This window comes from Anser brachyrhynchus (assembly GCF_964034855.1).
Source record: "Anser brachyrhynchus genome assembly, chromosome: 13".
Lineage (NCBI taxonomy): Eukaryota > Metazoa > Chordata > Aves > Anseriformes > Anatidae > Anser > Anser brachyrhynchus.
In genome coordinates this window covers 21539632-21651503 of record NC_137708.1, presented here as the reverse complement: position 1 = coordinate 21651503, position 111872 = coordinate 21539632, and the positions used below count along the sequence as shown (strand labels likewise).

The 111872-nt window shown below is 43.2% G+C and overlaps 7 protein-coding genes across 16 annotated transcripts; 3 read left to right on the top strand and 4 right to left on the bottom strand.

The window, feature by feature from the left end:
* Window positions 1–2073: 2073 nt before the first annotated feature.
* Window positions 2074–7947, top strand: ZBTB33 (zinc finger and BTB domain containing 33). The gene is made up of 2 exons (XM_080553793.1): window positions 2074–2226; window positions 3009–7947. Exon 2 carries the CDS (start codon window positions 3011–3013, stop codon window positions 5048–5050), a length of 2040 nt encoding a protein of 679 aa, XP_080409919.1. The 5' UTR covers window positions 2074–2226; window positions 3009–3010; the 3' UTR covers window positions 5051–7947.
* Window positions 7948–8921: 974 nt separating this feature from the next.
* TMEM255A (transmembrane protein 255A) lies at window positions 8922–42483 on the bottom strand. Of its 8 annotated transcripts, none has more exons than XM_080553802.1 (10): window positions 35537–35675; window positions 29139–29371; window positions 28225–29015; window positions 26632–26694; window positions 21831–21920; window positions 19870–19932; window positions 18805–18893; window positions 16534–16696; window positions 15082–15225; window positions 8922–11672 (listed from the first exon to the last, which is right to left on the bottom strand). In XM_080553802.1, the coding sequence occupies exons 3-10, from the start codon at window positions 28342–28344 to the stop codon at window positions 11514–11516; spliced, it is 891 nt and encodes a 296-aa protein (XP_080409928.1). In that variant the 5' UTR covers window positions 28345–29015; window positions 29139–29371; window positions 35537–35675; the 3' UTR covers window positions 8922–11513. The 8 variants fall into 8 exon arrangements, with proteins under 8 accessions (XP_080409928.1, XP_080409929.1, XP_080409922.1 ...); XM_080553803.1 differs by lacking the exon at window positions 35537–35675 and adding an exon at window positions 31633–31770; XM_080553796.1 differs by lacking the exons at window positions 28225–29015; window positions 29139–29371; window positions 35537–35675 and adding exons at window positions 41429–41494; window positions 41642–42483.
* ATP1B4 (ATPase Na+/K+ transporting family member beta 4) lies at window positions 37503–46231 on the top strand. Its single transcript, XM_080553807.1, has 8 exons — window positions 37503–38255; window positions 39981–40143; window positions 41322–41450; window positions 42480–42584; window positions 42793–42989; window positions 43547–43603; window positions 44156–44251; window positions 44818–46231. Exons 1-8 carry the CDS (start codon window positions 38217–38219, stop codon window positions 44977–44979), a joined length of 948 nt encoding a protein of 315 aa, XP_080409933.1. The 5' UTR covers window positions 37503–38216; the 3' UTR covers window positions 44980–46231.
* Window positions 46232–50057: 3826 nt separating this feature from the next.
* Window positions 50058–67313, bottom strand: LAMP2 (lysosomal associated membrane protein 2). Of its 2 annotated transcripts, none has more exons than XM_080553794.1 (9): window positions 67158–67313; window positions 62145–62263; window positions 61446–61659; window positions 60639–60800; window positions 59635–59852; window positions 58173–58292; window positions 57815–57890; window positions 57212–57379; window positions 50058–52166 (listed from the first exon to the last, which is right to left on the bottom strand). In XM_080553794.1, exons 1-9 carry the CDS (start codon window positions 67228–67230, stop codon window positions 52024–52026), a joined length of 1293 nt encoding a protein of 430 aa, XP_080409920.1. In that variant the 5' UTR covers window positions 67231–67313; the 3' UTR covers window positions 50058–52023. The 2 variants fall into 2 exon arrangements, with proteins under 2 accessions (XP_080409920.1, XP_080409921.1); XM_080553795.1 differs by lacking the exon at window positions 50058–52166 and adding an exon at window positions 53505–55934.
* A 7518-nt stretch (window positions 67314–74831) lies between these two features.
* CUL4B (cullin 4B) lies at window positions 74832–98401 on the bottom strand. Its single transcript, XM_080553792.1, has 20 exons — window positions 97064–98401; window positions 94408–94523; window positions 90019–90122; window positions 89027–89096; window positions 88465–88538; window positions 87363–87525; window positions 87174–87263; window positions 86821–86903; window positions 86170–86237; window positions 84941–85059; window positions 84166–84358; window positions 83769–83873; window positions 83353–83463; window positions 82521–82606; window positions 81558–81665; window positions 81266–81379; window positions 80592–80697; window positions 80345–80517; window positions 79670–79822; window positions 74832–78495 (listed from the first exon to the last, which is right to left on the bottom strand). The coding sequence occupies exons 1-20, from the start codon at window positions 97590–97592 to the stop codon at window positions 78400–78402; spliced, it is 2661 nt and encodes an 886-aa protein (XP_080409918.1). The 5' UTR covers window positions 97593–98401; the 3' UTR covers window positions 74832–78399.
* A 981-nt stretch (window positions 98402–99382) lies between these two features.
* MCTS1 (MCTS1 re-initiation and release factor) lies at window positions 99383–105638 on the top strand. The gene is made up of 6 exons (XM_080553808.1): window positions 99383–99627; window positions 100056–100208; window positions 100844–100941; window positions 102040–102173; window positions 103198–103265; window positions 105412–105638. Exons 1-6 carry the CDS (start codon window positions 99617–99619, stop codon window positions 105491–105493), a joined length of 546 nt encoding a protein of 181 aa, XP_080409934.1. The 5' UTR covers window positions 99383–99616; the 3' UTR covers window positions 105494–105638.
* Window positions 105639–108302: 2664 nt separating this feature from the next.
* Window positions 108303–110116, bottom strand: C1GALT1C1 (C1GALT1 specific chaperone 1). Of its 2 annotated transcripts, none has more exons than XM_080553805.1 (2): window positions 109972–110116; window positions 108303–109683 (listed from the first exon to the last, which is right to left on the bottom strand). In XM_080553805.1, exon 2 carries the CDS (start codon window positions 109676–109678, stop codon window positions 108722–108724), a length of 957 nt encoding a protein of 318 aa, XP_080409931.1. In that variant the 5' UTR covers window positions 109679–109683; window positions 109972–110116; the 3' UTR covers window positions 108303–108721. The 2 variants fall into 2 exon arrangements, with proteins under 2 accessions (XP_080409931.1, XP_080409932.1); XM_080553806.1 differs by having other exon boundaries at window positions 109854–109972.
* Window positions 110117–111872: the final 1756 nt, after the last annotated feature.

Below are 111872 nucleotides of genomic sequence, written 5' to 3'. Positions count from 1 at the left end.
CTGACTTACGGAAAACGGACTCCACAATCAATAAGACTGTGAAGTAGGTATGTTTATTCAGCGCTGGGAAGCATGGGGGGTAGTCCCACCAAAGTCGTGCGCACCTGACGCAGCAACTTGCCATGGTTATATGCAGTAAAGAGTTACATATGGGGTCATCTGAATGAGACAGGTGGAAGCTGCAGTGGCTGTAACTTTGCCAGCTGACTGCACTGTGTGAGCTACAGCTCGGGACCTTGCCGCCTCAGGAGGAACCCGAAGCCTGGGGTGATCCCCAGCACCGACCTGTCCTCACAGGCTGCCCGAGTTCATCTACCCCCGCGGTATGTGAAGTCGGATCTCCCTAGGAAGAAGTCCAGGCCGCCGTGTACTCCCAGCACCGGGTACATGAGTTCATGTCACCAACACTCCAGACAGATGCCTAACATAGGGACCTGTCCACGTGGCACACGAATGCACCCCTGAGGCCTCTGGAAGGGCAGGCGATGCAGCCAGGCCTCCCCAGCCTCCCCCCAGGCGTTTCAAGAATTTGAAGTTCCATTCCTAAAAGTAGTCTTAGCTAGGATAACTGTTGAATTTTTATTTTATTGAAGTCCCCAAGTGGAAACTCATTGGTTTGTTTAACCAATGTAATTTATTTTAATGTAAAATACACTTTTTATGACAGAGAATGCTTCTGTCTCTGATTTGTCAAGTCTTTAAAACAATTTTTTGTTCCCACAAGCTGCCTTTTTAAAAAAGAAGAGAGCTCTTTGAAGGGCTTAACTGAAAACTTGTTGCTGGGTTGTGCATTTTCTTGTTTTCTCTCCCCCCCCCCAAAAAAAAAAACGTAAACATCACTTCTTGCAATTTGTACTTGTAATTTTCAGAATCTCTAATCCAGAGTTTCTTTGGATCACTGGTAGGCATTAAAATAAAAGTTGGCGTTGTTTCTCTCACCTGTATTTCCAGTTCTAAGAACAACACATTTAATTAAATGTTCTAGATGTCTTTCTTGTCAATATCTTAGAAAAAATGGTTCATTTAATTTGTCACTACATAAATTTTTACGTAAATTAAGTCACATAAGACTTTCTAGGCTAATCTAAAAATAAAAAAGGCGGAAAGAAACAAAACAAAACCCTAAGAGGCGTGTGTCAGACAAAAAAAAAAAAAGTCACTGAAATTCTGCATTGAGGTGCAGGAGAAATGAGAGGCAGCTCCAGTAAAATTTTTTGAGCTGGCCAGCTTTTAAAATTTAAAAATATTTCAAGCATTAGCTCTGACCTGCCCACAGTGAGACAACAGCGGAGTTCAGATTTTACTTCTGATCTAAGAAGCTGCCACAGTGAAAAGTTTCAGTGAAGCAGGGGAAGTCCAGGAGATGGTGAGACTCGCACAGCTAGACCATCATGTTTTACATGAGACAGTGCCTAAGGGTAAGCAGTTCAAAACCTGACTGTTCAAAGCTGATGATGCTTCAGGAGCAGGGCTTCTTCCAACTCCGTGCTCATCTGAATTTTCCTGTCAGTGTTCAGAAAGGGAATTGACAATGAGATGAAGAAAAAACCCTAAAGCTGAGGGATAAAAGGCTAAGAGATAGTTTAATTTGAACCACTGGATGTTTTTGGAGGAGAGAAAAGAACAGTGGATTGTATGTTAAGACTTGAAACAGTCGTAGTGCTATTTACATTTGATGTGACCTCCTGTATAAAAACAACTGAGAGCCTGTATCAGGAGAGAACCCAACTGAAGGGTTTTATAAGGCAGAAAGCCAATCTTTCCCGATTACTCTTTTCTGTTCGTCACTGAACTCTCAGGACAAGCCCAGAAACAATCAGGAACTGGCTCTGCAGCCTTTCAGACCCGAGCGCTCCGTTAGAGGAGCCGCTTCTCCTCCCGGCTGCGCCAGCCCCGTGGCCATGGCCTATCAGCGCTCCGTCAGCGCCACACAAGGGCGGCGGGGCGCGGTGCTTCCCGGGGCGGGAAGCCGGAAAGTGCCGAAGCCGCTCGGGTTGGGAACCGAAGGGTGCCGAGGCCGCTCGGGTCGCAGCCGAAGGAAGCCGAGGGCGCTCGGGCGGAGCGCGGCGGCCGGCGGGGGAGGGCAGCGCGGCGCAGCGCCCCCTGGCGGCGGCGCGGCGGGGGCGGCGCGCGAGCGGAGCCGAGCCTGAGCCCGAGCGCGAGCCCGAGCCCGAGCCCGAGGAGCGGCGGCGGCCGTTCGTGAGGGGAAGGGCGGCCGGAGCGCAGGTAACGCGGACCCTCGCCACCCTCCCCCGTCCCCCGCCGCCCCCCGCTCCCCGCCGCCGCTCCCCCGGGCAGGGCCGGGCCGCTCCGGAGCTGCGGGCCTGGGCCCGGGCCCGCTGCCTGTCAGCGCGGCCCGCCGCCCCCGGGGGCCTCCGGGCGCTGGCTCCGCGTCCAGCCGCGGCCGGGGAGCTCCTCCCGGGGGCTGCCCGGCCCCTCGGGGCGCCCCGCTCCCCCTTTTGCTGCCTCGCCTCCCCGGAACGGCCCTGCAGATGCCCGGGGAGCGGGGCTGTTTCTCTTCCTGGGCAGGGAAGGGAGGTAGCCGCAGCGTTTCCAGCGGCGCCGGGGCAGGTATGCACGGGTCCTGGTGGCCGGGCCCTAAACACGCTGCCGAGCCTCTCCTAAATACTGGTGGAAATATTCCACAACTGAAAACAAACCTCTGTTAACGCTTAGACCCTTTGAGGAACACCCATACGGCATCCTGGTTTTCAAACTTACCCTATTTGCTATTGAATTAGACCAGCAGGTTTTTTCCTCTCTAGGAGATAAGAACAGAGGGTATATTCAGCTCTGCACGTACCTTGCACGGGAGGCAAAGAGACAGATGATTAAAAAAAAAAAAAACAAATTCGCAGAGTGCTGTAGCATTAAGCTTATGCTTAGTATCTCATGCCGAGATTTGGTTTTTCAAAATTATTAAACTGCAAATGTGGGACACTGTCACACCATTAAAGCCATAAATCCGTGGTTTTGCTTATTTGATACCTCTTGCTTTCTCTTCTTAGGAATGGAGGGGGAAAAACTGATCTCTGCAACAGACACGCAGTATTCTAGTGCGCTCCTTCAGTCTTTGAACGAACAACGTGGCCACGGACTTTTTTGTGATGTTACTGTCATCGTGGAGGACCGGAAATTTCGAGCTCACAGAAACATTCTTTCTGCCTCAAGCACATACTTTCACCAGCTTTTCTCGGTGGCAGGGCAAGTGGTTGAACTGAGCTTTGTAAGAGCCGAAATCTTTGCGGAAATACTTAACTATATGTATAGTTCCAAAATAATCTCTGTCCGATCTGACTTACTTGACGAATTGATTAAATCAGGGCAACTGTTGGGCATTAAATTCATAGCCGATCTGTGCATACCACCTTCTGAAGGAAAAAGCACGTCAAACGAGGTCAAAGATGCTGCTTCAGAAACTTCAACGTCTACCCGCACTCAAAAGGATGCTGAAACACAAGTACCTGCAATCAGGCAAGAGGGTGGGGATGTATTGGGGGGGATGCCGGTTATAACTGAATCGTTCTCCTTGCATGGCATATCATATGAGACTGCAAAAATAACAGTGAGCGACTCAGATGATGACGATGATGTCATTTTTTGCTCTGAGATCATTCCTCCAAAAGAATGTACTAAAGATACAAGTGCTGCAACCCACAACCAACCTTGCCCAAATGCAGCTGGAGTTTCTGACCAAAAATCATGCAGCAGTGGTGGCTCCCCACTATTGACTAGCCCCACAGCAACTCAAAAACTCTCTTCCTCTGCTAACCAGCTGCATCCAAACCAAACACAATCAAGTGCGGAATCCCTCATCTCTGGGACACCGCAGCATTTGACACCTGAGATTATTTTGCTAAATCGGCCTCCAGTTAACACACCACCCAGTGTCAGCTCCTCACATCAAACACATGTGACCCCTACGATTAATTTGGTTGAGGAGAACCAGAAGCCATCTAACAACAGTTCCTCAGCTGAAACAGAAACGACTGCTGTTGATGATGTAGAAGAGGTGGTTGAAGATGACGACGATGTCATTAGCTCCTCTAGTCCTGGTTCAGTCAGCAATAGCTCTTTGGTTCAGCAGCCTGCTGCGTCCAAGGCCACAGCCTCTGAAGGATCAGGTGTACAGAAAAAACAGGTTGTTACGTTTTCACAAGAGCCATCTTCTAAGCCTGGAGAATTTAAAATAAAAATCTCAGATGTCCTTACTGGAAACAACAGGGAATTCAGTGCAGGCATTGCACCAAAACATGTGGCAGAAGGGCAGAAAATCATAACATTAGATACAGCCACTGAAATAGAAGGCTTATCCACAGGCTGTAAGGTCTATGCAAACATTGGTGAGGACACCTATGACATAGTCATTCCCGTAAAGGATGATCCCGAGGAAGGAGAAGCCAATCGCAATGAAACGCCCAAAACATCTGGTGATGATTCTCCAGGCAGGAAACGCATGAAAGTTAAGCACGACGACCACTACGAGCTGATAGTGGATGGAAGGGTCTACTACATCTGCATTGTATGTAAGAGATCCTATGTGTGTCTGACGAGTTTACGGAGACATTTTAACGTTCATTCCTGGGAGAAGAAGTATCCGTGCCGATACTGTGATAAGGTTTTCCCTCTCGCAGAATACCGTACAAAGCATGAAATCCACCACACCGGCGAGCGGAGGTACCAGTGCTTGACGTGTGGCAAGTCTTTCATCAACTACCAAATCATGGCCTCACACGTAAGATCGGTCCATAGCCAAGACCCTTCTGGAGACACCAAGCTTTACCGATTGCACCCTTGCAGGTCGTTGCAGATCAGACAGTATGCATACATTACTGATCGTTCAAGCAGTATACCGGTATTAAATGAGAATGGAATTGTTTATCGTGTTGACACAGGAAAAGAGAGCACCGAAGGAACAACATCAAATCCTCCAGCCAAACAAATGACCTGGGATGATATTTTCATTCCGCAGGCAAACGAAGCAATTTTTAAACAAAATCAATCAGAGGGTAGCACTGAATTTGAGTTTGTAATACCAGAATCTTACTGAAATGCATTAAATGCTGGAAAAGGGCTTCAGTGCGGAAACACTGCAGCTGTTTTAAATGAACTGTTAAAATAATTGCAGAACAAATTGTTAAAGTGAAAACAAGTTAACTTGTTCTACCAAGTCATCAAATGGTAGTACTTAGATGGATCGTTAGTAGCTGCAAGCAATTTGTGGAAGCAATTCATCTGAAAGTTTACTTGAATACAGATTACGACATTTCCAAGGAGCTAGCAGTGTTTGCTAGTATGTTAATTTTGATCAAACTGTGGGGATTCGTAACTTGAAAAAGGTACAGTTTATTCTAAAGAACTAGAGATCTAAAGTCATTTGTAAAGTAATCGATGTATTTCCTGTACCCACACTTCTTATGTAAACCCTTTCTTTCATGGTAGCACTTTAATGCTGAACTGTGTTTAAACATTAATCAAGAAAACAGTAAAAATATTCATCATAGTCTCTTGAATGTGGAACCATTTAAAAAATTAATCCCACAACTCATTTTATTTTTTCTGAGCAATGCATTACTGCAAGGGTCCAGAGTTTGGAGTAGTGTATTTTTGAACTAGCATCTTCATTTTGCTTTTATAAGCAATATGAATCATCTGTCTTCATGCAAGTATTCTTGCCAACACGTTAGCCAGTCTGGGCTAACTTGAACAAACTTTATATTTGTGTTTGGCGGTATGGTGAGCAGAGTATTCAGTGTCTGGACCATTATAATTTACTCTTTGTAACAGGGAAAAAAGTCAGTGATCCGTAGCGAGGAAACTTGGAATGCTTAGGAAGATAATTTTGCCCTTTCAAATCTTGAGGAATATTGTTAGGTTTTCTTATTACAGAAGATACCAGTAGTTTGGAATAAAGTGCTGTTTTTTGCTCTTCATGAAGAAAGGTTTCAATCTGGTATATAAAAAAAAAAAAGTAATCCTTATGATATTTTTTTTTTTTTGCTAGCTGAAGGCTTTGAAATTTGCTTCTTAAAACTGAGAAATAACCCAAGTGCTGCGTCAGCTTAGGACTGAGACTGCTGAGGATCTTGTATGTCTATTTGGCTAGATTTTTAAGTGAAACAGGAATTTTTTTTTTTTCCTTCTCCCATTTATAGAAGGAATGTAACCATGTAATAATGATGAACCAACAATCAAAAAATACCCCTCATCCCTCATAGTCCACAGTATAATTCCTCTACAGCTGCCTAGTTGTCATCTGTTTTCAGTTTCAAGTTTATTATATTGCCCTGTTTTTTCTCCTTGCAATTGGTACATTTTTAGACTCAGGAGATGATCCAAGAAGTCCAACCTGAACAGGAAACAGTAGATCTGAGAAATACCATAGTTTAGCATGTCAGATTTAGTGACTTCTTGAATTTCTGTAAATGGTAATACGAAAACTGCACAGAAATTCTAGCAATGACTGACTGAGCAAGATTGTTGTGCGTAGTGCTAGTTAGTTATTGTAACCTTTCATTGCTTAAATTACAGCTAAAAGTTTTTCTTCTCCTGTTTCAAGTAAGCGTCTTGGTCCTACGACTTTCAAAGATTTTAGGCATGTTATGAAGGTTCCAGTTGTATATGAACCTTCCTGACAGAAAGATACTTAACTGGTAAATGGTTCAAATACAACTGGAGCTATAAAAAAGGGTACCAGAAATGCATAACGATGGGAGAAAGAGGAGAATGTTTACTTTCTACGTGTAATACTCAGCACTTCTGTTTTGTAGGCCAAAAATTATATACGTGGTTATTTCCCAGATCATGTTGCAAATGCCTTTGAGTATAACGGAATATGCTTTCAAATGTTACAGGTTGGATGTAGTCTGAGATAGTATTGCAGCAGCCACATGTAATCCTCACAAGGAGTAAGTATTGATTGCCTGACATAGCTGGCTGCGTGCTGTGTAGAAATTTCATGAACTTTTGGTCATAAAAAATGCGATGGTTCTGTAGTTGACATGACACATAGAGAATTAAGGATACACTGCAAAGTGTGCGTTCAGTAATAACAAAAAATAATGGCTATCAATATTTGCTGCTGATATATTTAAACCTTAAATTAAACTGTGCCTACTAAAGGTCTCTCTTTGGAGGAAAACTGGAAAATTAGGGCTTTGTAACTGTATTTTTGCTAGAAGACTCGTGCTTGCATGTGTCTCAGGGTCTTCAGTTTTCCTTGGAAGTGATTTTTGATATCCAAAGTCCAGAGGTCACATAAAGCGTTTTTTAATTTTACTTCCAATATTTATTGATTTGGAAACATGTTAGATCCTCTTTAAACTTTATGGGGTCATGAGCTTTTATATTTAGATTCCTGGCTATTGCACTTATATTTGTTCGTTTGTTTTTAAACATTTAGCTTCCACTTTAACTTAATGAAAAAACTTATGTAAATATTAAGAAATTGGCTTTGGGGTAATGAGCGAAAAAGTTGGAATCTGAAAAAGCATTTATATAAAAATTAACAATTTCAACAGAGTGCTAGCAAACCTCAGTCATTTATACACATATAAAAACATTAACGGATCTGCTGCAAAATGTAATGATGGTGGTTGCATCCTCATTGTATGGTTTCTTTGGAGATTCATCCCATAGCATTCCAGTATATGAATAAAATAAAAAACAAGAAAAAAATCACCTGCTTATTTTGTACTGTTAAGGCATGCAGCTTATAAAAAGATGCAGAAGCTGACAACTATATACATTGAACATTTGAGTTCTACACCTGTTACCTATGAACTGTTCCATGTGAAAAATCAATAATTTTTGCTAGATCTGTAATGTATATACTTGTATAGTCTTTCTTTAACATACTTTTTAAAGTTGTGTTCTACTTTTCATTAATCAATACTTGATATTAGGTCTTTGAGCTTTCTATGTCAAAAAATAAAAAGTTTAATTCCAGAGATGTGTAGCATGTTTCTTTTCGATCACAAATCAGCTTCTGCAATCTAACATGTTCAATGGCTAATAGTTTGTAACATTCTTCTCCAGGTCTATAAGAATAGCAGGAAACTCTCCCTAGAGGTTGTTTTTGTTGTTTTTATTTTTATTTGAGGTTTTCTTTGTTGTTTTTTTTCTGTTTTTCCTTTGATTGAACACTTTCCAAGAAAGCATTTTAGCTGAAACACTCCTCTGCATATTTTTAAGCTGAATTTTGTTATATATGCTTACCCTTCAGACCAGTAGAGTACTCTGTCCAACTACTAATGTGGTTGCAAATGACCTAGAAATCAAGAAAAATATATATAGTGACCAGCACAATGCATTTCAGCTAGCTCAGCGTTAGGTCTTCTATTCTTAACTGGTTATCATATGGAATAGTCAGATTGCTGTGGAACGGTGGCTAACATTGAGAAAATTACTGACTTCAGTTGAGCTTAGCACAGATAAGGGATACAATTCAATGAGTAATATATAAAAATGATAGTTTAGATGTCTTTATCTACTTGGCACAGGTCTTCCACTTACTTCTGTTAACATCAAATAGCAGTTGGCATGATCAGGAAAGAATTAGGCCCAAATACAATAAACACAAAAGTACATGAAACTCTTAACTGGATGGATTATTCACCCATGTTAAGCAGAAGTTCAGCAGCAATGACTTTACAGTGACTGAAATCAACGTGCCCCGTTATGTGGGTAGGGCTGCAAAACTATGATGTGTGGGGACATCTGAGGCTTAACAAAACAGAACTTAATAATAAAACAAATCTCTGCCTACTCCTGGTAGAACCACCCATTTCCCAGTACAGCAAATCCTGTTGTTTTGTGTTTTTGTTTGTTCTTAAATGCATGCTGTTAAACCAAATTCCTCAACTAGCATTAAAGGTGCTTGTGAAACAGGACCATTGCTAAAGCGTAAAATGCAAGTTATAAATGTTTACAAAAATCACACAATTTTATTTAACCTTGGTAAAGTAATAAAAGGGTACATATGAGTCACAATTTTACGTTCGCATAAGAAATAATGAATACAGTGCAGAATGTTGCAGTTACATTAAACAGTTTTACTCAAGCAGAAGGTAGTGGGTAGTTCAACAGAAAAATCCAACTGGTAATTTTTTTTTTTTTTTTTTATAAATGTGACAATGGCCTTATCCTTTTACAGTGAATTTAAAGCAGCAATGTAATTTTTGCTTAAATATTCCTTAGAGTTCCTTAAAAAACAAGAATTTGGATAATTTCCTAAGTTTAGTATATCTGTCAAGTCGAAACCAATGACACCATCATTTCCTTACTGTTTCTCTGCCACTAAGTTGTGCTCCCCTCATGAGTTTTCTTAGTCCTGTCCTATAGTGTCCCCTAGTCCTTCTAGCCCTATTTGGTAGACAGGCACAAATGGTATAGTATGTTTGTTGAAAGTGGGACAGGACTGTTAGCTTCCATTTCAAGGATGCAGCAATAAAAAGTTTTCTGATATTAAATGTATGTATCCTTCAAATTCTAGGTTTGTGGGGAGTTTTATCAGAGGTACTGCCTATTTGGAAATTGCACACGAATCTCTTTAACAATATTTCGTTCACAAAAACGTAATATAAAATGGATGAAGCCCTAGTATGCAAATTTATTTTCAATATGCAAATTTACAGGAGCTGCACTTCAACGATCTCAGTAAAACAAAATGTCACCAGGAAATGTTCTGCATACACTACTGCTTTAAATCCCAAGAGCTGTATTGCTTTCTCCAGCTATTTATTTTTCTTTGTTGCTGGAGAAAAGGTACATGCTTGCTTCTGGATAAAAGGTGTCATCCTTTAACTTACTGATATATTGACTAGAGTTTGACAGTGGAATGATAAGGTTAACACACAGCCGAGCTAAAGGCTTTGCAAATGCATAGTAGTAAAAACAGCATTATAAAGTGTGGGTATACTTTGAAAAGTGAGATCAGGGACTTCAGCATTTGTTTTCCATTTTGACAGTATTTCAATTTGTTTAGCTTAAGAGCAGAGAGATGCTACAGTTTAAATTCTAGCTGTTGTTTTCTTTCCCTAGCATGTATACCACTTCCAGATTCTGCATGCCAGATTTAGCTTTCTGGTACCTTTCTGTCTGCATCAAATTGAAGGTCATGTAGACCACTTAAGAATAGGATCAACAGTTTGGTGCAAAGGAAATCAAATCTTTAGAAAATAAGGAATAAAATGTCAATACCTTTTTTTTTTTTTTTTTTTTTTTACCTCTGAAGCAAGCAGTTGAGAATGCTCAGGTTGAGCAGCTCAGATCTAAAAGCTGTCATCTGAAGTCACTTCCTGGAGTAGAACCACACTTTACAGGACATTATTGTATCACATAACAAAGCTGACCTTCTTTTGTTATGCAGGATGCATGCAAAATCTGTTGGAATCTAAATCAATCAGCACAGTCATCAGCTGAAGATTAAATGAAAGTCACGACAATAATTGTAAATTCCTATCAGCTTCACCCTATATTACATGGTGTTGAATTTTATCCATGTGAGACTTACATCTTGGAGAACTAGTAGTGGAAATTCCTTATGTGCAGCCTGTAATACAGCTACTAAAACGGTGCTTATTCAGGGTGCTGATTCAACCCGTTAAAAAAGTTAAAATTAGAAGCGTAAAAAAAATTCCCAACCAAACAGAAGGCAAAAAAAAAGTTTTCACTGCATTGTTTCAGTGACTTGTGGATAGTTCCTGATGCTCTTTTTAGGAACACAAGGAAGATTTAGGCAGTGCAACCACCCGAACTGTTTGATTTCAGCATTACATATACAGAATTCAGAGACAAACAACTGCATTTCACCTTTTATCTTAAGAAGTAACCCAAAATAAACCAGCTAATAAAGCTTATTAAAGTTTTTCCTGTCAAAAAAGCAATATTCCAGTTGTTCTGCTAGACACATATGAAAATACCCTATGAAGTTATCTCTATTCTTTAGTTTTAGTGTTAAGAGACGCTGTCGTGGCTCCTCACGAGGATTTCCATTACACAGACTGTAATCAACAAGTGACGTGAGCTAGGTTCTGTGGCCCCACAAAATCCCAACAACTGGAGACCAAAGACCAAACAAAACAAGCATCAAGCTGAGCTGTCTGCAAGCACACTCACCTTGAACAGATAGATATTCTTGGGCAACTGTTGGTCCTGGCTACTCTTACTTCGGCTTGGCTCAAGATGGAGTAAGGCAGACCAGAATCTAACATACGTGTCGTGACACTTTATTAAAAACCAATGACTATATGAACCTCACTGGAAAATGAGGAGGCTGGAATTTAGGTCCCCTGCTACTCACCACCACTGCAAAACATCCGCAGTATATCCCGTTCCTCACACCCCACTGATAAACCTCTGAAATAAGTTTTGCATGAAATAACAGTCTGATCAACTAGTCATATTTGCAGTTATCTTCTGTTTCTATCCTCCTGCTACCTCCCACAGTAAAATATAAATACAAAATGTTCACAATTATTTCAATGGCAAGTATTTCTTCTCTCCCACATTCTTTATGGCGTATAAGGTGGTGGCTTTTCAAAAGGTGGAAAATACGGCGGGGAGTAACGAGGCGGTGCATTGGAAGACCACATATAGCTGGGAGAAGGTGACACTGACTGGGGGTCGTCGGAGAGGCCAGAAGGAGTGGAGGCTGGAAACACGCTGGAATGCTGCAGGAAAAAAGCGAGAAAGCTGTAACATTTCTAAATAAAGGACAATGGTAAAATAAGATTTCATTACCGAGCAGTGTAAGATTAATATTTCAAGACTCAACTCTGCAAAGCATGTGTACACACAAGTAAGCATTCAAATAACTCGTTGCACTCAAGGAGGCATTTAAGAATTTCTCTCTCATCACTTCTGCTGCGTACCTGCTTGCGTTTCACATAGCCTGGCCAACTGAAAACTGATTAATCTCTTTCACATCTTGGGTTTCATACATCAGTGAGTGGCAACAAAGAGGCTAGAGATCATTTCTTCTTGTACTACTTTTATCACTAATTAAAAAAGAAAAAAGCAACCAAAAGAAAAACAATGGCAATAAGATAGTGAAATCCTTCAGTAAGTACAAAGCTTCAAAAGGTTTTACACAGAAAATTTGTGCGTGCCTGAAAATTAACTTCTGCTCTCCAAAATACCTTTGTTATCAAAAATACCTTAAGCCTAAAGTCATATGACGTTGGCACTGTGAGAGACCTGTGAACATGCTGCGTTCTGTCCACAAATAGGCCAGACAAATTAACTCTGAATAGGTAATGAAATACTGTCACTTACACCGGCTCCTGGGCCACCAATACACTGGTATCTTTATCCCTGGCAATCATATTCCCAAGCTGCACCTTGTGTTACCATTTGGCCACCTGGCCCATCCTAAGGAGGCACTCGTAGGGCAGCCTGGGGAAGGGACAGGGTCATGCTATCAGCACACTGCGTTTCTGAAAAGTGTTCCTGCTTTGGCACTGAGCAGCAAGCACCCTCAGGCTGGCTCATCCCATGGGCTGCGGGCAGGCACTGCTCACCCAGAGCCAGCATGACAAAAGGTGTGCCAGGAGAGGATTTGTATGGCACTGCTGAGGGATCAGCACTGGAGCAGGGCACTCACACCCTGCAAGACTGAGCTGCAGACAACGTTCAAGGTCAGATTTTATCCTGGTCGGGGCAAGGATGACTGACTGTGGAGATAGTAAATTGTTTTCAAACAGCTTTTTTTTTTAATGCTTACTTACTAAATCACTTACCTAAAACTGACCTGTGACAGTTTATTGATTGGATATATAACCCATGAAAGCCCAGCTTGGTCATCTAGGTGGCCACAGAAAGCCATACAGCTCATTCTCATTTTAAATAACACAGCAGCCCCCATCAGTGGCAACCCCGAGCCTGCAGAACCACTTATTTGGAAAGACACTGCTGCAGCAGCACAGCACGGACACCGTTGAGCAAAGGCAGCCTTGGGTTTCAAACACAACAAAGCATCTGAGTGCTGCTGCCTGGCAACAGCCCAAGGCTTTGAGGAGAGCTGCCTTTGTTGCAGCTGCAGAGCCGGCCTGGCTTGCTCCAGCTTCAGGCAGCAGCCCGGTTTTATTAACGAAGCCAGCACTAATACCTCTCTTTCGAAAGGGGATAAGAGGCAGAACATGCTGCTGCTGCTGCGGTGAAATGAACCATTCATCTGCATCCTCTTGCAGAAGGCAAAACGTTGCAGGACTGAGATGTGCTCAGCTAATTGTCCCCTGGCCACCAGACCATGCAAAGGGAAGAATAACATACAGGCTGCCACCCCCACCAGAACAGCTTCCTCCTGCCCAGTTCCTGTCTCAGCATATCGCAAAGACTTTGTCACCATGAAGAGCCCGCCCTCCTGGGGGATGTCCCTTCCCATGGTGAGTACTAGTAACTGCCAACATCCATCGGCAAAAACCAGAGCGCCAGTTCTGCTATCTTACATTGTGTGGAAAAGCAAAGATGCTACGGGGACACAAATTTCCTTACAGACTTTGGAGTGGCATTTTTTTCTTTTCTTTTCCTTGGGAAAGAGGTCACTTAGAGTGGGAAGTACTGACCTTGCCAATTTTAGCACCAGAATTTTTGCAGCCTTCGAGAGGGCCTTGAGGAGCAAGGTTGGGCATGCTCCATATGCTACAGAACAGCAGGGGAGAAGGTATCAGTGTGGTAAAGACACTGCTCAGATCAGAAAAGATAAAGAGCCTACACAACCAGAGCCCTCAGCTAATGCTTTCACACAGGCTCTCACATTTCCTCGAGGACAAGAAAGGATCACACTTAGAACTGCGTCTGAAAGCAAGACTTGGCTATTTTAAATTTAGATTACCTTGATTTGCAACCAGCTTTTGTTGGCCAGCTCCTAAGCCAACACCTGTGGTATCACAGCAGTGAGAAACAAGGGCTTTCATCTGCTGGCTGAGATGTAAATGCTAGGAGAGCCCCAGCAGTACTTTTAGTTGAAAAGCAGGGCAAATCAACCCATGCTGAGCTCACTGCTGGTGCAGTAGCAGCACAGACAAGCACAGAGTTAAACAGTGCTTATTATCAGCTGAGTGTCTGGCAAATGGACTTCACAGAAGAGCTTGTTTAGGTATATGCTGAGGTTGGCATTTCTGTAACAGGAAAAAGTTATACAACACTGCTGACTGTCCCAGGTTGTGCTAATCTCAAAAAATAAGTCACGAATCTGTATACATAAGTCCTAGAATTTCTGATGTTCAAATATCTCTAAGAAATTCCAACAACAGTGTTGTCCAGTGGCACTAGCAGTAAAAACAGAAAGGTTTGGATGCAAGGCACATTTAGTGCATGGGTCTGATGGGGGAGATTGTGGCTACTGCAGACCACATCTCTTAGCTGACGTCTAAGAAATTGAGCTCTTGTTAATTAAAAAAAGTCTCCAGCCATGATGGTTGCCAAGAAAATGTATGATGTTAAATTAACATCACCACTCTGGTAATATCCACCTGAAGGAAGAACTGATGTTGAAGCAGATATGGACATTTCTACAAATGAAAACTGATGCTGACAGCAAGGTTCAAGTGAAATCACAGGTCCATAACTCAGAAGAGACAGGGATTGCAGCAGCAGTGGTGTTTGCAGGGACTGCTCTTAGAACAGCTGAAGTATGTCGGAAAAACAGAAGAGGTTTTCAGTTGGTATACCAGGAGCTCAGAGAGCTCATTTTCAAAAGCTCATCTGTTTCTCTCGGGCACAGCAGCTGGCCTAATAAAAACTATCACCAGAACATCTTGCTTTGCCTCTATCCTCAGAGCATCACAGATGCCAGAGGCAATGCCTATTTTTAATGTGGCCTCTGCTGGTGAATGACAGGGGAAGCAGGCAGCACGTCCTGTTGCCTTCTCCTCAAGGAGAAGCTTTCAGGAAAACCTTGTCTTAGTCAGAGAGAGTGCTGCCAAGGAGCAGTGGATAGTAAGAAAGGCCTGGTGTTCTCTGTATGAACAGGAAAATTAAACCGTGTAAATGACAGGAAGACAGGCCTCCAGAGTCCTGCAGACTGGGCTATATTTAACTTTCTAGCTAAACAAGGAAACATCCCATAACGTTCTGTACCTGAAAGTCATACGCAGAGTACGGAGGCAGGTGAGGAGTGCTGTGGTAGTAGGTGTTGTAAGATGTCACCTGTGGCCTCGAGTAATAGGACACCGTAGGATGTGCATTTTCAACCGTGCAGTTCAGCGTAGGGAGGGAAGGAGTCTGTTAAAACAAAGAGAATCTCAGCTGCTAACCAGGACATCTTCAGAGTCACCAAAAACTGACAGCTGAATGAAAACAGAGATGACTTAAAGGAGCAAAGTGTCTCCCTAGAGCTTGATTCTGCTGAATCAGCAGCTAGCAATCCAGTTCCCTCTTAGGCAGCAGGCAAGTCTTGAGGTCATTTCATTCTTTACCAATCCATTGTTTCCTTTAGATTCCCCAGAACAAGCCTGGCAATAGCCCAGTGCATGCTAGTACTCAAACAAAGTGACTGCTTGGACTATTTCTCCTATTTGTGAAGGTGCTAAGTGTTAATTTTGATTACTCTATTATTCAGTGCATTTTGAGATCGGCATATTTCAAATCCTCTTGTGCTGCTGTTCACAGACACTTCCATATATCTTTTTGCAGTGGTTTACAAACTGTCTGGTGTGGGTCAAATCTCAAAAGACTGTAACGCACAGCTGGGAATGTATCTCAAGATGTGTTTGGGAAGATTTTAGTGGGTCTGAAAACAGAGTAGGAAAGTTCAAAATTCTGAAATAAGGCACCCCTGGCGAAGGGCCCAAGATTTGTTTGTAAGAAAAATATATTGCCGAGACAAAAAATGCTCTTTTTCTGTGTGTCTCATTTTGTATTATTCCAAATGAGTCACAAGAGACTGAAAAAAGAAATATGTTTTGAATGTTCAGCTCTCCCCATTGATTTGTTCTCGGCAGAACAAAACTGTATGGGACGTGACAAGCAGCCTGGTTGAGTGAGGGTACTTCAAAGCTTGTGGTGCCAGAACAGCATTTTTTTCCACTCTCTGAAGTTTGCACTCTCTTGCCTGGCTTTGGTCCTAAGCTTACCTTCTCAGATTCTGCACCATTAAGAAACTAGATGGAGAGTTTCAGCCTAGCAGGGCTGCGTAATACAGTTCAGAACTCTACTATTGCTATAAAATCAACAATTTGAGAGCAACAACCACGCATTTCCTTGTTGAAGGTCAGTGCTATGAAAAGAAAGATCATTTTTAAAGAAAAAGTTCATTTTTATTCATACTGGTATTGCCAACACTTCCGAGAAGGTTCCTTTTGAAAATAAAATCCCTATTTCTTTTCATCTTTTCTAATTGTGTTCAGGCAGTGACACCAGATCAGAAAAGTTAATCATTTTCACTTTCTCCTTAGAATTATTTCATGTCCTTCTTCCTGGCCTGATTGCAGTGATGCATAGATCATTTGCACTGAAATATCAATAGCTGTTTCCATGCTTATTTTAAAAAGGCAATTTGTCTGATTTGCACAGAAATTGGTATCACCTTACCATGTCTTTAAAGCCTCCAAGTATCGCTGCTGTAATGATCCCTAGGAATAGCCCCACTATGTTCAAAATAGTTGCCGACCAAAGCAAGTGGTAAAGGTGAATGATGTCCTGGCAGCTGCTGACATCAATGTATTCATAGTAGCCTCCAGAAATCTCTACTCTGCTGGATTAGGAAAAAAAAAAAATCCCACAATAAAACAATAATGATAAAAAAACGCACCACATAATAAAACCTAAGCTCTTCACTGGGCAGTAAAACACACACTGCAATTTAATGATTGCCTGGACCTAACCACCAAGAAGAGAGTGAGGGTAAAGCCTGCTAGATCCCATTCTTGTGGCATCTGAGATCTCCCTGCATGATACTGGCAGCAGAGATGCCCTGATATGCTGTGAAACAAACAAGTCCTGCGAGACCTACTAATATCAAAATGCCCTTGAGTCTGAACCTGCCTCTTGTTTCCATCAACTGAAATCTCCAGAGCCAGCCCTTCATGCTGGTGGCTTCCCAAGGACATACCAGTCCTGGAATCAGTAGGGAAACCAGCCTCCTTCCCCTATTACTCACTTCCAGTTTCTTCTTTTCCTTTTTCTTGTTGTAGTGGGCCACTGCAGAAGAGATTGCAATGAGGAGATGATTTCAAGCAGAATCGAGGCAGAGGTTAACCACTGGCCTTGGCTGTGAAGTGCCTGAACAACCTGAACTAGAGAAAGCACATACCATGACTGCCTTTAACAACACAACCTGTACTTACTGCTTGTACGAGCTTGTTCCTATGGAGATGCGTAAGAGCATAATGCTCTCAGTGAACCCTGGTACACCATCAAGAACATTCAGCACTGTACAGACTTTAAAGAATACTATAACGACGTGAAGAACCATGAAGCTGCTGAATCTCACCAGGGATGGCAACCCTGCACAGCATTCAACATGAAGGGGCTCATACAATACTGCTGCATCCAGCATTCCTGGCATCACAAAGGACGTAAAATTGCCTCGCTTTTTCAGTAATTCCCATCCTTTACACAATAAACGTGTTAACCAGCCTTTAGTGCCTTTCTTACTGAGATCCCAAAAGAACCAGCATCTCCACAGTGCAATGCACTTATGGGGCACCAAGCAAGATTAAGATTGTAACAACTGGTACAAAATAAGGGAAAATGGGTCTAAGGCAGAACCCTGAACCAGGCTGGCTGGGGAAAAAATAAATAAATAAACACCCATTAATACAGAACAGTTACGAATTTTTCTGTTCCAGTCACTTCTAGGTGTATCATTCCCTTCAGTTAGTAAAAAGCAATCATGTTCTTTAAATGCTCACACAGAAACGACGTACTACGGAGACAAGGGATTACCCTTCCCAGCATGCTGAGCCACCCTCTTCCAACAGCATCTTTTGATCTCCCTCCACAGTCAATGATTTACACTGGGGCCAGCTCAACTAAGTATGATGAGAAACATTAACCTCGAAACAGCCCTAGGCAAGAGCCAGCACTAAGAAAATCATTTTCTTCTCTGCTGACACACACTAGACACTCCAAATGATATAAGAACTGCATGCTCCACAGTTAGCTTAGGCACAGCAGCCGGATCAAACAATGGTGTGATCACTGTGTGAGAGTGCTCTGTTGCTTCTGACCCTTCTGACTCAGCCTTGCACACTGCTGGTGCGCTTTCCACTCTTGTATCCATAGAAGATATTCGCTGGGCAAAGAGGGCGCTGATTTATGAACATGCAGGTGGCACTAGTTTGTGAACTCTCCTCCCTGTTACTAGGGTGGGGAACAAAACAGCGAGGAAGGTGAGGAAGAACAGCGTCGGAAGAACAGTGTCAGAGTCTTTATCTACTAAAATGAAATAAAACCCAATGAACAAGTGGTACCCACAGGTGTCAGGACAAAGGACACTCAACAGTGGGAAAAAAAAAGGGACCAGGAATGGAAGTAACGGAACATTACACCCATAATGGGAAGTAACACCCATTTTTCCAGCTGGACTGGCGTGGGGTATGCTTACATGTAGCTGGCATAGATTTAGTATACTTCATACACCCCTTCACTCTCTTTCTGACTGGGAGTCCTTATGGGGAGCAACGACAGCTTCAGTTCCCTTCCTACAACAGCTGTCATTAACCAAAACTTTGCTCCTGCCTTATCCTGGCCCTTCAGACACCTGCAAAACAGCATGACAGCATGACCACTGCTTACTCTGCCCATGGCATGAATGTTTTTTTTTTGTTTTTTTTGTTTTTTTTTTTTAAGCTTACTCACTTCCCACAGTTGTACAGGTCACAACAGAAGCAGGTGTTGGTTTTTATTTTCGGTGTGCAGGGTGCACGGCGTTGTGGATGACAGATTGCCTGTGTGAATCCAGAAGAAATACGTAAAGCACATGAGGATACAATCACCAAACACGATTTCCGCTGCCATTTGGCCTGCTCTACACGTAGGTTTTGCACTGATCCCAATACAAGCCCCAGGCAGATTTTTCTTCCCTTATCTTGCAGCACAGCTCTCATAAAGTAGGCAGACTGCAATAAAGACACACATGACTAGAACAGACCAGGCTTTCCTTCCACCATGGGGAAGTCACAGATAAGCACACGTCTGCATAGGAAGGGGGTTGTACAACTCTTGCAAAGAGATAAGACCCTGCTGAATTAACACTCTTCCCCAGATGGCAATGTAGAGCAAAGAACTGTCAAGAGGCTGACACTAACTGAGGGAAAGATTCCCATATCGGCAAATAACTGAGCAAAGAGGTTAACTGGCTGCCTGTGGGTGCTAACACCTAAGTTCACATGGATGGTCTTTGGGCTGAAAAGGGAATGGACACCACCAATGCCACTGGGTAGCACTTTATTTGCACCTCCAGCAGGCATTTTTATGTGGAATGTAGTGGTTATTCACAGCTACTCAGACACCTGGGAGGAAATCTTAGAGGAAAAGAAGCCAAGGGTGTCCCATACACACTGTCACTGTGTGGCAGGAACACCTGCCCCCAGCAGGAGAAGACACGAGCAGAGGTGCAGAGGAAGGTACATTTTGTTCACATCCACAGAAATCACTGCTGTCTGGACTCTTAAATCCACACCCTGTTCCTGTAATGAACGTGCAGCTGAAGAGCTAAAGAAATCAGTGTATTTTCCTCTCCCATCTCCTCCTTTCTAATTACTTCTCTGCTAGCACAGCACCAAACATGGAGAAAGGTATTCCCAGCCTACCAGCCGCTCCGCAGAGCTCTGAAGATGGCAGCGGCCGCCTGGCAGGAGGTTTCTCCACCTGCAAGACGAAGCCACCCCTGCAAGGAGACAGCACAGCCACAGCTGCTCTCACCTCTGGTGGCGTGGTGGTCTTTGAGTAGTACTGGCATCGCCCTGCATACAGCGGCCGTAGGTCCTGCCGATGGAAAAGCGCCAGAATTAGCACCACATTAAAACAAAAATCTGCTGCCCAGTTGGGCTGTGAAAGCAGGCCAGGCTTTGGAGAGACTCCTGCCTCAGGACCCACCCACGGCATCCCCCCCAAGCCCCATACAGTTTTTAGCTCTGGTCCTTTGAGGCACATATCTGTGGCAGCTAACATGGGAGCAGCGGGCTCTTAAGCCAGCCTCGCCTGGGTGAGGGCAGCCACCCTGAGCTGAATTACTCATTCCTCATTTCCCCAGACGCATCCCAGGGACACCTAACATGTTTCCAAGGGTTCTTCATGCTGAATCATAACGCTTTATCATTAAAGTATCGGGAAATCTGCCCTTCTGGGCTCCTGAGTGAATGGTGGGAAAGGATGACGGGTGGCTCAGCCTGCAAACACACGTTAATGCCTCGCTTAGGGACAGCCTGCTCCCCGGCCAAACCTGCAGAGAAAGCAATGCCAAATTTCCCTTCGGGGCAGGGAGGGTGGTGGCAGCTCCTTTGCCTTGTGCATGCTGGCTGATGTGCAGTAGGGACAAACCCATGCCCAGGACCCCCCCTGCAGGCAGCCGGGCCCACTCTCTGTGTGTCACTCAGAGCACCCAGTGGCAGGGCCACAGTGGGAACACTATGTGCTCGGGTGGCAGGAGCACGTCTCTGGCCAGACAGCGACATTCTTGCACGGTTAGGGGAGGCCGAAAGCACGCCCATTAATCAAGAGACAGAAACCAGAGCCCTCATCTCCCCAGCCACACGGCCCCTGCTGCAGACGCACAGGCATTCCAGCGACTGGCAGGACCAAGTGCCAGCTCACGCCGTCACCCAGCCCACGAGGTCAGCGCCCCAAATCACGCAGCTGGCCTGTGGGCTCAGGCTCTAGAGGTGCTCTATCAAAGCTTCATGAGCCCCTGAGAGGGTTTATCAAAGCTTCACGAGCCCCTGAGAGGCAGGCAGAGGTGGTCAAGAGTTACTCATCACATCCCGACAGACTGAGACCTATCGCTGTCGTGTGCTCTGCCAGCAAATCCTGCCATCCCAACATCTCTCTACCACTTGGATGCTCAGAGGCAGAAAGGGGAGTCTGCATTACAAGGCAGAATAAAGAGCCAGCTGACACACGGAGTTTCCATTTCATGGTAACTGTGACAGTCTGAAATTGCTTCCCACTCTGATTGCAAATAAACTCTAAGCGTGTCTTTTTAATCCCATTTTGACAAAAATTAAAACCAAACAAAAACAAAATCATCAAACATCAAAGCTGCAGGAAAAAAAATCTGTTTGCAGTTATAAATTTTGATTTAAAACTTCAAATGAAATCACGTTTGTTTGGTTTTTTTATATCCTAACAGCTGAAGTTTTTGCATGTCCTGCTGTACTAGTGATTGGTCATGCCAGCAGCAGCTCATATTGGTTTTTAAGTCATCAAATAGAAACTTAGAGCCCAGTGAGTGCTTCCTGTTTGGACTGCACCCCCGCAATGAACTTTGTATCAAATTGCTTCCCTCTACTAGAACATACACTGATTCAATCAGCATTAGGAACGACCACTACAAGCATGTAAAATAAGACTGATGCTACTGCTCGTATATTATCACTTGACACTAGCTGTAATTCACATTACGCCTTATACATTTCAGTCTCAGTAAGCACACAAAGCACAAAAGAACTAAAGCAAAGTTTCCAGGTCTTAATGCTTAATGTAAGTTTCAAAATATATTTTTGTAAAGCCAACACGTTTTTCCTAAATTTTGTAATTTAAACCAGCATTCAGCACCTGACATGTATTTACAGAGCTCGATGCAGTCTGTTGTGGCGTGCGGACACATCACCTCTTTTCCTCGAGTAAAAGGACGGCAGGCCCCGTGTTTTCCTGGAAGCACTTACTATGTGTCTGGCAGCAAAGACGCCATCTACTATGGCACAGCAGAACGCAGCAATGACACCAAAGCTGATGAAGACAATCGATGCGACCAGCTGAGAAAGGAAAACAAAGCAAAGTATGATCTGCCTCGCCACAACCAAATGCTTCGTGCCCGCTCCACAAGAATACAGAAACCACAGTCAATAAGCCCTCGAGCAATCAATGACCCAAACGTTTGCCTGGGCTGCACAGACTGGTCTCATTGAAGTCGATGGGATCCGTGTCTCAGAGGAGAGCCTGTTCTCATGCAGAGGTAGAGGCAACACAGTAGGAGCAGCAGCACTGTGCCAGACAGGTTCTCTGGGGATGTGATATTGTAATGCAAGTTCTTCCGTGACACCAAAGTGCTAAACTTAGGCTGGGGATACACCTCCTCTTCTGGCTGCTGCTGTCCTTAACTCTTCCCTGAAGAGAAAGGAGGGATTTCTTCTCCCCCACCCCAAAGAGCTGCAGACAAGGTGCTCCCGTGAACACCCCTCAGGCCATTTCAGCCCACGGTGGCTTCTGCTGAAGCCAGCAAAGGCCACACAGGACCTCAGTGACTGTGCTGGCTGGCACAACAAATGGCTGAGGGCTGCAGCTTCTTCAGCTGGCAAGGAGAGGTGCGTGCGCTGCCTCTGTACCCTGTGCCAGGTGAGTGCCAGAACAGCCCCCTCTGGCTTGGAGGGGCTGCAAGGAGTCAGCCACGGCCATGTCGCACCCTGTGTTGTGCTGGGATGGAGAGACACCGAGCAGGGAGACCACCGAAAGCAGGGGGGCACTGAGGGGCACGACAAGCATTTTGTCAGTATTAGCATTTGCCCTCCAAACTAAGCAGCCTACCAGACAGGTTCACACACTTGGGAACGGCAGCATTTCCATTTAAAGAACTGAAAGCTTTGGTGAGTTTTTCCCCAGTGGTTTTTAACTCCAGAGGTTGTAGTCTTCAAGTGCTGCTTGCTAAAAGCTGCTTCTCCACAAGTACAGAGGTGATTCTGGTAATTAGGAGTTCTGAGCAACATTAAAAGTGATTAATAATACACACACAAAAGTAACAACTAGCCTGGCCAGCACTGACAAATACCTCAGGTCTCTGGGCATGGCTGGGGATGTTTGTTTTAAAGCCCAGCTGTTAAGTAATACTTAACTTGAAAAACTCAGTTCTTGGCACTGCTTAAAAGAGCCAGTTCTCAGGAGGACAAACCAAAACCCTTGACAAGCACAAGCCAGAAAGGATCCTATATGTATTTTTTTTAAGTATCTTGGAATTTTCAGGTAACTCACACTGGTTTTATTCTGTGAAAGCAGTGCCAACAAAGAGCAGACACCCCTACTTTTCTCCCACTGCTGCAGCCTCTCCAGCCAGTTGTTCGGTGATCCTGAAGGAAGAGGAGTCATTTCTCTATCTCAAACACCTTTTCTCTCTCCTAGAGTCTGAAGCGGTTTTCAGGGAGACCACAAAAATCCCTGAAGGCCTGAGGGCAGGCAGGGTGCTCCCTCCCCACCCAAGCTGGAAAACAGCCACCACCCAAGAACCTGAACAGAACAAGACAATGTGGAATCCACAGGTGGTGATACATCCCTCTATCCCTATATCTTTTTCCTTTATTTGGAACGTATGTGCTTTTACCAAGCCTCTAATAATTCCTCAGCAAATTATCAGTAAAAGTTTAACCTTGCTAAAACCCTGAAAGGCTCCTACTGTCTTGTCCTCCAATCCAGACCTTCAAACGATCCTATTTCCTCCTCAGCCAAATGGAATGAGACATCATCCTGGACACACAAGCATGCTTCCAAGACTTGCACTGCCCCATTGCAAAGAGAAACTGTGGTGGTAGGCAGAGCAGACTAAGATTAATCCAACTGCTGCAAAAACAAGTCACTGTCACCAGTAACAAGCTGCTGCTGGAATTAGATGCCCCAATAAGCCTGCCGACGGTAGCAAGCAACAAGTTTTCCAGGGTCAGGACCCCATTTCTGTTTGCTGTAAACACCAGCAATTCCTCCCCACTTGGACCCACTCCATCTCCACGGCTGGAGCACAACTTGGACCATCACTCACAACGGTCACGCTCCTCTGCCCTAACCAGTGAGAGCACAAAACGGGGGAAACCACAACTTCGTACAATCTCAGTGGAAGGAATGTTTTTTATGGCTTAGGTTATTCTGTAGTAAGTTTCCCTCTGTACTTTCCTTCATTGCATGCACACACAAAGGAGGATGTTCTCCCTAAAAAGCACGAACACTGGAGATGGTAACTGAGCCAAAACCTAAGTATATACAATTGGGTTATTTGTCTGTTGGCCCCCCTCTTGCAGACAGGAGCTGTTAATGTGGTTATTTCAAATGACACAAGGTTAATTTTTCTTAAGACTTTAAGACTTTTTAAGACTTTAATTTTCTTTAAGACTTTAATTTTTCTTAAGACTTTCGTAACAGCCCCACTAGGATCTGAGGATCTGGAGTCAGAAATGGGTTTGCTAACTTTACATACCCCCGATTTCCTCTCTGAGCTGGAGAAAAAGAAGCCTGAAAAACAAACACTGAGAATTTATGAGAAAGATAATAAAACGGCAAATTAAAGTATAAAATGGCATTTTAAAAACTGCGTGGTTTTCAACTAATCTTATGATTTGTCAAGAAGATTTTTGATTCAGAGTTGACAATACTGTTACTCTAACAAGAAAAAGATAGTGGCTCTTCAGGTAGCTGTCACTGATGTCAGTTACATGGAGCTGAACTTGCACAAGAAAAGACAAACTGATTTTGGATAAAGTAGGAACTATAAAATAGGAGCTTTCTGGTCTGAAGTCTCCTTCAGGCCACATCCCAGCAATACGCAGGATGCAAAGCTGCTGGCAACTCCTTTTGCATGGCATAGGTGACTGTCAGAAAGCTGCACAAAATGCTGACTCCTCACTTGAAAACTGCTGCCCCCGAGGAACAAGCTCTTCTGAAAGCTCTCCCTCGCTCTGACAAGCCAGAGGAGCAGCCACACGGCAGGGAAGCCAGCATGCCAAGGTGGGAGGAATGAGAGCCATCTATTTCTGCCAGCAGGAGGGACAGAATTAAGTTTCAGGTTAGTTCTCCCTTTGGCCATGTTGGCACACTTAACTCCTCGTGCCCCCCCAGCCAGCTCATGGGGAGAAACATGCACAGGAACACAGCTATAAAAGTTGCTTTTAGCTCGTCCTGCCCTCACTGAGGAGAGACTGAGTAATGAGCAATGCAGACAGCCTTCTAGTAAATTAGGACACCAAGGAAGTCCATAAAAAAATAAAACCATCTTGCACTGCCAGTGGTATTAAGGAAACATGTAATGGGCTCAAGTGCCACTGTAAAATTAAGTGCCCCTGGGTAAAGAGGAAACATGAATAAAGTATGGGGACAATGAGTGGCAGCAACTCTGCGTCCTCTGCAGTCAGAGCAGGTTCACGTTAGCCTGCAAACTGAGGTGGCAGTGATGCAATCCTTGCAAAGCTGGGTCACGCATGCTTTTTAGGACAAAAAATGACAGAGAAATGAGAAGAACAGACACCTGCTACCCAGGGCTCTTCAGAATAAACAACCAAGCCAGGTCAGAGCCACGCTGTCATTTACGAGCAGCCCTGTGAACATGGCACTGGTATAATATGATGCTCGCTCAACCAGGCTCTGATCTGCTTCTAATACACGATGAGCAAGAGGCTTGGAAAGCTGCAAGGACAGAAGGAGCAGGACATGTTGCTCTCACATAGCTGGTGCAAGAACAAGAAATAGCCATCAGGAAACCCACCTACCCTGAGCCCTGTAGGAAAGGAAGGTTTCCTCTCCTGCAGGGTCTGTCCCATCCTCTCCCTGCTGCCAGGGCTGTGCTCTGGGGGGAGGACGCTGCTTGCAAAGCAAAGGGCAGCCCAGCCTCTGACAGTACAAGCAGGAATTTCTCCAGATCCCCTTCTACCTTTGTCAGCAGCACATGGTGCTAAGCAAGTCCACAGGCCTCTCTGCAGAGGCAGCTCCATCACTGCAAAAGCAGGCAGTGGTGGTGGGCGCGCAGGACGGGCAGCTGCAGCACGGTCCCCCCGTGCCACCTCACATGAGGAAGGCTGGAAAGACCTTGCTGCCAGGGCCTGGGGCAGCCATTGGGAGGGACACTGCAGCTGCTGACACCTCCAAGCACCTCCAGGCACAGGTGGGAAGAGGAAGAGGTTGTGAAACAGAGCCTGCAAGACACCCTTAGGGGACATGAGAGACCCAGCCAAGACAGGCCTTTCTGCTGGGCCTTCTAGAGGCTTTCGCCTCGTCTCTGGGTTGGCTGTTTCACCACGTGCTTGATCTTCCTCTCTATCCTTTGCTTAGAATAGAAAGCCACCAAAAGCAATTTTTGCAGAGCTTCAAGCCTCTAGGAATTTATTTTAAAAGATTTAAAATAACTGTATTGTACCTAAACTATTTCTATTCTGTGCCACATACTGTGACAGCTCAAATGAAAAAGCGCTGGGAGTGAGTCCACAAAGCACTGAGTGTCCTGAAAATGCCAAACACTATTTTGAGCCCTTGAAAAATCCCACTGAGTTCAATGAGACTGTGTATAGTCACTGTGTGCTTCCTCAAGCATTTTTTAAAATTTAAAAAAATATCTGGGTTAACAGCCTTGTTCTCCTGGGCTGCCAAGAACCATCCACAGTTCTCAAGAGGCATGCAACTCTAGCCTGGAAGGGTTAGGAAAACTAGTAACACTCTTCACATACAAAATTCAAGTTACTGTCACTTTTTTTTTCTTGAAAGTCTACATAGTGAACTTACCATTTGCCTTTTGTTTTCTATCAAGTTTGATCCAATTATTCCAAGAAACGACCCAAAACCAAGCTGAAAGACAACATATTGTTAGCATTTAGATCAGGAAAACACCCAACATATTTCACATACAGACAGAACACAATTAAATCCAGAAGCAGCAAAAGAACACATTGATGCGTGAGCACTCTTCCCTCAGCAAGGAAATCAATGGAGTCTGTCACTAGTTAGAACTGTCAAGTGTATCCCTCATGTGACACTAAAAGGTGTGTAAAAACCAAAAGGATGAATTCTGACCTCAATCCCCTCCCTGGTGATGCTGAGAAATGGGTGGTGGATGAGGATGTGCACTGCTGTCTTGGAACAACCCTGCCAACGTTCAGCAGTCCTCAGATGCAAACCTAGCAGGACATCACTAGCATTTGCAGGACCAGGCTCTAGTAACCTCACCAAGGATGCGAGCTTTCACCTAAGTTTTCAGCTCAGAGTCCCTTGATGTGAAGCATGAAAAAAGGGAGAGCTCATGCTCACGAAGACTCAGCAGTTTCTCTCCACCTGCTACCCCCCCCTCACTTCCAGGGGTGAAGTGTCATCAGCCAGTGTCTTTCTTTCACCAAAAGAGCCCACAGCAGCCCAGCCAACAGAATGAGCTACTCCAGCAAAAGCATATTTTCTTGCTGCTGTAACTGACAACCCTGTTTTTATTTCAGCTCAGTGAAGTCAGTTAGGAGTGCAGTGTCCTACCACCTTTCTCTATAGCCTTAAGCTATTTAACTACACTAAAGAAGTTTCTAGGACACAGTATGCCTCAACCAAGCTAAAAACAGGGAACTGAGGACTACAGGGGAAGATCCAGACGTACTTCTGTAAGGGTCATAACTAGAAAGGTCTTTGATCAGTGCATAGCACACACAACCCCGCTTCTCTTGGTCAGCAAAGAGAAATGCTGGGAAGTCCTACAGCTGCCATTGCTTGTACTCAGCGGGCTACAAATCCATTCAGTAGATGAGGGGGGCAGTGAAGATCTGGGTGAGAAAGCTAAATAACTGGCCAGCTCCTAAGGAAGCAAAGTAAGGCACAAAACAAGTTGCAGTGGCTCAAGAACGGGTCAAGCAACCTGAAATCGGTATTTTAAGATCCAGGAATGGAAAGGAATGGTTTAACAAATCCAGTATTAACAAGGAGGGGCATAAGTAGAGATTAGCAGGCAGAAACGTGACAAAAAGTTGGTGTTAAAACTTACCATGCCCTGCTTAAGCCCTGTAACATTTGGTGCTGGTGCAAAAGGCAGCAAAGAGTGCTGTCTCCAACAGCAGGGGATTAAAGCAGAGCAGCTGACTTAGCTACTGCTTCCCAGCTGTCTGGGCTGCACTCTGAGCGGACCCACATTGGGCTCCAAAGGAACCAGCCACCACGGTGTGAAGCACAGCAGTGAGGGCAGGCACTAAAAGGGAAGAGAGCCAGGGCGTGGCTGAACTGCCCCAAACAGATCTGCTGATGTTTCTGGGCTGATCTTTTATTATTTTATTCAGCCTGGGAAAACAAAAACCCCCACCTTTCCCATGTAAGAAGAGTCTTAAAATTCAATTTCAAGCCCCAAACCTGAGCGATCCAGGCATTAACAGTGACTTGGATCCAGGTAATATTTTCAGTCTGGTGATATTTAGCAGCAAAGAGGATGTCTGGCAATATACACCTAAGGCAAACATTCAAGAAAACCATTTTGTACCCTTTAAACTTGATCTGACATGTTTAAGAGAAGTGCACATGGCATTTCAGAGCAGCCCCAAACCAAAATGTGAGAGACTTGAGATAATTTAAGATAACTAAAAAAGAAAAAAAATCAGAGTGACTGAGCACATCCAATGGGCAAAGATCAAATAAGTTGGTGGATTCTCATCCTGCATTAATGGGAAAAACAGCAGTTCTTCATCAGAGCCCTTAGTAATCTGCATTAATTGCATCACTGTTATTTGCTGGTGGATAGGATCCCCCGGGGACATCTGTCTGGAAGGAGGACAGGGTACAAATGAACGTGCTTTTCCAGAAGAATGCCCGAGGCCAACTTCCTTGACAAGGAGCCATTACAGAAAAGGCTTTTCACTCAAAGCCTAAGAAAGGTCAATCATTTACACTGATGCCAGAAGCTGTTATAACTTGGAGAGAGCATTTGTACCACATGGATGGCCTTTAACACGGCAACACAGAGAAGAGGCTTCTTATAAGCCTTGTTCTGCCTTCACAGAGGCACTGTCCCATTCCTCAATCCGGCTGTCTTGCACAGAGCTGTGCCACATCTGGCTGCCTCTGCAGCTGCTGGACACCCCTCTTCCACTGTACAAAGCGAAAGAGTTCTTGGAGTTCACAGCTGAGAAGTCTTGAAGAACATTTTTCTTGAAGATTCACAAAAGAGATGGAAGAAACTTGTGAGTTATTACTTTAAAAAGATGCAGGATTTTTAAGCTAACCTCTCAACCTGTGATCCCCACTCCCATAAGGGTAATTGCCCTCTGTACCTGATGATTACTCCTGCTTGCTGAGCATCACTCTTGTAGTCTGGGCTTCCCAGGCCCACATCAGTCAGCCAGCCACAGGTGATGCTATTTCCCATGGAGGCACCGCTGAGGTGTTCACAGAAGTAGCTGTGAAGGTACCAGTGGTCAGGGTGGCAGTGAAGGCAGCCTAGGTACGGGACACGTCCTCGTGCCCTCTGCTTCAGCTCCTCCAGCTGTGTCAGTGAGGAACTGCTCTGTTTGTGAAAAAAACAAAACCCCACTGACGCATGGAAGGTCTCTAGTGCCTGCTTCAGTCCTTCCTCAGGAGCAGAGGCCTAGGAAGGTGATTTCCCCACAGACATACACTTCCTTCTATACCCAACACAGGCGATCCAAGGGAGGAGCATTAGGCCTGGGGGCTAGGAGGCACCCTGGCGGCCAAATGGCACAGTACAGATCTACTTTTAGAGAAGCCAGTGCCAGCCAGGTGTCAGTGACAGCACATATGTGGAGCCATCACACCCAGGGTAGCTGAACGTCCACCCAGATCACCACAGGGCTGCTGTGCGACCACAGATGGAGCCTGCTGCTTCGTCTACTCGCACATGTCAGGGCCCTAGGCTGAGGAGCACAAAGCTAGACCAAAACAGAGCTTTGGGGCTCTCTCTTTTCCTCACTGACACAGAGTAACAGCACCAGCAATGCCGTGGAGACATGTGTGGGCCTAACCTCAGTGTGAAGCTGTGGGTGACACGACTTCTGTGGAGCCACTGCCTGTGGATGTCATCTGCCCAGGGACACCTCACCAACGCCCTTTCAGCACAGCAAAGGGAGAGATCCCATCTTGTTACAAAACATCAGCTACTTTAAGTACCTGCTGAGGCACCCAGCAGCAAACGGGAATGCTTTCCTGCTCAGGAGAGCAGCGAGGTGGTTGTGCATTTCCACAGCTTAGTGGACTGAGAGAGGGAATTTGGTGACAAGCCTACAGACACAATCAGGGGGTCTCCAAATAAAGTGAGTGACTCAACACCCTTCTCAAGTACAGGAACTCAAGAAGCCCTTGAGCAGATCGAGTCTCAAAAAACATGCAAGCGGTGCTGACGTTGCCAGAGAATAAATAGCAAGGGAGATGTCACAGGGATGCAAACACCAGGCTCCACCATCTGCGGCAGTCTGGGGGACCTGCTCTGAGGCACGAGGTCCAGCTCGGGCTGACAGCATAGGCTTAGCCTGGAGAGCTGGAAGCCAGATCGTCACCCTTCTCAACACCTTTCCTCGATAGTTCTCTTTTAAAAAGATCAGGTCCAAAAGCAGAGTTACTTGCATGAGCCAGAAAACTGATCCTAAATCAAAGAGACCAAATGCTGTCTGTAATAACATTCCACACAAATGGCTACAAAGGGGCTTTCTTCACTCACAGAAGAGCTTGTCCACAGGGAAGTAAAAACCTCCCAGAGATCAGCAGTGCATGGTAAATAAATCAGATAGCAATAAGGCAAGAACAACTCTCCCCCTAGTAATCTGACCTGGCTTTAAACCTCCGACTTTGGGGCTCCAAACCTAAGCGCACAGCAGCCTTTGGCTGTTACACCAGGAGCCTCTAGCTCGAGGGCTGCAGTTGTGCTCAGCTCCTAAGAAATGGATTTAGCTGCAGCTCAGTCCTTTTGGTTCTCCTGTATGAGCATGCCTCAGACATCGGGACAGCCCAGCATGTGCTTTCCAGCTCATGCTGGACCTCTTTTTGGGCAGCACCACAGAGTGCACACGTGTGGTTCTGAGCCAGGAGGTGCACAATGTACTGTCCCCACATGCTTCTGCAGACGGTTGTACATCTACTGGCAGGAAGGCTGGGCACCAGTGGTCTTCCCTAAATTAAGCAATTTGAAGATCATCCTTCCTCATTCTCATTTATTGATTTAAAAAATAAAAATAAAAAAATCGATGTGCTAGCCGCTTTGATATGTATGCTTCCCTGGCAAATTGCCAAAGCTATTGCCAGCGTGGTTCTCCATTCAGACTCCCAACCATTAAACACTTCTGCATGTGAACTTTTTGACCATGAGTTCATATGAACAGTATTTTGCTTTTGGACTCCATTATCTTTGTAGGTCCCTTTCAGCTGAACTAGTCTATCCTAAAACCCAGTCTCTCAGCTGTTGTTAGCACCTCATGGTCCTTCTCACTTATGGCTGGGGTTAATCTGATGCATGCAAACAAAGAAGTTCTTGCGTTGCTTTGACTGACGTCACACCTATTTATCTGTCTCACTATTAGATCAAAAGCATGTAATTACCTAAGCTCAGGGGAAACTGCCACTTGACTGGATGGGATTTTTGCATGGGAATGAGCAGCAGGTGCAAAATAATAATAAAACAAATAAATCAAATTGCAATGAAGTAGCTGAGCATACGTTAATATTCAGGACAAGATCACCCTTTACAACATTTGCAGCATCACAAGGGACTTTGTAGGCAATAAGTTTTCTAGACCTACCTAGGAGTTCTATACTTACAATAACCCCTGGGTAATAACCTCCAACAGTCACATTTTGGGTTCTTGTTGTAGCAGCTAGGCCCACCGTTAGAATTAATACTGACACAATGAGGAGAGTCACAGTTACGTAGAGGGAATTTCTTTTTCTTCTATTGAACGACCCTAAAAACACACATACACAACAGAATTTGCTAATTCCATCTGGGGACGGTCACTGTATCGCAAAATTCTCCTCCCACCACCAGCCACATAACAGTGAATTTCCTTTCTGGTAACGTGAGAATATTTTTGGTTTTGGCTGTCTCTTTTCACCTTCACTAACATGCTTTATCAACTGCTAACTAGGGCATCTGAATTCACATCTGTTTATCATTGCTTGGATATGGATGAAGAGAGCCTTAAGAACTGTAACTTGGCAAAGCTCACCTAGATAAAACAAAGCTTTCCAGTCCCTTCGAGTCTGGGACAATTGACCTAATGAGAAATACTACCATTAGGTATTCTTTTCTGATATGTCTGCTTACATCGAGCCAAGTATCCACACTCTACACCACCTGTTTTGAAGGGGGAAATTCACTGTTCACTGTAAACATATCAGAAGGCATCCACAATTTTCCATATAAATGAGACATCACCAGTAACAGCCACTTCCCCTGCGGTATCATCCTCTACTTTCAGCAAGGGCCAGGTATTTTTACATGTTTGAATAATGAATTTGTGGGTTAAGGAAACTCATATACAGCTGCCTAATTCTTTTTTTTTTTTAATGTATTTATAGATCTCCCAAACAAACATAAATATAAAATAGTGATCCCATCAGCCAAGAGGAAAGCTGGCTGCCATCTTACGCTCAGCAAAATCTTTAGGGGTGTTTGTTCAGTGTGTATTCTGCAATCTTTAAATCACTTTGTGGAACAAGCCTTTTGATTATATTTCATGCATTATGTAAACACAACCCATCGCAAGCGAGCAGCTGGCAGGATAACAGGCTGTAACGGTCCCCTGCCTGCCCCGGGGCTGCGCCTGCTCCCCGCGGCTGCCGGGACCACTCCAAATCCCATCCCTGCAGCCCGGGGCTCTCCAAAGCACCCAGGGAGCAGGCAGAGGCATTACCCACTCCAGAGGCTCCCAAGTGGTGTGCACACCACAAGCACCTTGCAAGGTATTTCAAAGCAGGGCTGGAACGCACCCCAGGAGCAAGGGGCTGCTTCTACCATGGAGCATGTTCCCTAGAGAAAACTCTATCCCAGCCAAACCCAGGACATGTTAACTTTCTTCCTAGGAGCTGATGTAGTGCTGTGTTTTGGATTTAGGAGGAAAATACCAGCTCCTAAGAAGAAAGTTAACTCCATCCCAGCCAAAACCAGGACAAAAACACCCCTGGGAGCCCCCATCTGAGGTGAGCAGGGCACTCTGGCAGCTTGCATGTGGTAGAAAAAACAGCCGCCGAAAGGAACTGCTGACTCAACGGGCTGACAGGACTTGGCCAAGCCAAACACCACTGTCCTGCCGAAATTCTCCAAAGGTAAATGCACTTCAGGCCTCACAAGGCAGCTTGCTGTCTTGACGATGGATGTTCCAGACTGTAAAGAAGGGCCTGCACCTTCTCCAGGGTCTGCAAATTTTTGCAACAAAGCTAAAGAGATCTTCTGTGTTCACCACAACAGCTACATGGACGCACATTGGTACAAACCACTTCCTTCCTCTGCAGGGACAGCTCTCCCCGTCAAGCAGAGACCCCACCACCAGCCACAGCACATCCTCACCGAGCTGGTCCATGCTCTGTGTTGGCACAGCCACAATCAGCTCCATGCTGAACCATCACATCCACAAAAAGCAGATGAGTTCAAAAGCACAGCCGAGTCCTGAGCAGGCTTACCACCCCACAACAAGGAGATAAAAGGCAGAAGGAGTTTGCAGGGAAAAACAGTGTCCTTTTTGACTTGCTAGCATCTCTGGAAGGAAAGCTCTTCTCCTGCTTGTGCCCTTGGGCACATCTGTAACTGCAGTAATGGGACATCACAAGGTCCAAAAGCAAGAGATCTGACAAGTGGTTAGTCAGTTCTTAGCTGGAGTGAATATCTAGACAGGTGCTAGTTCCAAATAAAACACAGATTTCAAATAACTGCTAAAGCATCCCTAGGGCCCAGGCTGGATCTTTTATCAGCACCCTCCTTTTATTCTCCTAAATCTGCCAAATAAGCTAATAATATAAAATCTGGACTTTTAGGTGTTTAAAATCCATCAAGATACCAGGCCATTCTGAACATACTGCCTCCCAAATACCAGAGCTTGTGCAACACTCCAGTTCCAATGTCATCCTTTCAATGCAAGCATCACAGAAATGTCATGAAATACCAAACCACTGGGACTAAAGGTTCAGCTGAACAAAAAGCTTCAGAAAGGGGGGGGAGCAAGTTACTACCTTTTACAGGGCTTAGTTCTGAATGGAAGGAGGGAAGAACCTGTCTTGCTTAAACACACAGTAGGTCACCAACCTTCTGATCACCACTATAGCTTGGCTGGTAAATGAGAAGTAGAACAGCCATAAGTTCCTCACACAGCTTAAACTCTTTAGGGTTAGGCTGTGTGGGTGTGCAGATCCTCGTTTGCCTGTCAAACAGCCCTGCAGAGCCAGCCTGAATGAGTGCGGGGCATACACATGGAGCTACACACCGGTCCTTCTGCATTTCCCATTATCAATCCTTCAAAAAGTCACAATGAAAAATGGCAAAATATGCCATCTTCCTCAAAACCAGAGTATTTTGTAGTAACTTTTCTTCAAGAAAATGCTCTAAAACAAGAAGCTTGAAACATCACATATGCACTTGGAACTTGTTTCACAACCGTGCTCCCCACATTCGCATTTCTCCATTGTTTCCCAGCTCACAAGTGACACACACTGACATGCGATAGAGTGGAACAAAAGGTTTCCAATCAAAAAACTTCTGAAATCTTCTAAATATTCCTTAATAAGAGAGGGGAAAAAAAAAAGCCAAATGCTTTAATCCCAGGTCTGAAGAAAAACCACCATAACCCTTTAATTTGAAATCTCACGGATAATGCAATCATCTCCACTTCATCTCTGTTCTAGGACACTAATGTCATTATTCCTTTCTCTGAAAAGCTTCTTTGTTACACGTACATTGATAAAGTGGTTTTGTACTTCCAGAAGGACGCCTGCAGCTGCTTCAGCGGTCCTGTGGCTTGTAAACAGCATGCCCACTGATGGCTGCCCTGGCTAAATCACCCATCAGGACATTAATTTTTGCTGCGAAATTCCCCAGTAGCTTGGCTGTTTTCCTCTTTGCTACTGAACCTGGTGCAGCTTTACGTGCAGGAGAGCAAAGCGAAGCCACAAGCGCTGCGCAGCTTTGCCATCTCTCCTTTTAAAAGGCAGTAACAGCCTTTTCTCTGTGATTTATCCAGATACCTCTAAACTTGCCGTGTTTAGAGGTATCTTGCAGTGTGAGCATATGAGGCAGCTCACGTTTAAGTCTGTGAGGCAGATGTAAAGAAATTAGCGCTGCGTATCACCTAATTCTTTCACTGGAATGGCACTCGAAATGCGTTCAGGCTTCACTAAGACCATTTTTACATCGAGCCCCAGAAACGTCCTCAGCACAACAGCCACAAACCCACCACCAACCGGGGTGTCAGCAGGGCGAGCCCCCTACCAAACCAGGGTGGTTTTCTGCAGATTGCTGCAGAAGTTCGGAGTGACAGCTACCTTCGTGTGGCCCCGATGTGCTCCAGCTCCTGCCGCCGGGCACAGCGCCGACTCCTCTCGGCGAGAGGGGGGACGAGCGTGCAGCGGGGCAGCCCCCAGTAACCACCGGTTCCCTACAGCCCCCGGCCCCTCCGCCCAACATGGCCGCGCCGCCGCCGCCCCCGCCCCCGCCCCCGCCCCCGGCCCCGCTTACCCACGGAGTCGGGCAAGGCAATGCCGCCCGGCCGCTGCTGAGTCAGGGCCTGCCGCATGCTGCCCGCCGGGCCCCGGCCCCGGCCCCGGCCCGGGCAGCGGCTCCGCGGCGCCTGCGCGCAGCGGCTGAGGCGGCTGCGGGGCCGGGGGCGGGCTCGGAGCCTGGTGGGGGCCGGGCCGGGGCCTCGCTGTGGGGCCCTAAGGGTATTGTGGGCTCCGTGCGACGCCCGAAATCCCACCCGGGAGTCCGAGCTCTGAGCTGAGGGACCCCTCGCTGAGCCGGGCCGGGCCGGGCCGGTTCGCAGTGGGGCTTGGCTCGGCCCCGTTAGGAGCACCCTCCGAGCCGTGAAGCCCCGTGGCAGCCCCAATATCACTAGGGGAGAAGGGGAGGGGCGTTACAGACACACACCCTAATTCCCCGCCAGAATTACAACTCGGCCCTCACAGCCGTTAGCACATTTTGGGGTGCGGTGGGGTGTTTCTGCCCAGGGGGTTATTTTGTGGATGGGAGGGCTGAAAGTGCTGCCCTGTAGCCAAGTTGTGCCGCAACGCTCGGCCCCCTGCGCTCACCAGTGGCACACCACAAAATTCAGGGCTGGGGCTGCCCTGCCTCATCCTCCCCGCTCCCCACATCGCTCCCCTGGCCTCTCTACACCCCACCAGCTCCCCCCCATCTCAATTCCCTGCTGCTTTGGGTGCTCCCATCCTTTGCCAAACGTCCCTGTCCTCCCCATCCACACGGGGCGATGGTGAATCCAGCACAATCAGAGACAGACTTGGGCACCTCCAGCCCCTGTCCCCCCGTGTTTTGGTGCAGATTTTTACTTCCCAGTGCTCCGGTTTCCCTGCAGTGCCTGATGTTGCCCAGGCCCCATCGTGAGAGGCCCCACGAGCACCTCATGTCCCTGGCTGAGGAGCTGGGGCAGGCCCTTAGCCTCTGTTTTCCAAATCGTGTCTGTAAAATGGGGATAAAAGCATCTTCCCAGCAGGCTTTGTAATTGCTTGTAAATCATTTTTAATGCCCTGGGCTGAGAGGCGCTAAGTGCAAATCATGTAATTATTTCAAGCCAAATCATATTTCATCAAGTTAAAAGAAACTAATCCTATCTCTACTTCAAAAACCCACACTTTTATTGGATAAGAGCCTAATTACCAGCCTCTCCCGGGAGCAAAGAGAAAGCACACACTGACAGCGGTGCAAGAGGCAAGCTACAAATGCCCAGATCAATTAATGGCAAAGAACGCTTTGCCTCCAGAGAAAGCAGCAGTTATTTACCTTGGATGAACCGGCACAGCCCCATGCACACCGATACAGGGGCGTGCGTGTGCTCACGGGGAGCTGCGTGCACCCCAAGTCCCACAGGCCCTGTGGAGCACCAGTGCCCCATCCCAGCTCCATCCTGCACAGGCTCTGGTACCATGCTAGCCCCACTATGTGCCCAGTGGCAGACATGGGGCAGCCCGGGGCCACTGCCAGATCCCGCTCCTTCCTGCTGGGCACATTTGCTAGCGCAGTTGGGGAGCAGCTCTCGGCCACACGCGGGAAAGGCGGTGCAAGACAGCACTCGGCTCCTGCGGCCCTGTGACGTCCCCATGCCTCGGTGCAAAGCCTAGGGCTGTGGCAAGGCAGCATTTCCTCACCGCTAAGCGGGGCCTGAAGAAAGGAAGGTTTCTGGCTATGTTTGAAATGTGCTGGGGGTGTGAGCTGAGCTAGTGGCTGGTGCCATGCTCCAGCTCAGGCTGTTGGTGTAAAACAAACCCCACTGTTCCTCGAGAGCTGCATGGGGCACAACAGGAACGGTGGCTCTCACATAGCTCCCATGCTGCTGGAGCTACTCCAGGAGGTTCAGCAAGGCTTTTCTCTTCATCCCCCCACTGCCCCCCACCCACAACCCATTGCTCCCAGCATGCAGGTCCCTCACAGCCACAGGACCTTAGCACCCTGTACCCTAACACAGCCTCTTGTGCCCATAATTCAGTGACAAGGGAAAATGTGATCCTCCCCAGCACGGAGATGCAGCAAGGCATCACTCCAGAGCATGTCCCGCTGGCCATGCCTGGGGAGCAGACGCTGTGTGCCCCCAGGTGCTGCCTCGATTCAAAGGGATAAATATAAACCTGCCCCTCTGCTGCAAGAGAGGTTTTGCAAGTGTGGAGCGGGGTCCGGCGGTGACTGACAAGCACATATTGACAGCCACACAGACACCGAGAGCCCTAGTGACTGCCGAGTGTTTGTTAACAGACACCCCGTCTCCCCATGGCACAGCGCCCCGCTCCCCGTGTCGGGTGTTAGCTGCTGCTGGGGGGGCTCCAGCAGTACAGTACGCTGCGGGGCCGCTGCAAAGGGCACCAGGTGGCAGGGGCCTTATGCCCGGAACGGGATTCTGTTGCGTTGAGCTCACCCCTCTTAGGAAAGCAAGTTATTTTTTGACCCACTCCTGAACACTGAAGTCTTCTGGGTGAGTGAGCAAAAGCAGCCGTGGTTCGTCAGCCGCTACCACTGCGGGCAGGCAAAGGTCTCCCGCCCCCCTGGGCTGGGGGAGCCTCGCTCAGCTGGAGCCAGCAGCGGGGCTGGGGGCTGCAGTGGGCAGGGGGCTGTGCCCACGGGCCCCACGGTGGGGACAGAGGCGCTGGGCTCAGCCCTGGGCTAACGCTCACGTTTGTCTGTTTCAGAGCCAGGGATGGAGCTGAACGCTGCCTCCCCAGGAGGCAAAAGGCCGGTAAGTGTTCGGGGGCTGCTCCGAGAGGCGAGGCAGGGGCTGCAGCCACGCAGCTCACCTCCTGGCGGGTGAAAGTGGCAGCTTTGCTTTAGGAAATGCTGCCTGATGCCCCTGCGAAATGCCAGCGCTGTGCACTGGGAGGGAAGGGAGAGGCAGCGGGGCCGGCGGTGCTGCAGCCCTGTGAGCGGCTTTCCATAAAATCCTTACGGTTGTCCCGGACTCCTGCCCTGTCCTTCCTTGCTTGCCATGCACCCTCAGCACCCGGACATCCTCACGGGAACAGCCAGTGCTGGGGGAGCTGCTCCAGGCCCCCAGCCAGCTGCCCCAGCTCCGCTCAGCCCACCCCACTGAGCTGGCAGGATGGGACCTTCACTGGGTGCTGCATCTGCAGCATGGAGCCTGTGTTCCCCTGCTACGGCTCTTTTTAGCGGGGAGGAGAGTGGGAGGAAGGAGAATTCATCCTCTTCTTCCTCCTTCTTGTCATCTTTCTCCATCAGTTGCCCCATGCAGGTGTTCTGCCTCGCACACCCACGCCTTTCCCCCACTTCTCACTACTTCGCAGTATCTGAACGGAGCTCAATCCCCCTCGATCCGGAGGGATTTCCTAGCCAGACTTTCTGCTAAGCCACTGGCCGCGTCCCAGGGCAATCCGCAGGCTATAAATGCATCGCTGGCCCAACAGGTGTCCGCAGCCAGTGGGTTTCCACGGCCCTTGGCACAAGCTGCCAATGCAGCTGCTGTGGGGTCCGGCTGTGCTCGCCCGCATGGCCCCATCTCCCCGAGCCCGCTGCAAGCACGGCCAGACCCAGCCAACTGCACCCAAGCTCTGCCTTACGGCACAGGGAGGCGATGGGCCGAGTCCAGGGCTCCAGTTTTGCATGCTTTCCATTTGGTGTCCTAGCTCAGCCCCCATTCTCCCGGCATCCAACCTCGACACTAAGCCTGCTCCTTTGGGGAAAGGTGGGTTTGGGGAGAAACTCCTCCTGGTGGGCAAGCCCTGCTCTGGGGTCACCCAGCCCTGAGCTCCAAGCAAGGGCTGCACCCCGTCCCACATTGCTGCCTGGTTTTAGAGCTTCCCCAGGTTCAAGGCATTTAGGGACAGTCGCCCTAAATCACATCTCCAGTGACTCATGGCCAGAGAGAGAGAATTTAGCGTCTGTGAGCTCCAGATAAATGCTTCTTCATCACCAGGGCCGTGGCACAAAGAAAACTCTCTCTGTGCCTGGGGATGCGCCTTTCCTGGGAACTTGGTGTAATTCAAAAAATAACATCACAGGGATTTCTCCAAAGACTAAACACTTGCTTGCACGCCAAGAAAAATAAAGCGGATGACCTCTTCAGTGATGCTGCTTGGTGTCATCCGCAGTAGCACGGAAAATGCGCGCATGTGATAAGAGATGTGGTAGTGTGGGAACAGCCCCAGCTCGCCCAGCTTGCAGGCTTTCTTGTGGTCGCATTGACGCAGGTTAGAGAAGACAAACTTCTGTAAATGCCAGGACAAGGAGACGGCACTCAGCGTGACCGCAGTGCCATGGAAAAAAAAAGAACACTGGAATCTAAGTGATCATAAGTCAGAACAGCCAGAAACCGCCGTCCTTAACTCAAGAGTGATGATGGGAAAATGGAAATTTGAAACATTTCCAGCTATTAAGTGCTTTTGCATTTATTTTTGGCCAATGAGATGCTCAGCCTGCCTGTGGGGGTTGTGTTCTGTAACTCTTCCAGGAAAATAAGGATGAAGAGAAAGTGCAGGATCCCAACACAGGGGAAGCAGAGACCAAGGCAGAGATGGGGAACAAAACTTGGGCAGACCTGGCCGGGGAGATGAAGACCTTCCTGTGGAACCCAGAGGAGAGAACCTGCCTGGGGAGAACAGCCAAGAGCTGGGGTAGGTCCTTGTTTGAGCCTCGTTTTCAGGGATTGGTGCCTTTTCTCCTTCATGGTGGATGCACTTGCCTGCGAACATCCTCACTAGCCTGGATCACCACCCCGTCCCAGAAGTGAGGGGTGCACATTTCTGAGCGGGGCAATAAAAACAGCTAGTTGGCAAGGGGGAGGACAAGGAGACAACCTAGAAAAAGTTACCTTGGTCTGGACGCCAGTGTTTATCAAGAGCTCATGAGCAAAAGTTTAGAAAAAAATTAAGAGACGGAGAAAATGCAGGGGACCCCAGCTCTGTTGTGGCCTGGATCCTGCCAGTGCAAGCAGGGAGCAAGCCCTCTGCACCTGGTGAGGTGGCAGTAGTGGTGGGCCTGCAGTGAATGCTGGCCGGACAGCCCTCCTTGCACCCCAGGACGGTCTCGTCCCTGTCCCTGTCCCTTTCCCCATCCCCCCACTGCTCCTTGGGTACAACTGTTGGGCTGGCATGGATGCGTCCCCAGCCAAGCAGTGCTGGAAGTTGCACATCTGCAGGCATGGGGAGGGCACAGTGAGCACCAGCACACGGGTAGCACCTCCTGGTGCCCCACGGGTGGGCAGTGATGCCACCCCTGGTGGTGACAGCCCCATCTGCCCCATCCTGGCCCGCAGCGGGACGCAGCCCCACAGCAGTTCCCAGCCCCATGCCTGCGCACAGCTGCGTTCCCAGGGCTCCCTCCGCGCTGCCGGCACGTTTCTCCTGGGAAATGTTTGGGTTAGGTTTTGCTTTGCTCCGCGCCACTGGGTTTTATTCATAGGCCGTGGCCTCCTGAGACATCCTCAGCCGTCAGCCTGGCCCTGAGGAAAACAAACCCCGTGCCTGGACGTCAGGGCTGAGATGCCGGCGGTGCCGCGGGCTGGGTGATGCCGTCTGCTGCGATCCCAGTGCCTGGGTCCTCATCACAGCCAATGGGAGGTCAGGGTGGGAGCACCTCCACGCAGCCCCCTCCTGGGTCCTGACCCAGCTCTGGGAAGGGCTATGCCACAAAACAGACCCAAAGGATCCATCCCCAGGGCCTGGACAGGCAGGGAGTCTATCCAACAGCCCCATGCCCCAAAATTCTGGTGTCAGGGTGGAGGTGGCTGCCAGCATCCCCATGGGACATGCTTGGGTTGCACTGACAGCAACATGCCCTCTCTGCTCTGCAGGCCTGATCTTACTGTTTTACTTCGTTTTTTACACGTGCCTGGCGGGGATGTTCGCCTTCTGCATGTACGTGATGCTGCTCACCCTGAGCCCCTACACACCCACCTACCGGGACCGCGTGTCTCCACCAGGTACGTGCCGGCCTCGGGTGCCTCTGCTGGCACACACAGGGAAGCTGTGACGGAAGAGTTGGGTAGGCAGAAAGAAATATTATTAGTATTAATTATTAATAATAATAATTGTTATTAATTATAATAATTATTAATAATAATAGACATAATAGAAAATTTTGCAGACTAAATGTAGAGGTCTTTTTTCTTACCTTCTTTGCAAATGGACAGAGAGTCAAGGTAAGATCTTGAAGCTTCTGTTGAAGCAGAAATAAAGAACCAAAGAGACTCACCAGAGATTGTCCCGAGCCAAGTCCCAGCTGCTGCAGATCCAGGCAGAGCCCTACTGGGTTTCCACCAGCTGAAGACCTGTCCCCATCTGTTGTGGGGGCCAGGCTCCAAGCCTGGTTCAGCAAAGTGCTTCTAAACGGCATCGCCCAGGGTGCTACTGTGCAGTGCAGCAGCAATGCTGTTGCAGCTCCCCAGCCATCAGGCTGTCTGGAGAGGACCAGATGTCTTCAATAGCCCCCACGTGAAGCCTTTGTTCAGATTATATTAATTGTTATTGTAAGTACTCAATTATTCTGATTATTCTCAAAGAGGCAAGTTTAGGCATTTCATAGATGATACCCACTCATTTCATCTGCTGCCCTTTTATACCTCAGACCTTCAAAACCAAAATGCAAATCAGGAGTAGCTTTTACACTTTTTTTGGTTTTGTTTCCTTTGGGGGGGGGGGGAATAGGGAACAATGTTCAAAACCTTCTTTCCCCATGGCAGAAGCAGCATTTCCCTGGGCTTTCATGTCAGTGGGGAACAAGTGACCCCCTGGCCCTCTCCCTGCCCACAACTGGCTGAGAGCATGGGGGTCCCTTGGCCCCTGCGTGCTGCAGGAAGATGAGGATGGGGATGATGAGGATGATAACGATGTCACTGCCTGCTTGAGAGCTGGTGCTGCTGGCCCATGCCCGTGCCCAGCCCACCCGACGTGCTCCCCAGCCCATGGCCAGTCCCCATACCTGCTCTGACGGCGTCCATCTTGTTCTTCAGGAGTGATGATCAGGCCGTACCTGAATGGATTCACCATCGCCTTCAACATCTCCAAGCGCAGCACATGGCAGCCGTACGTGGACAGCATGCACCACTTCCTAGCAGGTGGGTGCTGGGGGGCCGTGGGGCAGAGCACTTCTGGGTGCCTCACATCTCCTGCCTGGAAAGGGAGGATTCATGAGGTGGTCTCAGGAGCTTCTGTGGGAGGAAACTTCCCGATCCAGGAGGGACTGCCCTTCATGTGAGGGTGCACTCAGTGATTTGATGTGAGCAGGTCTGGAGAAGCATTAATGAGTCGCTTGGTTTCCACCAGCTTATGATGACAAGGTTCAAGAGGAGAAGAACATTGAGTGCATCTCGGGGCAGTACTTCATCCAAGGGGGCAATGAGAGCGAAGAGAAGAAGGCCTGCCAGTTCAAGCGCTCGCTGCTGCAGAACTGCTCGGGAATCGAGGATCAAACATTTGGCTACTCCAGAGGCCAGCCCTGCATCCTGCTGAAGATGAACCGGGTACAAAAAAATCTGGTTGTCGTAATTCCTTCCTTCAGTGGATCCCAGTGGGACAGACTAAGGACTGTGCGGGGACCGAAACTCATCCTGTTCTCAGGCCCAGGGAAACAGGGAACGAGAAGCCCCAAACCTGCTGGCTTGTACCTACCAGAAAACCTAAAAAGGAAGCACTACAAAACTCTCCAGATTTGATTTGATGAAGGGCTGGGTGCATGGCAGCACCTGTGCCAGCCTCCTAAAGTGAGCTTTAGGGCTACACCTCAGGCCCTCATTTCTTTATAATGGGTATTTTTGCAGAACCAAATTTATTAGAAAATTTCCAGTATTCTGGCAGCTCAGCGCATGCTGCTGGAAAAATAAAGGAGGGGGGGAAGCGAGCTGTGTGGGGAGGTGGCTGTGTTATACCAGGGATGCTCCCAGCACCCTGCTCTACCTCTCCTGACACATTGTGGTCTTCCTGGGCGATGTGACTGCCGTGCACAAGAGCTCTAGAAAGGGAGGCAGCACGTGCTTGGTGTTGCATTTCCTATAAGCGTGAATGTCTTTTTTCTCTGCAGATCATAGGCTACCGCCCTGGTGCTGGGGTCCCCGTGAGCGTGGACTGCAAAGTGCAGGTACTGCCGCGCGCCGTGCCCTCAGCTTAGCCCAGTGCCCTCTCAAGGCCCTGTGCTCCTCACGCCCCCAGCCCAAGCAAGGTGGTCTGCTGAGGGCTGCCCACGAGCCTCCTGCTTCCCATCCTGGCCCTCACCCTCTCACTGCTGGTTCCCAAAGCCCCCGGAGCTGGGGGAGGAGGCTGGAGCTGCTGGCATCCACCCACAGCCCTGTCACGGAGAGCACCCTGCAAGCCGACAGCAGCAGCAGGAGCGACTCCCATGCAGGGCAGCAGCTGGATCATACCCTTAGAGAGTGATAAAGAAGTAGCCAAGCACAGAGAGAGACCCATGGGCAGCAAACGCTGTAACCTTCACCCATACCCTCCTAGCAGTTTCGCTCTGGCTCGCTGCAGCAGCCACTGGCTCACAGAGCAAACCTGCCATGAGTGAGTGAGCAGCTGGCGCAGCTGAGCCATGGTGGGGATTTGCAGGAGATTTTTGTGCTAAAGTTCCTTTGCCTTACTTATTTTGTGCCCCACATGCTACGTGAGTACCTTTTTGTTTCCATCACAGAAAGGCAATGAGAGTGACCTGAGGTCAGTGGACTTCTACCCTGGGAATGGCACGTTTGACCTCATGTATTATCCCTACTACGGCAAGATCACACATGTAAGTAAGGGTTCGGATGTTCTGGTGGCTTTGTTACCTCTCCTTGGGAAGGAGCTACTGCAGAGGGTACAGATGCACTCACTGGCTATTTCAGGCAGCTGCAGGCAGGAGGGAGGCCATGGGCACTGGGATTGCAGCGCTCTATTTTTGTCTCTGACAAACTGCAGGGAATCTTTAGGGACGCTGGTTTTCCCTTGCCAGCAGTGGGAACAGTTACTTTTTCTGCCTGGAGTCCAGGACTGGCTGTGCTAGTCCCCCAGACTAACTCTGGGGGGATGCTAACTAACACTAACACTGGTCTCAACACCACCATTTTCCTAGGGTGCTGGGGAAGGTGACAGGCAACACAGGAGGAAAAGCCCCTTAAAATGAGGTTCCTATTAAAGACATGACAAAAACACTGCAAATTGAGCAGCTTGATGCAGAGCGGGAAAACACCAGTGTGTTTCTGGTCCCACTGGTGGGGGCTGAGCTGGGTCATGCAGCCAATTACCCGTGATATTTACTGACCATGACAGAACATCGCCTGCTTTCCTGCTCCCTCAGCAAATCTCCCTCCTTTTCAGGTCAACTACACGTCCCCACTGGTGGCCATGCACTTCACAGACGTGAAGAGGAATTCTTTGGTCCCCATTCAGTGCAGCCTGCACGGGAAAGGGATCGTCAATGACGTTAACAGCGACCGCTTCCTGGGCCGGATCATCTTCATGCTCAGCATCGGGAAGTAGCCACAGCAAACACAGGGCACTTAGGTTTTGTCAGGCAGAGGCTTTTTCCTTTTTAAAGCATAAAGGCAGCATTTTTTTTCCTGCTAGGAAAACAGACACATGGAAAATTTTAATTTATTTTTGTTTATAGTTAGGAAACAAATGAGATGCAACAGTGTGGAACCACATCTTTTACCAGCTGATGTAAATCATTATTAGTAAAAGCTAAGTTATACCCTGGGCAGGGAACCTGCAAGAGCATTTCAGTTTTTATTAGAGGAACTCTGGTATCTGAACACTATTTTCATAAGGTCTTTTACAAGTCACCCCTGCGGAATGCATTTTTCCTGGCTTTAAATTTCAGTCTTCACCATAGTTTTATGTGCATTTCTCAGGCAAATGCTAACAAGATGGTAATTTATAAGTACTATTCTTGTTAAAATAATAAACAGCAAAAAATCTGGATTATGCTTGCAGTGACAGCTAAGAAGTGAAAATGGCAAATCTCAGGATGCCTCCTAGGAGCCTCAGCACCTCATGCAGCTTGGTCAGCTTGTGCCAGGTGCTCGAGCAAAGGCCACATAGGGCAGCCCTTGAACCTTTCCAGTTGTTCCCAGGCAGACAAGTGCCTTTCTCCCTCCTCCTCACTTCAGTACTTCTCTCGAGTCTGTTGGGCAGGGGACAAATGAAAGGAGCTCTTTATTCTCTCCCTGTCACGGCTCACAACTCCTCCTTCCCCTGCTCACGCCCAGAAGTGCCCGTGAAAAATATTCCTCCCTGGGGAAGCCCCCACTTTGCTCCATCCCCAGCCTCCTCAGGTGGAAGCAGGGCTGAGCTAGCTCAGAGAGGCGTTACAAGGCTTAATCTGTGTTCATGTCGATCAAGGTATTTGCTATCTTTGTTCCCCAGGGCAAAGCAGTGGTGATTTCAGCATCTATTACAGCCAAACACTTTGTTTCTACAGACACTCAAACTCAATTTAAAGTAGTTTTGATTCTTTGGAAAATGAGATTTTTTTTTATTATACACCTTCACATTTAACATACAGAGAGTATATTTCATCTCTCTTATCAGCTATGAGCAGGACAGGACACCTTAGGATAACGTACTGCTTGGAAAGCAAACTTATTAAATTACTTACTGACTGAACAAGAGCATTATGGTATGTTTGTCCTACATCCTAGTCCAGATACTTAATCTGCCATCAATTTTGATCTATATAAGTCTCTAAGAAGTCTTTTTTTGTATTAAAAATAAAGTGACTACAGTAAAATTAACTCTATGGTATCATTCTTAAAACACTAATGTAACAAACGTAATTTGTAACTTTTGTGGGCTCTGCTGGCCAGCTAGGGACTGGTTTTCAAAGACGAATGTAATGTGTGTAATCCTTGAATTTTGAGCATTTGATTAACTTTCTGAAGAGTTTAGAAGTCCAGCACAGCAAGTCTCACTATAAGGCAAGTATCACAATCAACCCTTTGGCAAAACCTATTTCTTAAGAACCCTTAAAAATATTAAATACTGGTATTTTAGGAGTTAATTCTCCTCAGATGTGATTATCCACATGAAACTGATAAGAGATAGGGCAACGTTATCATTTTTTCCTCCACAACTTACCCAAAAGGGCTTGTTCTGATTAACAGAAAACAGCCTCTGCCCATGAAGGCACTGCAGCGATAGTTGCTCTAATTTTGACATCAGAACTAAGTTAAAACCACAGATGTTTCCCAGCCTGCCAACTGCTTTAGGTCTTTTAAAGCACTTCTGTTTCTATAGGATCCTGAAAGGAAACAAACCCCACTGTGCTTCAGGCCAAGAAATGAACAGCTATCCAGCCAGCAACAGGATCAAGCATTATTTATCCATTCCATGCCTGCCTGGTGGAAGGATTCACGAAGCAGCAGGGACTGTCCTTTGGCAGATGCTGTACCAATACACAATTCTTTTTTTGTCACCCCAACAGCCAGACTTAGGCATGTTAAAAAGCCCCTTGGAAAAGCTCTGGGAAATTGCATGTGTGTTTACTTACACCGATGCAAACATTTACAACCATCAGAGTTAACTTTATTTGCCATACACATATTCTGCTTCCAGCAGGTTCAAACTGTCACTCCAAGATCTGGAGAGCTGTACACACTGTTCTTCATGCTACAACAACCTTTAAGTGCTGGCTCAATTTCTGACTTCTATTGAAGCCCAAAATAGTCTTTTATATACATATATTTTATATATACACACATATATAAAATATACGTGTGTGTGCAACCAGGAATTCACCACATTTTAATAAAACAACCTAGCACGTGATGCAAAAAAGTGATGCAAGATTGCAACCTGAGCATGAAACCGTGGCTGGAATCCACCTGCTGGCAGCAGAGAAGCAATGCCCCTCGACAAGCAGATGTTACGCAGAAGTTACCAGCCTCAAAATAATTCACCGTTCAGCTCTCTGGCAGGGAGATCAGGTATTGTGATAGCAAAGATACAACATAAAAGACCACGACAACCAAAACTGAAACCCAGTCTGAGTCAGCAGCATTAAATTATACTCCGTAAAAAAAAAAAAAAAAAAAAAAAAAAAAAAAAAAAAAGACAGCTCGGTTCCAGGACGGTTCCAGGACCCATTGCAGTGCAAAAGTCAAGTATGTCAGACTCAGGTAGAGCTTAGGTTTGGTCACACTGAGGACAGAAATAACTGAACACACAGGTATTTCTCAATCAGCACTATCTTATTAGCGATCTCCCTTCCCCTGAATAGATGTGAGCTACTAAACAACGTTCCTGACTGCCTCCTTTGTGGATGAGTTATTGAAGGTGCCCTCCCCACGGCATAGGTACAGGCTCAGCGCACAGAGACTCAGCACTAAGCAGATTTACTCAACACCACACTGCAAGCCACCAGCACCTCTCTGCAGACCTGGCAGCTCTCAAACCACGCACAGAAAATGGGAACGGAGTTCACAAGCTGCAAAAGGCTTTTGCCTTGCTGGACCAAATAGGCTGAAAGTGGCTTCTGTCATCTATCAACACAAACCTAGTGGGAACGAAGATGAATTCAACCTCAAATGACTAGCTTCTGTTTTGAAACAGGTTAGATACAGAACAAAAGAAGTAACAAAGAAAGCAACCTCAGATATTTTTTCCTTCAGAAGCCACTTTCTTTAGCATGCGTGTGTGTGTATATATATATATATATACACACACATATATACACACATATATATTTGAAGTTTCTGCTTTATGGTCAGCATTTCTCATACTATAAAGTTTGTGCCCTTACCCTGCTAAACATTTCTGAGTGTGTAATAACTAGGAGGTTAAAGCCAGATTAATCCTATAAACACATTCCTAGACCACAGCTTTTCAGTGATCGCCTACTAACCCATGCAAGCTTTCCAATGGAGCTGCAGGAATCTCTGAACAAGCTGTGCTCTCAGTCAGCGCTCAGAACAGCCAAGCCTCGTATGGAGCAGGGCTGAAAGGCTGCAAGGTTTCTCGTCTGTGCACAGAATCAAAACTGAGACAAGCTGCTGCCAGTGAAGCACCAGCCTCCCGTCCTCATTTCACAACTGGGCTCAGAACAAGAAGAAAAACACAAATTAAAAACATTAGCTTTAGCAGACTGCTGACTTCTCTGAGTAGTGGAAATTCACCAGGACTTATCTTAGTGAGCACAGACATGCTAATGCAAAGCCGTTGCACACACGTTAGCAACCACCTTCTTCATACTGGCATTAAACACGTGGATTTACCAGAAGAATAAGCTGTTCTCGTATTAGGTTGATTTATTAGTGAGGCCAGGTACTACCTTTACATTCAGAAGGAACAGGAAATTCAGACTGGTTCACAAGAAAAAGCTGCGAAGCAATGAGAAAAGACAACAGCCATAAGCCAAGCTCCAACTAGAAGTCTGTTAAGAGCTTGGTAGTCTTCTCCCACAGCACGTACAATCCTTTTCTACGTAGCACTCATACCTTTAATTATCACATGGTTTTAGCTTCAGCATTATCTGAGATAAGCTGTACACAACTAGAAATTTTCTCGTATAAAAAGATTAAACAACAGAAATAAAGTCTCTTAGATGTTGTCTGTAGTCAAAATAATCACATTTCTCACGTGTGCACACATTAACTCTGCTCAGTCCTACGGTCCTCAGAATATTTACTTTCTCCAAAACCATACAGGGACTTCAAATACATTTCCAAGTCATCTCATGGCAAGTTATTCTGTCATGATGCATGTGGGTTGTTTGTTTTTAATAAACTATGAACTTTTCTTTTTTAGGGGCAGATCAGTGAGTCTGGGAAAAGGAGAAGAGCAGGAGAGGTGGCAGCAGATACAGAACTAAGAGATTATACGGACTGATAGCCAGTACGACTTTTCCTTCTTCCAATGATATAAGATATAAAGACAAGAATGATAAGGAAGCCAAGTGCCATGCCCACCACGATGGGAATAAGAAAGTTCAGGTCAGAATCAGCAAGGCATTCTTCGGCTGCAGAAAGAACAAAAAAAACAAACGAACAAAAAAAAAAAAAGAAAGAAAGGCAAGGGAGAACAAATTAGTGAAGGAAACCAAGCATTAGAATCCAAGTACAGCAAGGAACAAGAAGATGCTTACATTTTTTAATACGTATCACTGTATTATGTAAATAATACATTTGAAGTAACATCACCATTAAGTAAAAAAATTCATATAAAGATGTATTTCTTTAAACATATATACAGTGCACATTGCTTGGTAAAATACTCCTGATTTGTACATTAACTTTCATCTTGCTCTAGTGCACCGTCCCCTCAGATATACTAGAAACATGAAGACAAGACCGTAGCCTGAGCATGCACTAGCTAATTACACCTGGCTAATTACAGCTGAGTTAACAGCAATAAAGGAACATAAACCAGACTGGTATACTGCTGTCTTGTCCAAGCAATTTCCCAAACCCTTGAATCACCAACCTGCTCTAGGCTTTAGACATGGAGAGATAACAGAGAAGGCAACAAAGTAACTGAAAGTAGAAACTTACTGGAGACTTTAAAAGGCAGCCAAGATGCAAATGCTGAAAGCACTGAGCAGAAAATACTGAGGGACACTCTTTTTGGGTGGGTAACTTTATTTATTTTCAATTCAAGTACAAGAAAAGGGTTACCATTGTCAGCTGAGAATTAGGCAGACCTTACTGAAATCAACAGAAGAGAGGAGACAGCTGTGACACTGCAGTGCTTCTCAACAGACCAGTTGAAAAGTATGTGACCAACTCCTCCCCGACACAAACACTCATGCAAATATCAGCAAACACAGCTGGGATCCTGTTTCAAATGCAGCCTGGAGCACACATGGAAGCAGAGCTTAGCATTCTTCACCCGTTTCAAGAGAGGGCTGGGTTCCACTCACGTGGTGCCAAGAAATGGGATGTTCAGTGAGATTCAGCGTCAGCATCCTGCTTCAGCACCGCGAGGGTGTTCGGCTATGAGGCTTTTAAAGCATCTCCTTAGAAATTTCCTTTTTGCTCAAGTTTATTTTAGAATGTGCTCAAGTTTTAGAGCAGAATAAGCATCATGCACACACTCAATGCTTTATCAAAAGTTACCAGCTATTAAAGTGGATATTTAAACCATTTGAGTGTCATTCAGCCTTAGTTACGCGAAGTTTACTGTCTTGATTTAGCTCACTCACAGTCCAGCACAGTGACCACCAACCTTCAAAGAAAGGCTATGCAAGGCCTTTGGTTTGTAAAAAGGAAAACAAGAACGTCGGGGGGCTCAGCACCTGAAAATACTGATCTGACACTCTGAAGACACCGACTGCCAAGCTGAGCAACACTTTAAAGTGGAAAGAAGAGGAATGGGACATGCACCTTGTACAATGAGCTGTTGCAAAACATTCAGACTACTAAAAAAAGTATTTAGGTATCTTAAAAGAGAAGCGTGAATTGTGCTATACCTTTGATCACTGAGGATTAACATATACAATTTAATTACTACATGCTGCATAATGGGTAATTAATACCGTGAATCAATTTGCTAGGGATGAAGTGTGCCCAGCAGGCAGCAACAGAAATTCCCTTTTTCTCTTTTTAAAAGCAAGGAGATTGCTGCAATGTATGTTACAATATAGCACCGTTGCAAGAAATTAACAGGATAAAGAAGGTTTAAAGTTTAAGACCAGAAACATCCCATCTCTTAAGTTTGCCACCGCTGCTGGCTTGCGTCTATTTAAATATTGCCACTGTACAATTGTGAGAAGCTTCAAAGAAGTGTCTCCAAACAGACCACCTGGAAACCATACATCACCATAAACAGACTTCACATTCAGGCCATTAGGAGAAAAAGGGTTAAATGTTTTAGACACATTAGATTGAACGTCTGTGTTCAAAATAACCAGAAATCTTGGCTACCAAGATTTTTAGCCTTGGTATAAAAAGCTAGCTTCCCTTTTAATTCCAATCATGAAACGCAACTAATAGCCCAAAACTTTGTAATGTTTTTATTGGTATAGGCTATACAATAAAGAACACCATAGTGTTTATTGTTTTTACTTTTTAAAAGGAAGCATTCATCAGCTGAAAAAACTTTTCGAGGACTACTACCATGGCATCTTTAAGCTAAAAGACCAGAAATCTTGGTATCTTAAAGCACAGTTTTCATATTTAGTAAACTGTATATAAGGCACAGTCAATACTAATTAAAACAAACTGCAGTGCACGATAGATTATATACATTAATATTCAACATCCACAAGCACACATATTAAATGCTGTTTCCACAGACCAGAACAAAACTGTTTATTCTTATAGTGCCACTGCATGTCTTCACAATTCTGAAATTTGAAATGTAGTATTTTAGAAGAACTGAAATTAATTCATCAGTTGATTAAGAACTAGAACATACTCTGCACGTCATAAAGTTCAAACATAAACCATGACAATAAATTCCACATCAGTTCTTAGCCAGATGCTAGTTTTAACCTATGATTTGCCTGACTGTGCAAGCAAGCTGCTGTTCTGAGTCTTTTGAGTTCAGTTTTATTAATTTGCTTCAAGAAAGTTAAACTTTCCCATTTTAAAATTGCTCGTATCCAGCATTACGGTGTTTCTTGTGGCCAAAAAAGTAAGCCATAAGTACTAGGACAACTAATCCTCCCAAAGCTGCTCCTACTGCTATGGGTACAATGAAGTTGTCCACCTCTGGGCTGCAGTCTTCAGCTAAATAGAAAAAGGGCAAGTTTGAAAAAGAAATGCATTTCAACATAAATATTTAATACTATAAGCACCCTCTAATTATTTAGAACAGTTACCCTTTCCCCATCAGGGCATTAAGACAGTCATCCAGAAAACCTTGTCCTCCTCCCCCCTTCCCAAAATATGGTAGCAATAGTCCCCCTTCCCAAACATCATACTAACAGATTCATAATTCCATGATACGTGTTGTTGAAAAGCAGCTATCTGTATATTACTATATAAAGAATTATAATTATTGTATACCCTTTGTATACACAGGCGGCTTCCAGTGACCAGTTACCAACTGCAAGTCTCCAGGACAGAGAGCAATACTGGAGATATAACTACAATCAAAATAGTAATGCTTTGACTAAAACAAAAAAAAAGTTAAGAAACCTTTATGCTTATTATAGGACAACAGTAATTGCTGCTTGTTTCAAGATTTGTCAGACTCAGCCAGACTGACACGTACTGACAAGCTGATGGCAGTTTGATGCCTGCAGTCCCATCGTAGTTTAAGTTCACTTTGATTTACAGCCTCAGGAACAGAAACTGCTAAGCTCTTTAAAAAGAGCCTATTAAAATATTTGTTATTCTTCACATTAAAACACTTCAGCTGACCTCAGCTTACATTTCAGAAAGGTACTAACATTATTTTGTCTTTAGGTAGCAGACATGAAGGTAGCTTTAATGTAATGATGGCATATGCAGTGCAGGCTAGAATCAAGAAGAAAGGGTGTGTGATTAGATTGTACTTTTTCCTCCCATCATATCACCATTGAGTTCACAACACAGGCCAGCAAGAGGCATGGTAAAGAGAAGACTAGTGTCTCTCTTGATGCAGAAGAAGCCAAAGTGCTTAGTAGTACTGTTATGAGAAGAACTGGCAGCACAGAGAGGACCAACATAACTTCTGCCTTAGAGGATGAAGCTGCTAACCAGCTCCCTGAAGAGTCCCTAATGCTTTCCCACTCTTGCTAAATGCTGGGACTTACTTCATTTTCCAAGACAACTTAAAAAAAATAAAATAAAAAAATGAACTACTCACAACTGTACACCAGTTTAAGATGGCTAGCAAAAATGAAATTGTAATGGCATCTTATCTGGAAGGAGCAACAACTGCCAAAAGAGTTTACAAGCAAATTTCTAATGATGAATGGGACACAGTGTCTCAATTAGTTCTCAAGCTGTCTTCTGCTAGAGGATTGTACCCAAGCACACTGCAGAATGTGCTACAAAACAAAGCAATAAGACACAGGCAACCAAGGACTCTTTGAGGAGCACCTTCACAAGTTACATAACAGAATCTCAGATATAGACTGATTAAGTTGGCCTTACTCCTTTATTTTATTTTCTTTAAAAAAAGGTAATACAAGATGTCTGTTTTCAAATCGGTTAAAAAATATGAACAAGTTTCCTTAAGAAACAGAACAATCTTTATTATTTAGAGCACATGTTGAGCGGGTTGACAATTCCCTATGGAGCAATACATACAGGAAAACTAGTGGTTTTATAACAACAGGCAGTCAGGTGAAACTTAGATGTTTTTTGAACCAGTTATCTGCACATCGGTCTAGGAGCACTTTAATCTCTCAGCCAGTAGAGTTGCAAACAAAGATCAAGCTCCGGGTTTTTGCAAAGGTGCATTTAGTTTTGTTGGATTTTAGGAGCAGTTTGCACTAATCTTCTATTTTGTCACTTGGAAATCATGCAAAGATCAAAAATGCACATGATCAAATGAATACAGTGTGGTGACTACTCCATAACAGAAATGTACGTATAACTGGTGACACTGAACATCAGTCAGGAAAACGCTAAAAATCTATAGGAACTTCTGCATTTAATGATATATTAATATGATAAAGTCATTAGATCCACTATTTGATTTTGTTTTTAATTAACATGTAAAGTCTTGAAGCCTGTTTTGAGGTTAAACTTATAGTAGCTCCCCACTTTCATTAAAATGATTCAGTAACTGATGCAAAATTCAAGCTGCAGACTACAAGCTATAGTAACCTTTATCCACCCATTCTTGCTTCCTTAGCTACTGTCAAGGTAAAACTGTTTTCACCAAAAAAGTCTTTTTACTGAAAGTGTATTATCTGTACACAAACATGCCACAGACATCTCTACAAGCCTAGAAAACACCAATAAAACACTAAACCAGTTTTGATGCAAGCTAAACTCATTCTAAAGAAGAGACATAATGTTCATTAAATGACTAGTTTAGGCAGCTCATGTTATGACATATGCAAAAAGGTCACACATTTTAGAAAAAGAGTTTTTTTCCATGCAGTAAAAATTATGTATTACAGCACAAGGAGGCCAGAAAAAAAAGTGCAGCAAGGGTTAAGACTCTACAGAGCTGCAGCTTAAGAACAGTCCATTTGCACTGCATTTTTTAAGCTAGTTAGCCTTTCCACACAGCAAGGAAAAATAGGTGTAATTTGTCTATCTCAAACTTGTTTGGCTTTTGCATTCTTAACGTTAATAAATGGTACACAGCAAACAATCAAACACAAAGTACATTAAACACTGAGGATGCCAATGGCAGACAGTTGTTATGTGGATTTTGATTAGCAGAGAACCATTCAAGATGAAGATTTAAAGACAGCTCAAGTTGCAGCAACAGATACTGGCTCATTAAATGAAAGCATCTTTAAACAATGGTAATTCAAAGCAACAAGACAGACCAGTTCTGTGCAAGGTATGATATAAAGTTAAGTGCACTTTAAAGTTCTGGAATATTTAGACCAGTTATTCCCTTTAAACTGATTCCAGAAAAAAAAAAAAGTCTGCATGACTTTAGCAGAAACCTGCCTCAGTTGAATTATTTCAGGGAATTGCCAAGGTATATAACTGATGAAGAATTCAGTGCCTAATAGTATTTTTTTTATTTTTGGAAAGCATTTAGAAACTGCACTGAAGTCTTCCAACATATCAACCACCTGGCAAGCATACGTTACCCGCTTTGTTTGTATAGCCAGGGTATGGGAATGGTTCCTGAAACCACCAAGGCAGGAGTAAACTACTCAAACTCCGTCAAAGCTAAGTAAGTTACTGCTGCCACTTCAAAACACCACTTAATTACCAGCCTGAAGTTCAACTCTATGAAAAACAAAGTTATTACTGGGCATCATACAATCCGTAAGTACTACGTGAGTCAACATAGTGACTAATGCTGTCAACTTAACCGACAATTATGACAAGTAAGGAACGCAGAAGGGAGAAGCAAGTACATATCCTATGCAATCCTGGGAATTGCCCAATGCACATCAGTTTAGAACGTGTTCTAGTTTCAGGCTACAATTTGTAAAAAGTGGAAATGAATCCTAAACACTCCAGTGGTTTTTCTTCCAAAATAAAATACTCAGCCTAGCAATGTATCCAATAGTGGTATATGAACATCTTCGGAACTGCTATGAAACCCACGTCGTCTTCTCTGGAGCAGGAAAACTAAGAATGTAGTTCTGCTTCATCTGGGATAAACATTCTCCCTTTGTTTCCCAACTCCAATTTGCCGTGGCTAGCACTTAGTCCTAAGGTTTGGGGCTTTTTTGGACTTGCACTTGCTTCATTTAGAGTGAAATCAGAACAGTGATTACATTTAGATTCACAAAGTTTGATATCCAGCATAGCTTTTTCTTCTGCCAATTATGTAAGCAATCACTATAATGACAATCAAGCCAGCAAGTGCAGCACCAACTACAATTGGGATTAGAATGGTGTCATCATCCAGCGAACACTCCTGGGCTGTAGATGAGAGAAAGGTTGCAACAAGGAATAAATAAAGATAGAATACTTGCCAAGTGTGGTATAAAAATCTATTTTCCGTAATATGAAGATGCTCAAAATCAAGTATGATTATATCTTTATGCTAAAAGAACTGTAGAGGTCACATGGGTATTACTAGCATATATTAATCCTTGTAATCATTTGGAACATTTGATAAGCTAACAAACTAAAGGAACTGTCCTGGCGTACAAGTTTTCATGTACACAAGGTCTGTACTAGACAATGGAGCAGCCATTCTTCTACTGCTAAGACAAAACCAGGCTTACCTATTTCATGCTTAAGGCAAGCCTGGTACATTTACTGATTAAGAATAAAGTAACCTGGATTTGGTGTTGAGAACCTATCTAGAACAGAGACGTTACAGTGAGATGAAATTGCTAGCTAGAAGAAAGAAGAAGCAGCTAGCTGCAACTGGAACTACAAGGTAAAATGGGACTAACTCTTTACAGCATATTACAGTAAACTTACTGTAAACAGTAAAATTACTGTTTACCCTGTTTATATCTAGGGAGGTTACTTACCTCTCGCTAAGGGGAAAAACAGTTCAAAAATCTGCACCCAGTCTATTTACCTACAGATTAATCTACAAATATTATCATGAAGCACAGTCTGAATACCAGGTTACACCAAAGGGTAAGAATTAGGTCATTTAAACCATTCCAGTTTTCCCCAGACAATCAGGATAGTGCAGCAAACAATCATTTTGGATTGTTTCTTTGGTCTTGGATATTCAAGACTGTTTCCAAAAGTAGCTCTGTCAGTTCATTTTTCCCCAACATTCCTATTCCTTAGACCCACAGGTCTAAAGAAATGCCTAATGGTGTTAAGAAGGTCTTCCACTAAAGTTTTATCCCATGTTCTTATACATTTAAGCTACAAAAAGCTGTATGTATGTCAAGAAGATGTTGGAGAACTTCTAACCTACTGTGCAAGGCAATGCTAAGTCCCTCTTCAGCGTCTCTAGATCCTTTGACAGGGAGAGCAACATAATTAGCAGACTGTTTTTTTTTTTCCTTAAGTGATGAGAACAAAGCTGACAGTCTTCCTTGACCTGGAATGTCAGTCTCAGAAGTTCAATTCATTCCATGTATATAAAAAAAACAAACCAGTGGGGCAAGAGCTTCAAAAGCAAAGTACTTATGTCCAGCTCTAGTACTTTTTAGCAAGTAAGAATTTTGCAAGCATTGCAAGAGTTGTTGCAAAAAAGCAATCAAGTAAAAAGAAAGAACTTTTACCTATTGCGAACTTGTTTTCCTTCACGAGGAATGGTTGAACCCACAGATTAAAAGTATGTACTTGAAGATCTTCATTAATCTCAAGAGTTTGCTCTTTTCGACACATGTAGGAATTACCAAGGAAAGCATCCCACTTGCTGAAGTTGTTGTTATCTGCATTTAAAATGACTAAACAAAGGGGAAGAAAAAAGAAAAAAAAAAAGGAATTTGCACACACTTTAAATGCAAGAAAGATGTTAATACATTCATAAGACTAAGGAGCTGAATCTAGATGGACCAAGAAAGACAAAGAGCTTCACAGTGGACACAACAGTTATCTCATACCTCAAAAAAATATTTTACTGAGAACTGTGATACAGAAGCCCACCTGATTTATATTTATCAAAAAGAGGCTCCATGAGCAGAAGCCTAGGAAAAAACAAACCTACACTGTTGTTTAGAGCAACTTTTGTAGCCATTTGTGGTTGATACTTGGCTCATACCCACTTAAAGATTTAAAAGCAGGAAGTAACAGTAAGCACCAGCAGTATTTATTTCAGAAGGAACTGATATAGACATAGAATTAAAGCTTACACTTGCTTTAAGGCAGGTATTATCTCTTACCAGAACCATTCAGGTGGTTGAGTAGCGTAACATTCACCTCTTTCAGATAAAATTTTCGTACACTTGCACTTGCATTCTGTTTAACAAGCAAGAATCAACTGTCAGTGTGCCATTCTGCATTTTTAATTTTAGTAACACATGCTTTCCAAAGCCTATCACATTTACCAGTCTTACATTTCCCACAACTTTATCCCAGTTATCCATTTGTCTTGAGGCAGCGAGCTGCCACTTCCACTTCCTATATGGGAGCAGCCTACCACCAGCAAGTTACAAATGTTTGTTTTTTTAAACCAAAAATGCTCATCATGCAATGCTGTTAAAAGTTAAATCTTAGTTAAAAATAAAAGAAGTTACTTACAACAATGAACGTGAAATCAATCAATGTGCTGTTTCCATCGTTCAATTTCAGAGTAGCTGATGTGTTCCCACATGTCCCATCCACACTAGTTGTTTTCGGATTGATGTTGATCAAAAGAGGCTGAAATACATACCATGTCAAAGCAGCTCAGCTAACATCAGTAATTTATTATTTCAGTCAACAGCAGTCTCAAGCTAGAAGAACTTGTCATGAAGGAGAGGACAACATGAAGTCCTAGTCTGGCTACTACCTAACCAAGGCTGTTTGAGTTACATTTACATGCTGGTAACACAAACAACTTGCCCTGTGGTATCTCATCCTGACTTGAGAGAGAAGAAAAAAAAAAAATGAAAAAAAAAAAAGCAAAGGTCAGGGCTTTTCTTTTGTGCTCCTAAAACAACAGTTTAGCTTTGGCTCCCTCTGGGGGAAAAGACAGCATCTGCAGGGCTCAACAGCCTTAGAAGCTAAGAAAGTTCCAGGCCTTTCATGACCTTAGAGGTGCTTCCAGTAACCAGTTAAGTTTAATGCAGGTAAGGTTTTGAAGCTAATTACATATCATGCCGCAGAACTATCCTGATGCCAGAGAGGTGTCATGTACACTGAGAAGCAGTTTGGACAACCTTTCTACTCTTCTTCATGAGGTTCAAAAAGGCCAAGTACATCAACAAGGCCAAGTACAAGGTGCTGCACCAGGGTCAGGGCAATCTCAAACACCAGTACAGACTGACTGACAAATGCATTGAGGTCAGCCCCACAAAGAAGGATGTGGGGGTACTGAAGGATGGAAAATGCAAAATGAGCCGGCAACATGCACTTGCAGAAGGCAACTGTACCCTGGGCTGCATCAAAAGTGGGGCCAGCAGGTCGAGGGAGGTGTTTCTGCCCCTCTACTCCATTCCCCTAAGATCCCACCTGGAGCACTGTGTTCAGCTCTGGGGCCCCCAGCACAAGGCAGACATGGACCTATGATAGCGGGTCCAGAGGAGGACCATGAAAATGAACAGAAGGCTAGAGCACCTCTCCTATGAAGAGGGGCTGAGATAGCTGAGGTTGCTCAGCCTGGAGAAGAGAAGGCTCCAAGGAGACCTTACTGTGGCCTTCCAATACTTAATGGAAGCCTACAAGAAAGATGGTAAAAACTTTACCAGGAAATGTAGTAATAGAACAAGGGGTAAATTTTTTTTTTTTTTTTTTTTTTTTTTAACTAAAAGAGGGTAAATTCCGATTAGATATAAGGAAGTAATTCTTCACTATGAAGGTAGTGAGACACTGGAACAGGCTGCCCAGAGAAGCTGTGGATGCCCCATCCCTGGAAGTGCTCAAGGCCAGGCTGGATGCAGCTTTGAGCAACCTGGACTAGTGGAAAGTGTCCCTGCCCATGGCAGGTGGGTAGAAACTACATAGTCTCAAAGGTCCCTTCCAACCCAAACTCTTCTATGATTCTAAAATATAAGAGAGGCACCTTGTCTTGGGAAACATTCAGCTGCAGCCCCACAGTAGCCAGAAGACAAGTTTTATTTCCAGATTTAAGAGAATAGTTTCCTGTGACTGGATTCTCAACAGGTTTGGGAGCAGTGGTTGGAGCAGGCGATGAAGTGGTGGTGGATGCGGTAGTTACATTGGCAGCAGTAGGCACAACAGTAGGTGCAGCAGTGGGCGTATCAGCATGACATCTAGTCTCTGAAAAGAAGTTTTAACACAAATTTCAGCATAGAAATGGTGGTTAAAGTCTCATGACCCAGAGGTCAGTTCAATACAAATACCAATTTCTCTGGTGAAATCTAAGCCCACTGGGAATCTGCTAATCCCCAGTCAAGAGTTTCAAACTCTGCCCTATGGCACAGGATGCCAAGCAATTAACTGCTACAATTTATTCTAAGAAATTTTATTAATGCCCACAGATTTAAATCCATGTACCACAAACAATACTACTTCTGATACACTGAACTGAAACACATCCACAAAGATAATTACTCTTGGTGGTTATAAAAATTGATGCACACTTGCTTCAAACTAAGTAAACAACACTACTGAGCTGTAGGTAGCAGGATAATGTACTAGTCTATTCTGACTAGTTGAGCTATGAGACTACAAGCTACAGCAGGCTCCGTATTATTTAAAAGCAGAGAATCTACCACTGAAAACAGAAGGCAATGAGTTAAAAATCCTGAAGCTCCAATGATCTAGTCTACAACAATAGTTCTGTAGTGTTTAATACCCCGATTATTGAAATACACACTTTATTAGACTGTTGCTTTGGCATGAAAACAATCTACCTTACAATATATAGCTAAATCTGCTCTATTAATTTATTTTTCCAGGAACAAGGAAAGGCATAAAGGATATTTATATATTATCGAATATAGCACATCTTAGAACTGTTGGATTTTTTTTTGTATTACAGGACTTCGGTCCCTGCACTAAAATGCAATACAAAAATGCTCACTCACAATTTGAAAAGCTCACCTGTTTTACCAATTGTGCCATTCTGAACAAAAGGCTGCATAGTAATATTCCAGAAAAACTGCGTTACATTTTCTGCTTCAAAAGAGGTAGTATGATGACACACGAAGACATTATTTAGTTGAACTGGATGCATAGAATCCTTTACGACAACTGTAACAGGTCCTACAAACAAGCACAAATATTTTAATACCTTGTTTACAACAAGAACATTTATAGGCAGTGTCACATTATCTATAATTCCATAGTATTAAAAATAAGAGAGAACAAATGGGAGTTATGTTTAACAATCCTATCCTCTCCTGAATGTTTTACCCACGTGTCCTGACCCAGGGTACTAAGTACTGCTGAGAAGTAACCAAGCTTCCGGAACTAGAGAAGTCATTAGAAAGGAGAACTCTCTTACCTATTTATTATTTTTTTTCAAGAAAAAACCCCTATTATTAGTAGGCATTAGTAGAAAGAAAGCCTAACACCGCATTGTTTCACTAGGTGGAAGGTGAAATAGTGCACAAAGAAATAAGTCTTCCATATACTTGTTACGTACTAGCAGCACACCAATCAAGGCTGTTCAAATGGTTAACATTCCCCTTCCTTTCTGTTTAGAGGCACTACTAGATTTAGTTAAGCTAACTAGTTGGCATTCTTATCCAGAACGCAAGTACTCTGAGCAACAGTTGGGCAGCACACGGCATCAAAGTCACTAGATACACTCTTAATACTTAAAATTTTGAAAAAGCCTAGCAAGGTCAGGTACGTGAGATATGACCTGAGACTGTTTTGTACGCAAGATTCTGCACTGGATACTACCTTTTCTTTTAGCATCAGGAAATACAGCAGCATCATTGGTGTTGTAGGTAAATGTGATAAAGTCAGCCTGGTAAGTTTCGTTAGTTTCTGTAAAGTTAACACTCCAAGAGTGACCATCTCCAAACTGTATTGCCAGAAGTGCAGCTTGTGTGTCATTGCCACAGACACTTCCATCGTGTGTCACGTTAGATGGCAAATCCAAACTTGCATTTTTCTAGAAGAAAAAAAGTTTTAAATGTTTTCAGATAACAATTCTTCCCCGTGATGGTGTTACAAACGTCCTGGGAATAGGCTAAAATAATCTTGTGCAATGTTCTTTTTCACAATTTTGTACAATAACCTATATGAGTCCGGTATCAGGGAGGAGCCACATCAGATTTGAGGACAAAAGTACAAATCTCACTTGGATGAACATCTCAGCTACGCTGAGCATTTACTGTTTGTGTTAAGAACACTACTACATTGATAAACAAACTCCACCAAGTCTGACCACTATGCCTTCTACATAAATACAATAGGGCACTTGTCAGTTATTTGTATTATTAATCGAGAACTTATGCTTTGTTTCAAAATGCATGTTTAGGAGTATTCTTAACTGACTTCGTCAAGAAAATCAACAAACTAAATACAAGAGAGTACTTAAAAGTTTTATCCAAGGCAAAATGCATTTCTCAATGAAAGTTAGCTTCAGATACTTACATAATCACTACTGTTTGTTTCATATTTTATCAAGAATTTCATCATCCATTGTGCATACAAGCACGTAACGTTAGAGGCATCCTTTACATCTACTTCCACTGCATAGGACTGGAAAAAACCTGTAAGATAGGATTATTAGCTAGTAAGACAGATTTTACTTCATTTTCTAGAAGCACTTAGGAGAATGATTCATTACAAAGTAGTAGGGTAAATTATTTCAGGTCTGGATTCAATTTGCCAGACAATGAGAGTCAGTGAACTTGTGACAAATGTAAAAACCAGGAAGCCCACCATGACGTTATCAAGGCTAGATAAAAATTGAGAGGATGTTTTATAGTCTACTTACCTGACGAAAACTAATTGTCTAAATCAGCATTCGCTTTCTGGTGACTGAAACTGAGTAAATTGAATTGCACAAAAACCACATTTGAAACAAAGTAGTGCTTGTAGACCAGTCTCCAAACTATTTGACATGTTTCATCAGTGGTACGACCCAAGTTGACCTCTAAGAGAAGACGCTGGCGTGCCCTCATTGTGTTTCCACGATTTCTGGCTCAAGGTACATGGAAGCTAAATTCCATTTAAGATCTTAGAGAACTTTTTATAGTTGCTGGATTTTTAACCCAGTCTGACTCTCAACAGGGGGATTTCCCCATAGCCAGTTTTCATTTGCTTTTGTCTGCAATTTCTCGTCTGCCACATCTCTCTAGAACAGATAGATCAGAAGGATCAAAAGAATCAATCCTGACTAACCTCAGGTTCATGTTTATCAGGCAACCTTCCTTAAACATACAGTAATTACGACCACACAGTTCTCTTCAACAGCCATCTGAGTTTCTTCATCCTCTAACACACAATACTGCACAACTAGCTTCATGTTCTACCTCAATATTAGAGGATTTCCTCCCTGCCCCATACAGGTTCTCTCCTCTAGCAGCAATACCAAGTTCAGTACACAAGTCAGTTGGCTGTCACAACACTAAACTGCAGCTTGCATTGTTGATGCTGTCTGGAACTCAAAACTCTATGTACACTGACAAGCTTAAACTGGCACACCTGTAAAAAGTATCTAAGGCAGAGCTTGGAGAAAAGTCCACTCTGAAGCACAGGAAATTGTGCTGGATGCCACACCAGTGATTTATTAGTGTTATAACCTTCGTGTAGCTATCGTGTTGTAAGAACGTTTCGGACTAAGAACAAGGCAGTAAATTAGGGTTTGGACGTGGTTTATTTTGAACTTGAAGCAACAAATATCAAAGAGTTTTAGCTTCGATGGTGGCAGCAAATACACTACCCCACCTGACGAAGCGTAATACCTGTTAAAATCATTTACCTATCACGTCAAGTAACTGAGGCCATACTCTATTTGTTGAGAGTAGGCACATAAATGTGCACCCTGCTCTCGTTACACAAATTGTTGTTGCCCCTGTTATCTACATTTTCCTGGAAGAAAATTCACCAACCACTTTAAATCAGCTCATTAAATGACTTATTCAATAATCTGAAAGAGCCATAAGAAGCCACTCGTTGCTAACAGTCACACTTTATTTTTTTTCTGACCTACTAATATGGGCTCTACCATTCTAACAGAAGCAACCTTCATATTCGTGCTATCCTCCTCAGTCATTGACAGGAAATGAAAACCCACAACCAAAATTTGGGTTCTGTTGCACCATCGAGCTTGCTTCCTCCTGCCCTCAGCGCCTGCATGTTTTGCTAAGCAATACTTTTCTGATCAATGACTGATCAGCCTTCAACAGCACTCAGTGTGTGGTCTCAAAAGGATGTCCTCCCTCCCTTAAAAGCTGAAAGGGTACACCAGAACTTCAGGCTACTGCCTCCAGCAACGCAGCCCGTAGTAGCTCACCTGCACCCTCTACCATCGGGGAAAGTTGTTTTGGTATCACTGTGATTGCTTGGCGTAACAGCTTCAGCACAAGAGAAGAGCAGCATGGGCAGCATTGGCAGCTGGAAGCATGAGCATTGCTTCTTTCCAGTGGGAGAGCAGGAAACGTGGCTGGCTGAATTTGGAGTGAGATCCGAGAACATGTAGAAGCTAGAGCTTCAACACTGCAGAACTATACAATGCTCTCACAACAATTACAGACTATGTCAGAAGGACAAAGCATCATTCTGGCATTAAAAAATGAAGCAGAAGATGTTTTGTATCACACAATTTCTCTGTTTATCTGTTTTAATCTATTATTTCTTCAGACCATCAATTTGAACAAAAACAATTTTGACAGAACTGGAACTATTACTCTCTCGGGATATTTTTCAAGTTTCTGGAAGTTTCTACTTAAAAACGCTAAAGATAAACAACACCTAAATATTCATGAACTACCCTATTCCCCATCCCCTGCCAAAACCAGCAGTACTAGGTAGATGTAAAACCTGCCAGGTACAAACAGGAGGAGGAGACAACTCAAAGAAAGCAACTCCTTTCTGCGCAGACCTTTGAAGTTTGTTGCTCACGGATGGCTGCCTGGAGACGCCAGAAACAAAAACAGTTGGACTTTTACTCCCGAAAATCCTTAGGGCTACCATACATTCCCACTTTCCTGCAATAATCTGCTGTATGCGGCATTTCTGTGTGATCCATTGAAGCCTGCAGATCTTTCTACAGCACTTGAAAGTTCTCCATTTAGTATCTGCACAGATGCTGACCCTAACTAACTGTAAAACTTTACACTTAGACCTGGGAAGTAACTGAAGAAAAGGAGAATGCAATCCAATAAATCAAAAGACGGTTCTGAATGTTATTTCCACCATCCACAACACTTGCTGTTTCTCAAAATTTTGTAATATTTACTTTCCTCTGCCACCTAACCACTGAATAAAATTCTGACTGTGGGCAGAGCAGAACCCAGCTCACTTTCAGACTGACAGCAAACAAATAAAATGACTAACAGCACATGAAGAATACCCATACATCTGAATCCCTATTTTCACTAATTTCTACGCAGGAGATTGTTAGACATCCACAGCACCCATACTGTACAGACACAGGCAGTGCATCTACTTCCCAGGCAAGGTTTGCACATAGCTCTATGGTGCAACCAAGAGATAACAGCTTTGCGATCTACTCCCATAGAGCACACACTTGTTGCCAAGAGGCAGCTTAGAGTTCCAGCAACACGAAATATAAAACTCTCCCTCTTCGTTTAAGGAGGTATTTGTTACTGCACCTGAGCACCAGCTCTGCATTACTGCCCAGTCTCATTTCAGAAGGAACGTGGCCAAACCTTAGGTTTTTGGAAACAACTGCAACCTAGCCAGGACAGCCATATACACACATCTATAGGTCACACCACCTGCCGTCTTAAACACCCCCACTGAGCCATAATGCCTGGTACGTGCAGGACGTAATTATTTTACCACAACCCCAGAATAGTATAAATCAAAAGGAGCTTGATAACGATGCTTCAGTAATTTGCTTTGTAATGCTGTGATTTTATTTTTAAATTTTTTCCGTGTTATTTTACACGGCACGTCTTTTTCACCTTCATAAAAAGGCACACAAGTATAGAATGCTGTAACTGAGGTGTGACATTCTGTGCTATGGGTTAGCAAGTGACAGCAGCGAAGAGACAGCAATACTTACAGAGACTGAAAATATCCTCAGAATAAAGTGGGCCCTAATCAGAAGTATTGGGTTACCTAGCACACAGACTGTTTTATTTACACAGAAATTAGCTTGCAAATAACTTCTCCAAAGGGGATATTTCTGCATAGGTTTTATTAGATGCAACAGTAAAGAGAAATGGAGAAATCCTACACTAAGCAACTTCACGGGGTAGACTGGACCAACACAGATAATTCCAATACACACATGCACCTTGCACACCCTGACCTACTTAGTTACATCAGCAGCAGCTAATGACAACTGGAAAAATATGTTTTGTCCAGCACAACTTCTTTCCAGATGACAGAAAAAAATACACGATCCCTGCTTTATAAAGCATTTGTTCTACTGTTAAATAACTGATTAGAGGATGCATTCAAAAGTCAGGTGTGCAAAGGTAACTTACACCTGGCAAGAAGCACTAGCATAGCAATGGACTACATTAACCGCTAAATTTATAATATGTAATCTGGAAAACAGAGGCACCAAAAGCACGAGAGCTACTCTTCACAAAACCTAAGGATCAAATTGCCTCCTCACATGCTTTGCTTGCATAACAGTGCTGGAGACAGTAAAACCCACGATAATAAAAAGGTAGGTTACATTTATTGGGAGACGAATCTGTCTTTTTACAAATTGGTCAGCGTAATCATTTGTAAACATGTATATAGTGTATAAAGGTGTGATATATATATATATATATATATATACACACTTCGCTGTCTGTATTATAAAGGCACCCACTCAACCAGGAAGCTGTAGCACGGCCTGCCACTTAATGCAACTGCAGAAAGTTGCTGAAGTTAGCATTTAGGCGTAAGACCTTTTAATAGAGCAGGTAGAGCATTAACCAACACGGGGAAGGAAGCAGAGGCTGACAAGGCCACTGCCAGAAGGCCAGCTTCACAAGAGCAGGGCAGCTCTGGGCAGCATGCTCCATGCTTCCAGAGCAGCCTGTGAGGGAGATCCCGCCTCAAAAAAACAAAACAAAAAAAAAACATATAAGCGCACAGCTATAAAGATATAAAACCGCATCAGCACCACTTGAACGAACCATTTATTTATTTATTTATTTTTCGTGAGGAGGAAAAAAAAAAAGCACAAGTATTACAACAGCCCCTACGAGGGAGCGGCCCGAAGCTGCGTCAGAAGGCTGCTCACACACAGGGCGGCAGCCGGGGACCGCACACACCCCCTCGGTTCCTCCGCAGCCCCCCGGAGGCTCAGGCACCGGGGCCGTACCGAGCGCCCCCCTCAACTCCTCGCCCCGCCGCCGTCTCCCCTCAGCCGGGGCCCCGTGAGACAAGGAGCGCGCGACCCCCCCCCCCGCCCCTCGCGCACGGCCGTTGCCCTCGTCACGTGCTCCCCCCCTCCTCCCCCCCGCTCACCGGAGGCGCCCAGCAGCAGCAGCAGCAGCCGGGAGAGGGGGAGCAGGGCGGCGGGGCCCCGGCGCGTCTCCATGCTGCCGGCCCAGGCACTCTGCCGAGGGTCGAGTGAGGGAGGCGGGCGCGGCAAGAGCCTCGCCACCGGTCATGTGAGGGGAGGGGCGCGGCTCGGTGCTGTGGTTCGCGGACGGAGAGCCTGCCGCCCGTGAGGCGGGCGAGCGGGCGGGACTTTCCGCGGCACGATCCCACTTCTTCCTCGTGTGGGGAGCGTGAGGGGTTTCTGTCCGTGCTCGCCTTTCCCATGCAGAAGGGAAAGGTGTTTCTGGGCGCATCTGAGCCCCTTCCAGAAGCGAGGCTGAGGGAAAAGATGTTTTGTGCCCGGCGTCAAAGCCGCGGCCTGCGCCTCAGGGGAGGCTGGGTTGCGTGAGGAGAGCTGAGGGAAGGTGCACCCACTAGGCCACCCCATACAGAGGTGTTCACTGCAAAAAAATAAAGCTTTAAAACACCTGCCGTGTTAAATAAAGTAATAAAGGGGTGAGAAATGAGCTAAAACAAAACACTGAAGTTGGGTAGCAGGGCAGGCATGGCAAGAGCGTAAGATGCGTGAGCAAGGCTTCTCGTCACGAAATGGTGGCCACAGTGCTCTGTGTGGTGCCCCCATTTCCAGCTGCCTTGCCAGGGTGGTGGTAGATCCATTGCGTGCCCCACAGGCAGCAGCCACAGCTTTTGGGGGGTATTTGTGTTCCTAATGCTGGAGCAGATTCAGTGCTGGCAAGCTGGTGCGATGACTGGACAGAAACATTTCCCGTAATTGCCTCCGCTGAGCGGGGTGGGGTTTGGCACCGGCACCGAGAACTGGGATGCTTTGCTGCTGGTTTTGTTGATGCCAAAATGCAGAGCGAAAGTGGGAGAAAGCGGCTGCCTGGTGTAAACCTGGGGAAAGGACAGTGGGGTAGGAAGGCAGGGAAGGCAAGAAACCTGCTTGACTTGAGGCTGGATGAAGGTATAAAGTGTGGTGTATGCTGGACTGTGGCCTGCAGAGTATTGATTAGGGGAGAAAAGAGAAAAAATAAAATGAAAAGAAGACAAGACTGGTCTGGCAAAGAAGTGAGATATGGGGAAGAAGAAGAGACTGAGACTGGGAGACAGAAAAAGCAATGGCAGGAGGATGCTCTGAGTAAGCAGGAGCTCTGGGTCCAGCAAGGAAAGGCTCTCCTGGAATAAGATGTTCCTGCATCTGGTGCTGGAGGAAAACTGCAAATCCTATCTGAATAGTCAGGAACTAGGAGACATGCCCAGTCATGAGAAAAGAAAATGACAGCTCTCTTCAAGGACAATAAAACACATTAATCTGATACAAGGAGACAGTGGGAGTATAGATGGTGTAGACAGGAAAGCGGTATGAAGTCCTGAGGAAGTAGAAATAATGCAATTGGTGGTGAAAGGTCAGTTAAATATTCTCCATTGTGTACTTGTAATACCATACTTCTCCATGGTAAAATACTTTGTATTTTTCCAAAAAGCACCGCAAAACAACACCTGGCAAGGCAGGATCACCACTGAAAATAGTGAGTTGTGCTATGGGGGATCCATGCTTAAGTGCTTGTGTGGTCAGATTTGTTCTCTGTTTCTTTACATTTCTTGCTGTGATTCACGAGTTCTCCTAGAACCAACCTACTGTGTGTATACATACGTGTAGGTACATCTGCCTAAACATCTTGTGTGTGAACATCAAAATTCATGTCATTTCAAAATACACAGAAATAGTATATTTTTTTATTCAGCCTTTGGGCTTAATTTACAGAAAAGTTACCTACCAAAATAAACTGCATACCCGAGCCAGCACTTGTTGCAGGCTGCAGGGGAGCATCAGGTAACAGCATCAGAGCTAAAACCACTAATTCTGAAAGTAGCAAGTCTTTCATCTTTCTCAGTTCTGTTGTGAAGAACAGGACGTTTCAGAGGCTTGGGAGGGCCCTGCCTCTGGTGCTTTTACATTTCCTCATGCTTCATTGCTTTGGTGCAAAGTCCTGTCTATAAAGAGTGGTGTCTCAGGGAGTTAGGAGCAATTACATTAAGAGGATTTGAATATTAGGATAGAGACATAATTGGGCTTTAATTAATAGAAGGAGGAGAAAATGTTTGGTATGTTTCAGGCACTTTGTGTGCTGGAATGTTGTATTTTGTGTTAACTGGAACATTGACTTCAGGACATGTAGCTTTATTTATAAACATTGCTGTATTCAAATATCCCCTTGTTCTGAGTGAAGAATCCTGAACATTTTTGATCTTTTGCTTTGCACTAGGAAACAGACCGAAATTACAAGAAGTTCTGCACAAGTAAAGGGCAGACCGATTACTTTGTTTCCGTTACAGCAATTTAGGGAAATGTGAAATGAAATGGCAGATACCATAACAAGTGAATCGGTTTCTGTTCAGTAACACAGACTGAAATTAGCAACTGGTGTAGGATTAAAAACCAGTTTATATAACTTAGTACAGTGAGAAATACATTATTTTGCACCAGAAATATCTTCATTAATATCAGAACACAGATTCATCTCTTTGCTTGTTGCAACACCTGGTTGCTTTACCCTCCCTGTGTTTCCATCCTTGCTATGCAACCACTTTCCACATGCATTTTGTGGTGTTATGCCATTTTACCGTGATGTGTTGTATGTACTTTTTATTCAGGAGTTTACTTCTTGCTTGCTGTATCACTCAGGATAAATGAGAGGACGGTTCCTCCCCTGGAGCTACGGAAAACAACGTATGGGCCTAATTCTTTTTGCCATGAAGTTAGCCCCAAACTGGCTGTAAGAGTAACTAGCAGAAAGCTGGAGTTGCAAGAGGACAGGGGCCGTCTTGGAGTTAGCTCAGCAAAACCTACATGCTTCATGTGTCTGAACATGGTGGTTATCCACAAGGGTTGTTTGGGGTTTTGCAAAGCAGTGTGCTCTTGCATAGTGATACTCTCCTCTGGCCCAGCCAACTGACAGAAGCTTGGTTTTGGCAGTATTCTCCCTAAAGGGAGCATTTTTGGGCAGTTCCCAAAGCCTGTCTTCTGTTGGTAGCTCTGGAAGGAAAAAAATGAACTGTGCTCCTCTCTCTCTGTTAACAAACCCTCCAGCTTTCCTTAGAAAAAAATTGTACTGGCTGGGGTCAGAGGTTGTTTGATTTCTCTTAAATTCTGTGGAAAGCTGGTATGTTCAGTACTGGTAGGATTCAAGCTCTGACAAATATTCATTACTTCTTATTTGTTGTGAATAATTAATTTGTGCATCGTGGCAACTTAAAGATGGTGGCATTTATGTGAAAGCTGGACCCCAGTAACACAAGATCCTGCTCTTGTGGTCACCTGTTTTCCTCTAATGATAGAGGCCTGAACAATTATGACCATGATGCAGAAAAAAACGCCTTCCCTTTTGCTTACTAGAGAAATGATTTTGCATTTGGCATGATTTTGAGAGCCACTGGTGGATGGCAAGCTGATCCTGTTTTTGAAAGACATTCCTTCCATTTACTGCTGGATTTGAACACAAGGACTGCAGTGTTTCTGTACAGCATTACATTTTTACTGCAAGTTTGATGTCAGTAGTTTTAAGAAGGTATTGACATGTACTGAAGACATCTGCGATACATTATTTATTTAGAATTTGTTTCATCAAGGCATATAAATTCATGCCTAATTTCAAACATATAGGCTGTTTTATGGCTTTCATTCATGTCATATGCTTGATGCCCAGCATCTGCTTAATCCCGTGTGAATCCTTTAGCAGTTTCAGCTGGTTGGATATTAGGTTTGTAATCAGATTTTTCTTAATCTGGAGACTTGCAAAACTCGATGGATGGTCAAAGCAAAGTGTTTGGTGTTTAACAGAGCACCGAGTAACCTAATGCTTCTGATCCATGGTGCAGAAGAGTACAGCTTGTGCAAAAAGAAAAAAATATCTAGGACGTGCAGTAGTTACTGCTTTATTCTAATGTGTTTTTATTCAATCTTTTAGAAACTTGCTTAAACAACATGCTATTTTGCATGTCTTTTCCAGAGATGCTTCTGTGGGAGGCAGGGGAAGGCTTTGGCACCACTGTGCAAGGGAGGAGCAGAGCAGGGAGAGGCTGGCACGGCAAGGTGGTCACAGAGCCACTTGTGGGTGGATGAAATGTGGGGCTGCACTGACCACTGTGAGGGATACAGCTGCTCACTGAGGTTTTCCTTCTTGTGCAGCCCCATTCCTTGTGCTGGGCAGTGGAATAGGGATTTGCTGCGCCTGGGCACTTTAATGAAGAATAAACATTGTCCAGCAGAGCTGGCAGCTGAAGCGCTTCAGCTGTGTATGTTATTGGAAACGTGTGACTCCCAGGAGCTCTGCTGCTGGAGCCCTGAAATAATTGATTGCTATCCAAAAATGTAAGAAAGCTGCGGTTCAGTCTCGCTCTGAGCAGATGGCGGTGTTTCTGAGCGGCTCCTTTTCTGGAGGAGGTGGTGGTAGGAAACCAAACCATTAAATGCTGCTGCGCCAGCAAACTGCTGAGTCAAGACTGGGGCAATCACGTGGAATGCCAAAAAAAGAAACCTTTGTGCTGAGGTGAAGGGATCAGAGACCAGGCTGCAGGACACAGCTGCAAAACTTCCTGCAAAAGCCCTCTGCCAGCTCGTGTTGTGACACTGCTGGGAAAGCACACTCCCAGCTCAGAGGGAGAAGCAAAGGTAGGGGAGAAGGCATTTGGCCACAGGCATGTTATTCAAACACACTCAAAACACCATTTGAATCCTGCGCTGGCTGGGATATTGTGCCTGTAAGCAGATCTTAGGAAGCGAGCACGATACAGGTGCAGCAGGTGCTGCTTTGCTGTCCCACTGCTGCCAGCCCTGATGCTGCTGTCACTGGTTTGCAGTACCATGTTACACACAGGAGCACCCACCAGCTGCTGCTGGTGATGAGTGGCACAGTGATCAGCTGTTGGGAGGTGGCAGGAGATGAGATTTACACATTTTGTGAGGTTTTCAAGATTTAAATCTGTTTGATGTGGAAAAACAAACTTATTTTTCAATAGATGGACTAACGACTCAGTGTATTCTTTGTGCTTGTAAGAGCAAAGTAGAGCAAATGTCAGTACTCTCCCTTTTGCATTTTTATCTACATAGATGGCTGACTTTCTGGAGATACGTGCGTCAGCTTCAGAGAAGAAACTATTTTGTGAAGAAGCCTGGCTTTGCACAGAGGGCATCTCCCACTTCCACTCTTACAGAAAACACGCTTTTTCGGAGAAATTTCAGCAGGAAGTTTCAAACTCAAGCAGGAAGCTGCATCTAAAGTACAGGGTTGGAAGGGAAACTATATATCACAGAGCTGTTATATTATGGGGGTGCTACTGCAGGGCTCCAGCGCTCCATCATGCCTGGCCTGTTCCCAGCCCCGGCAGAGCAAGCAGGCTTGGGCTGGCAAAGCCTGAGCTCGTACCTTGCACTGCCCTATCCCACCAATACTCTTGGAGTTTGAGGCTGCAGATCTGCTTTGTGCCTTTGGAGCTAGGGTCTGAAGCAGCAGCTGCTGCAGGAATAAAAACAGCAAGAAAGGAGGCAAGGGCCATGCAGAACATCGCCATTGCGGGCGAGTGGCAGCATTGCAACGCTCCGCTCGCAGAACCAGTTCGATGTAGCATAGAGCAGGCCCTACTGGAGCTGGGGCCAGGCTCCAGCTTACCTGTGAGCAGGCAGCTCTTGGCACTCCTTGTAGCATTGTTCCCAGCCCCTGCCTCCTTCCCAGCATGCACCCAGCTGAGCAGGGCCTGACACAGCGCCAGACATGGCCTTCAGCAGACACGAACAGAGCTGTGCTGCTGGGAGCCTGCAGCTGGCACTGAGGGGAACATTTCCTTCCCGTAGACAGGGGGCTGTTTTAGAGAAAGGTAACCTTTTTGTGAACATTGTCAAAAACAGCTATCAGATATACTTCAAACTTCAGAGACCACACAAGTGTGAGCAAAATGCACATTGTGATTTCATGTGAGGCTTTCTCTGAGAGGGGGGAAAAAAGCAACACAAAGTGAACATATTGCTAAGAATCCAGCACCAATAGTTCAGTAGGTATTAGAACTACTTCCCCTTTCCACATGGTAAAAAGAAATCCATTCCTTATAATCTTAGCTGCAGCATACTCTCATGCTCTCTCCCTGCTGCAGAGGCACAGTGGCTATGCTGCACCAAGGCTATGCCTCCTACAATCTCCTTTTTACTGAAAACATTGTTAGGTGGAGCAGAGCCTCTAGACTTACACTTGTTTAGAAAAGCCAATCTTTCATAATAAAATGCCCAAGTAATTTTAACTTTTAACACAGAACACCTAGTGACATCCCTATTATAAAATACAGATATTTCAAGCTGAAACATCTGATTGATTTCAGGAGTTAAGCTAAACAGTCGTCACTAAAAATGTAGTATTTGCTGGATATCAGCTACCACCCTTAAAAAAGGAGCTTTATATGGCACTGCCACATGCTACTTCATTTTAGAAAGTTACCTTTGACACTTTGTGTATACTTAATACTTAATGTCCGGTAAGCAGCAGCAAGGCAAGATCTAAGAGATATCTGAAAGACAGCCTTGTATGAGGAAGCAAAGTTACTTAACCAGAAGAAATAACTGCTCCATTGTAGGTAGATCAACATCTGTTGCTTCTCTTCGCAGTTGAATTCAAAATCAGGAGGGATTACTTTATGAAATGCACTGTGGTTTACTGTAATAGGAGTATTTACTGCTTTTGTTCAGAGGGAATAGACAGAAGATCCATCAGTCTCCAACTATCAATCTGCTTTTGTAGGATTATTTATTTTTTTTAAACAAAATTCTGTAGGATTGTGGAGAACGTAGGAAGTAGGAAATATTCTTTTTAAGAAGAAATTGTTACTGGAAGAAACATGCCATGCATTTAGATGTCTCCAAGCTATAACAGAAAAAAAGTCACTTGAGCAGCATTAGTGGAAGACATTTACCATATCTATTTTAAAATGCCACCCACTAGGACTGTTTTGTGATCACGGCAGTGCTGTGCAAGGTCAGCCTCCCTACAGTATATGCATCTTCAAGAGAACTGCTTGGAAGAATCATCACTTGCCTCCCTGCAGTTATCTGTGCTTTCAAACTACCTCTCAAGTGCTCCAAAAGCAAAACCACCTCGCATCTCCCCACCTGTCCCCAGAACACCTGCATTAGGAGAGGTTGGGCTGAAGATATTCCCAGCAAATTCTGCTCAGATTTAGTCTGACAGTTCCAAATGGCTGAAGAAAAAATAGGAGCTGGCCCAATCAGCCATCACCAACAAGAGAAGCCCTAGCCTTTACTCCAATGACTGTGCCAGAACCATTAGAAAAATCACTAAATGCACTGGGAGACCAGGAATAGTGCTCTCACCTTTAAGGCCAGACATACACCAGGAGAGTAGCCTCCTCTACTAGCAACAGGCCACCACATTTGGTGTTTTTGTACCATTTCTGGTTTAGAAAAGTCAAGGGATTTTAATGACTGAAATGAAAAAGGAACTACTCATTATATTTAAATAGCAAACGGGTATTTTGCTATCAAAGCACAAGCTAAAGATTTTAAAGAAGCCAGAAACATTAGTAAGCCCAACATACAGAAATTTGAGTAAGAAGGCATTTTACACAAGAGTTTATCAACACAAAACTGTTTAATATTTATTAAATGACACAAAATACCTAGATAACAGACTCACTCTCTGAAAGGACATGTATTTACATTATTTACCAACTTTAAGAAAGACTCTCTGTATCCATATCAGACTTGTTATGAAACATTAAAAAGGTTTTGCTGCTTTTTGCATCGAAGGATGCAATGATGACACATGCCCTGTTTGCAAGTCTGCATAAACTATAACTTTTTGATGCAGTGAAAAAGCACATTTTTTTTTTTAGTTCTGGTAGCCGAGTGAAGAGGCTTCTGAAAAGTAACAGGGTTAGGTTTTTTTTTCCCCACTCCAGACATATTCTGAAGAACTGTTATACAAAAAGTATATTACATTTTTGAATGCTGCTGTACTCTTACAATTTTAGTGTAACTTTTCAAAGAAAATATTATTCCTACTGTATGAAGTCACTAAAAAAAAACAAAGTGGTATCTGAACCACTAGATGCACCATTAGATGCACTTTTGTTTCTTTAAAAAAAGAAAAAGACATTAGGGCAAATGATATGCTTAGGAAAAAACAAAAGTCTGAATGATAAAAAAAAAAGAGCAGAGACCAAAATATGAAGCACAGCTAAAGCAACTTAACAATTTGCTAGTTTTTTTTTTTTTTCTTTTTTTATTAACTGTTTACTTTGGCACCTTTGTGTAAACTATAGAACAAAATGTTTACAACACATTTGCAATTACAGCATTTAAACAAAATGGTCACTTTTTAAGCCAGCCAAGACAAAAAAAATAGTCCATTTATGGGTATAAAGATTAAAAAAACCTAAAATATATATTTCTAAGAATAAACTGCAATTTCTTATGAACAAGGTGCTATAAACTGCATGCAAGAGTCAAGATTAAAAATGTGTGGCCAAACAGACAAGCTGTGTTATAGCCAGATGAACTGTGGTCCAAGCCCACTCCTATTTTTATTTTTTTTTTTCATATAGAGATATATATGGCTCAATAGGCAGGCACGTGATCCCAGCAAGAAGTTGTAGAGTTATACGGCTGGACAAGAAATCTTGGCTGCAGCTTTGTCATTAACCAGGAATGAGTGAGACCTTAGCAGAAGAGATGAACAAGTTCTTGGGGAAAAGCTGTGAAGATCCAGCAATGAGAAGCCTTCTCCCCTCCCCTCTCTCACCCCTTCGCTCAGCCTAGCCAGTATTCTCAAAATCCATTCTTCGGGTTGCTTTAACTAGGTTGCCACTCAGGGTCTGCCTCAGATCATGGAAGTCTCATGAGAGTTGAGGACATTTTTCTATGTACTAATTTTTGCATTTAAGTTACTGAAAAGGATGGGATAAAAATTAATTAAGCCTTTGTACCTTTCTGATTGGTTTGACTGAACGCAACACACTTGTCTGATGAGGGAGGATTTTACCAGAGCAGACGTTTTTAACATGTGGTGGTGTTTGATTTGCTACAACTGATTGAATGGAACCAGTTCAATGTCGATTTCATCGTCTCCTGTCTCACAAAGAGAGAAGTTTTATGCTCCTTCTCCAAAAACCTTTTTAAAAGGAATCTTTTATTGGCTAAAGATACAAAACACATACAAGAAAAAGGAACACTGAATGGAAAATACAGAAGGTTTTTTTTTTTTTTGGGGGGGGGGGGGGGGGGGGGGGGCAGGGAATGACATGTTTTCCTCCCCAGTGGATGTCTATTCGAACTAATACTTAAAGATTTGCCTCTGTTTGCTGGAGCAATCTTCAAGTTGCTTACCAAATAATTGTATTAGCATTTATTACAGAGGCAAGGGTGGTCCTGGATACCTACCAGAAGTTATGCTGCAATAGTGTCAGAAGATAAGGTACATTTTCTGCAGATCATATAAGGAGCTGTATGACAGTTAGTGGAGGGTGACAGCAAGTAATTTAGTGGGAGAAAAAAACAACAATCATCTGCTTCATCTGACAACTGAGGACTGCATACAAAAGAGCTTGAGCAAAACACAGCTGGAGAAAACATGGAATTAAACAATGGACCAAAAAAGCAGCAAGGATGGGATGTGTCAAATGCAAAACAGACACGCACGCACACACTCCCCCTCTCACACATACACACCCCTGAATGTGGTATCACAGTGATAAAAAGTTATAGATCCTAGATAGCTAAGTTACACTGTCACTAAAAAAAGTATCATCTTGCTTTCAAGAAATATCTGGTATTCTCCAGGACTATCAGTGCCTGAAAGAGGATGAGGTTTTTCACTGTACTTTGCAACACAGCTGATTGTAGGTCTAAAGCTTGGCTGGGTAAGGAAGAACTGTTATGTGGAGGAGTTACCTTTTCTGCTGACACTTTTTTTTCCCCATGTATTCCTGGCATACACTGCTATAGCAATAAAAAACGCATTCTGTTGAAAAAAGCTCTACATTCAAGTGACTTAATTCTCCCATGTCTTATCAAGATGCAAAGAATGCTTTCTGGTCATCTAAGAAAATGTTTTAGATGCCTCGTAGCAATACTCAACTATCTTTCTGTATGAGAGGTAGGCTTCTGGGTTCTAGGAGGCCTGCCACATCTAGGGCTGAGTTCTTAAAGCTTTAAGTTAAAGCAATCCAAAGCAGGGCAGTCTTGTAAGCACCCTGTCTAAACCTTGAGGTTTGTTCAAGTTCAGAATGTTGCAAAGCAAGTATTAAAATTAGTTTGTAACTTTTGTTCTTATAGCTGTACCACAAGAACAGTGTGGCTTTTCATAAATACCTTTAAATAGATTCTCTTTTGTAGAGTATTGCTGCCAAGAGGTGAAGGCCTCCTACCCATGACTAGTAAAAACTGTCACTTTTGTTTCCATTATGGCTGTTTTATGCTTAAAATTCCCGAAGGTGAACACCAAGTCTTACAGGCAAGCCATATAAATATAAACCTAAACTTGTTTTGTTGTAGCAGTTATTTAAGAATGGTATTTGTATATATAATATATATGCCCACACTGCAACCTTTATACATCATTTTTATATTGGTATCATTTTTATCTTAATTGCAACCAAGAATATATTCCACTAGATCAGCAATAAGCATAGCTTGGCTTATTCCCCATTTCCCCTCCCTCGAGAAAAATCCAGGTGTGGGTATCAACCAGATCAATGGTATGTTGCTAACTGAAATGCATTCTGTACAGTAAATTAAAAGTTTGCATGCAGTTTAAGCATTTTAAAGGCTATTTTCTTACATTAACTAACCTTCTGTTTCCATTTAAAGGCATCAAAGACATCTGTCTTATCAAGGGACTCCTCTTCAGACCCAGAGACAAATGGAATCACGAAGACCAGATACTTTCTTGCAGCTTTCTGCACATCTTACTAAATAACATGCAAAGAGTTCAACAGCATTCTTCTTAAAATGTAAATAGTACTCTTTAAATGGGCATGTTAACCACTGAAAGAAGTCGTCCACTCTACTATACTTCTCCATTACACTGCTTTCATTCAGTCATCGGTAGTATAAAAAGTCAATTAACGGGATCAACAGGCTAGTTTATCCACTGGCAATTGCGTATGACACCAAGTGTGCAGTAAAACAAAGGCCAACATATGTTTATGCAATATAGTTGTACTGATTTGGGTTTTCTTTATCTCTTTCCATGTAGTCCCTGTCAATTAAGGATTCTATTCTCTTCTTAAGGTCAGCAGGCTGTAAAATAAAGCAGATGTCAGTATTATGATTTTGTGGTCAATGTTTCTCTAATTCTTTCTATTTAAGCCAAATACGATGCTGTTCAAAATGACTAAGGAAACAAATATCATCACTTAAATCCCTTAGAGCATTAAAGATCCTTAAATTTTCAGTGTATAACTGACTGAAGAGAAAGTTACAAAATTAGCTTGTTACTTGCAACTAAGCATAGTCTTTTTACAGCAGGGAAAGATATCTGCTGCTGTTTAAACTGAACTCTACTACGAACAACCACAATTCATACATTTCATACCAAAGCGGTTTTATTTGTGACTTTTACCTAGATGGTGTAAGTCATTTTATCTTGATGCAAATAAGTTTTGCAAGAGTTTGGGTGCCCTAAGACTTTGTTCAGTGAAGAACTTATATCAAACGTCTCAAGATGGAGAAGTGGGGAAAAGCAAGCTCAGCTACAGCTTATGTAAAACTTACAGGCCTGCAGTAGCTGAACATGTTAACAAAACAGAGTAACATGGCAATACCTTTAATTTTAAATTCCCATTGATAGAATGCACTGTATATTTGAACTCAAACACAGATACATCACTGTCTATTTGAAAATCCATTTGACATTTGTACACAATAAGCTATTCATTCATATATTGCAACTATGGGCTGCTTTAGCTTTGAGACATTCACAAATACTTAATTTTCATTCCATAGATATTTGTATATATCAACTAATATAATCTGTCTAGGAAAAACATTGTACATTTATTGGCTACTAATTTATTAAAAATTGTCAACCAAATTAAGTCAAGAATCAAAAACACTTCTGTATATCTGAACCATTTTTCTCTCACCCCTAAAACAGCATTGCCAGAAAACATAAGCAATGCAAGAACATCCATGTGTAAACATAGACAGCTTAGCTTCCAATTAGTACTAGCAAACTCACAGTTCTGAGAACCATTATTAATATGTTTTATTAACTTACCAAAAGCCAGAGGCAATATTCAGATAAATGAATGAATGCAACTGGCACTTAAAAAAATTTCTGAAATTAAGTATTTGTCTCTCCTAACAGTTAAAAAAAAGGCACACTTTAGACAGAAACACTGTTTAACTGAGGACAGGCCAGGGAACGTAACAAGTAGTAACACATTTTTAAAGAAAAAAATCAGTACTACACCTTTACTGGGAATTTAAGCTGGTTGTAGACCTCTGACACAAGCAAGTTATGACTCAACGTTTTGCGCATCTTCATGATTCGTACAATTGCGGCGTCAATCTGGTATTGCCGGTCCTGGAATACTCTCTCTGTAGTGCTTGCCTGTTCCTCTACCTGATGGATCCATTTAAAAGAGTTTTAAAGAGAATACTAGAACTGTTGAATCAATTCATCTTCATATCTAGGACAATTCTTAGTTTATGACAATAAAAGGTTTACTGTCATATATTTGACATAAATCCTTTAAAGACGAAACTCTGCTCTTAAGAAGAACTTGCACAAGGGATGGTAAATTCACTGAATTGGTTTCTATGTTCACAAATCAGTAAAGCCCTAGAGAATGATTAAGGGTGAAAAAGAACAGTTACTAATTGGAACTTTTGCTAATCAACCTCATTTATAGAGCATCATTGGTATCTAAGTTAGTCTGGAAGCTCACATTTAAATCCTCATTGCTATGTTTGTGCTAACATCCACAATATACGTGCATGTTTCACACAGATACCAGTATGTACGTTACAACTGAGAGGGAAAAAAGCTTGTAAACGGGCAGGCAACAAGATACCTAACCAAGAATCAAAACCCCACAGCATTAAACACAAAACAAAAAACCAATCAAACAAACAACAAAAATACCGTTTCTTTCATCTGAATTTGGTTGATTTTTATCCTGAAGAGCTTATGTCTGAAATCATCATTGCATGTGAATTTATCACCGTCTTCAACGTCTTTTCCTTTGGGGCTTTTAGTCAGTACTCTGGCTTTGCCACAAGCCAGAGACTGAAGTGTCCTTCTCAGCTCTCCATCCTCTATAGCAGAAACAAGTTGTTTAGTATTTTTAGTCAAGAACACTTGGAAGTACTCAGTTGTTTTCAACACCAACCTATCCCAGTGGCTTGCTTTATCTCCTCTAAACTGAACTCCTCTCCTTCATTAAACATGAGCAGCACCAGTGTCTGGAACAAGGAGACCTGAAGTTCTTTTTTCCCCTGTCACAGGGAAAACAACAGACATCAGTAGGGTGTTTTTTCAGGGGAGAAAAAACGATGAAGTCACTGTTCTATGTCAATTCTATATCAATTATTTCACTTAAAGGATGCAGTTGCTCCTTTATTCATTAGGGAATATAAAAGAATAAAAGTTACTGGTCACCTTTTGTTTTTAAAATGAAATGCAGACTAAGATAGAGGTTAGAAGGTTAAACTACCAAATACCAAATTTGCTAAGGTATACATCTACTTGAGACAAATTCAAATCCATCAAGCGCTTAAAATCACAGTTTGAAAGACCTCTAATCCAAAGTGTAACACGTGCATTAGTTAAAAATACAGCATCAGCAACCATAGGATCTTTGCAATAACCATGTTTGATATTTCCTGTTTTATCATTAACATTGTTATGAAAAATACAACTAACTGGTAACATTCCTGGATTCCAAGATAAATTTTCTTGAAATATATTCATGACCATGAAGAAATGCTGAAGGGAAACAGAAGCTCTCTAAAACTGACATTTTGGAACTGACAAAGCAACACAAATAAGAGAAACAAGACTCACCTCTTTAAATTCTGCTTTTAGTACACAGTGACCTAGTGTTGATTGCCACTGAAGTTTCCTACCACTGTGTTTTCCTAAATAAAAGGTCTTGAAAATCTCCTGCAGTTTTACCATCTAAAAATGGAAGAAAAACAAAAAAGCACATACCAATACACAATTTCTACTTTAAAAGCATCCCTTCGTACTCCACAATCAAACTACGTAGCAGTTGATGATAAAACCAAGTTGCAGTTGGTATCAAGATGCATTACTATTAGGCTGCTATTTGGTGTAACATGACTCTATTCATTACCTCTGGGGGTAGGTGGACCTCCATAGGCACATAAGTTGGCCAATAACCCATAGTCAAGATATTCACTGTTAGTTCAATGTTGCCAGGTACATTCTGATTTTGCATATACTGCAGAAAGAAAACAAATTGAAATACACGAGTGTTTATTAAACACATTTCAGGTAGAACTGAAAAGCTACCTAGAGCAGACATTAGAGCACAGAAGGCAAGTAACCTTGTGATGCCTTTGTTATGTAAAATGTGAGCTACATACAAGAAAATTAGGATAAGAAAAAGCACTTTCAGGTGTTTTAAAGGTGTTTTTCAGGAAGAAAACAGGAAAAGAAGTGCTTTAGCAAGCTGATGTGAAGATGTACCTAGTTATATCCTATAACTAGATGTACTTATAAGTAGGTACATCTTCACATCACAATTCATGTAAGATACATCAATTGAAGAAATTAAGTTGCACTTCACTTGTAGTCAAACAGTTACAGGACTGCTGTAATTGATGTCCAAAAGCATTGTCTGAGAAGCATCGTTACTTGCCTAAATGACTAAATTTATGAGCCAGTCCCATCAGAATATAGTGCTACTAACTGGTGTTGAAATGTTTTAGAAGTTTACAATTCTCCTTTTATTGTTTTCTTTCCTTTTTTTTTTTTGTTTAAAGCTTCTTGTTCCAGGAAAACAACTAATAAATGCAGCATTTTTTTCTAAAAGTAGAGAAACAAATTAAGAAAACTCTCACTGATTTTCAGTGAGGGCTTTTGCCCACTCCCTTTGAAAGGGATCACTAACAAAGCCCTTTTCTCTGTAGTGAAAGAACATTACAGACTAGAATAATTCAAAAGGAGTTTAAATCAATTACAATAGAAATGTTTACAACTGAAGACATCCTGCACTCTCTTATTAGCCTTTTTGAAAATAACTCATTCACAAACCAAGCAAGTGAAGGAGCCATGGCAGGCTTTCCAGCATTACCTGTTTAAATTGTATCATTATGTCTTTTGAAAGCTCCATATCTTTAAACATTCCTTCAAGTTTGCTGGTGAAAGCAGCTCCACATTCTATAAAAAAGAAAATTTCATTCTTTAAAAAAAGATCAACAACATAGAGTATTTATTGTAAGTATTAGAATGCACTTGGAAGCAAGACCACCTATTTCAGTAAATGTCCAGCAAATAAAGACCCGGACTTAATTATGAAACGTAATAAGGTTATAAACAAGAGGGGGAAAAGTGTTTTTAATGTGGCAGCTATTTTGCAACCTATTTTTTTCCCCCGTGTGGACATGACTATTCTTCCTAGGAATCCACCGGCAGCTTGTCACTCAGACTTTGATCTTAATCTTAATGAGCCGCCTACCAAACCCTCTCTTGATGGTGGAACAGCACTGAGCTCTAAAAATCTTGCTCCTACCACCCAAAGAAGCCATACTACAAAGCAATGAAGACCAGACTACAAGACTGCTAACTGGCAGCTTCATGGTTCAGACCTTATACAGAGTAAATTGCAAGAGGAAAAGTCACCCTCAAGTTCTCTGAATACATCACTGATTTATTCTGCAGGGAACATCAACTCTATCCCACAGGCCACGAGACACAGTGAACTTTAAACTGCTGGGTTTTGGCTATTTCTGCTATAGTTACTAAAATAAAAGCAAACGATTCTCCCCAAAAAACACCAGTCACTCAAGAATTGCATGCAAAGATTTTTGGCCTCATGTAAAGCATGAAATACAAACAGCACTTCTGGGAGGTCTCATTAAAATGACTGTTTTCAAAAGGAAGCTGGAAAAGGGTGAGAGATTTACCATGTTTGAGTTTGGAAAGCATAGATTTTTCAGCATCGACTGATGCACTCTTCCCAACTAATAGCCTCTTCGCTAGATCTTTTTTATAAAAGGCCTCAAACACATCTTTTCCTGTAACAGATGAGATTTGACAGTGATCACAAGTCATTGGGAGCTTTTAAACATTACTGATATTAAGGGGCCCAATTCAAAATTCAGTAAAGCTAGCAAGGACCTTCACGTTAAGATTTAAACAGAGTTGGAGTCAGGTCTCATTACAGGCATTTTAATAAATACTAGTTAAACAGCACTGCACCAGCAAACTGCATGTACAGAGAATGAATGCTTAAAAATGTAGAAAGATCGCAAAAGTGAATTCAAAGTACTTTTATGTTGCTGATTAAACAACTGTATCCACACACAAAAACATCACTTACCATATATGAATCTAAATATGATCATAATTTTATCCAGCATTTTTTCAAGTTCTTCATCGGTAGCTTCTTTGTTGCCTGCACGGAGCTTTGAATCTACATATTTAGCTAAAAGAATGTTAAGGTATAACAAGTTTATCATATGCCTAGTAGCACAATGGAAACAACGATGCACTTGTTTTTAAATTTAATATTGTTAAAATCTTTTTATTGTTAAAATCTAAATTGTTTAAATCACCTGCATAACAAGGCACAGAAGATACCACAATTTGAGGATGTAGTGTATGTTGTATCTCAACACACAATTCCGTATCACACCACATCTGTTTAAGCTGCATCAGCAACCCCCTCCTGTCCCCCCACCCAAATTCTCACATAGGAAGAGACCAAATGAAAATACCTATGAGTTCAGCTGGCTTATTTGGTCTTTTATTAATGAATGTTTCAAAGGCTTCTTTCATGGCATTTACAAACTTCTCATTCTTGAGAAAGCAAACATCAATAATATGGTCAACTTTATCTTTAAAATCAAGCAGTTCTTGGACCATGGTTTTGTCTTTTTCTGGATTAATTACTATTGTGCTACCAAATGCCTGAAAAATAAAACATGTCTTTCAATTAGTCTGAACAATGAATTTAAATGAAAACACTTTTAAAACTTAAGTTATCTTTGTAATGTTTTGGTTTTGATATTCCTATTAGTTCCACTAACACAACAGAAGTAACAGCATTATAAAGGAATTATATGTCGTCATTCTCAGACCGTGTATGTTGATTCAAAACCAAACTGTCAATAGATAAACAAATTTAGAACTTTTTTCTGACAAGAAATTTCAGAATGGAGATGATAGAAGTGTTTTGTCATTATCAAAACACATATTGGAAAAAATATAGTTGTCTCCCACAACTAGCTATAAACAAGGTAACTCCAAATTTATTTTGGAGTTTATTTGGAGTTCAAATTTATTTGGAGTTCAATAATTCAGTTGAACAATTTGCTATTTTCTTCAACAAGACCTGAACAGTTACTGTACTTTTCCCAGTAGAGTTTCAAAGGCTGTTAATATTTGCTTATAAGCATGTAATGATTTCTTACAAAAATGCAATAGTTTTTAGAGATGACTTAAATATCTGTGTATAAAACCCAATCAATACCAGAATTCTAGAAATGGTACCTTTATGTACTCAATCCAGTGTTGTAAGAGAACTTGCACTCCACCTCTCACACGACTAAATAACTGATACAGAAGAGACAGGTCTTGAATTCGATTTTCATCAAGAAGGTGATTTAAACCTGCAAATGAGAGAATTTCAGTAAAAATTGAAAACATACAGCGATCCCCAGAGAGCACAGCATATTACTACAGTAAGGGACCTCTTCAATACTAGCATTTCTTATCAATCTGTTAGGTTGTATTTTTTTTAATTGGAATGCTACCCGATTTAACAGAAATCCAGTGAAATGTAGAAGAGCTATCTGGACTGGTTCTTAGGCTACTTTACATAACATGTTAATCACAACACCTTTGCTTACTTCTGCTCTACTCTGCCCTAAAAATTTGAGAGGTCTATGCTCTATGGATCAGAAGGAAAGGTCCTCTGGCAATACAGAGCTCTAAGTCTCAATTCCAGCTGAAAAAATGCATTTTACAGATGTCTGAAGGCAAGCAACTTCAAGAAATATCTTCACCTTCCGCTTTTTTTAACTTTCTGGCAGAAGGCCTGATACTCTAGAGCAAGGTTCTAAAAAGTACATGGGTAAATATTGCCAACCTGATACTCCTCTCAATAAACAGTCTGTTCCAGATGTGCAGGAAGATGCTCACATACTAACCAGATTGTGGACAAAACAGATAAGAATTTGATCATTTTATTATCCAACTTTTGCTACACCCATATTTATCTCCAGACTATCCCTCAGAGTAACAAATGGTCACTAACTCCACAGAGACTGTTGAAGAGCTGAGGTTAATGTACATCACTGCTCAAATTTCACATTTTTTTATTTTTTAAATAAAAAAAACAGCTTTATTTTACAAACAGCAAGCAATCAGTGTTTCTCTTTTCCGGTGCAGCCAGAATTCAAAGGCTTTTCCCTTACCTCTAAGTCTTCAGAATGCTACTCAACACATTGAGCTGAAGAGTCCCCTATTCTAGTTTTCAGTTTGCTTTGTTATATAACTGAAGACACCACTGTGGCTTCTTACCTCTGACAAGGAGAATGGTACTTGCCCTCTTGCAAAATGGTCAGTGCTATTTCATGAACTGAGTAGCAAAGGGCATTAAAGAATGATGTAGCTTGTGTCATCCCCCAGCACCTGAATCTGTCACTTTCTTTTTCAGCAGAGGAATTGAAAGCCCCGAAGCAGTAATTAGAAACATTTCTATAAAGAAGAAAGATTACCTTTCTGAAGAATTGCTGTTAAATGTTCACCTAGAAGTTGCTTTTCTACAGTTGCAATTAGTGGCTTCCTATAGAAAAAATGTTTAGAATTACTTTTCCTTTTTCCAGTATTGACAGTTTTAATTATTTTGAGATTACACTAACTACAATCAGCATTGGGAGTGCTCTAATTATCTGTGGCCAAAGACGTAAATGAGTATACACATTTGTCCTTTTTTCAACCTGATTTTGTGGAAATCCTGACTCCAAGTAGAAAAGACTGAAGAGTAAAATTAGTCAATTTTCCACACCCCATTAAGAATATGTAAATATTAACAGCCTTTTACTTGAGAATTCTCTATCCTCTGTCCTATTTTTTTCAGGTAGTATGACAGCTGATTATTTGCATTTCAGGAAGATGTTTGGACGGGGAGTGGCAGCCTGTATTTCTAAATAGAGATGCCCAACAATGTTTATGTCAAAGCAGTGACTTACAAGAAAAGGCTATCAGCTGTGTGAACCAAGACAGTACTTCATCATAACCAAGGAATTTTGGGAAATAAGAAGCATTTGATGATTGTTTAATAACTGAAATAAACTGTAGCTATTAGATGGCTCTCAACAAGAGAGCCAAACCACTAATGATACAAAGCAAAGAGAGATTACACTTACTGTGTACTCTGATCTAAGTAAGTGATTATCCTGTCTGCTTCTTCTTCCAAGCGCTTGTTGACATGGTGAAGATATTCTGGAACCTGAAAATGCCAGAGTAGTTTTGTATGTTTTAAAAATCAAAAGAGAAAAAAATGACAATGCTGGCTGACAGCTCCAGCAGCTCCAGTTTAAAGCACAAATCATTACACTGTGAATGAAGGAAGCCTCATCTGAATTTGCTTTCTCAGAGTACTATAAAACATACAAGACACATTATTGCCCAGTACACTATTTAGTGCAACAGACTAGTTCCTCTCCTTGAGAAGTGTCCCGTCATTAGGCATAAAAAAATAATTGAAAATTCAAAATACCTCTCTTTCCTGCATAAGCCTCTGGCCCTCTGCTGCATACAAGCGGTTAGTCTCTTCCAAGAATCTATGTTCGAAAGAATCTTGATATATCTAGGGAAATAACACAACAACAATCCAGGGTAAAGCTTAATGAGCACTAAATAAGAATAAGCTGGTTTATTGGTTGAAAGCTGAAACAAGCTTACTCACCTGCAAGTCAGAAAGCATGCTTAAAAGGCTTCGCAGTAAGCTCCTATCAATAGCCTCACCATTTCTTTCCCTCTCAATGAGTAGAAGAATGCCATCAATAGTTTTGTTCTGAACCTTCTGATCACTTATTATATGAGTTCTGAACAATTCTAGCCCCATATCCCTAAAAAGAAAATAAAAACTATTTAATATATTGCATAAGAATCAGCCCCAAATATTAATAAAATTTGATCTAGATCAAACAGAGCCCAATAAATTACATGCATTCTCTGAATTCCTCACTCCTTTATCCCCAAATGACTCATGATGAACAAGCACATACATACTAAAATAAGCCATGACAAAGCACCAACTCTAAGTTACAGATTTTAAAGACCAACACGTTTTTTTTAAATAACCCCCTAACTTTTGCAGTATTTTTCAGTTGACAGGCTGATTGAAACTAAACAAACAATAGCTTTCAACTAGGAAAGGAGAATGCCATTCTGGGCCCCAATTCCAAGTTTAAACTGTTGGACAATATTCCTTTTAGTCCACCACTTACTGATCTAAGTGTGTTAGGCAGACATCAGAAGATCTCAGTGATTTGAAAGAGAAGGATCTCTATGGCAAAGTAATCCAGGTAGCTTAGCACCCAGTGAAGAGCCAAATGTTGTATGGCAAAGGCACTGTAGGGCATTTGCTAATTACTAAAATCGGGCTGGGGAAGGAGGGGTTGTGTTCATAAGAAAACTACTTGCTCTTATTTTTAGGTAACTTTTCCCCTTCAAAAACGTTCAAAGAACTTCAAATACTATGCATGTTACTGTTACACTACTAAAGGCAATAACTGGACAACCCAAACCCTGGCACTTCAGTTGTTGAACATGTCCTCTCCTTTTACTGTGCAAACTGGAGGCTGATATATATTTAGCTGAGATTTGCTATCACAGTTCTAGAAGAATCCTACAATTCATGGTAAGTACATTAAAAATGTGACCCCCCTTTGCAATAAGCAGGTACATATTCACCATCTAATTTACAGGTCACTAGAACGCAGCTAGTAAGATAACATGGGATAATTTAAATAGTCCCCTCACAATTTTATCCTTTGTGCCCTTACCAAATAGATGGCAGCATTGAATTCTGAAGTACGTAAGTTCGATCCAAGAACAAAAAGATACTTCTAATCATAATCTGGTATGAGAAGAAGAAAAAAAGCCACAATCATTTTACTCTTGAAACTGAAGAGCAAAACAAATTATGCTTGACAACAACAAAAAAATTCCAGTGACAGGCTTTAGGCAGTGCTTTGTTATTTATTTAAAACACTCCTCCAATTACGGTGAGCTGCTCAGTCAACATTTAGCATTTTTCTCTAGAAAAAAAATAGCTCCTTTCATAACAGGTATGAACAGAAAAAAGGTTGCATAAGAACAACTGTTCAGAAGTGGTGTACCCCCACCCAGCCCCAAGGTCAGACCAATGTGTTAAAAAAAATATACTACATTATTTTCATGGCTTAATTTCTAACGTACCAGATACGGTTGTATTTCACAAAGAAGCCTTATTAAATTTAAGACAACATTTCAGAAGCACAGTGTGTTTGTAAAGGAACAGAATTAAGTAAAGTATCAGCTGGACTAGTGAACTGTTTTTCTTTAAAAGGAAAAAAAAACACTTACCATTTGTCTGCAGTGGTCTTGCCAGCATTTGTCTATTTTCTTTAGAAAAAGAACACTATCCAATGAATCCATGAAGAAATCATTAAGAAAATTATGATTAACAGGCAGCACTAACGGCGAAATGAACCAGCATTTTGTTTTATTTAAAAGACACTTAACATACAGCACAACGAACTCACCTACTCCCAAACAAGACCACTTAATTTCTTCCAACTTGTTTAGTTTTAATGAGGGTCCTGGCGTAAACAAGGTGTTCTCAATAATGACAAACAAAAACAATTTGAACTATTTAAAAAAAAGGAAATACACTTCTGAATGCTTTGTCCAATGCTCCATCCTGGCAGGGGCTTGCATGGGAAACAAGCAAACCTCAAAACCCAACAATTCACAATATGTCTAACAGCCTGCCACTACATAGATTCTGTAATTTCATGTCATGTTAAGAGAGAACCTTAAGAGAAAAACTTTGTTTGCAAATTTTGACTTGTACTCAGTTCACAGGGTAATTCTGGTACTAATTAACATCCACTTTACAAGATCTCATTCTGATGCAACTCCAAACTTTTCTAGATACACCATTTTGATCCTCAGAACTGGTACCATCGTACATTTCCAGTCCACTAGCACTTTTCCAAATAGAAAAAAAGGAACTAGTTCCAAAATTTTTCTGTTTACCCAAGCACGGCAGGTTTGGTACTTGATGCAGCCAACACAGCCGTTTTTAAGCCTTACTTTATGAGCTTCTCCAAGATGTCAAAACGTATCATAAATACCAAGAACATTTTCTCATGAAGTTATCACACGATTACAGATAAAGGAACTAGCAGTGTTCTTTGTGAGGTCCCCAAAAAAATGGAAACAGACCCAGTTATGCAAAAAATAGGAATTCAAATCACCATGGCCTAATGTCATGAACTAGTGAAAGAAATCGATCGCCACATGCTGGCAGGTAAAAACATTCTGGCTTGTCAACAGCTTAATAAAAAGGATATTCTCTGAATTGGTGAATTTGTGCTTTAATGTGGTCTTCACAGATCTGTCTCAACTGCTTGTACAAGTTTGCAGAAATCTTGTAGGAGCAGAGATTTTCAACAGCCTGAAGTAAAGAGAAACAGATACTAAGCAGTCTGCTTATAGTCTGACATGTGGTTTTACAAGGAAAGAAAGAGATGTGGAATTCTTCTGCTTCTCATTCAAAAGTTACCTGCTTTTAATTGTAACACTTAACAGCTGCATGCAAGAGAGAGACATGACACTAACAGCAATATGCGACAAAATGAGAGCCATGCCCTGAACAGCTTAGAACATGAGGGCTTATTAATTTCAGCTGGAGTATCAATAGCTAATAAGGAACACAAAGAACAAGGATGTTGGTTTAGTACATTCAAGCAGCTTGCTGTGTTTCATACTTCAAAGCAGACACTAAGGTCCTCATTTTATCAGCTGCCGTGCTCTGCAAGTCACACCAATATTGGTTAAAAAAACACACTGCTTGTCCTTTCCTTGATTAAAATTCCCTTTACCCACAAAACTAAGTGTGTGTGTCCCTTTACCCATTGGCTATATTTAGTTTGAATCCTGAACAATTTTTGGTAGTATAACTACATTCCAGGTGTTTACAGTGGCAAACGTTCTAGATCACAATCAAGTACTACAAGATTTGTGCCTGTGCTTCATAGCAAGAAAAGTTTAATGAGGACTTGTCTTAGGAGACTGATCACGGAAACAAGCATTCTACAGTCCATAAGCACAATGAAGACTTTTCCAAAATGTATGCCTATTGCCCAGATTTGGCAAGAAACAGAGCAATTCTAACTCCTTGAGATACAAAGTCACAATGTGTGTATATTCTGGAAAACATCTGTACAAACAAGAGAGGAAAAACATATATGGCTTTCAACCAATGCTTCCTGATCTTATTTGTTTTCTTAATGGAAAGTGCTTTAGTTGCCAGTACAACCAACTCATAGGATCAAAGTACTGGAAAATCAAGTTTGCTCCCCAGCAACCATGGGCAGCCAGGCAGTGAAAACAGTTCAGATGTGTACAGAGCATCCCTATTCCATTACACTGAAGTCCCCACATCCCCAAATACTTCCTGACAGTGCACATAGAAGCCATCAGCTTCTCACAGTTAACAGCCACCACTGCAAGCACAGCAATAATCAAAACAGCTAAACCAGTCATCGTTCCTGGGGTGGAAGCACCAGCTTGCTTGCAAGTGCACTACAGCTAATGTGGGCTCTATGACAGAGAGGTTGAATCAAAAGAAAACAAAACCCCAGCCAACACAACCAAAAAAGAAAACTAAACCTGCATAAGCTTATTGTCATAAAAAGACAGGTACAGCAAGAGAGTGAGTACACCAATTAACACTAAAGCAGCATCTCTGAACACTGACCTACACAAATACAAACCAGGTATGTGACGTATGAATCATGATTAGGAAAGCCAGAAATTGATTGTCACCATACACAGACATGAAAGTATACAGACCTTAATAGCTGGAAATGGCAGTAAAATTCAACTCTCAGCCTTAACACTTAAGAAAACCCAAACAAATACAAAGACGCAATAGGAGGAGATAATCTACTTCATGGTTCTTTAAACACCAAGTTTAGAGAGGCTGATTAGACCTGTAGTAAGTGCAATAAACAGACTTCTCCCACTTATTTTGGAGAAGAAACAGAGCTGGAAAGACAAATGCTGTCGACTTGTTAGTCACCTGCATAATCCCGCTTAGACTCACTTCTAACTAGCAGCCTGACACCAGCAGCCATTTCGCTGTACTTCATCAGTAAAAACTACTGGTCAGCTCCCCCATCTCAACAGCTCATGTAAAGCTGCGCTTTTGCATCTGTGTATCAGAAACTCCTATATGTTAAACACCAAGTATGTGCTAGAATCTGAGTGCTTGAACAACAGGTACAAAGCTTCTGCATCCTCATTGAGAACATCTGTAAAAATGTTTTAGTTTGTGAATTCTGCTCAACTTACTGGCATTATTATGTTAATTTTTAAGAGGGCAAACTTTCCAAGGACACAAACAAAACTTTAAGATTTGCTCTGTGGAGCGAAACAATATTGCAATGTTATGTGCAGCAAATTTAACTACTGGTGCTACAAAACAATAGTTGTATTATAGAGAGAAAATTCCTGGTAACTTTAGGAGCTACAGTTCAAAAAATTGCTTTGTTCAGAATTAGTGGAATATAACATTTTGGCCAGGGCATCGGTGTCTTAAAGATGGTCAGAACACCTGAAAGCAAAGTGTTGTACTTCTTTTGTGTAACATATTTTTTTAATTTTTAATTGCAGCATCCACACCAGGGTCTCTGTTAGGAAAAAACTGGAAAGGGCTCTGATGAGAGAACAACAGAATTTCCCAGAAGTACTTACATCTGTGATTGATTAGAAAAGGAAAACTAACAATGGATCTAGTACCAAAGACCTAGATGATTTCTTCCTGGTACTACAAGAAGGAAACTTGTTTTGATAAAGAAGCTGTCAATTCTGTAGCACTTCAGCTGATCACAGATGTGTATTATTTCTCTTGCTGGGGTAGGTGGCGAACAACATAAGTAATAAAGTTATGGCCCACAAAGAAATAAAGCCTCAAAATGTTTGCTCAGAGAGGTTTTCCAACACAGACAACAGTTAAACCAAATTCAAATTTAACTCAATTATCAAGTATGTTATTTTGAGGTGTGCAGCAAGAACTTTTGCAGGTTATTTTGCAATTCCCCTCTGTGCTTGGATAATGGTGTCTGCCATGGCATATTTGGAACCAGATCCATTTACCAAACAGCTGTTCAGAAACGACATTAGTTAAGTAAGCATTTAAAAACGCTGATTGCTATTCTTATTTTTAAATGAAGACATTATTAGATTTATAAAAAGAATACAAAGATTTCATACTAGATTGCACTCTATTCTCTTAAAACCTAGCTACATTATTATAATGTTAACAGAGATTTAGAAAAAAATCTTATCCTTTTGTTTTCTGAGCATAAACACCATTAAAAAGCAAGGCTGTGGTAAAACTGAACAGAAATTTTTCATTGCTAATTTTGTAGCAGAGGCAAAGTTTTCAATACAACTTTGCATCTTTAAACAATCTTGAATATCCTCAAGTACTTGATTAACTTATTTGCTCTGCTGATCAGTGTACAGTGAGTTGTTTAAAATACCAGCCAATATAGTGTATTGTAATTTATTAATTTCATCAGGTTTTGCAGAATTAACAATACTGTAGTTACTTTAACAACACCATATATCATCTTGACCAACTGTTAGAAAAAGCTATTTTTAAATTAATTGAACATTATAAAGAATTATCATAACCTCAAAAATGCACTGGACCAAGGAACTCGACCAGTTAGGTTCCAGGTTCTACAAGGAATGGCAATTTATCTTTCCCTAAATCTGACCCCAAACCTTGTGCAAACAGGATTTTTCTCCCTAACTTTTCACAGAAATTAAGTATAACCAAATGGGAATTTATTTTTTTTTTATGGAAAGGGGAGGGAATGGGGAAGAAGAGACACTAAAAACAGACAGAGAAGGATTTATATATACACATGGAGAAACCAACCAACGAGGTAATAAAAACTTTAGGAGTAATTAGAGTGCTTCCTTATACCCAGCTAGAGCAGCATGGCTACTACACCACTAAAACCACAAGCACTAGGATGTTAGGAGGGGGCAGGTGAGGAGAAAGAGCTGAAAAAGCAGAAGTTGAGTTTACAGAAAAACATGTTAGGAAATGCAGTTCGAGTGTGATCACTTCCTAAAACGTCTAGGGCAAAGCAATCAAAGCTGTTGCTGGAAATAAATGAGTTTTAATTCTCAATTAAGACATAATGCTCAATGATAAGCAACTGCAATCAAACCAACATAATACAATGGTATTCTATTTACTTTTTAAGGGGCAAACAAAAAGTTTCAGTGTTTAAATGAATTACTTATAACCCTCAATCACAGATACTGTCTTGAGACAAAGGATTATATCTTTAAATCATCTTTTTCATACCTAAACACCACCGTCTTAGGATTTCACATTTCTCCTTCAGCAGCTACACACCATAAACCCTCAAACAGTAAAGGAAATACAGCCCCTTGCCTTATTTAATTCTTGTCAAGTGTTGCAAGGGAAACCACACCTTGGATTATGTTGTGGCAAGTAAAAAAAATTTGTTCAATGTTAGGTCTCCTGAGATTTGTGTTGATCAATTTCAGATTCGAGAAACTGTTCTATGAAAAGATTTCGAGTGAGAATATCAACCAAAATATCATATTCCTAACACTGTCTCAAAATTGTTTTAAATAAAAAACCCAAATCACCAAAACCCCACCCCACCACTTGTACTTAAAGCGCTTACCTGATAGAGCTCCTCTAAATTGTACTTAATTGAAGTACTGTTCTGGATAGCTTCTACAGCCTCTTTCAGTTTTTGCCAGGTTTCATCTGTGTAGTTTTCGGGCAATTTGGGTTTATCTTGAAAAGAAATTATTTTATAGAATTTGAGAAAGTATTAAGTAAAACATTTTACCTTTTACAGAAAGACATAGCTCAGAGAAGACATAGGCTGATGCTCTAGGTTGTACTTAGACATTAGTGTAAAAGCAGTACCTTATGTTTGAAATGATATCACACCGTAAAAATTCAGCATTATTCTTCACATAACACATCACAACATCAGTAGCCCAAATTGTATGTGTGATTTATTAAAAAATAAAAATCACAATGTGTCATACATGAGCAGCTTAATTAGTAGAAACCCTAAAACCCAGCAAAACAGACCTGCATCTTCATTACACTCCCTTTTTGTACAAGGACATCACAGATAAGAGTAAAAAACTGAACATTAAAGCTGAAAATGATGGATTAACAGCTGTGTATAGATTATTTCTTATCAAGTTCATTAATTCTACTCTGTATTAGCACTTGGAAAGAAACCCCAAGACACATACACGGAAATACTTTATTATAAAGTAAGGCTTTATAGTCACAAGGAAAACCTTCCAATTCTGAACTAATCCATTTATACGTCTCGTGGGTTTGGCCAGTGAATATTTGTGAGTGAAGCCCTCTTTTAATGTTCATACAGCTCAAGCTTTGCAGATTTGATGCTTTCCATTAAGTTTCTCCCATTTAAAAAAGGCTGAGAAAGATTAGCCAAGTCACACACCCAGAAAACTGTAACTATTTTAAAACTGTGTGCTCTCAAGCTAGTTAAAACAACCCTTTTTGTTGTAACACACAAGTTCTCAAATGGAAGCAGGAGGAGGAGAAACATAAGGAAGTCACATGCACATCCATGCCACCAACAAGTGGAACTGATCCAGAGTATTCGCTCTATTTAAATGGACTTCTGCAAACCCAAAGGTAAAAAAACAAAGCTTTTTGATTTCTTTTGAAAAAAATAATAAAAGCAAAACAACCCCACTTCTCTCTTTTTGTTTTTCCTCATACATTTCCCTACAGTATTGGCAATATCTCAACATTGCTGTGCTGTGAGAATCTATAGGGACAACTCATACGAGCAGGACTTGCCCACTTTCGCTAGAAAGAAACGAGTACACTACTCAGCAGTAAATACCAAGATTTGGGGTTTTGGGAAGTTGTAAAGGATGTTATTGCTATCACACACAAAAGCACACCGAGACTATTGTTCAGTTTAGCATCTGAGAGTAAATAAAAAGCAAAGCTGGCAGCTTCTCAAAACATCCTTTTAAAGCCAGCAACTAGAATACCAATTCCTAAGCAATGAGAATTGCAGCACCATGCAATCTATGACATTTAGCTAGTATTTTGAACAGAAAAAGCCGACTTTCCTTAAAGATAACAACAGGGTACATGCAGCAGAAGAGTGACATTTCTTTTTCACCATCGTGCATCACAAGTATAAATTTTCAAACAGCCAAACTAAACAACGACAATGTGACCAGGGGAAATGGGTGGAGAAGATTCTTGAGGATTACAAGGCCCTCAAAACAAAAAGTTACACTGGAACACTACAGTGACTAAAATGATCCTGATCCTTACCTCCTGGGATATCTCTACAGCACATCTGCATCAGTTGTGTATTTCAAAATTAGTTTTAATCTTAATATCCTTAAGCCCCTCTACCCCTACACTCAAACACATTAGGAAAAAGAAGTTTCTTTCTTGATTTGTTTTTAATCAGACTGTTGTAAAAGACTGCAAGAGGCAGGAAGGAAACAAAAAAATCTCACAATTTACCCATCTTTATAGGATAAAGACTACAGAGTTTTAGCTAAGCTGTCTACACCTACTGTAATTTTGTTTACTAGAATATTATGCAGCACTGCAGCAGAAAGTTTCATCTCCCTGCTTCAGCTGGTCTCAAGTAACAACGCTGGAGAAGCTCAAACATGTTTGTTGGGAAACTGTAAAATAATGTAAACTTGAAGAAAGAGCACATCCAGAGAGAGAAAAGACATTAAAAAGCTAAACAATAAGAGCTGAAGCAAGGATATTGTGCGGAAAGCATCCAACAAAAATCTGACCTTCTTTGAATGTAAGTGGGGGAAGCAGAAAGAAAATCTGCCATGATAGCCTGATAATCACCTTAGTTTCAACATTTAAAGCTAAGCACAGGCAGAATAACCAACAAACAGACAAAATGGATAGGGGCAAGACATAGATTCAGGTCCAATTTAAAAAAAAAAAAGGCCGTGAAATGTTAAAAGTTTAACAAAAGCAATTTACACTCTTATGTAGTAAAATATTTTGTTTAACAGGCAGGTTAAGGCCTTCTCCCCGACAGCGTGAAAGCAGCCTGAAAAATAATCCTAAACTGGGAAGACTAGCTCAGGATGTGTGCATGACTGGGCAAGTATGCATGATAAATATTATTGCCCCCTTCACGTAAGTTTAGAAACGTTTACCACAGAAAAGCATTTCCTGTAAAACCTGGAGCTATTTGAAAGCCAACCGGTTTTCATGTTGAAAACAAAACAGAGAGCTGAGAGGCAGCTCCGCACGGGTGGTGAGGAATTATGGCCTGTTACCTTTAAAGTTCTTGATCACTAATTTCTTAGCGGACCCAGGTTTACTGTTGGCGAAACTGGAAACGGTAGAGGAGGCAGCTTTGGTCAGGCCATTTGCGTGGTGCCCTACAGCCACTGAAGAAATTAAAAGGCTTTTATTTTTGAGCTGCTGTTGGTGCTGCTGTTGAGAAGAGGCAGCAGGAGAGGAGGAGGAAGACGACTCTTCAGCCATCTTCACATCGAGTCCAATAAAATCCAAGGAGTCCTCAAAGCGCAGCTTCTTCTGGAGGTGATGGTTGGAGGAGGCAACCCCTGAGGAGCACGAGGAGGCAGTAATGACAGCGGAAGATGAGGAGGAGCTGGTTTTGGAAGGAGAAGAGGAGCAGGAGGAAATAGAATCAAATTCTTCTCTTTCAGAGTTGCTGTTGCTACTGTTATTTAACTTTCTCTTCTTGCAGGAGGAGCTGCTGCTGCTATTACCATCAGTGGCAGGTCTGACCTCCTGAGCTGCAGCTGGGGGGTTGGGGGAAGAGAAACCTGTGGGAAACATGAACACACAGAAGTGAACAGGCTGTGGGGCATCAAATCCTTGTGATGTGACAAAGAGGGGGAGAGAGTTTTAGGGTCAGTCGCCGGGGTCTCTTCAAGGAGTCTTTTAATTCCTCTCTCCTCCTCTTATCAGCGGAGTCCTTCCGTGCTCCCCCTCCTTCGCCGCCTTCTTCCTCGGAGCGATCGCCCTGTCTCCCCTCTCGCCCCTTTATCGCTTCGCTTCTCCTCACAGTTTGCCTCCGTTTTCCTGCCGGCACTCCCTTCTCAAGGGAGTGTGTCCGCTCCTGCCTCTTGCGGCCCACCGTCTTCTCCCGGTCCTTCTCTCCGGCACCCCCGCCTCCCCCGGGCCGCCTGCTCCCCGAGCTCTGCCTCGCGCTCCCCTGCCGCCTCCTCTCCGCCGAGCAGCCCCGGGGAAGGCTGAGCGCGGCTCCTCACGCCGGGCCTCCAGCCCCTCGCGCCTCCCTCTCCCGCTCCGCCGCCCAGCCGACTCCTTTTCCCCGCAGCCCGGCTCCGCTCGGGCTGCCCCCCTGCCCCTCTCTGCGGGCTGCTGGCTCTGCCTGGGGCGGGCGGCCCGGCACGGGGCTTGTTATTGTCAATACACGGCAGAGAGGGAGCCTAAAGATGGCGGCACATCCGCTCGCGCTGCATGCTGGGGCGGGGACGCCCGGAAGCGCGGCAGGGCGTCCCGGGGATGCGGCGGGCCCCGCCCCGGCCCCGCAGGCCGCACCTCGACCCTATAGGCCCGGCCCCACCGGAGCGCATCCCCCACGCGTCCGCTCCCGCCGCCCTCCCACCGCCCTCTGACCCACCGGAAGCGATCATGCTGGCCGGCCGCGCGTGGCGGGAGCGGGCGGGGGGCGGGGCGGGGCCGCGACTCCCTCAGGCGGTCCCGGGGGGCGGGGCCGCGGCGCTGAGGGGCGGGGGGGGGGGGGGGCCGAGGGGGCTCCGTGGAGGCCCTGCCCGGCGGGACCGCAGTTCCTGTCCTTAAACGTGGCCGCGCGAACTGAGCTACCGCGTGCGGCTCTTCTGGGCGCTCACGGGCCCGTCCCGGCGGGCGGGCGATGTGGGGTGCTCCGGGTTTTGGGGGAGCTCCGGCGGTGACGGGGCGCCGCGGGTGGAGTTTCGCTGGGTTTCAAACTGCCGGCGCGGCTGCGGGGGGTGCTGGCTCGGCAGAGTGCTCGTCAAGACTGCTCTGGGGAGCGCGGGAGACAAGTTGGGACGGCCTGTCAAGGCGGCGGGCTCCTGCTCGCGCCCAAGTGAGTGTGTGAGCTCGGATACCACAGCCCTTTCCTGTTCCTTTTTTAACTATTAGTGTGTTCCTGACTCTGTATTTTACAATAGGAATAAATGATACCATGTAAAACAGCTGGATTTTACTTTGTATAGCTGCATTGCCATTGTATTAGGTTCCAATTAGCAGCTATAGTAGCAAAGTTCATTAATTCCTTTGGTATGGAAAAATAACTCAGTAGTTATCATAAACGATGACCTTTTGTCTTCTTTATGCCTGTGGTAACATTTCCGTTGCTCTAAAACGAAATTGGGCTGTTGTCTGTGTGTATGTCTGTATGCTTTTATAGCAGTCAGCTGCATAAAGAGCAAAACCATTCGCGTCTGCTCCTCACAGAGATAAAGAACAATACTTTTTTCATTTTGTGTTTAGCATCATTAGTTATGACGGGCTGATGTTCATAGCTATGACTCTGGTTTCGTGTTAGAAGCGATATATTTATTGCTTGCCAACACAGCAGCTCCAGCGCCTCCAACCGCCTCCCGCCCGGCCCGTCAGGCACTGCCCGCCTCCCCACTATGCGCATGCGCCGAGTCTCCGCGCGGCCCCCTGGGAGCTGTAGTCACGCCCAGCGCGGCGTTGGGTTGCCATGGAGGCGGCGCGACACGCCGTAAAGCGCGCGGCGCTTCCGGCTGGCGTGGAGGGCAGGGTCGGCACCTCGTGTGAGGCTGTGGCTGCCCGCGCCGACGCCTCCCGCCTGGCCCCGCCGCTGCCTGGCGCCCGCCGCCCACAGGATGTTCAAGAAGTAAGTGGGGCCGCGCTCGGGAAGCTGAGGGGGGCCGCCCGCGGGCCCGCCGCTCTCCGGGCCCGGCCCTGCCCGCTGCTCCGGCAGAGCCAGGCCCGGGGGGGGCGTGCCGTCAGCAAAATCTGCTCCATGAGTCCCTGGAATACCTCTGCGTGCCTGTAGGACGCCAAAGAGGTGTCTCAGAGGTGTGCACGGTGTGTAGGGGACAAAGCCAGCCTCCTGCTGGGAAAGCTTTCTCCTCCCTTAGCCGGGCGTTCCCAGGGGGATAGGTTTAGGTTTAAGCCTCGTGAAGTCCTACGCTGAAAGCTGTACAGATGTTACCCTGTTAATTCCCCTATCGATTTACAACTGTTTCTTAATAATGCCTCTCAAATATGCCACCTCTTGGGCAGCAGGTTCTGTGTTTCTGAAATGCTCTCACTTGGCAGATTTGATGAAAAGGAAAATGTATCAAACTGCATCCAGTTGAAGACTTCAGTTATTAAAGGTATTAAGAACCAGCTGATAGACCAATTTCCTGTTATTGAACCATGGCTGAACCAAATTATGCCAAAGAAAGACCCTGTCAAAATAGTACGATGGTAAGTTTCTTTCCTCTTAACCTCCACTTCCAAAGTGCTTGGGTTGCTTCATTCTTCTGTTTACTTTTCACAGCAGAAGGACATAGGGGATTCGTTTCTTATAGATAATAGTGCTTGTTATCACCAAACCAGAAAGTTTGCACGTGCTTGTTGTGCTTTTGAGGGTGTGTTGGTAGGATGCTTGCGGAAAATAAAAGTGCTGGCTAATAGTGAATGTACAGCATACTTGGTGGCTCTGGGAATTAGCTTATTGAAGGGAAACATTCATCTTTGTGAATGTGAAAGGTCAAACTTGTTTGGACAGTTCCAGTAGCATTTTTTTTTTTAATATTGGGCTTCCATGTATTGTTTGGATGACTTTCCTTTTTTTTTTTTTAATTGGAGGGTAGTATATTTTTGCTAATCTTTGTGAACAGCTGGTTGGCTGCTTCTGGATCTTTAAGGGGAAGAAAGTGTGCATGGGACCAGTGTTCAAGGCATACAAGATAATATTTTTAGTTTTAAACTTTCTTGATAGTTGACTGCCTTCTCAGATGCCAAGGTAGACCAGAATGTGCAAAGTGAAATATTTAACTTAAACAAAAAAAGGGCTAAGGAGTTACTAGAACTATGTTTCTATTTTTTTTATCTTGCAGTCACGAGCATATAGAAATACTCACTGTGAATGGGGAGTTGCTGTTCTTCAGACAAAGAGAAGGGGTTTTTTACCCAACGCTAAGGTTGCTTCACAAATGTAAGTTTGCTGAGTACAGTGGAGGTGGGGAGAGGGGTGAGTGTGTGATTCAAGAGGGCTTCTGTATAAATAGGTTTAAAAAAACCCACAACCTACTACACGTTACAGAACAGATCTTTAAAATGTCCTATACCTTCCAAACTGTAATTGCATGGCCTTTGCAGGTGCCTACGTGATTTGCATTCCTCCAGAATTAATGTAATTCTATATGTTAAATAATGTAACCTCTGTTTTTTAAACAATAAATTGCATAAAGTCCCACAAAAATTCTTTACAGTGAATTCTCTAGCACATAGTCTAAACTTCTTGTTGTTAGTCCTGTTGCCCTGTCTTTGTTCTTCCAAGTCTTTCTTTAAACCCTTCTTGCTGCCTTCAAATACTTGTAGGTTCTTACTGCAAAAATAGTCTTTAATTGTGGATTTAATGATGCAATGGATGCTCGTCTCCTTTCAGTATTTAGGCTGCCTGGTTTGTACTTGTTTCAGTGTCATATCTTAAGTTATTTTTATTGCTGTTCTTACTGTTCTGCTCAATTCTGTTATGATTGGATGAGTTTAGGTGACAGTAAGTCTCAATGTTTGAAATGTTTCAAGAGGTTGTACATGCTTGAAAAATGCCTTTGAGAGCTGACGGCCTTCCTAATTTTGTCTGTCTTTGCCTTTTTCGTCTCAATAATGTTAAAGTGTTTATTTTTCACGGGAGAGATTATACATGTTATTTGGGGGATTTAACGTCCCTTAGCATGTGGGCACTTGAGCAATTGTTTTCATGGGGGAAGCTCATTAAAACTTGCTCAGTATGTGGGCTCTGTGAGTGAGCAGGAGGCTTAGGCCCAGTGTTTGATTCTGATAGTTGCAGCCTTTGTTTCTCAGAGGAAAAAATAATATATATATATATATGTATTTGATCAGGGAAAACTGTCCTCGTGTCCTTTCAGGACAGTGCTGTCTGGCAGGTGCTCTGATAATTGTTTCTCAGCCTTCCTACCCTTGCAGCACTTTAAGCATCGAATTGCCCCTTTTAAAGTGACTTGGTAATGAGCTATTCATGTTGTCATCCTCACATATTAATTGTAATGCTATATCTTTCCCCTCCTAGATCCATTTATTCTACCACATCAGCAGGTTGATAAAGGAGCCATTAAATTTGTGCTAAGTGGAGCTAATATAATGTGCCCTGGCCTGACATCTCCTGGAGCCAAGCTTTACCCTGCTGCGGTTGATACTGTTGTTGTATCCTTCTTCATCTGTGGATTACTGCTTGCTGAGTTAATTTTCTATTCATGTGTTCTCAGCTGATTGTAATTTGAATTACTCTGGAGTTGAATGGTATGGAATGGAGTAACTAGCAATCTGAAAAGACCTGCAGAGGTTCAGGTGTTATTTGGCAAGGTGAAAATTGTTCTTAATTCCTTTTACTTACCGTGATGTTCCAAACCCCCACATAATTAATTCTGCTCTGCTCCATTAGGTGGGATGCTCTACCATTAATCTGATAGGTAATTGGAGCTCCTTCATGATGTTGGAACTGTGGAAGGAGATGAGGTACAGCCTAATTTGTAACCTGCCTTCTTAATCAATTCATCTTCAGTTATAGAAGGATGTGGTCCTGTTCTCAGGGCATTTGGACAGAGGTTTAGGATCAGCTCTGCTGTAATCCGGACTTGCTCCATGCATCTGGCGAACTTCAGCATATCTGAAAGGAGGAAAGTGTGCTAATTCACTTCTGCTAATTGTATTAGTGAGCAAATACAATGCCAACCTCTGCTGCTTTTGTCGTTATTCGGAAGCTGTGGGAAAAGATGAGCAGTTGGCATTACATGTTATTGAACTTTGAAAAGGCCATGTCTGATTTCAGTGCTTATATTTTTTTCAGATTTGTCTCAATTATTCTCCACGTTGGAATCTAAAATGGCCTCATGTATAGTTGTAGCTTTGTTCTAGAAAGGGAGAGACTGTCATCTCTCTGTGCTAGGCATAAAGGAAGAAATAGAATGTAATGGTGGGAGGTCTTTTTATTTTGTAATTGCTATTTGAGGTTCATAAATACATGCTTTATGTTCCGTGCACTGTGATTCAATTGTTAAATGCAGTGTGTGATTCTGCTTATCTTCAAGAGCTAGTGCTCTACAATTACTAAAGGGGCAACAGTTCAACTAGGGAGTTTGTTGCTTTTTGAAAGGTGATTTTATGTTATTGCTTTTACTTTTCTGAAATAGTTTTAAAAAAATCCGTTTTCCTTAGTGGTAACTTGTAGGCAATAATGGCAGAGGGAAAGCAACATGCATTATGTGTGGGAGTAATGAAGATGTCAGCTGAGGACATGTAAGTGTTGTGACAATTGAAATGTAACCTGTCCCGTGTCATAATTGTTAGTTTGGAATTTAAGCACCCCTGTCATGGTTACTGAATCACTATTGTATCATATTTCTTTCAAGTATGGCGTTTATTCAAGCTGTTCTTTTGTTAATTAATATTAAAGTCGAGAGGAAGAGGAGGCAAGGAATCCCTTCCCTAGATTTTTGTTTACGAAATTAAAATAAAGTATTTACGTAAATGTGGATTTTAAGATGCACAACAGCAGTAGTGCCTCTGAATGTCACTGTTTCTTGTGCTCTGATCATACTTCTTCAAAGATCTTGCTGAACAAAGAAATATTTGTTACAGTACTTGCTGCCTGGGCTGGGCAAGAAGTGTAATTTGGATCTGTGTGGGTTGGCATCATTAAAGTGATTTTGTCTGCAGGAGTAACAGAGACTAAAGTCCTGCTGGTACTTGGCTGACCAACTGGGCATTTCCTCTGCGGCCTTCTCTTTTTCTTTGCCTTGTACCGATGTGCAGCATTCCTGCCTGATGTGCTTAGTAGCTTAGCTAAGCTGCTTGTGAAATGTGGAGGTCCATTTGGGGATAAACATCAAGTGAAAACTACTTCAGAAGAAAGAGGCAGAAAACTAAAATGGGCATTAGTTATTCCTAGCATAAATGCTAAATTATGAGGAATTAAAACACTTTGCCATTTTAAGTTGTGGCACCTGGCAGCAGCATGATCTTGCATCATACAAAGCAGCCCCTGTAAGTCTGGGCTGCTTTGGTTGCAGCCCCATCCAGCAGTAGTGTGGGTGACAAAGCTGATTCTGATGAAAACAAGCCACTTTTTCTTGTGGGGTTATTCTCATCTGGGTCATCTTCTGTACTGAGTCACTGTGCAATCATAAGGAGTAATGAGAGCATGAGGGGGAGAGGTGGCAACGTGCCCTAACGGACAGGGGTAGAATGGGACTGCTGCAGCCTGGATTTGCACCTGCTCTAGCTGGTAGGGAATTACTGCTCAGGATTATCTGTAGCGTTTTTGAGAGGTTGAGAACATGTAGGAAGAAGGGAAATGTGTAGCTATTATTTATTTAGCTAGCTAGTCCTACACCTGCAGTGATGTGCAAGCCTGGATTATTTGTATTCCTAATCCTAATTTCAAATTCAGCAGCCTTGCAGGTGAATGTCCTGTTCTTACAAGGAGCAACATAAACTGGAGAGGAAAAATTGATATTGATCTATGCAGCATGTTAGCATACTGTTTGCTGTGATACTGTTTCACAGTTTTGTTTTATTCAGTATGATTTCAGTCACTTGGTATGATTATGATACACGATGCATTAATGCAATTAGCATAGAAGTATTTTCCTTCCTGATTACCTTTGGACAAGTTCTATAAGTAATAGAGTACTTGGTGTAAAGAGGGTAAATTATATTCTCCAGGGTAATTAAACTTTTCAGTTTTGGAATGATTAGTTTTGTCTTTTATTGTGACAAGACTGGATTTTTTTTCTATGGAATTAATCTACTGGAAAAAAGATGAACACAAATCCAGTGCAGATGTATAAAACAACCACTTTTAAGAGCTGACTTGACTCAAACTATATAGGACAGGATGTCTGTAACACGTTGCAAGTTCCACATTAATTTAGCATTTGTAGTCCTTTATTAAGTGGGTAGATGACCTGCAACTAGAAGCAAACCAGCTCACCTGTATTTGATCGTCTGTGGCATATTTGGAACCAGAGCATGTCAGGCTCTGTGTTCTTGCCTTGTTTCCTGTTACACCCCCCCACTTGTGCTACAAGGGGAAGAGTCATTTACAGCCCCTGTGCTTCTTTGATAGAGAAATGCTGCAATTCATACAACCCTTCTGGTGACTTTCTTAGGAACTGTCTCCCACAAAGAAGCAGTTAAAAATACTATCAAAGGGGTTTGACAAAATATGGGAGGCAAATATTGTCATATTATTACACATGACTCACATTGCTGAATGATAGCAAACACCGTTTCCTGTCCATATGTCGTTTATGACTTGTGGATGATAGCTTCTCCCCTTTTAATTGACAAATAGTACACTTTTTTTTTACTTTACATATGGAGTCTAGTACTGCTCTAATCTTTAACGTAATGCTTTTGTACTCTTTTCATTCTTCAACAGTGAGAAGGTCAACAAAGGGATTGGCATCGAAAATATCCACTATTTAAATGATGGTCTTTGGCATATGAAGACATACAAGTGAAACAAACGGAACTGTGTTACTCCAAGGGAATGCACTTAGGTTAAATGTGGACTGCTTTGTAATTCCTTGTTTTTAATGTGACTGAATGTACAAGTTATTTTGTTCTGTGGCTATGCTAAAATAAATCAAATGAATGCGAAAGTACTGTTAGGCTACAATAGTTTTCTAGATTTCTTTTTATTACAGTTCTTAATTGTTTTGTCTTAAACCCTCATCTTCAGTCACTGAAGATACCTGATGGAGAGATGCTGCATGGACTGTGAGTAGACTATTTTGAACGACAAAGAGGAAAAAGCCAAGAAATGTTTACATTTTTATGCTCTTCTAAAAGAGTAATTTAAAGTGTATATGAAATATAAGTAGTATGGTTTCTAAAACCTCTCAAACACTCCAGATTTTTTTCTTCTGATTAATGTCTCACTCGCTTACCTGTTTCTTGAATGTGGAGAGATCTTTTTTAACTTTTTTTAAACTTAATTTATTAACGGCATTAACTTTAATATTTTACATCAGGAATTTCTCTTTTTAAGATGCATTTATCTGTATAGGACTTATGAACTTAAAGTCATACTTGGACTATAAATTCTTTTATGCTAGTTCATATCTTAAGAATATATATTATGTTCCGATTTCTACCTGACAACACTGTTTGATATCACTCCTTATAGTGGAATTTACAGCAACGGTGGGCATACTTCAAATTGAGTATGTGCCAGTTGGTGCCTGATGTTCTACTCCCTGTTTACCTTCATATTTTAGGAGCAGGAACAAAATCACTGTTCAACAAAGGCATGGTAGCAAAACCTAGTTATCAGTGTAGCCAGGAGCAGCTTCTTCAGGTGGAGATGGCAGCTTGTGCGCACTGCCACGTGCACGTACATCTACACATCTACAGAACTGGTTAAAGAGCACGGTGTTTACCTGGATAATCTGACTCTGTTTAGTGACTGCATACCCAAAGCTATGCCGATGGAAAACAGCCTGTGCCATGGAATTATTTAATAAACTAAGGAAACTTTAAGGTCTACTGCTCATAACTCTGTCTCTGGAAGTATTTGTTAATATTTCAAGTCTCTATTCTAACACTTATTTTATTAATCCTAGAGCTTAATTTTGTATGCAGTGCCTTGTCTCAGTGCTGTTCTGCATGTTTAATTTCTGCACTCTGGGACCTTTCAGCAGATAGTGGCAGAAGTGTTCTCAATCTAATTCAGAAGTTAAAACACAACATGAGAGATGAAACGAATTACTTAACGTGCTACTTTAAGATTTCTTCTGTGAAGTTATTTAAAAGACTACTCTTGAAAATGACAGGATATGTCTGAAACTATTGATATAGGAATACAAAAACTAAGATGATTAACACTTTGCACAAAGTTTGGTCAAATCTCACACAGTCCCTTCAGAATAATAGCAGACGTTATTATGCATATCAAAGACTTAGCACTAACAAGAAATCAGGATATTTATAACAGGAATCAGTTTGTGCCTCAGTGGCTATTCTGGGTATGAGGTGAGCTAGCCTGAATTCAATGGTTTGTTTTTTCCTCTTCTGTCTTTTCTCTTTGTCCCTTCCTCCCCCTGTTCTGCTACAGCATCTCTCAAATATGGGATAAATGAGGTATATTCTGGTTTGGACTGTTAATGCCCATTTATTTTCTTGACCTGCTCTGAGTGCTGCTGTTGTAGTGGTATCACAGTTGTTTCTAATATCAGAAACATCTTTGAAATTTCAGTTGTATGTAGGTTTTGGCAGCAATTATGAGCATGTTTGCCTTGCTGTCAGTTGACCTCTGACAGGAGGTAAGGTGTGCCTTCTAAAACAGCTGAGCTGTGGTAGCTTGCCTGGGGTCTGAGCAGTTCTCTTCCCATTCTTACAAAAAAATCAAGGACCTGAATGATGCTCAGCACACAAAAGTTGCTACTCTCATGAGCTCTGGAGTACCCATTGTGGAACAGCTACTTCATACCCATCAGCTACTTCACATCACCTTTTCTCCTTTACTGCAGCTAAGGATAGGATGAAATGCTCCAAATGCTGTGTCAAAAGAAAGTTGTCCTCACCTAATAGCTATTTTATAGGTAACTGTAGTACCAGTAAAGCCTGTGCTAGATGTAGCACAGAGATGCAATACCTACTTTAAATCTTGAAACGTCTAGGTCAGATAAGTGAATTTTAAATGGCGTAAACACCATTATTTATTACCACTTTGTTACCATGTAACTGTGACTGGTGCAGGAATGGAGTTGTGACCAGGTGGCATATATAAAACTTGGGATTTCAAGTGCACTTATTTTTTTAAAGTGGAGAGTTCTACACATTGCTGTTTTGTATCATGTACAAAGAAAGGGTGAGTGTACAGGCGCGTTGATCTTTCTGCATATTAGTGTTCAAAAATACCTGTAAATGCAGCTGTACTTTCCACTTACATTGACAGCTAACCAACTTCCTTGTAAATACTATTAGCACTACTAACAGTGAAAACTGCTAGATGGAACCTTTATTCAAATATGCTTATAAAACACTTTTAAATGAGCAATTACTCTTGTGCTAACAGGCTACCTGACCGTGTTAATATTTATCCAAATTTAATTATCTCTTGCTTTTGTGTGATTGAGAATGGCCGTCCAAAGGTCACTGATTATTCTGCAGGAACTTCCTAATAGATGTTTCTTGCTGGCTTGTTCCCTGCTAGCTTCTTACTGGGTTAGGAGACCACATAAAGCGATGGGTGCACCCTTTGCAGTGCATAACCAATGTAGCTTAAGCTGATGTGCAGCTTGGAGTAAAGGAAGTCACTTAATGGTCTTTGAGACTGAATCTGTGGCCAGTTTTATTGGTACATTTTAGAAAGATACAAAGATGTTCGAGAAGTGCCTGAAAGAACTGAGAGAATGGAAATCTTGCAAAAATATATTTGTAACAGACTAAAGTTCTTCTTAGTTTTCATTAATAAATAGTTGGATAATACAACCCCCCCATATAAACTTAATTTCCTTTTATCACAAACATCAACAAGTCCTTTATTTCCTTCTAGCACTGTCAAAAAAACTCAATCATTTCTGTATAAAAGATTAAGAAAGAACATTCTCCTTCTACTTTTAAAATTAAGAGCTTTACCAAATCTGTGTGCAAAAACTGTACACCAGTACCATCAGGTACGAAAATTGAGTGTCTGTACAATGAGCACAGTTAACTCCTTGGTTCTGTGTCCTTTCTCAAAGACATCAGTCATTGTCTGAACCTTCAGGTGGCAGAAAGATGAGTGCATCGTTGTAAGTGTGGCCATAGGGTCTCAGCCTGTAAACACCGTACATCATCACGTGCATGTGGTTGGGGGTCAGTCCATTGAAAGTGATGGCCATGTCTGAGCAGCAGCCATCTACCACCTGCTCAGGGTGATTAGCCATTGCTTCTTTGATGAGGGCGTTGACTGACTTGGTATTAAAGACATCTTTTCCTTCTGAGTCTTCAGCATTGTCAGCAATCACTCCAGTATACTTCAGGCATACTGCTAGCTGTTTATCCTCAGAAAGTTTCCAAATCATACCTCCCTGCTCTGGACACTTGTCAGTGTCTTCAAAAATACGGGAAAGTCGTCTCAGCGATCCGATGCTTAAGACGATTCCTCCCTTGCTATCTACATACTCCAGGTCACCAGATTTCACAGTATGGCCTATGTAAAAAGGCTGTGCAGGGTCTTTCTTCAGTAAGAAATACTTGAGATTTTCAATAATAGCAAATGTTGTTGGATAGGCAAGAAAGAACCAGTTGAATTCATCTTTGTAGCGCTCATATGTTAACTTGTAAGCTTTTCTCATCATCATCCACATATCGTTTGTGTTGAGGACTACCGAATTAAACACTTTGACATTCTCAGAGCTGTAGAACTCTGCCTTGTCACAGTGCTTGCTCCACGTCTCTTTCACTGCAGCCCAGTGCCCGAGGTCCTTAGGTTTCACAAGGATGATACAATAAACACGGATACTCTGACTGAGCTCCAGACGCTCATCTTCTGAAAGATTCAAGACATCTTCTTTGTTGGGAGCCTGGATATGATGGTGCTCATGGTGATGTGCTCTAGTCCCATGGCCCATCTTAAAATGTCCGAGAAGCGTAACCAGCACGCAGAAGACTCCTCCTAACACCACACCTTTCATGAATGAACCGCTTTCGGAAATCATTTTCCCTAGAAAAGAAGCACACTTCAGCAGCTCGAAGGGAACACGTTTACGCCGCAGACTCCCCGTCCTTTCACTGCAATCTCCCACCCCCAAGCCCAGCCTCGCTCCTCTCACGTACCGGGCGGGACAAGCCCCCAGCCCACCGGCTCTTTCCATGCCCGACCCCCGGTCCTACCCCCGGTCCTGCCCCCGGGGGGGCTGCGAGGAGCCGCCGGGAGCCGTGGCAGCGCCTCCGGGGCAGCCCCCGCCGCTCCCCGGGGCCCGCCGCGGCTTCAGGCCCAGCCTCCACTCACCGGTGCCGCCGCTGCCACCCTGCGCCCGGCCACCGCCCCCTTCCCTCCCCTTCCTTCTCTTCCTTTCCTTCCCTCCCCTTTCCCTCCCCTTCGCCGGCGGAAGCACGGCATAGCCCTTCCAGGCGCCGCCCGCCGCTGTGGGGCCGCCCCCTGCCGGACCCGCAGCCCGCTGCGGCCTTGCGCCGTGCGGGGAAGGCTGGATGCAGGCCGATCCCGTGAGGGGTCGCTTCCCTCGCCCCGGTCACCTCCCTCGCCCCAGGAGGAAAAGGAGGAACCCCCCAACCCACAGCCAGGATCAAGCCTGGTGCCCCCCTCACTGAATGCCCGGCCCCAAATGCCCCGTGCTGCGAGCGGTGTTTGCTTGGTTTCCTGCTCCCGGCCCAGGGCACGCAGGATTTGTAAAAATTTAACAAAAAAAGCAGAAACATTTTTCAGAGGCAGACTCCCCCCCCCCCCCCCCCCCCTTTTTTTTTCCTTTTGTGGTAAGCGCTGCTGAGCTGCAGGTTGAAAGAAGCATGTCAGAATCCATTTGTACACGTCACCTCTCAAGAGTTTACCATTGACATCTGACTTGAAGGCCCTTTATTAGCAGATGGCAGCGTACCCTTAGTGATCAGGCTGAAGTCCCATATGGGTTTTCCCTGTATTGTAAGATACATATTTCATTTTTAGCCCTGACTGGCTAAACTTAGTGGGTTTTATTGAAGGCTGTTTACAGCTGAGCTGCTCTGGATTCTCTGGCATCTGGCTGGGATCCACCAAGGCCTCACTATTCAGCTAAGTTTCTTTATAGGCCACTGGCTGTAGACTCCAAGGTTTAAAGATGTTATCTTTGGCAAAGAGATACGTAAGAATGTTGGTTGCTTGATTCTTCTGGGCTTGGGGAACCAGTGCCTGTGGTTCAGGTAAAAAAATAATACAAAAGAGCTGGTTCTGGCTAGTTCAGTATATATCCAGAATGGCTCCGTTCAGTGGAGCTGGTCCCCAATTACACACTGATAGAGAAGGACCTACTGTCAGTTTGCATGTTCTCCTAGTCCTGTTACCTCACTAAAGAAACATCACTTATCCCATCTTCTCCCACCCAGCTGCTTTTAAAGTATAAGCAGGACGATTCTCAGGTGCTTATCACAGCAGAAAATGGAGGTCAATTCAAAGTTTGTATTATACATCTCCTGTTTGCAGAATCCATTGTGGCTTTCAGGGCTTCAGCACTTGCTTGATCAGGTTCTTCAGAGATTTGAATGAGTTGCGACTTGTTGCTTCAGCTGATGCTTCAACAAATTGTTTTCCTGCTTGACTTTAGTGAGGTTCTTTCCAAGGCTCTGACAGAATGACTAATGTAGCCACAGATTTTGACTGTCACTTTAATATATTTTCAACATTGCCTTTATCCAGCAGCAGATCAGTGAAGAGAAAGTTTAAGCAGCATATAAATAATGTTATAGTCCTGAAAAGACTCTTCTGGCTCCTATGTTGCTTGAAATTGTTGCTGGGTGTTAAAAGGAGTAAAAAGGCATAGGAATGCATAAGATCTCACCACAGCCATTGTTAGTTCCTCTGGAGCTATATTAGAGATCATTCAGACACACACGTACTCTTGAAACCACCTCAAATCCCTGCAAGAACCTGTTTTTAAGAGCTGCAGGAGGTGACTGTTTAAAGTCATTCCACCATGGGCTGGGAACTAGCCAAATGTCAGAAACAGGGAAGGCACAGCCCTAAGATGGGAGTTACAGGAGGAAAGCCAAGGGAGATGATGAGCCACAAGGACCGAAGCAGGAGCTGGCGCCTCCAAGACTGAAGCAAATGGATGTGCATTAGTTTTGTATTGAAACACATGTGCCCACAGAATATCAGCCAGATTTCGGCTTTGAGTACCAGCTTGCTGTCCACTGAGA

Bases quoted from the DNA above. Each gene is read 5' to 3' on its own strand.
- ZBTB33 (XM_080553793.1), top strand. From the start codon at position 3,011: ATGGAGGGGGAAAAACTGATCTCTGCAACAGACACGCAGTATTCTAGT.
- ATP1B4 (XM_080553807.1), top strand. From the start codon at position 38,217: ATGGAGCTGAACGCTGCCTCCCCAGGAGGCAAAAGGCCG. The intron at 40,144-41,321 runs GTAGGTCCTTGT...TCTGCTCTGCAG, and splicing joins GAGAACAGCCAAGAGCTGGG to GCCTGATCTTACTGTTTTAC. The intron at 41,451-42,479 runs GTACGTGCCGGC...CTTGTTCTTCAG, and splicing joins GGACCGCGTGTCTCCACCAG to GAGTGATGATCAGGCCGTAC.
- TMEM255A (XM_080553796.1), bottom strand. From the start codon at position 41,863: ATGCCGTTTAGAAGCACTTTGCTGAACCAGGCTTGGAGCCTGGCCCCC. The intron at 21,921-26,631 runs GTAAGTTCACTA...TTCCTTTCTCAG, and splicing joins TAGAAAACAAAAGGCAAATG to CTGGTCGCATCGATTGTCTT. The intron at 11,673-15,081 runs GTACAGAACGTT...TTTTTCCTGCAG, and splicing joins ACTCTGCGTATGACTTTCAG to CATTCCAGCGTGTTTCCAGC.
- LAMP2 (XM_080553794.1), bottom strand. From the start codon at position 67,230: ATGGAGACGCGCCGGGGCCCCGCCGCCCTGCTCCCCCTCTCCCGGCTG. The intron at 61,660-62,144 runs GTAAGTATCTGA...TTTTTCTTCTAG, and splicing joins AAACAAACAGTAGTGATTAT to AAAAATGCAAGTTTGGATTT. The intron at 59,853-60,638 runs GTGAGCTTTTCA...ACTTCTTTTCAG, and splicing joins TGGCACAATTGGTAAAACAG to AGACTAGATGTCATGCTGAT.
- CUL4B (XM_080553792.1), bottom strand. From the start codon at position 97,592: ATGTTTCCCACAGGTTTCTCTTCCCCCAACCCCCCAGCTGCAGCTCAG. The intron at 87,264-87,362 runs GTGAGTAAGCTT...TTATTTCCCTAG, and splicing joins GCATGCTTTCTGACTTGCAG to ATATATCAAGATTCTTTCGA. The intron at 86,904-87,173 runs GTATTTTGAATT...TGGCATTTTCAG, and splicing joins GGCTTATGCAGGAAAGAGAG to GTTCCAGAATATCTTCACCA.
- MCTS1 (XM_080553808.1), top strand. The intron at 100,209-100,843 runs GTAAGTTTCTTT...TTTATCTTGCAG, and splicing joins CCTGTCAAAATAGTACGATG to TCACGAGCATATAGAAATAC. The intron at 102,174-103,197 runs GTATCCTTCTTC...GGTAACTTGTAG, and splicing joins CTGCGGTTGATACTGTTGTT to GCAATAATGGCAGAGGGAAA.
- C1GALT1C1 (XM_080553805.1), bottom strand. From the start codon at position 109,678: ATGATTTCCGAAAGCGGTTCATTCATGAAAGGTGTGGTGTTAGGAGGA.